At 47.3% G+C, this 142,075-nt stretch overlaps 4 protein-coding genes across 14 annotated transcripts in view; 2 read left to right on the top strand and 2 right to left on the bottom strand.

Moving 5' to 3' along the window:
• POLG (DNA polymerase gamma, catalytic subunit) overlaps positions 1-10,036 on the top strand; it is a 23,382-nt gene extending 13,346 nt beyond the window's left edge. For 4 of the 6 annotated variants that reach the window (XM_044979772.1, XM_044979771.1, XM_044979770.1 and 1 more), the window contains exons 15-23: positions 473-526; positions 924-1,041; positions 1,648-1,783; positions 1,941-2,187; positions 2,666-2,788; positions 3,443-3,611; positions 5,056-5,264; positions 7,637-7,797; positions 9,288-10,033. In XM_044979772.1, the coding sequence (XP_044835707.1) occupies positions 473-526; positions 924-1,041; positions 1,648-1,783; positions 1,941-2,187; positions 2,666-2,788; positions 3,443-3,611; positions 5,056-5,264; positions 7,637-7,797; positions 9,288-9,352 (1,282 nt within the window). In that variant the 3' untranslated portion in view covers positions 9,353-10,033. Of the gene's footprint in view, positions 1-472; positions 527-923; positions 1,042-1,647; positions 1,784-1,940; positions 2,188-2,665; positions 2,789-3,442; positions 3,612-5,055; positions 5,265-7,636; positions 7,798-9,287 lie in introns of all 6 variants that reach the window. The other 2 variants (XM_044979774.1, XR_006572447.1) reach the window with 2 other exon arrangements.
• FANCI (FA complementation group I) lies at positions 9,692-45,696 on the bottom strand. 2 transcript variants are annotated; one of them, XM_044979768.1, is made up of 38 exons: positions 45,596-45,696; positions 43,701-43,834; positions 42,340-42,412; positions 41,227-41,357; positions 40,603-40,759; positions 38,323-38,380; positions 37,669-37,710; positions 36,196-36,319; positions 35,119-35,204; positions 34,797-34,929; positions 34,390-34,482; positions 33,603-33,739; positions 32,733-32,910; positions 31,949-32,036; positions 31,040-31,170; positions 30,293-30,363; positions 28,812-28,926; positions 28,223-28,345; positions 26,570-26,638; positions 25,339-25,440; positions 24,096-24,281; positions 23,877-23,998; positions 23,265-23,429; positions 22,336-22,515; positions 20,710-20,876; positions 20,200-20,279; positions 19,508-19,624; positions 18,332-18,383; positions 17,370-17,497; positions 17,146-17,214; positions 16,904-16,994; positions 16,128-16,312; positions 14,776-14,832; positions 14,635-14,694; positions 13,743-13,826; positions 12,120-12,215; positions 11,263-11,388; positions 9,692-9,863 (listed from the first exon to the last, which is right to left on the bottom strand). In XM_044979768.1, exons 1-38 carry the CDS (start codon positions 45,675-45,677, stop codon positions 9,798-9,800), a joined length of 4,158 nt encoding a protein of 1,385 aa, XP_044835703.1. In that variant the 5' UTR covers positions 45,678-45,696; the 3' UTR covers positions 9,692-9,797. The 2 variants fall into 2 exon arrangements, with proteins under 2 accessions (XP_044835703.1, XP_044835704.1); XM_044979769.1 differs by having other exon boundaries at positions 16,128-16,309.
• Positions 45,697-59,786: 14,090 nt separating this feature from the next.
• Positions 59,787-71,781, top strand: RLBP1 (retinaldehyde binding protein 1). Of its 2 annotated transcripts, XM_044981052.1 has the most exons (8): positions 59,787-59,820; positions 62,447-62,484; positions 64,425-64,553; positions 66,444-66,648; positions 68,071-68,249; positions 69,005-69,163; positions 70,217-70,327; positions 71,012-71,781. In XM_044981052.1, the coding sequence occupies exons 2-8, from the start codon at positions 62,473-62,475 to the stop codon at positions 71,168-71,170; spliced, it is 954 nt and encodes a 317-aa protein (XP_044836987.1). In that variant the 5' UTR covers positions 59,787-59,820; positions 62,447-62,472; the 3' UTR covers positions 71,171-71,781. The 2 variants fall into 2 exon arrangements, with proteins under 2 accessions (XP_044836987.1, XP_044836988.1); XM_044981053.1 differs by lacking the exons at positions 59,787-59,820; positions 62,447-62,484; positions 64,425-64,553 and adding an exon at positions 65,721-65,849.
• Positions 71,782-76,947: 5,166 nt separating this feature from the next.
• ABHD2 (abhydrolase domain containing 2, acylglycerol lipase) lies at positions 76,948-140,592 on the bottom strand. 4 transcript variants are annotated; one of them, XM_044979840.1, is made up of 13 exons: positions 140,371-140,592; positions 138,181-138,320; positions 136,344-136,444; positions 128,580-128,672; positions 125,458-125,658; positions 107,835-108,010; positions 104,429-104,596; positions 95,808-95,991; positions 91,346-91,438; positions 89,312-89,422; positions 87,606-87,675; positions 85,849-85,933; positions 76,948-84,549 (listed from the first exon to the last, which is right to left on the bottom strand). In XM_044979840.1, the coding sequence occupies exons 5-13, from the start codon at positions 125,649-125,651 to the stop codon at positions 84,353-84,355; spliced, it is 1,278 nt and encodes a 425-aa protein (XP_044835775.1). In that variant the 5' UTR covers positions 125,652-125,658; positions 128,580-128,672; positions 136,344-136,444; positions 138,181-138,320; positions 140,371-140,592; the 3' UTR covers positions 76,948-84,352. The 4 variants fall into 4 exon arrangements, with proteins under 4 accessions (XP_044835775.1, XP_044835774.1, XP_044835776.1 ...); XM_044979839.1 differs by lacking the exon at positions 136,344-136,444; XM_044979841.1 differs by lacking the exon at positions 138,181-138,320.
• Between the last annotated feature and the right edge of the window lie 1,483 nt (positions 140,593-142,075).

Here is a 142,075-nt window from a genome sequence, read left to right as displayed (position 1 = left end):
CGTGGCTCCTGATCACTCTGCCCAGTGGTGGCACCTTTTGACTCCTCCATCGTGAGCAGCAGCCACTGTTAATGGGAACAGGTACGAACTGGGCTGTAGGTGTGTGCACAGCACACACCTACAGCAAGAGGACAGACGTCTCCCACAAACTAATCTTTTGGCAGTCATAAGTGCCAGAAACCTACTTAACTGATCATTAAAACTGCCTTGCCCTCGGCACATGCTGGCATGGCCGGGGCTAGGAGCACAGTGGAGACAGCATGCTCAGCTTTGGTGCGTAGGCCTTGGGCAGCTGAAGGAAAGAACCTGAGAAAAGGGGATGCAAACTTGGGGGTTCCCCAAATAGAATCGAAGATCCAGGGTGAGACTTTCCCTCTAAGCATTTACCTGCCTCAGCTGCTGCTGTTCATGGCCTTTCTCTTCCCAGTCTGTCTCACCGGGGCCCTGGCCTCATGTGTTCTTGTTTCACCAGCTCCCAGGTGGTGGTGTGGCTGAAGAAAGGGGAGCTGCCTCGGTCAGTAACTAGGTATGTGAGGAAATGCCATACAGGTCAGTGGCCCCTGTTCAGTTAAATCTGACCTTTGACTATTGGACCTTTCTTTCTCTGAGACTATGGGAACCTGAATCCTTAAAGGGGTCACAACTGGGGGAATAGTCTCTTTCCTAGTTCCCCTACTTCCTCCCATCAGTCGCAACTCTCTGGCCTGTGTTGACTGTGGAACTAGCTCAGCAATCAGACTCCAAGCTGGGATCATAAAAGGACTTTAGAAACTCAGTCCCATGTGATGGATCTTTCTCGGCTACAGCCTCTGGGAAGTCCCTTTCAGCTACTGGGTTCTCAGTGTGGGAAAAGCCAGAGCCAGGCCGCCTTCATCCCTACTGCTCTCCAGTGGGCAGGCAGTGACACTCTGCTTCTATTCCAGACATCCAGACTATGATGAGGAGAGTAATTATGGAGCCATCCTGCCACAGGTGATAACAGCAGGGACCATCACTCGTCGGGCTGTGGAACCCACCTGGCTGACTGCAAGCAACGCCCGGGTACAGAACTATCTTTTAGTGCTCTGGAGAGGGATTATTTGTGGAGCACAGTAGTGTGGGATTTCTCCTGGCATACAGGGCAGGAGATCTCAAGCTAGTGACAACTGTCCTGGATTAGAAATCAGATTTGGGGGAGCAGGGGTATGTCTTGGGTTGGGTGTGAACTTTGTAGATCTCGGAGGCTGGTTCTATAATCCTTTGCCCGCTTGTCTCGCTGACATAAGTTGGCCTAGTAACCTAGGGCTGATGAGATCCAGAAGCCCAAGGACTGAGAGCAAAACCCCAATCAAAAGGGAGTTAGAATCAGTGGAGACCTTCTGGACTCCATCTGGGATGCAGAGGCCTTCGCAAAGGAAGGGGGGTAAGAGTGGAGCAAGGCAGTAGTTGGTCTCCTTGCCTGTATTCCCCTTGTCAGGAGTGTCTCTGGCTGGCATTTCTGCACTGGAAGAGCTGTGTGCTGTTAATACCACATGTTATGATCTTCCAGGAAAGCAGGATGTCGAGGCCAGGCAGCCACTGGAGAAAAGTTGTGGTTAGCCTGGCAGTGGTGTGGGGGAGGGAGGTGTAGGAGGACATGCTCAAAGTGGTATCAATCTGTGTTCACAGGCTGACCGGGTGGGCAGCGAGCTTAAAGCCATGGTCCAGGTCCCTCCGGGCTACTACCTGGTTGGAGCAGATGTGGATTCCCAGGAGCTCTGGATAGCTGCTGTCCTCGGGGAGGCTCATTTTGCAGGCATGCATGGTGAGAGGTTCAGCTGAGGCAGCACTGCCCTGCAGTCATGTGACGTGGATTGCCGTTAGGGTGCTGGGCCAGGATCTAGCATTGCCATGGTGATGCTGTGAGGTCTGACTCAGACCCATTTCCAGTCTGCATTAACCTCCCCTCTCCTGCCCCCCAGGCTGTACTGCATTTGGCTGGATGACTCTGCAGGGGAAGAAGAGCAACGCCACAGACCTGCACAGCAAGACGGCCTCTACGGTGGGGATCAGTCGGGAGCATGCCAAAGTCTTCAACTACGGGCGCATCTATGGGGCAGGCCAGCCCTTCGCAGAGCGCCTGCTTATGCAGTTTAACCACCGGCTGACGCAGCAGCAGGCAGCTGAGAAGGCTCGGCAGATGTATGCAGTCACCAAGGGGATCCGGCGGTGAGTGCTGCCTTGTGGTTTAACTTAGCAAAGCTTTGACGTAGAAAGCTGTGGGGAATGTGATCTGCCTGTGACATTGTTGTGTCCACTGTTGAAGGAGTTGGCCAGAAACTTGCCACACTGTTAGCTCAGTCTGTCTCCAGCTGGGTCATTCCTCCTGGGATTTGGACCAGAAGGGTCCTTTGGTAGGTTGACTGCCCCTGTGGAGCTGCCTGAAAGGAAGCTGTCTCTCTCTCTGACATAGACAAATCCTTCCTAATGAGATGAAGGTAGAGCACATTGCAGGCTTCTGGGCTCTCTTACTGTCCTGGCCTAAGTGTCCTGAATCTGGAGCTTATGCTTCTTGACAGTCAAGAGTTAATTAATTTGAAGCTTCTGAGCAGGCTTGCTCAGTTCCATAACCATGAACCTTGTTCCTGAAACTCCAGGAGATCTAAGTCTAAGATGCCATTTATCCCTACTGGTTCCTCTTTTCTAGGTATCACCTTTCTGAGGAAGGGGAGTGGCTAGTGAGGGAGCTGGGCTTACCAGTAGAGAGGGCAGAGGACGGTTCTGTGTCTTGGCAGGACGTGCGAAGGATACGGAGAGAAACCACGAAGAGGTGAGGGAGCAAAGCTTGAGAAGAGCCTCTGTTTGTGGGAAATGGGATATGCAAACCCTCCGATGCGCCCTGTGCCAGTAACACGGGGAACGGAGAGCTGGTATACACAGGAGTCCTATGTCCAGAAAGGGGATGCTGGTGAAAGAGGCAAGTCAACAGCTCTCTTAATCAAATGAAATTGGAGGCCAAGGGCAATTTTAGCTTTTGTGCAAGGAAAGAGGCAGCCATGAAATAGTCAGGCTTTGTTCAGATTTCCCCACCAGCCTCTGCCAATGCGCTTTACACCTAATCTGCAACATTCCCTGCTATTGTAATCCTGGGCTTTCCTCCTCCCGTCTGTCCCCACAACTCTGCAATGCACCTCAATCCTGACCTGCAGCATCCCTGCTTTTCCAGCTCTGAACCTGCATGTAGCTCTGCTGACACACTTCTTCTGCAGAATCCCCTGCTCCGTTAGTTGGGGGCTTCCCTGCCTGCCAGTCTGCTGATGTGCCATAAACCTAAATCTGCAGAAGCGAAAAGCTAGTGCAGCTGAGCCCCTTATTATCGATAGCGAAGCTCATGAAAGCTCTGACCCCAGTGCCTCTGCAGAGACTGTTTTGTGGCAGGTTCCTGGGGGAAGATATAGTGACCCTTCTATTCCCCGCACTGCAGGTCGCCCAGGGGAAAGTGGGATGTGGTATGCCAGCGTGTGTGGGCTGGAGGGACTGAGTCCGAAATGTTCAACAAGCTGGAAAGCATTGCTATGTCTGCCTCACCAAGAACCCCCGTGCTGGGCTGCTGCATCAGCAGAGCCCTGGAGCCAGCTGCTGTCAAGGGCGAGGTAAGAGCAAACCCTAGCCTGACACACAGCTCTGACTGTGGCTTTCGGGGTTTGTCGGTTGAATGAGATGACCTTGGCGCTCCCAGCTAGCAACACTCCATGTTGCCATGCTGGGAACTGTAGTCTGAACAGGCGGAGTTTGTATTAGTTAAGTGACTGCATCCTGCTCTATTTTGTGCAAAGTAGGAGTGGCCATGGGACTGCTGGCTGCCAATACTGCCCTGGATTGGGAACAGTTTGGATCATCCTGTGGAACCACAAGTTTATTGGTGCTCCACCCATATAAGTTTTGGTGCAGCTGTAGTTCTCAGTAATGCTGCCCTGTGACAAACAGTGATGCACAGCAGCTTTGCTTGCAGGTTGTGCTACAGCAAAGACAACAGTTAACTTTGAGGCTAAACCCCCTCTGTAGTCAGCAAATGCTCTAGAATCAATTGTCAGAAGCTGTGTTACAGACTGAATCAAAGCTAGGTTCTTGCAGTGCCTGTCATACCCCAGGTGTCTCTGCAGCTATGGGGTAGACAATGGTGTCTAACCTGCCCTCACTTGCACCTTTGACATCAAGGAAGTCACACAGGTGTGTGGGCAAAATTGGGCCCTGGCAATTTAGGGCCTCTGTAGTCAAATGCAACAGCAGCAGTTCAGAGCCTGCAATATTGCAGCCACTTCCCTTGTGGGAAGGAATCTGGTCAAGACAATGGGATTAGCCCCAGTGCTTTCTAGAATTTGCCACAGGCATTTTCATTTCCCCCCAGAACAGCCCGTAACGGGGGTAGGTTTAAGTCCCATGTGAAGGGTGGCATCTTCAGAGGTGCAACGAGCACCCAGTACTGCTCTGCTCTGATGAGCCCCAGTCCTGGTGAAACAATTAAACCCCACGGCCTTGTGACTTAGAGGTGGGAGTAGTACCTGCTGAACCCACTGACACCATAGAGGCCAGTGAGAATGTGCCATATCCTCAGGAATAAGAGATAACATAGCAGGAGTTCAGCATACTCACCAGCACGTAGACAGTTGCAGTAACTAGTTGTAAATAGCTCCTTCAGGGGTGAGACTCTTTGCTTCTGCTAGCTTTAAAGGGTCAACTCCCCCGAAAAGCATGCTGGGAACATGATCCTATAAAAGAGCAATTGTATAGTGAAGGTTGGGGTTAGCATCTAGGAAATAAAAAGAAGTTGTATCCTATCATTCTATCACGATGCCCTTCAGTAATTGTTCTCTCCAGTGGGTGTGTTTGGGGTTTTTGTTTGTTTGGTTTGGTTTGTTTTTGGATAGGATTTTGTATCCTCAAACACTGCCCCAGCAACACAGCCCTTTTAGGCTTGTTACCACCAACTTTTCCTTGGTAGAGCGTGACCCTACGGGAACAGACTTCCCCAGGGAATGTGCTGCTATGTGAATCAGTTCTGGAACCCTTCTAGCTTCTGGTTTGTGTTTCCTCCAGTTTGTAACCAGCAGAGTGAATTGGGTGGTGCAGAGCTCCGCTGTAGATTACTTGCACCTAATGCTGGTATCCATGAAATGGCTCTTTGAAGAATTCAACATTGATGGGCGCTTTTGCATCAGCATTCACGATGAGGTGCGCTACCTGGTCCAGGGTGAAGATCGCTACCGGGCAGCGCTAGCCCTGCAGATCACTAACCTCCTAACACGGTAAAGGTTCTAAAAAACCCAGCCACATTCCAACCATGCTGCTTCATAGGGGCAAAACTGCAGGTCATGTGCTTCCTGATGAGACAAAATAGGCTGAAACTGTTGGTATGGTAGGAAATTTTAAAAAAGAGTCCATCACTTCAGTTATGTTTTGTCCTTAGTGAATGTGGAGTTGGCCAAAAGAGTCAAGTTAGCAGCACCAGAGACTGAGTTCCTTTTTATTCACCACCCAGGCTAACACAGGCAATTACAGATCAAGCTTCCCGCTTCCTGTGGTCCTCACTCCTGATCTAAACAGGGATCTGCAGAGCGAGAGGGACTGTCAGGCTCTGTAGCAGTCAGTCTTTAACCACTCTAACAGGCAAATTGGGGTACTGGGTTTTTGATGTAAATACCTCCCCACCCCACCCAATTTCACACAGGCCGAACAGCCACTAGGGTGGGAATTGGACTAGAACCTAATTGCTTTTAAAATTCCAAATCTTGAAGGCTTACGTGTGTCAAGAATCTTCCTTTATATACCAGAATGCACAGCAGTTAAATGTCATGGTTCTCCTAGCAGGGGCAGGAATGGATGTCAGTACCTTCAATGCTCCCATGACTCCTTCCTGGCCCCTGAGTCCTTCCACGAGTAGCTTTCCATTGTGTGGCTGCATTGTGGTCAGAGCAGTGAGGCAGCTTGAGTGAGTCAAACCCACATGGTTTTTAATCTGTAGTTTAAAAATTAGTTTTGAGGTAATAACTTTACACGAGTCCCCTTATCTGTACAGCCCAGCAGGCCAAAGCAGAGCTGCTTGCTCTTGCATCTAGTTAAGTATGCCAGTAAACAGAGCATCTCTGTGCCCATGTGGATGCCTTGGTACCTGTGGTTTTGCACCGTCCATTGGTGGCAGTGGGCTTCACTTTGGGAAAATCTGACCCACACACTGTGGGAGAGGATTAACTGGAGTTAAGTGTCTGGGTTCTTCCTTTCTTAGAAGGGAAACTGAACATACCTTGACTCTCTTCCTCCCACCTCCTCTTCAGCAATACCAAGCCCTCATAAAGCACTTTACATCTTCAAAGTGCTGTGCAAATAGGATGCAAAATAATCTTTAACAACCGACTAACGTTCTTTGAAGCTATTATTGCTGCAGGCAGGACTAGACTTGATTAAAGCAGAAGTTCTCCCCCTTCTGTTAGAGGGTACCAAGCGTGTTGCTAACTGTGAAATCAGGGTCCTTGCTGCCTTTTAAAGCCTGATAGAACCAGCTCTACAAAAAGTGAGTGTGTCAGCACTGAAGGAAAGCTCCTGGCAAACAAGCTGTAATACCCAGCAATTGCCTTGTGGTGGGTGCTAGTAGAATAAGCCTGCCTCGATGAGTCTCCCACCTGCCAGGGCAATCTCAGAGGATAAAGGGTCCTGTCCTGTGTCTGTAAAGATCTTTTCCATGATCTCAAAGTGGTGGTGGTTATAGTGAAGAGCTGTGATAAAGCACTAATTGGCCCACTTGCAGGTCTGAGGGTAGCTCTTACCATAGAGCTAGAATCAACTGCCTACCATGAGAAAGGAAGGCTCTGTACTCACTTGTGCTCCACACCCTTCACATCCTCACCCTCATGTCCTGCCCTGGCACAAAGTGGCAGGACCTCCTGCCACCTCTGGAGGGTGAGGAACCCCGGTGGGCCAGCCTCTACTCCACCCTGGTCCAGAGGATATCAGTTGGTGGCTCCTTCACAGAGCTGTAAGCACGGGCATGTACTTGGCATGGTTCACGCCCATCCCGGACACTTGCCCCTTCTGCAGTGTGAGGGAGACTCTGGTGCATGTTTACCTAGAGCCCCTATTCCGGCTCCTCTTAGACATCCTGTTAAGTTTTTGGTTGCACTTTTCCCCTCGCCTTCTTATCAGTGCACTGCATGGCCCCACAAAGTCACGGGACTTCCTGGTCAACCTCCTCCTAGCCCTGGCTAAAATGGCTATCTATAAAACCAGGGAGAGGAGGTTGGCCGATGGGGTCTCCTGTGACTGGGGCCTATTTCTGATCCTCCATCCACTCACGCATCCGGGCAGAGTTCCTCTGGGCTGCGTTCGCTGGCTCCCTTGACGCCTTTGAGGAGCAGTGGGCACTGTCGGGGGTTCTCTGCTCGGTGTCCCCATCAGGTTCCCGTTGTTTGACCCTTTGACCTCACTCCTGGCCTGGTTATCTCATTAGTTGTACCCCAGAATAATTTGGCTTCCAGGTCCTGTGGATTCTCCCCTTAGGCTGGGGGGAGGTCCTTAAGCAGTGGGCAGGCTTCTGCCTGCCCACTTCCTGGATCCCAATAGGAGAGTCTTTCCCTTCTCATCCTAAGGATTAAATATTTACATGCAGTGGCTCTTATTCTTTCAGGTGTATGTTTGCCTATACACTAGGCCTACAGGATCTGCCTCAGTCAGTGGCTTTTTTCAGTGCTGTGGATATTGACCTGTGTTTAAGAAAGGAGGTGACCATGGATTGCCTAACTCCATCAAATCCAAGTGGGCTGGAGAGGAGATATGGCATCCCAGCTGGTAAGTATCATCTCACACAAACTAGGAGTGAGAAGCAGATTATAGCTTACTGAAGCATGAACAGCTAATCTCCATCTGTAAGTAGCAGCACTTGCTCTTAAATGCTCTGTCACAGAGCTGTGTTCAGCTAGGAGCTCTGTGATTGAGCATTGCTCTGTCACAGTCACCTGATAGGTACAAACTACTTACTATAAAAGACAGATTCCCATAAGGCAGTTTGCCTAGCTCTGTACAAAGACCATGCACCTGAAAGTGACCACATATTTGCTTGTACCAGCTGTTAGACAGTTCCTGTCTCAGCACCAAGGCCAGCCTGCATTTCCAATCCAATGGCACTATGTGAAACTCCCAGCTGAAGCCTGTTCTGGTGTAAATTCTGGGGCAAGTCCTAGAGATCTGCCACCTCCCTGCTGGGTGATGGGGTTGCAGTAACATTGTGCAAATTCCCCTAAGTTGCTGTCCCTTTGTCACCCCTACATGTACACATTGGAGCTGGAGTTTGATTCTAGGTTGCATAGACATACCAATGCTATCTCTGATCAAACTTACATGCTGAAACTAGAACTGTAGCCACAGCACCATAAGAGGCTGGCCAATCACGTACATACCTCAGGTCTCAGATGGATTTGTACTCAGTGTGACTAGCCCATCCTGCCACCTGCACCCTCATTTCTATTTTTAGTGCTCTAGCTTGTGAGCTAGTGTGGGGGTATGTACACTTGACCTGGAAATTACACCTTCAGCTCCAGTGTAAACACATTCTAAGTTTTACACTAGTGCTTTCGTCTTTCTTCCATTGACTGTTCTTAGCACAGCACAGCCTTGTTTAGAAAGCTGCAGATAATCCAAGCTGAAGTCATACTAGTACCCACCAATTCAGGATAAAGTGATAATTACTCATCACTTGACAAACATCTTTTAATTGATGAAAATAAGTAACTAAAGTAGCAGCTATTTAAATACCTCCTGAAATGTGAGACCGTTCTTTCAAGTAAAGAACTAACTGCCTAACTTTAGAAGCACAGATGAGTAGGCAGTTGGAAATGTGAATAGTTCAATGCATGGCTTTTAAATAAGCCACGCAATACCCCTTTAAACAACCTTTATTGGTAAAGCTTAAGCCAAAGTGCATTTTAGGAAAGGCACAACAAGTGAACACGTCCTAGTGGTAGGAACCTCTGACTTCTCTCCAGGAACATGGACCAAAGCAGCCAAGTGCATTACAGCTAAAGTCCACAGAAACAAGAGAACACTAGAGTCCAACCACAGGAATATTAATAATAATCTGCTCCGTTTTTAAACTATATCACCATAGTTGGCTTCTCTGTTCCTATCTTTACAGCCTATGACTGCAGTGATTTTGTATACACAGAGGGGGCGTTAAGGCCTTTAAAGCAACAAAACAGGGGTGGGGTGTCTATCACTTACGTTGTGGGCTTTCAGAAAGTGCCCAAGTGGAAGTAAATTAACAGCTTACAATTGTCTTTCAGGTGAAGCTCTGGATATATATCAGCTTATTGAAATAACCAAAGGCTCACTGGAGAAAAGAAAATAGAGCTGGAGACAACCAGACTGTAAGGCTCTCAAACAGCTAACTTATTGGCAGGGAATGCCAGTGCTTGGGGTCCTTGCAAGGGCAGGGCTCCTGGTAGCAAACCAGCCCACGTGACAGGTCTTGTCTTGCTCTAAGAAGAAGGGACTTGGCTGAGGGAGAGGACTCCACTGAAGCAGCACATTGTAATGGCAAAGGCAGCTCCCAGAACAGTGTCCGAACAGCCTACCCAAGGCTGAATTTTTAGCTGTAAAATACAAGGTCTTGCACAGACTGTGCATCACTGGGCCAGCATAGCTCAAGCAGCTGCGGGAGAGTTCATGAGTGCTTGTTATTTTCCACTGCCAGAACAATTTCGTTATAGGTACAGTTGTCCAGGGCATTGCTGCCAGTCTGCAACAGAAAAACTGTGCTGGGTGAGTGTTACTCTGACAAGAAGGCAGCAGCTCTATTTTTTTCGTCGTCTCTTCTTTTTGGGTTCCTGGCTCTCAGCCGGCTGTTCTGCTGCAACAGTCTAGGGGGGATATCAATAAAAGCATGAGTTATGCTACTGAAGAACAGGCTTCTATGGTTCTAACCTAATAACCATTTATCTACTTTAAGAAACCACTCACATAGAATGGGAACTATCTCTGTTCTTTCCACATCAGGGCCAGTGTTCCTCACACAGATACTGCCACTGGTAAAAGTCCCATTAATGCGTGCTTGTTTTATCTAGAAATCAGACTGAGTATAAGCCAGGGGTAGGCAACCTGCCGAAGGCAGCATGCGAGCTGATTTTCAGTGGCACTCACACTACCTGGGTCCTGGCCACTGGGCCGGGGGGCTCTGCATTTTAATTTAATTTTAAATGAAGCTTCTTAAACATTTTGAAAACCTTATTTACTTTACATACAATAATAGTTTAGTTATATATTATAGACTTATAGAAAGAGACCTTCTAAAAACGTTAAAATATTACCGGCCCACAAAATCTTAAATCTGAGTGAATAAATGAAGACTCGGCACACCACTTCTGAAAAGTTGCCAACCCCTGGTATAAGCCCTGAGGCAGGAGCCTCCTTATTTTGTTTGTAGTGTCTACTCCAAAAGGGCACTGACCACTGTTGTGTTACAGTAGATCCTTAAGGGAACAAACAGGTTAAGCCTCTAGGAACTAGGACATTCTAGCACTCACAAATGCATTAGTCAGAGGGGAACAGATCCTTTTCTTTTCCTGTGGAGCTTAAGGAAGGCCAATATGCTACTCTGCTTTCAGCACTGGAAATGAAGGAAAGGCCCCTTTACACTACAGGAATAGAAAGCAAGATAAGGCAGTGTTTCTCGAAGTTTTTGTTCTGCAGAGAACTTTATAAGAGTTATTTGATCCTAGACACACACTCCCCCATCTTAGGTACAAGCCTGTTGGGCCAATAGTAGTCTACAAAGTGCAGCATGAGTGCCACTGAGTTAAGAGAAATCTATAACCACTGCCAATCCTTGAGCCATGAAGCACTAAGAGTTTAAAGGCACAAGTCATACCATACAAACCTGATTTTTTCCCACCCATGCTAGAAAATCAATAGTTACGGGGAACACACAGCAGAATTAATATGTGGGCTTTTCTAAAGTACTGTATATAATGTCTGTTGTTTTTTTTTAAACAGTACTGGCATATTAAGTGAAAACTAGCTCAGGGCAAAGTGTTGAGCTAAGCAACACACTGTCACATCACAGGGATGGCAGAGTCGGGTCTCTACCGTTTCACTCATTAAATGGGCAGATAGTAAATTAGAGGTTCCCCTGTAAAGATAGAACTGGGGCAGGCTCACTTTACACTCATTTAACACATGCCCAAGGAAAGCCCAGCCTCAGCTGGATCTTAGCGAGAGTGGCCTCCATGAGCCCTGGCATTTGCTCTTGTGAGTTCTGACCTGGTCATTGTCTGGTTCATTCTCAGCATCTTCAGTGTTGTTCTCCTGCAGCGCACTCTCTAGTGTGGACACGTTGATGCGGAAGTCCCGGGAGGTGCTCAGCTTCATGTACTGCATCAAGTTCACCTATGGTAACCAAAAGAAAATGAGTATTTCAAGGCTGATTGCTAGGAGAGAATGCGCCAGCATTAATACCTGTTGTAATGCAGCTTTCTACCACTGCCCGCTCCTCCCCTTAGTGCCAGGGCAGAGTCCTAGCTCACCTTCCTCCCAGTAACAATGTGTGACTGGGGCAAAGTCTAGGTGACAGACTGATGTTTTCACTCCCCCTTTCTTTCATCCTGGGCGTGTTCAACATCCCCTGCCACCACTTTCAAATGGGCAAAGCTACCTACCTTATGGGTTTTTTAAGGAGGTGGGAGTAGGCAGGAACCCTAAACGTGTATATTACCCTGATGTCATCTCAGCTGAAAGCCTTGGCTAGGAATGGTTCTTTCACGCCACTCGAGATGAATGGGCAGAACAATGGCATTAACCCTTTCAGTTTCTACTCAACAAGAAAATAGAAAATGGCTAAGTCATCAGAAAGCTTATGCTTCCAGTGCCTGCATTGATGCCAGCTGGCTGAATGTAACATCAATTTAGAATAAAAAGTCAGGCCAGGATTTGTGAGAAAGTTGCCATGATGCTTAATTTCTTCTATGGCAAGTTGCATTGATAACCGCAGTAGTAACATTCATTTAGAAAACCAAGTAGCGGTACAACAGCCTTTCCCACTGATGCTGCTTTGCTGTATGTATGTCATCTGTCCTTCAGCCACACAGAGCCACAGACTGCTGGAGAGGAGGGCAGATTACCTTTGACTTTTTGGAGAGATGGATAAGGAATTTCTCATATTGCTCTATAGCAAAAATCAGGTTTGGGATTGGCTTGGTCTCCCGAAGCACCTTGGCCTGTAATACAAAAAAAAAAATGGTTAGAAGTGAACACTGAAGGCTCCCATAGTAAACTTAATGCAGTGTGAGCAGCTCAGGTCTGTAACAATGCACACATTTATATGATCCTCAGATTGCAGACATCAGCCTGGATCTCCATAACCAAATGGAAGAGATTTAAAAAACCTATTTACCACAGTGGCCAATTGCTTAAAGGCACTGTACAGAACTCCACTTTCTCATGTCAAGGGATGTAGTCATGGAAATGGAAGAGACCTCGAGATCCCATCAATTCCAGCTCCCTAGGCTGAGGCAGGACCAAGTAAACCTAGACCATCGCTGACGGTATTTGTCCACCTCCCTTGGAAGCTTATTTCTGAGCTTAACTACCCTTATAATTAGAAAGTTTTTCCTAATAGCTAACCTAAATTTCCATTATTGCAGATTATGCCCATTACTTCTCATCCTACCTTCAGTGAACATGATGCATCATTACTGTAATTCGACCCATCTCTGGTTCAGACAACCCCAGACTGTCCGTGAACTACTTCAGTACTACACCACTGCCACCATCCCTTCCCTTGTGTCAAGTATCGACTCCATACCAAAGCTTGCCAACTTAAGTTCAGGATTGTTTTTTAAACTGACTGGATCAGGAGTACCTTTGGAGAAGATATTCCCTGGTACTTCTCCAGTGACTTTGAACTCTTTCTTCTGACCATTCCCGAGCTGGGTTTTTCCAGTAGGCAGCACTCATTTCTGACACTCTCACTGCATTTCTGCTCCATTTTATTTTGTGTTATGACCTTCATTTCTAATAACCAACCAGAAAGCAGCATCTAGCTCCAGGTAAATCTGCTGTCCTTAGCAGCATCACCTTACATTCAAGGAACAGTGAGGAAGTCATTGTCTTTGCTAGCCTCACTGCTTTTTACCATCAAAGCACTGGTTCACTTGAATGGCACAGGAGTGTCTGAAATCTGACCAGCTGTAAACTTAATAGCAGATAGCAAAATGCTTTTGATGAATATGAAGGGTTAGGAAGGGTCACGCACCTTTAAGCAGTGTGACTAACCCTCCAGTTCCCACTCACACTTTTCCAATTCAGTCACTTTCAATTGCAATTATTGACCTAATTTAGTCAAATGAAATGCTCCATCTTTCTCAGACACTCCAACAGCACAAAAAGCCAGTCAGCACACAAACAGAAATGTGCTAGTATTGCCAACCCCAAATGTTCAAAATAATCAGTCAAGCACCAAAAAAAATCAGGAGATTAAAAAACAAAAACAAAAAGAGCCAGGTTCTTCTTGTCTGCCTTGTTTTTTGAGCCTTTAGGGTGCACTTGGGTCCTATTTCCAAACTTCTCCACAGCCAAGAGGGCTACAAACTTGGTTTTTACTTAAATGAAAGCTGAGTTTGTGGTGTATTTATCTGCCTTCCAGAAACAGAGCTTTAAGAAAACACCAAACATCACAAGCTTCAACAACACTGCTATTTCCAATGCATGCAACCAGATTCTAACAGGGAGTGAATCAAGCTCACCATGACTGTAGCAATTGCAGCAGTTTCATCCTCTCTCTTCTTTTTCTTCTCCCCTGCAAAGCTCAGGCTTTCGCTGTGGATGTTCTGAAGGAAGAAAGCACAGGGCATGGCATCACAGGGCTAGCCAGAACAGTCCATAGCCAAGTCATGGCAGACAAATGTCTTCTCTATGCGGCTAGTGCTCACTGAGGGATCTGGAGGTTTATAAAAGTGAGAAGCTAATAGCACTGCCAGAGCCAGGGATAGGTGTTTATGCAAGCTTCCTCCCCCCCCCCCCCATCTCCTCCGACTCTGCCAACATAGCTTAACCCTGAGCTACAGCTCCCCGTGTAATTCCAGCTCTGGTCTCCCCTACATGGCTCTGGCAATGCCCTTTGGTCCTGACCTGAAGCATCCCTTGCTCAACCATACATAGACATATCTGTCAAAGTCCCTTAATCCTGACCCACGCCATCACCTTGAGCAGAGATTACCAATTATATTAATGTATATGGTGTGCGGCTGTGTTGTATTTGGAGCCTCTCTTCCATTTTCTGTTAATAGTAACACCAAACTTGCCCAAAGAAGCCACATGTCAGTATCCACACATGCATAGAAATAGAAAGTGATCTAATACATGGCTTAAAGACCAGCATACCAGCCACTTCCCTCCCTTTCCCTAGTTGAGATCAATATTCTTGCTCTATCTGCATGGAAGTTTAATCCCTTTGTTACTGAAGAAGAATGCATCTCTTGCCATGTTTATATAGGGTAAGCTGAAGCTTGGAATGATCACAGCCTCAAGCCACATCATGGAGGGTTCAGAAACAGGCAGTGCTGATTTTCTCATTGTTCCTGATACATGCTTCAGCACTAAAGGGGGGGTGTTTCGCAGGAAACTTAGCCCACTTACCTGTACATATGTGATGAAGGCGTAACACTGTGGAGTCAAATGGGAACCTGAGAGCTTCACCTATGAAGGAGCAGAGATACCAGTGTTATTCCTGACACAAGTAAGTGCGCTCATCCCTCAGCATAATAAGGTGACACTCACCAGCTTTTCCAGCCTCCCTGAAATTGTGCCCTGGCCACTGCGGCAAACTTGGAGATACTGCAAGAAATACACAAGAGAGTGAACTTCCTTCAGACACCTCCATTCATCCCCTGAAACCTGTCTTTCCAGGCAAGAGCTGGAGACAATTCACTCTGTGACATTCCTTGGCCCACTGAGCACATGGGAGAGGGAATTCAGACAAAAGCAACATGAAGGCTCCCTGTGCTCAGAGGGCTAATTGCTTTCCCACTTAGGGGGCAAGGGTTACCCTTCACTGATGCAGTCACACCTTACTTGGACATGGCAAAGTGAAGTTCCTGTCCTGTGCAAATGTTAGGAGGCAAAGGAGGGACTGTGAGCCAGGGGGATGTTCACTGCAGTGCAGGCTAGATCAGTGGTTTTCAACCTTTCCAGACTACTGGACCCCTTTCAGGAATCTGATTTGTCTTGTGTACCCCCAAGTTTCACCTTACTTAAACTACTTGCTTACAAAATCAGACAGAAAAATACAAAAGCATTACAAGCACACTTACTGAAAAATTGCTGCCTTTCTCATTTTGTCTATGAAATTTGAGTTTGTACTGACTTTACTAATGCTTTTTATGTAGCTTGTTGTAAAACTAGGCAAATATCTAGATGAGCTGATGTACCCCCTGGAAGACCTCTGTGTACCCCCAAGTGTACACATACCCTTGATTGAGAACCACTGGGCTAGATGTTTCTGAGGTTGCCTTTGGAATAACCATACTGCACTGTATGAGTGCTTATAGGAAGAACCTCTGCAGCCCACATTAGTTAGGATGGAAGTTACAGGAACTATCAGGGTATAAACTGGTCACCAGTGGGACAGAGAAAGCATTCCCCACACATCATGCACGTCACTACTGCCCAGGAGCATAGGGAATTCTTTGCCTTCCTCCAAAGCATCATCTCAGACTAGATGGGCCATTGGTCAGTCCTTATGTACTAATTTCTACATTCCTAGCTGTCAAGTCATGGATGGGATGTGGGAGTGGGGGAAGTTGCATAGTGTAAATGACACATGGTTCTCCAGTGAGGTGTCTGCAAGATTACAAAGCTTGCAAGAGCCACTCCCAGCCAAGGGCAGCATAGCTCTGCCCTTACCTACTAAGCAGGAGAGAGGCACCCTTCGTCTTTGCTAGCTGCCACCACCACCTAGAGGCCAGGAAACTCATGTGCATGCTGCCACTGGAGGAGGGTGAGGATTGGCATGACTACATCATGTTGACAGTCCCAAGCCGCAGATGAGCTGCTGCCACTGTTAGCTTGTTGTGGGGAATGGGCAGAGATGTTTAAATCCCATCCTGCCAGTTCAGCACAAGAGCACTCACATGTTTGATGAGGGAGGTGAGAATGGTGTAAGTCTTGCTAAGGCTCCTCAGCAGAGTGTCCACACAGCTCCCTGCAGGAAGGGCTGTTTGCACCAGCTCATGGTAAGCTGTCAGCAGTGTCCCCAGCTGCAGGATTATAGCCTTCTCCAGAGACTGGATCTGGCTTGATGCCTGAGAGGAGTCTTCTAAAAAGAGAAGAGATAAATCCATCCACAGCACATCACTTCCCCCAAAGCGTCAGTTTGTAAGTAAAAATCAGTGTACATTTTGCTAAAAGTGATGCTGAAAAAGCCCCCACTTCTGCCCTTCTCAGAACTAAGATGTAATCTGCTCTGGTCAGTGAGCTAGCAGCAGCCCCTTGTGCCCTGCCATTGGACATATAGGTTCAGTCCAGTGACCCTCCCCGCTCCTCCCCACCACAACTAGACATGCAGCTTTCTCCTGAAGTCACATGCAGCCTGCATATATTCATCCCAAAACCCAGTTCCCAGCAATCAACACAATACTAAAGATGGTGAAATACAAATGTCCATCTTCATGTGAGAGGAGGGCCGGGAGAGAGAGTGTATGTGTGTAGGATGAATCAGTGTAAGGGTTGACAACTCTTACATTTCCCTCCTGGGACCAGCACCATGGAGGCGCCTTCACCATCTATGTTGAGAAGCAGTCTTAGTAAGTTGATTGTTCAAAATAGTGAGGTGTTTCCTTGCTACCTATCTCCATCTTTCTTTTGTGGAGCTCTAAGGCCATTGCAAAGCAGAGGACCATTTCATTACCTGATATCTCCAATGCAAAGTGGCTCTTAAGCTTCTTGATCAACCAATCTACCTCTTCAAGGACCTTGTCTGCTTGAGCCAGGACCAGCACCTAAGGAAAAAAAGAGAAAGCAAAACAGGTTTTTGGAACATAGTTTAGCACGTTAGAAGTTCTGCAGCCCACACGTACCAAGGTGAGTCTTGGCACCAGCTGCACAGTAGTAGCAGAGAGATTGGGTCTTACATATACTGTTCCAACTCACACAGGCAGTAGGGGCTGCTGTCTTGATGTTCACAATAGCAAAATGTGATTGATTCTCCACTTCCATATCCTGTGGGGAAAGAGAGACTCTGATAATCAAATCTTTGGATTCAGTCACATGCTGCATGAATTTGGGGCTTCCAGGGATGCTGCTCAGACACATTCCACCTTGGCAGCACCAGGAGATGCTAAGCTTACACTGAGAGCTGGGGTTCTGGGCCGCACCTGATCTATGTCTCCAAGGTGAGCATGGATATCCTGGGCAAGCTCACGGAGCAGGCCGACAGGGCTCTTGTAGAGAACGTGGAGATTGAAGAGCAGGGTCAGCAAACCCTTACAGCAAGGAGCATCCTCTGCAAGAAAGGAGAGGAATTGACAGTCACCAGGCATGACACTCCACTGGCTTTTCAAGGACTGTCAGACATCCTGCTAGGATGAGATCAAGCATGCATGTTACTATAGCCTACATTTTCAGGAGAGAGAGAGACAGCTTAGGCTGTACAGAGACACACTGCATTAAACCCTTGTTAAAAAACTGTAGTTACAAAAGAGGAGCTTGGAAGTCAGGCAATTTGTAGTTAAGGTTCCACAAACAGCCTTAGCTCTGACCCTACATCCCTGCCCTCCATGCCCCTTAGCTTATGATTAATCAGATCGGGAAGTTAGAGACATGAGGTATTTCAAATAATATATACTTCAAGGGGAAATGAGGTAGATTGGACCCTTCAGCTCATAGGGGAATGGTGACTAGGAGGCAAATGCTACTGCATTGCAAGGTAAAAGGGGAGATGTTGGAATTTCTAGTCATCAGCAAGCAGTTGAGTGACCATAAGCTGGGACACCAAGTCCAAGAAGCGTGGCTATCTTTACAGAACAAAATACAGTCCTGACGTGCTTACTGGAGGAGGGGAGGGAGGTGAAATTAAAGATTCACACCCAAAATTCAGCCTGCTAGAGCCACCAAAGACAACTCTAAAGTGACCCTAGCACATCCCATACTATTTTCTGCAAATTCATTGCATTTGTCAATAAAACAAGGCTTTGAGCTTGAACCCATAAAAGGGATGAACGGAAGAGGAACTCAGGAGCACAGTATCAAAGGCCCAAATTCAGATCTATTGTGAGCAGGTGCAACTCCATTGACATTATTACCTCAAGTCTGAATTTACTCCACAAATCCTACTCACCCAGACTGTTTTCCTTGCAAATCTTGACTGTCCAGGAGAACAACTGTATGAACTACACAAGGGAACAGGGGTTTTACATGAATGCAGTCACAAAAACAATGCTAAACTGAAAAAAACCCCCAAAAAACGGTCTGAATTCAAGAAATACTCTCAGCATAATGGTAGCCAACCATCCATGGAAACCAACAGAAGCACCTCTAGCAGACCAGATGCCCAGACAGGGTCTGTGGAGTTCTACACCTAGTGAAGAGTGGTAGATGCTCGTTTCAAGATGACGCATTGCACATGAGAGTCTGTGATGTCCTCTGGACACAGCCTCTTATTGAAGAGAAGAATAACTACAGTCTACTCCATTTCATCCAAAGTAAGTGAGGCCTTCACGTTCCTGGCAAATTTTCAATATGGCCGTTGGCTGGGTAAAATTTGGTCTCCCTTATTCTAGCCCTTTAAATATTGTATGTATGTGTTAGAGGGGCTAAGCACTCAACCATTCTTCCTTGAACGGCTAGAGGGGCCCCCAGTGGATCTGTTCCCATATAGAAGAAACACCACTTTGGCATGATTAGAAGTTACTAGTCAGGAGGCCAGGTAGCAGGGATACTGTAGTCCAGGCTTGAGGTGTGTGTGGGGCGGGGCCAGGACTTCTGCAGAGGGGCAGGGATTGCTGCAGGTCAGGATTAAGATGCACTGGCAGAGCTGTGCAGGGGGTCTGGACTGCCACAGCAGGAGGATGGAGATCAGGATGGAGGGGCTGTCTCTCCGTCACAACTGGAGAGCACCCGGCACAATATGGGTGGGGGCTCTAGGTGGTACCACAATACAAATAACAAAGGAGAATTAGTAGAGGTATTGCAGGGAAGCATGTACAGCATCTGCCTAGATTATGCAGGGCTCCAGTCAGTGCTACTGCTCCCTCATGAATTTGGCCTTCCTAAAATGTGTCAGACCTGAAGGCATTCAGTGTTGTAGACTAATGTTTGCCTGCCAGTTATCCTGGCAGCGTTTGGTCTGCTTGCAAGCACAGAGGGGAATGAACATTTCAAAATCTTCCTATTGCCATCTGGGGGTCTGCAATCAAACCAAGCTGACTACCTTCTCCCCGTGTATCATGGGCTTTCAGACCCACTAGCGCCAGCACCACACACATTCTCATCAATCACTAGCTCTGCTAAGTACCTGTGGAGAGGAGGGCTCCAGTAGCTTGGACAAAGTGGAGATAACAGTCACAAGTGATAGGGCTTCCTTGCTGTTGAAGTCATCGCCAGCACTGCTGAGCTGGTTCACCAGAGACCTCTGATCATGGGAAGGAAGGACAGAATCCAGTATATATACACATGCCTGGGCCATTTTAGGAGGTAAGTAACCAAAAGCCTCTGAGACTGGAGCATGTAAAGAAATCAGCAGCCCCCGCAGCATAGGCAGCACCAACATTGAAGGAAAGCAGAATTTCTTACAGAGATAATCAAGATGCTTTTAGAACATATCTGTGAGCATCTGATTTTGTTACAAGCTGTTAAATAACAGCTAGTTTCTACTTTAGTGAGGGTCTTACAATATTTGAGGTGTGGATTGTACCTTTGGTCCCTACAGTTGCTTTCTTATGCACTGTACAGACCACATTAACGGAGGGATGCAGGTCCTTATACACATCCCGCTCATTCCTAATATGCACTAAGTCTTACTGAGCTTCCCAACAGGTGTGAAACCCTTCTGAAGGTGCCAGTGAATCACTCAGTGGGTCAGTCACAGGACATTTTCTTTTCAGTTGGTAGCAGGCTAATAGCCTAGGCAAAACATTCAAAGGTGCCCCCAAGTTAGCTAGTGCTTTGAGACCACTCGCTACCCAGAGTGACATTTCTGCTGCTTACCTGAAACTGTCGGATCTGGAAGGCAGCTTTCTCGGTGACGTTAATATCTTCCTCTTCCTCCGCATCATCATTAGCAATATCTGAGAGAGAGAGAGATGACGAGTTAAGTGCAGAGGCCAGCATCCAGGATTTAGTACAGACACATACACAAGCATGGACGCACATTCTCCTTTGCAGTGGTGGTAAAGGCCACAACAAGTCTGAGGAAAACATACTGGAGAATTGTGGAGGGCAAAAAGGATGGTTCAAGACAGGATTTCAAACAGGAAGGTACCATGCCAGACCTCCAATCATGCTCTGCCAATAGAGACTATTTGCTTGCTTCTACTGAGCCCTCACATCTCTGGGACTGGCCTGAGGCAAGAAAAGCCAACTGGAGCTCAGTGACCAGCATCACTTCTGAATGACACAGAGTCAACTCTCTCCTTATCTAGGGGTCCAGTGCAAAGCCCCCACAGCACATCTAGCCCCATTAGTGAGAGTCCAGGACTGAACAGCCAAAGTGCCTACCCAAAGCCCGTAGAAACTGAGGGATCTTGGGCTTGTAGAGCTGTTGCACTGTGTTAAATATCTTCAGCAAGCCCTCCAAGCACAGCAGCGAGATGCTCTTGCCCTTCTTCTTCCCAGATGACTCTTCGACTGCAGTTGGGATTGAAGTGTATCTCCATAACAGGACCCTGTAAGGGGTGGGTGGGGAGTTAGTTTTCACCTGTTCTAGCACAGTTGGTTGCACAGCACAAGAACTGGAATAGAGCCAGCTCTGGAATCCACAGGCTGGATCTTCTTCTAGTACAATTGAACTGGAAGATCTCGTCCCCACAAGTAGGGGTGGGGAAGAGAGATTCATTTTAAAGGCAGAATTTGTTTTGATACAAGCTTCACAGCCAGTTTTCTATGCATTCTTCCTGTTTGATCCATCTGATCATTTTAGTCTTCCTTCTCCCCACGTGCCTATTGACCTCCTGCTCCTACTTCAAATCCCTCTTTAAAAGTTCACTCCCTTTCACATGGCCTTCCATCCCTCACTGGCTCAGTGTGCCCCTGCCCCATGTCTGAATCTTTATCACTGGTGTCATATTTGTGAATTAGACTTAAGCAACTTACCACAAGGATTTTGTCTCCCTACAGTCTGTGTTTTTGATGGGCCAGATATCTGTATTGGGCTCTATATAAATAAGATTGTGAATGTACAGAAAAGAGAAACTAAATAGAGAAGTTTTGAAGAATGAGAAGTATTTGGTCTGAGTGGGACCTGTAATGCAACAGTCTTCCTGTTATCAACCACCAAGAATAATCTTTCCCCTTCTTCAAGCCCACTTCTTCTAGCCATCTCTCTCTCCACACAATCCTTTACCTGCTGTGATGACCCTTCTCTGGTTTAACTTACAGCCTGATCATGAAAACCCCTTTATTTAGATGGGTAGTTCTCGCTAATATGGGTAATTCCATTGGCTTCAATACAGCTATTGACATGGGTAAGGATTATTCGCACAAGGAGGAGTTTGCAGGATCAGACAGACTATAGGTTCTTTAGAACAGAATGTGTTTCTTTCTTTCTGGATGTTTGTGTAGCATGTAAATTTATATTACACAAAAGTGACTTCCAATCAGAGTGGTACTAGATGGTCATCTAATTTCTACCATCAAAGGAATGAGGAAGATACAGGACTAAGGCTTTAAACAAAGGGAAACAGCCAATGTTTGGCTAAAAGTGAACTCCTCTTTCACATGTAACTATTTCAAACTGTAAATGGAGCTGGGTTCAAACTAAACTGCCTCCCAAAGGCCTGAGAAGTCTGGTCTGTAGCCATTCTAGTTTCTTATTGTCAGTAACAAACTACCTACCAGAAAGGGACTGGCAAGCAGGGTTTTACAGAGAATGGCTCTTCCATATCTCTCATTATGCTACTTAGTTAATCACTTACTTTGGTGGAGAAATCAAGGTGTCTGCTGCTCAGATGTCTCAGGAACACAAGAGGCAATTTTGTTATAATTTGGTGCTAATTACCATTTCAAAGACTATTGCTCTTTCAGACTTTTACATGAGAGTTTCGAATGTTAAAAACAAACAAAACAAAACAAACAAACAAAACTTGCAGTCCAGCATTCGAGTCTCCAAGCTACATAGCAACTCACCGAGTAATTTTGCAGAGAGTTTGGAACATCTTCTCTGGGTTCTGTCCATCAGGTCCATCTGTTTGACCTGTCTCCTCCAGCTGCTGCACCTTCTGCAGTGCTACACTGATAGCGTAACGCATGAATTCACTGCTAGAGCGCAGAACAGCCAAGCTCTCCTCATGGCTTTGAGCACTATCCCTGAAGAGTCATATGAACATTTTAAAAACACCTCTGAGTCTAGGAACACACCTTAACGTAATGCAAAGGGCTAGCCTATAAGCATTTCATCTTGGCGCACCTTTGGTGGGTCACACAGGGCCCTGTGCGGAATGTAACTATGTATCTACATAAATGAAAGTTCAGATTCTGAAGCACATTTAAAAGAAATAAATTGAGTCTCTAGCCCAACAGCAAAATCCTCTCCAGGGAGGAAGCAACATAGTCCAGTTCTTCATTTAAGCCACTTGGAGCAAATACCCAAAAAACAGAATTTTAAACGGCCTCTGCTGAGCAGACTGCCACTTGCACTCAGCTGGGGATTTGAGTGAGGTTGAAGAGGCCAAGAACAGCATGGGGTGCTGCATGTCAGGACTGAGTGTCACTGGTATTCTGAGGGTGGGGGATGGCCTAGGACTGGAACATCAGAGGCCACACAGATCAGCAGAAGGGGGCACTGATACAGTTGAAGTTTGGCCCAGGACAGGAGCAGCAGGAGGAACTACAGATCAGGACTGAGGGTCATGAGGCTGCATGGGGCCAATCTGCACAGCTCCTGCCTACACCAGGCTGGTCTGGAGAGTGCTCTAAGTGTACTTTGTGCAGAACTGACATGCTGCACCCTTTTTGTGTGTGCAGTGTATACTGCTCAAAAAGGTAGGCAGCCACCACAGAAGTGAATTTAAGGTAATATATACAAGTCAGAGATAAACAGGCTGTGACAGTTTCACCTGAACAAAGCTGTGAGCAGAGTGGATACAAAGCTCATGGAAAGGAAGCTTCGGGCGGTTTTATTGGCCAAGGATGACTTGTTCTTCCCAGCTTTTTCCTTCAGGATCTCGGAGAGTTTGCTGTAACACTTAAACAGGCCTAGAACATCCTCAAACTTGTTCTTGCTGCAACATCAAAAGAAGGTGGTAAAAAACACTGATAATAGAGATCAAAATGCTACAATTTCTTCATGTGAACTTTTATTAATCCAGTTAGAGAAGATACTTTCATATCAAGCTCCCTATCTGTCCAATACACAGCTCAGGTCCCACCCAGTCCATACTGGCTTGGCCACTTCCCTTGTTTCAAAATCCTAGCGAACTGTGATAATGACAAGTACAGTGATGTTCAAAACAAAGACTCTCCCTAAGGTTAGGTGCAGATTTGCACCATGATATGCAGGGAATGAGCTATGACAAGTCATTCACTGTTCTCCTGTTATAGTTGGTAGCACGGTGCTGTACTTGCAAGGTACACTGAAGACTCTGCCCCAGACACATTCAAGAGCTAAGGAATTCCTCTTAACTTCACCAGTGGGTGAGTGTTCTAAAGGATAGGACTTGACACCTTACCTGAAATTCCCTACGTTAAAGTTGTACTCAATCAGGACCTCGCAAACTCCCATTACCAAGATGGCATAGATATTGTTCTTCACGCCGACGCCAGAAGACAGAGAAAAGTCTGCTGATTTATCCTAAGAGACAAAATGAATAAGTGAAAAACCCTTCTAAAACCCCATAGGAATCAAGAATCTCCCTGCTACCTGGCCTTGTTGAGAAAACCCGAGTTACCAGTTCAAAGTCCTCCAGTTCACTCTTGATCATTCGCCGTGTGATAGATTCCAGCATCTCTTCAAGGTCTTGTTGGAATCCCACATAGTCATCATCCTCATCCTCTTCTTCCTCAGCTTCGTGGCGCAGCTGCATGGTGCTCTTGTACCAGGCTAGGCAGTGCTGGATACAGCTGAGCAGATGGGCCTGAAGAAAGCAGTCACACAGGATATTATAATTCACTGTGCTAACAAGGGCTTAGCCAGTTGGATCATTTCAAACCTTCTAGCTGGAGAAAGGGAAACTGGTGCGACGGAACAGGATTCTCCACAGCAACAGGCTGGACCACTATAGCCAGAGGCAGAAAAGCCACAGCAACATGATCCAGAAGTTCATAACTTATGGGGATCTGACTTTAAAACAGATGCTCAAAGTGCTGTGGTCCCGTAACCCCACCTCTGAACTTCTAACAATGCAATATACTCTGAATTCCAACAGAGGATACCTCAGTGCAAGTTCTCAGCTCACCTACCTCATTACCTGCCGTCCTACATCATAGCTGCCCCACTGTCACCTAGCTTGCTGTTCAACCTATATCTGAATTATTTAAGGGATATTAGATGAGAGTGTGAACAATAGATTTAATCTTCATCATTTCTGAGGCTTCTGGTCTCTTCTCAGTCACACCTCCCTCAGCATGGAAAAGAAGATTCTTCAGGAAAAAAAGCTAAGGGCTGGATTTGAATTTGGCCCCTTTGAAACCCTGTGAATTTTTGGAGATCTCCAATCTGTCCTCAGATTAGGAAGGAACGATTGAGGAAATGCATGCTGAGGGAGCGAGATCAGAAGAGAAGAGACAGACTCCTTTCCTGTACTTCTGTACTACCTGGTGCTAAGCTGCAGGAAATAAGAATGGGACTGGCTCAGTAGAGGATAACAGCTGCAGAACCACATTATTTCTATGGCTCCTTCCACCCAGGGCTATCAAAGCACTTTAGAAACATTACTGAAGTAAGCACCATAACATCATGGATATTATCCCCATTTTACTGGTGGGAAAGCTGAGGCAGAAGAAGTGAAGTCACCTGCCCAAGTTCACTGCAGAACTGGATTCAATTTCCAGTCCAGGTCTCCAACTCTCCAAGCCTGCAGGGGCTGAGCTTAATGAGAAAGAGGGAGTGACCTGAGTCAGTCAACTGCAAACTTAAAAGCCAATGGAATGAGTGAGCTTTAAAGAGTGGAATACACTGTATCTCTCTCTTACCAGTGGTTCCTGCAGAAAGATTTGGTCTCCTTGAGCCACAATACATCCCTCAAGTTTCAGTGGGGGAAGCAGGTCTGGTTCTGGCTCATAGTATCGCTTTATCTGCCACAAAAAACAAGGAATAAAAAAAATAGCTGGTCACTTAGTCTCTATGTCTCTCAGTTCCCCATCTGTAAAATTAAGGACAAGTATGTCTATACCTCACATTAAGGACTGTGAGGGACTCAGTTACATGGGAATGGGGACCATGTAAGTAACTGAGCAATCAGGAGAACATGCACCTGTCATACCATTCATTAGAGGCCCCTCCTCGGCAGCTCATACACATCCCTGAACTAGGACTGAACTTTAATCCTCTGAGAGCAAGGACCACAAATGGGGTTGATTTATGTAATCTTGTTTCAGCTATGTTTAAAGGGCACTCACTGTTCCCTTGGTTACCTACAGCCAACAACACTAGCATTTTACCTCTTCAAAGCTGACAGATAATGACTAGAGAGGTTTGCAACATCACCCACTCCTGCATCAGTAGATGTAAATAATTGCTCCTGTAATTCTGCACCTACAATGAACTACAGCCACAATCAATCTCACATCTAGCTACCTAACTAGGGTGGTGCAGAGAGGTTGTTAGTTGTTTAAGTGCTAACAGTAGTGTCCACAATTCATTACAAGTGAGATATTGAGCCTGAAAAATGAGAGGCCATAGCAGATAATCCAGCCTAATAATTTTAGGTTGTTTAGCATGCCACAAGGGAACAGGCAAACTAGGAGCAGTGCTGAAGTCACAGAAGAGAGGGACAGAGTTGTGCCCCTGGGAGGCCATACACCAGGGTAAGAGAAAAAAGTCTGTAGCATCAGGCTCCCATTGACAGGCCCCTACTGCCTTGCAACTGCTCAGCTTCAATTCTTGGTCTAGTCTCAATCTGTGTGCTGGGAGTGCTGGAAATAGTCAGCCGTGACCTCTCCAGATCATGAAAGAGAAGATGTGTAGACACGTCTCAGAGAAAGCACCGCCTGCCCAATTGGCGGGGAAGATGCGACAGTGACACATGTGACAGAGTTAAGAAGAGTTAATCCTATGGAGAGCCCTCCTCCAAGGGAGGATAGCAATGACTATTATGTAAGCAGGTGTCTGTGGACAGTCATTTTGCTGTGTACAGTCTTGGAATTCCTGGAGCCTAGATTTCCTCCCCTGCCATCTTTCTATTGCTCCATGAATGTACTTTACCTGAGACAGCAGTGTTTCCATTATGGAGTTACTCAGCTGAGAGTTCCTGCGGAGGACATCATAAAAACCCTGAAGGTAGGGAAGAGAGATACAAATTAGCCAAGATTACTATGAGGAGGAAACAATCCACATACCTAATTTTGAGCTGCAAGACAACAGTGAACTTAACTCTTTGGCACTGGAATTGGGAGCAAATAAAGTTGTGCTCAGTAAAAAGTGACATACTGGCAAAGTGAGACAGCACAGGAAGAAGATACAGATGTCTTAAACGGAGTCCACACCCGAGTTGTATCCCTTTAGTACGGGTGGCATCAAGCCCCAAGTCTGACTTTCAGTGTTGGAGCATTAAGTGGCACTATCCTAAATTTCAACCTATATTTGTGAAATCTGCTCCAGATAAAATATATTCCAGAGGGAAATCCATAGGAGGCAATAATTCTTTAGACTGTGAAACCTTAATGGAAGAGCAAAGTACCTGCATGTCCTGTTAGCACACAGACAGACACATTCCAATACGCACACTAACTCGCCAAAAATCAATCGGCCCAAACCCAAGGAAGAGAAGCAAGAACGCTTACTCTGATCTATAGACAGTTTCCCAGAAGCCCCTTTCCCCAAACCCGATATATCATAGGTGCCTCTGGAGTCAGACTTGCACCTGAAAACAGCTCTTCATATTAGACCCATCACACACACAGCTTGGTCAGTCCCAAAAGGGCCACAAGGCAGGGACAAATAAATAGCTGCCTCTCACCTAGAGAGAGCACAGACATAAAGGGAAAGGATGGTAGAATCCTCAGGACCCCTGCAGGAGGCCTGAGGAGATTCCCCATACACCTCTTGCCAAGGCTCTCATCGGAGCCTGTCAAAGTTGCTGCGTAATCAGATCAAGGCATCATTGTGAGGCCCCTCCAGGAGCCAAGCAAGCTGTCCCTTCAGTTCACCAAGCTCTCCTCAGAGCAGGAGAGACTGGGAATCAAACCCAAGTCCCCAATATGGCAAGCAGAGCACTGGCCAGGCCAGCCACACTACATTTTACCACCAAGATATACATCAAGGACAGGTGATAATCAAAAGCCTTTGGGAGGCTTATGTAGATTCAAAATAGTGAGAAACAAAAGGGTTAAAACAAATTAGAGTCCCTAGAATGTCAACGTCCCAGGAGGAACTCAGCTGGGACCTGGAATCCATTTCCCACAGGCAGGGGCGGCTCTAGCAATTTCGCCGCCCCAAGCACGGCGGCACGGCGCGGGGGGCGCTCTGGCGGTCGCCGGTCCCACGGCTCCGGTGGTCCTCCTGCAGACGTGCCTGTGGAAGGTCCGCTGGTCCCACGGCTCCGGTGGAGTATCCGCAGGCATGCCTGCAGGAGGTCCACCGGAGCCGCGGGACCAGCGGACCCTCCGCAGGCACACCTGCGGGAGGTCCACCAGAGCCGCCTGCCGCCCTCCCGGCGACAGGCAGAGCGCCCCCCGTGGCATGCCGCCCCAAGCACGCGCTTGGCGTGCTGGGGCCTGGAGCCGGCCCTGCCCACAGACCTCCAAACATCCAGCTGATGGTTACAACATTCAGTCATTATTGACCTGGGCTGGATTAGAACCAGCTACTTAAGAGCAAACTGGTGATTTATGAAGACATTGCAGAAAGCCAATTTACCTCGTATAACATAAGTCGGACGTCAGCCTGCTGACTCAAGCATCGCCTCAGGCTGCCCAGGATTTCAAGGCAAAAGGCCTCATTAGCTGCAGAGTTGTAGCAGGCGTGAATGTCTGCCTGGACCTGAAAGAGAGCACATTAGTGAAGGCATACGGATTCTGCTTCCCATTTACCACTATGCAAGAACTGGATCATAAAGGGAGACAAACCTGTCCTTTCAGCCAAGGAACTCAGACCAAACATTTAGCATCCAGCCTCACTCCCCAAAAGAGAAAATCATCCACATATTATTGGGTTTTCTGTATCATTCTCACTGGGGTAACCCTTGCAGCATGAATGCTCCACTTGAATGGATGGTCACTGTGGCCTGGACACTGTGAAGTCAGCAGCTCTAAGGGGCATGTACACTTGGTCCAGTCTTTCCTTTCTCACTGGGTTACAAATGTTCCCGTCTAGCTGCTGACACTAGCTGGAATGGGCTTCTATGTTGGGACAAACACTCCACTCTGAATACCTATTATAATCAGTGTCCATTTCCATGGGACTGTGGCATGTATCTGTTCAAGAGGCTTACAGAAGCAGCACTCACCTGACTAGCACCGATGGCCTGGCTGCACTGGGAAAAAGTCAAGCTGCCCAGAACCTTAAAATTCTTCAACAGCAGCAAAAAGCCAGCAACTGCAGCTTTCCGAGCATCTAGCTGCCTATGAGTTGGGGAAAAAACAGAGAAGCATGAGGAGGGGCAGAAGGAGTTAAGAAAATTTAGAGACCAGCTCAGCTACAAGATTGTTCTGAGCAGTTCATGCAATTTTCTGACACACATGGAGGGCCAAAAAGTGGTAAAAAAGAAAAATTAAAGCAATGCTGCATGCCCCAAGGGAGCATCTGATGCCCCAAGGAATTAACAGCTTGGCAATTCAGTTAGTTTCTCCTGAGCTCTCCAGTTTTATAACACTGACCTCTTTTCTGTCCCTCTGATGTACATAGCAAAGGAGAATGCTGGGCACAGACCTGCTACTTAAATGGCAGTGGAAACTGGAATGAGAGCCAGGCAGCAAAGAAAGCTGCATGTTCGCAGTGGAGATAGAGAGGTTTTCTCACATCTCTCACCTCTTCTCTTTCCCTGTGGCAGAGCTGTATCTTTCTGTGCTGGGTGAGTCCCATGGAAAGCAGGATCTTTACTCTATACACATCTAGGTGATACCCCAGGTCTTTCGTCAGGATCAGGCTGTTTGCTTTAAACAACATGCAGGGCCGGCTTTAGGAAGTGTGGGGCCTGATTCGAATACCCGGTGGTGGTCCGGGTCTTTGGCGGCACTTCAGCAGCAGGTCCTTCACTCGCTCCGGGTCTTCCGTGGTACTGAAGGACCCGTCACCCAAATGTCGCCGAAGACCCCCGGAGCGAGTGAAGGGCCCACCACCGAAGTGCCACCAAAGACCCAGACCGCTGCCATGTGCGTAAAAATTAAAAAGGCTCCTAAGTTAGGCCCTCTTCTTTAGGGTGCGGGCCCTCTTAGGCATGGGGCCCGATTCGGGGGAATCAGCCTAAAGCCAGCCATGACAACGTGGACTTTTGCATCTGTAACTAAACAGACACTAACAAGCAACTCCACAGTGGCTCCTAATGTACTGGAGACAGCAAGGCAAATCATCCAGAACTTTGCACAAAGCAGATCTTTCTACAATTTCAAAAAAGGACCAGCCGTACTATGGCAGCTCCAAGTTTCTAGTCATCCGTTCACTTTGAGCTCCCCATGGCACTGGTGTGCTCAGGTGTGTGGCTATGCAGACACATAATAGTGGAGTTTGTTTTCAGTTGATCTCCTTGCCTTGAGCCTCCATCTGGTTTTATGAATTGACAGGCTCAGGGTCAAGGCTCCTCTGGTTAGAACTGTGGAGTTCTCAATCCGGAGGGTGATATTGTGACTATGTTACAGTACTGAAGATGGGGTGGTGGGGTCTCCATAAGTAAAAGGTGATTGTTAAACCAAGAAGAAAAAGAACCACTTCCAATCCAGAGCTGAACAATAACTTAAAACACCTTTTCAAAGAACACAGATCCCATCTTACCTGGAAAAGATAGCTTTTCGGAGAACGAGTATGAGGGAGTCCCTCACTGACATGCTGACTTTGAGCAGCGGCTGGAAGGGAAGGGATCTATTAGACAGAGCAGAAATAAGGCAAACCAAGCTGAGTGTGCGAGTGCATGGGCACGTGCACTCCTATCTTTATGCTAGTTTTTCACATTTCCATCAGTACTAAAGGACACCCAAAGAGAGTTTTAAAACATGAAAGAAAAGAGATGCACTGGCAACAGCAAGACATCCTGGCCTGCTGTTGAGAAAGGAGCATGAGGATTGGGGGAGAAATCTGTGGCACTCAGAATGGAGTACTGGGGGCTAAGCAGGTGGCAGTTCTATCACTAAGACAATACCTCAGCACAGAAAAACATTATATTAGAATAGAACTGGGAAGAAGGTAACTCTGTGGGCCATTCCCAGCAGTTTCTATTCTGTGCTGGTATCTGGGCACCTTCCATCTTCCAGATGAAAGGTCCTAGGAGGCAGAGTCCTTGGCTGTGCTTTCAACTAAGGGGCACTAAAGTTCAAGAGGGGAGCTTTCAACTAAGGGGCATTAGTTCAAGAGGCACCATGCTACACTGAATAGCCTGCCAGCTACAGCAGAGGACTAGAGGCACTTTAACAAATATATGTGCAGATGAGGAAGGTTACTGGGTCCCACCTACAATTGTGGCATGCAGCTACGGCTGGAGCCAAGCTCTAACATATTCATTCGTAGGGAAATGCGAAGCTTTACCTGTACGGCCTTGAGTAACCCTTGCACCATGTCAAGAGGCAGAAAGGACAAATTGTCAAAGGTTTCAGTGACTTTGGAGGACGAATTCTGAAGGACGAGTGGAGCAGACACAACGATATTAGACAGCAAATCTGAAAAACAAGATTGTAAGAGGAGCAGCTGCTGCCAAGGGCAAAGTGGTGTCCACACTAAAGAGTAGGGTATAGGAGAGAGGGATTTGGTTTCTTTCTATGGGGTCACTGAGTCCAAGAGAAAATCCACAGCCTTCCCGTTACCTGGAAAGGTTCCATTTGGGATGATCATATTGTTAATCCAGTCTTCTACCAGGATACAGGGTGCCATATGCACACAGCCCAGGTATAGGGGCCACCATATCAGGGTGTACCCAGGAGCTAGCTGGAGAGCCTTCTCAGCAGTAGGCTCAAGGGCATCTTCCCAATGGAGATCATATGAAATCTAATTCTCGACAGTTTCAGGTCACACTGCAAGACTCACCTATTCACTAAAGCATTCCCCAAAGAATCACAGCAGAAGAAAACCTGACAGTGCGTCCAAAGACAGATACCAATAATGAAATCAAAGAGGAAGGCAGAGAACAAATGGTCCGTTCTGGACTGGTCCCTACATAGTGGTTAGGTACTATAGTGATAGGGGATTAAAGTGCATGCTGTATAGAGTGTTTGCATTTCTAGAAGGATGGACAACCACGGCTCTGGGATGAACTATCACATTACAGTGTTCTGCCTCTGTAGTGAGATGCGTTCTGAACTGCATGGAGTTGAGACGCATGGACTTGAGACGCTTGATACTCCTGACCCTCAGGTCACCTGATCAGGAGTTTCCTCTACAAAAAAAACATTAATATGATTTCTGAGAGCCACATCCAATTCCCTCTCTCATTTTTATTACCTATGAAGTGGTTGATGGGAGAAGCTGCCTTTGTGATGACTCTATTCAAGACCTGCTCCAGAATTGCACTTCTGATTGGCTCATGGACCTAAAAGGGGAAAGGAAAAAAGAAAACATAAAACTGAGATTTTCATGTGATTTCAGGTGGTCGGTCATTGTCCATTAATGTCCAAGTTTGAAGGGTAATGTCTGAGCAGTCCCTAGCAATTACCTTTGGCTAGAATTGGGATCGGCAATATTTGGCATGCGGCCCGTTAGGGTAAGCCCATGGCAGGCCAGGCTGGTTCGTTTACCTGCCGCATCCGCAGGTTTGGCCAATCACAGCTCCCACTGACCTCGGTTCACTAATCCAGGCCAATGGGGGCTGCGGGAAGTGGCGCCCAATTGGCCAAACCTGCAGACGTGGCAGGTAAACAAACTGGCCTATCCCACCAGGGGCTTTCCCTGACGGGCCGTGTGCCAAAGGTTGCCGATCCCTGGTCTAGCTTAACAGAGACTGAACCAGGATGGAATCTGGATCAATTAAAAGAAAACGTAGGAGTGGAGTGAGTACTACCAATTGGTGGATGATAGTCTAGAGGTTAAAGCAAAGAGCTGGGAGTCGAGGCCTAGGTTCTAGTCCCATCTCTGCCATGGATTTCCCTCCCCGCCCCCCCCCAATCTTCCCTTCAGTTCCCCTGATGATGGAGATGAACAAAATCTCATAAAAAGTTGACAAGAGAGCAGGGGCATGAACAGAGTTTCCTCAGAAGAACATATGATGTTATCCTAAACCTCATCCTACCTTAAAGGTTTCCAGCAGGATATTAGCTCCCAGCCTGCATGCCTGCTGGGCTGGCATCTTGCAAAGGCCATAACTGGTTTCAGCAGCTTTTCCTAGGACCTTTTTTGGCTCGTATGATTCCATTAAGGTGAAACCAAGATCCACCAGCCCTTGAGTAACATGGTCCCAGCCAAAAGCACTGGAGGAAAATGTTAAACAGAGCAAGGAAAAAAAAGCAACTTAATAAAGGGAAAGGCTCAAGCTGCAACATTCAGATAATAAAATCTTCCATGGTCACTCAGGGGCCCAATGTAGGTTGGGAGTTGTGTGAAACAAGCATGCTTAACTCTCAGTGTAAGGAACGCCTCCACAGGACTCTTCAGTCCCGGGTCCCCCAACCAGCAAAGGAGAGTCAGAAAACCTACAATTCCTGAGGGAACTTTCAGTATTTTGAACTATGCTGTTCACACCAGATTCAGAAATTGTGCTGACTGATGGCAGGTCCTGGAGTCATATCTGAGGTGTTTAAAGGGGTAAAGATGATGGGGTGGGAGGCTAACAGAGGATCATCCCTCATTCACCGTCCAGAAAGCATTCACACTACAGCAGGTAGCATTACTGCAAATGGTCAGCTACCATTCCCAGTAGGAAGTTGGTGGTTAGTGATTTATAATTCAGCCACTCTGCATCACAGATGGCTGAAACTTAGGAGACATCTGTGTAAATGTATATTTTTCCAAAGGTCTCTCATATAAAGCTATGAACTAAGGTTTGGGGTTTGAAATCAGTTTTCAGTAACAGTTGGAATCCCATCACATTTCTATCTAGGCCAAGACCCTGCTCCCTCCCAAAAGCTCTTCAGCTCTGGGTAGTGTGCTCCCAAAAGCAAACCTGTTTTCCACCACTTCCAGGATTATGGACGCTACATCATACTGCTGAGGAAACAAATCCTGCAGGAATTTTGAGCCCTGGAGGAACTGCAGGTCCTTGCAGCTTCTCACAATTGACATTTTCAGAAAGTCAAACACCTGAAACATAAAAATAGTGTGAGTGAGGAGGAGTCTGTCCAGAGCCATTTCCACAGGTAACCACCAAGTGAGAGAACCATCTAGAGCAGGCACAGTATAGGAAGTGTCAGTGCCAGCTGCTCACACAGCTCTGCCAACATATCTCAACACATTCCTTCTCCAGGATGGTTGTTCCCCACATTACTCACAGATGCAGCCAAGATGCATGAGCCAGGAGGGTAGCGTACGGTCACACCACACCTACATTTGACATATTCATTTTGGTTTTCGGAGGGCTAAGTTGCTGTCATCCTCACTCCATTGCACTCCTTTCCCCCATTCATGTCATCATGTAATTATATTATTAGATGAGAGGTCTCTCTGGAGGCTGTGCCGTAACGGGTTTCAGTGGTTAATAGGCGAGGCACAAGAATGGGAGGAAAAACCCCTCTCCTTGATGACAAGGATGCTCCAGTGCTCAAGAGCCAGGAAGCATGACTCCCAATCCATCCAACAGTATTTGTTTCTTTTGTTATTACCAAGAATTCATTTTTGAACCTATACTGAAAAGGGAGCATAATATGCGCAGACACATACCCCATGAGCACAACGCACAGACAAGGAAGCTTTATGCAAAAATAATCCTGAGGTTACACATAAGTAAAACATACCTGCTCTTCAAATCTGTGTTTTATTGCCACTGAGAGCACAAGAGCCACACTGAAAGGACACAGGGTCTTGCCAGGGTCCCTTTGCTGTTCAGCCTAGGAAACATCAAGAGACAGGACAATCAAAGAGCTTGTTATTTATGATTTAATGAAACTTCTTGCAACATCAAGGAAGCCATCATTGCTAGTTTAGGCCAGACTGGTGTTATGCTACTGTAGAGTTGACCTGGGTTGTGGAGGAATCTCTTACCCCAAATGGATTGAATCACTATATATGTTTTTGACGGCCATAGTGGTATTAACAATTTCAAATCCTGCATAAAGATAACCTGCTAAACCTACCCTCTAGTTTAAAAACCTCTCTCTCGTGCCCCCAAAAGCTCTAACAGTGTGCTCTGCATTTGCTGTACCTTTAGTAGTTTGATTAGTTCCCTGCCAAGATCCTGGTCCAGGTTGATAACAGAGATAATATGAAGAATGATAGTGCCTTCCACATGACGGAGTTGGTCTAGGGGCACCGTGGCAGCTTCAAGGTCCACTGACCTGGCAGACACAGTAGAAAACCCTAGGTTACAATCCCTGTTGTAACTGATGGACACCATCTCAAAAGCACTGAACAGGACACATTGGTGCAGGACTTGGCATAGTTCATACAAGAGGGGTGTCAGGTAAGGCAGGGAGGGTTACAAATACCCAGGCAGCAAAGAAAGATAATGATAGGAAAGGACTTACTCTGGACTCCTCTGCTCTTCTTTTTGCCTTTTATCCAACTGGTTGAAAAAAGTGATGATTCCTTCCAAAACAGTCTTCTTACTGCCCTGGAAGGCAAGACATAGTACAGCAACATAAACTATATTAATCTATTGCACATTCTGTAATACCCTGAGACACCACACCCCCCAGGGAATTGCAGTCTGCTTCCCTGATTTCCCCTTGCAATGCAAGTTTCATAATATTTTTAATTTCCCATGCTAAGTCATTGTGTGGGGCTCCTGTGCAGTGCATTTCTGGGGTAGAGCAACTGATTACGGTATTGTTTGTATACTCCTTTGTACAGCACTTATAAAGAAAAGGTTTTTCATTAGAATGGTTCCGTTAAGTGACAAGTCCATTCAGAGCAGCTGGAAAGCCCTAAAACAGTAACTGAGACTCTGGACTTGAGCTAGTGAATCCAAACAACCTCCCACAATACAGGTAGAGCCTATCTCTGGATGGATCATTCTTTTATTGAGTCATTCATGGAATAATAGCAACAAGTAGGGGAGTGGAACAGCCACCCTGTCCAAACTAAATGGCAGGTACCTCACTGGCAGCAGCTGCTTGGAACAAAAATGGGACCTCCTTTAAGATTGATCCAGACCACAACCCAGAGGCAGGTGATACTATGTGAACCATGAACATACTAGAACAGGCAATCCCGTGAACAGAGAGATGGAGTCCATGTCTAGGAAGACTAATAGGTACCTTGCCTATTATATTTTGGAACTGTACCCACTGTTTTCTTTTCCAAAGACTCCACGTCACAGCCATCTTCCTTTCAGTTGAGGAGAAGTGGGAATGATCCCCTCCACAGTGAGATGCTTTCCACCATCTCCCTATCCCCCACAGCAGAGCCTGCCCCCACCTTCCATCAGCCATGGGAGTGAGCTATCCAGCTGAGACCTAAATTTTGATCCCCTGCATGATTCAATCCATAGCTCACTTTGTGTATTTTTTCTCTCTTATATGTGCACACAGCCCATATCTGCTATAGTGGTTAGATGCAAATTCTGGCTTTGACAGCTTCACCGACTCCCTTTGGGGTTTTACCTTTGCAGAGAGCAGCAGCAGTTGATAAACCAGAGGAGGAATTTCTTGGAGGTCTAACTTGGAGAACATCCTCAGGACCTTTTCCACGACAAACTGCAGTTCTTCTGCATTTAATGGGATGTCCCTGAAGAATCAAAGGTGCAGACCAGTCATTGCCATTCAGTTCCCAATCCTGCTTCCTTTAGAATACCATAGCAGGTTCAATCTTTGAACTAGCCAGTAGTACTCTAGTATTTCCAAAGGCGCACCACAGGGACCTGAAGTCCTAGATAGAAGTTATTGCCATAGACCCCTCAGCTCCCTGCGACTGTCTCAGAAACTCAGGTTCACATTCTGAACTCCAACACAAGTTGCACATCACAAAGCCTCCCTCACACTGTGCTTGCACATGAATGGACAGTGCCAACTTTTCAATATACAAAGAATCAAAGCCATGACCCAGCCCAGAGTCCCCTGCACTCAAGGAGAGAGGGCTGAATAGCCAGGCACATACATGGAATTGGCAGGTACAAAATACACATTATGAATAAGACAAAAGATTTTGTCATGTATATTTTTAGTAAAAATCACGCACAGGTCATGGGCAAAAAAGAAAAAATTCACAGAAGCCCGTGACCTATCCATGACTTTTACTAAAAATACGTATGTCAAGATGGGGAGTTGGCAGGGTCCCCACACCACCCCGGGAACCTGTCCAGGAGCTCTGGGCATCCCGGCCGCCTGCGGCGGTCCCAATGGCGGCAGCTGGGGCACTCCCTCCCCTATCCGCTGCGGCTGGGAGCTTGGACCCCACAGTTCCCAGCCATCACAGGCAATTGAGGGACCCTGCAGCTCCCAGGCACTGCAGGTTCAAGCCACGGAGGTCTCTGGAAGTCACGGATTCCGTGACTTCCATGACAGAACCTTAACCCTAATTATGAACTACTAACACAACTGATGTTCCCTGTTAAATGATTAATTTAACTCCCCACTTGGTGTGCCCTAAGATGCTAACTAAGGAAGTAAGAGTGGTGGGTGGGGAGAAGAATCCTACCTATTTTTCAAATGGCTCCTCCACAACCCACACTGAGCACTAAAGTCTCTAACCTTCCCTTGAAGCACATGCCTAACTCCCCATAAGGCTAAGGAAAAGTATCTGCAAACACCAAGGGGACACAGACCCTGGTTTCGCACATATTTATACTTTTGATGTGAACAAGGGAAGACATGTCAAGTGTCCCTATTCCTCAACAGCAAGCAGCAGATACCGAGCCAAGTGAGACTCTGGGAGAAATGGCACAGCCAGTGCTGTCCCTGGGGCATGTTTAGCAGGCTACGTGCAGTCCCCAAACACGCCCAATGGATACGCTCAGCACCCATGTGATACCGAGGGTAAAAATGGCAGGTTATTGATGCACAGTCCCCAAGTTGCTTGTGAAACAGGAGGCAGAAATAGATGGAAAATAAGAAAAACACTGGGGTGGGGGAATTTACCTGAACATGCTGGTGAGATGAATGACACACTGATGATTCCACCTGTGCAAACAAAAGAACAGAGAGCCTGAGAAAGAGCAGAATTGCTGCTTGTTCTCCTCCCACCCCCGAATTTAGTACATTTCTACAGTTCTTCTGTTACTATCTCAAAGTAAGAACAGAAGCCTGATTTGCACTAAAATTCACAACTGTTACCAGCTATTCATCAATAATTGGAATGGCTCTGATTGGCTGTTCTTCTCCTAGTGACAATAAACAGGAAAACCAAAGGGAAAGACCGAAGCACCCCTTGAGGCCAATTCATGCAGCAGTGGTGCAGGTGGGTCACCTGCCCTCCAGGCTGGAGAAGTCACCACACTGCCAGCTCTCATAGGGGGGTGAGATTTAAAGGAAGTAGAACAGGGCAAAGTGGAGGGGATTCTCCAGCCCAGGTTGGGAACTCTGCAAAGCACAACATAAAGGGCATTATTTGGCCAGTTTGGCTGAAGACTTTTCTTAGAATTGCAGAAGCAGCTGTGGTTTTAGACTGGGGCTAGTGTTTCATTTTATAGCAGGTGGGTAGTAGATAGATTTTTTTTGTAAAAAGCCCAGATGCTGATAGATGCATAACAATTCTTAAATTAACAAATAGAAATGAAGAGGAGATGTACACACCTGCTGGAGCAGAGGGTATTGATCAACTGCTTTTTAAACTCTTCCCCACTCAGCTCACCTGGAGAAGCAAAAAGCATTTAGAAGCAGATTCCAGTGAAAGGAAGGTGTAGGACAGAGACCTTAATATTGATGCAAAAATTATATTAATACAATTATAACTATTTTATTAAGTCATTACAAGCTTGTTTGCTCCTTTACTGAATAATTAAGGTATAGCTACAAGTATGTTATAGCCAGAATGCTTGGAAATACAACAGTACATGTATTTAGCTAGTTAAGTTACAAAATGTTAATGCTAATCAAAGACATCCCAGAAGGTTTCTACTTCTATCTCCCAAGGATAGCAAACATCAGGAAGAAAAACTGTGTAAAACATCCATGTTTTAGGCAGAGGCCTAATCGTAAAAAGGAATGTAGAGCCATAAATCTATGGAAGTGGCCATACCAACCCCATTTATTTTAAAAAGGAAAATCTCTGCTTGTATTTTTTAAACTCCAGGAAAAACATGTACAGTTGAAAAGGTTTTAAACTTTTGTTTACATCTTAAAAGTAGAAACAACAAGCACCTTTGTGAAAGGCATAAATTTGCAAATATGTTAGCTAAATGCAAAGTGTCTAATATCACTACATAAATGGTAAAATGCTTTATGTACCAACATGTAATCTAACTACCTTGCTAGACAAGTGGAACAAGCCATTTAAATACAGAATATTTATGTTAACAGGGAATTAATTAATTGCTGGCAGTGAACAAGCAAACCCTCACCCAACTCAGGGAGGCAAGAAAATCATCCTCCAAAAACTGTCGTGTAGAATTAAAAACTTAAATAACTTTTAGAAATTCTTTAGCTTAACTTTAAAAGACTGTTGAGAACAAAACCTTTTTATAGAAAGAACAGGAGTGTTTGCACTTTTTGAAAACAGAATTTAAATTTCCTGTCAAACTGAAATAAACTGGAATAATATCTGAGAGAATGGACTGAATAAAAAGACAAAGTTAAAGCTAGCTTTGAAAGTTATCTGATGCTTTCCTGCCAGAAAAACAGAGGCAATTAAAGAAATGTTGCATATTCATTGATAAACTGCATATTCATAAGATGAAGGGGCTCCTAAGGACTACCCAGGAAGGCACAGAGCCAAAGAAAGAGCAACAGCACTTGAAGCTAAACAAGCCTGAAAGGGGTGTGTTTTCCTATAGTGTCATGAAAATAGGAAGGAGAAGGGTATAAGAGACTCTGAAGTGAGCACCCCATACACATACCCTGGGCTAGTTTGTTTAGACAGCAAGCACTCCACAAGTCACAGACAGCTAAGAAAAACAGAGAAGACTCAAGAATAAACCAACCCTGGGAAAAACCTCCCCAAAAACCTCATCAAGGATTAATGGGAGAAAGTTAACTAAAACACTGTCAAGGGGTTAGATTTAAACTCTTGTACTGACATTTTTGGGATAGGAAAATGCTGCTGTTACTTAAATGACTAGCTGCTTCTCTGTTAATCACCAGATGGTGAGACCATGTATTTGTGCAGAGGAGATGGGGACCAATCACTGGTAAATGGGGAAATAGTGGAACTAAGTTGGATTTAAGATTCTTAATATTCATAATTGACCTGTTTTAAGACAGCTCCTTAAAAGGCTTCTTCTTCCTAACTAGTTTAAAAATTTTGTTTTATTTCAAAAAGATTTAGTTAAGATTGCTTTCTTTGCCTAATTATGAACTGTTAAGGTTATTATTAACAAGACAGGCTTCTTACCAGACCTTAAATTATTTTGCCCTACATAAACAGTTGTAAGTATCTAATAATTCACAATAGTTTGGAGAAACAATATGCTTTGGTGTCACAGTACCAAGAGAAGCGTGACTCACCAAAGGCAGGGTTCACTCTCAAAGGTGTAATCTGTTAAAAGCTCTCCCCAGAAACATACAGAAGAGATAACAGAAATAAACAGTTTATCATTTGTGTTGTTTTGTTTAATATTGTTTCTTTCTCTAATAAAAAAATAGCCCTGGTTAATAATTTGTGATTATTTTGCTTGGTCTTGATCATGGTATCCACTAAGATATGCAAAAGAATCCCTCTGACTAAGTAGTGGGAGTCAAATCCCTGAGCTGGCAGTAAGAGAAACAATTAGTAAGAGCCGGCCTATCATTTCATGTTTCTTTAAATATTTATAGTAATTTTTAAAATGAAATTACTTGGCATCCAATAATTTAAAACTACCCCTCCCTTTCCACCCCACAAAGGATTGGGCAGTGAGAGGGAAGCGAAGGGATTACCTTTCCCATAAACCAGGCTCTCTTTCGAGGTAGCCAGTGCAGTAAGAACTGTGGAAAACAACTCCAAGGATTTCCCATTAGACAGGCTTCCTCCTTTAATAACATCAACAAACAGAGTGGCCAGTTCAGCCAACGCAGCGCCTGGTAATTGACGAGCCTGATAAAAGATTTATTTAAAAAAAAAAAAAAAAAAGGAGTATGAGGAGATGCACTAGAAGACTCCAGACATAAATACAAGTGATTGAAGGAAAGCAAGTATACTCTCAAGAAGCCAGTTAGAACCACATTAATGACTGCTGATGTAGTCCAGTATTGGTTAGTAGAGGAAGTCACCCAGAAACACAGTGTGTCACACTGGCCATTAGAAATGGGGATAAGTCATGCTGACTAAGTCAAGGGATTGAAGAGTCTGAACTACTTCCCAGTACAAACATCCAGCTATGATAATCACACAGATAACACTTTCCAAACATTAACTAACCTCATCCTGGGTGAGACTCAAGCAGGTGACCCACTCATTTTTCCCAGGGGCCTAATTAATAATTGGAATCCACACCTCACTGGTAAAAGGGCACTTCCCCTCCTACCTAGACCCAATATAAGCCACTCTAAATGAGCACCTACCTCCAGCATCAGCAGCCCTATAATCTCTGACGCTATGTCCAACTGCAGGTCCCCCGACTCCACCAGCTGGATACAATGTTTGTAAACCTGGAGTCTCCTGAGAACACCATTCTGCTGAGAGCAAGGGGAACCTTATTGAAGGGGGGGCGGGAGAAAGAGAGACAAAAAGGGAAAGGAAAAAATGTTAATTTAAGTAATATATTAAGTTATAGGAAATGGATCACAAGTGGAAGGACCAGACTTTACCCCCATTCATCTATCTGATAAAACTAGAAGAAAAAGAAAATAGGAACAGCTGGAATCAAAGATCTGAAATTCTTCTCTTACCCATCCTGTCACTGCTTGTGACACTCAGGCAGATTTTCCAGGGGCGGGAAATGCAGATTTTAAGAGGAGCCAGCTTGACAGTTCACTGATTCAGCAGGCCAGCTCAGATTCTCCTCATATCCTATTACAGGCTCTCTAAACTAGGGCTAGTCCTAAAGAACTTAGCTAATTCCTGAGTGCATTTGTGGTATCTGAGAAAACTTAGGTTAGACCAGGGATCGGCAACCTTTGGCCCGTGCTTCAGGTAAACAAAGGACGGTTTGTTTACCTGAAGCATCTACAGGTTCAGCTGATCGCAGCTCCCACTGGCCGCAGTTCACTGTCCCGGGCCAATGGGGGCTGCGAGAAGCGGCGCAGGCCGATGGATGTGCTGGCCACCCTTCCCGCAGCCCCCTTTGGCCTGGGACAGCGAACCGACGCCAGTGGGAGCTGCGATCAGCTGAACCTGCAGACGCTGCAGGTAAACAAACTGTCCTGGCCTGCCAGCAGCTTTCCCTGGTGGCCCGCAGGTTGCTGATCCCTGGGTTAGACCTATTGCCCCTTCCCCAATACATGTGTAACATTGCCACATTCAATTGATCCCAAGGTCAGGAAGCCTGACTGCTTGGAGTTAGATAGAATCACAGAGAGAGATGATCAGCATTTTACCTGAAAACCTACTTCTTCCACGATATCTAGAAGACCTCGTTCAGTTGCCTACTTCAACTAGTTATCTATATGGGCAAGCCAAGAGCCTTCTGAAAGTAAGTCATCCAGAGGTCAATGAAATCCAAGTTGTCCCATTACCTTTGAAGATTCCTCTCAGCAGTACTGCAGTCTCCTTTCCCTTCACAGCCTGCTTCGTAATAAGGTCGTCAAGCTGCAACCAGAAGGAAACAGCTGTAAGATACTAATTACTTATTTCCACACTTCCAACATTTACATTTGCAGGTTCACCCCATCCCCTTCTAGGAAGGGCACTGCCTGTCCAGGAACTAATTCCACAACAAAACGGCTGGGACTCACATAGCTATTATATTTCACCTGAACACCTTGCCATATGGTTATATTGCATCATGACTGACAGCAATGTCGGACATTTCTCAATCCCTATAGAGTGGATAGACCTAATTACAACCCTCCTAATAGCATTACATTGGTCTGTAGCCTATCAGAGAACATATCAAGGCAGTCCTAAATCAGTTCCCAATCTGGGTACACCATAGAAGAGGGGTAGGCAAACTGAGGACCACATCTGGGTGGGGAAATTGTATGCAGGGCCATGAATGTAAGGCTGAGGCAGGGGGTTGAAGTGTAGAAGGAAGTGCGGAGTGTGGGAGGGAGTGTGGTGTGCAGGAAGAGTCTCAGGGCAAGAGGTTGGGGTACAGGAGAGGGCTCAGGGCAGGGGGGAGGGGTACAGGAGAGGTTCGGGGTGCAGGAGAGGTTCAGGGTGCAGGCTCCGGCTCAGCACTGCTTACCTTGAGTGGCTCCAGGGTGGCAGCGGCGCACAGCAGGGCTAAGGCAGGCTTCCTGCTTGCCCTGGCCCCACGCCACTCCCAGAAGTGACCAGCATGTCCGGCAGTGGTTCCTGGGGGTGGGGTGAGGCAGCCGGCTCCACTGCACAGTGCCCTCGCCTGTGGGTACCACCCCCGAAGCTCGCATTGGCCATGGTTCCCGGCCAATGGGAGCTGTGGAGGGCAGTGCCTGCAGGCGAAGGCAGCGCTCGGAGCCATCTGCCCCCTTCCCCCTCCCCCGCACACCACCACAGGCTGCAGGGACGTGGTGCCAACTGTTTTGGGGAGTGGCATGGGGCCAGGGCAGGCCGGGACCCTGCCTTAGCCCCACTGCGCCACGGGGCTGGCAACCCCGCAGGCCAGATTGGCCCGCAAGCCGTAGTTTGCCCTCCCCTGCCATAGAACATACACCACAGCTCCAATCCATTCAAAGTTCTTCTTTAGCCTTTGGAAACTCAGTACACAGCCAGAACTATTCATTCAGAGTACCATCTTACAGAGTTTTTTTTCACCTCAAATGTCCAGTGAATTGGTAGGGGTACACTTTTACAACATCTTCAAATGAACGAAAATTCTAGGAACCATTTTCTCCTGCTACAGCCCATGCATAGAATCCAAGTAAAGCCTCAAAATGTTCAAAAATATGCAACTCACCTCACTTTCCTTCAGGTTTTGAAGACATTCCTGAAGTCTGTCTAGTGCATCTTCTGCTGCTAGAGATAAGATTTTCTGGTCCATTGTAGCTCGTGTCATTAGACTTTGCAGCACAGTCACACATTGAATATGCTCTGGAAAATGACAGCAGCGTTAGCACTTGTGGGGAAGGACTAGGTGGTTTCCTGTATTATTCCCCAATACACCTGTGCAGAAAAATATTATTCAAGAGGATTTTCAAGTAATAACTCCCCCCATTCATCAATTCTTCACTACAACACAATTTGATTTTATAACGCATCTTTTACAGAAATATCTCCCAATGTACAAGTTAAAAGAATGGAAACATCACAGCAATGGCATGTGAGAGAAAGGATGGGAATCATAACTAGGAAAGGGCACTGGTCAACAGCTAACCATCTATAGGCAGCATCAAAGAGGTATGGGGAGAAATCACTGAAGCAGAATTGTAACCAGTAGCAGAATGTTAGAATAGACCAACCATGCATCCCATTAACATGTCATTCAAAGTACAGCAGCATTCTCAGTTAGGACATTCTGTCTGGTATAAGGCATTCTATTAGAGTTTCACCCCTTAACAGTCTTTTTTTTAATTGGCTGGCCATCACATCTCTGGCCTGAAAGTTCAAAAGGATGTGGAATGATGAGCAATCGAATAGAAAAGACAACACAAAGCAGCACAGGACTGGCTTCACAAAAATGCAGAGATTCAAAGCTTTATTCCAGATAGAGCTGTCATCACCTCTGAAACAACCAGAAGATTCACATTAGGAAGCACTCAGCACAAAGGGAGAAGAGAGGGCTTTCATTTTAAATTATAATCATCAGGAGGGATATTTGCATGAGAACATGATCTTTGCTCCATAAGAACCCAGCTGCTCAATCTCTGAGAAACATCTGCAATATCAGTGAAGAATGACATTTCAGATGCAGAATAAGCAGATACATATTATCTTGCACAAGTATCAGGGGGTAGCCATGTTAGTCTGTATCCACAAAAACAAGGAGTCCAGTAGCACCTTAAAGACTAACAAGATTTATTTGGGCATAAACTTTCGTGGGTAAACAACCTCACTTCTTCAGATGCATGGAGTGAAAGTTACAGATTCAGGCATTATATAATGACACATGATGAGAAGGGAGTACCTCACAACTGGAGGACCAGTGTTGACAGGGCCAATTCAATCAGGGTGGATGTAGTCCACTCCCAGTAATAGATGAGGGGGTGTCAATTCCAGGAGAGGCAAAGCAAGGAGGCCCTTGAAGAACTGGACTACATCCACCCTGTCAATACTGGTCCTCCAGTTGTGAGGTAACTCCCTTCTCTTCATGTGTCATCATATAATTCCTGCATCTGTAACTTTCACTCCATGCATCTGAAGAAGTGAGGTTGTTTACCCATGAAAGCTTATGTCCAAATAAATCTTTAAGGTGCCACCAGACCCCTTGTTATCTTGCACAGTTCTCTACTGACAAGAAAACACGACACAGCCCCTACGCTGAAGGAACAACAACCTCTCTTCCCAGGGATAATGAAGGACAAAGCAACACAGAAACTCGTGGGCAGACCTGCCAGCGGCCCGTGACACCAGACAAATGTCTCCCTGAACTAGGGTTGGGTGTGTTAAGTGGGGGGAGAGGAGGAGGGCACCGAATTGGGGGGTTTTTTTAGCCATCCCACACTGGGCTCTAGGCACCTTCGCCACAACTCAAAGCGCCTGCCCCCAGCAACGCCAGCCCCGCCCCACGCGAACCCCCCGCGGGCAGCCCCACAAGCCCTCACAGCCAGCAGCCACCTCTCGCCCCAGGCACTTCCCGTCCTAGGCCACCCCCCGCGCCCGCTGCCGGCCCCCGTAACCCCGGGTCGTTCTCACCCCCGAGCCCGCTTCCGCAATCCGCTCTCGTCGCATGCCCACTCGGGCCCCGACTCCGAAACTCCCGCCGAGAACTCCGCATCCGTTACCCCTGGCAACAGATCCCGCCTCCCCGTGCTCACTTCCGTTACCCATGCCAGCCCCGCCCGTCGGAGGGAGGGCCGGGACCCGGACGGGCGAGGGCGCGTGGGTCATAGAACGCTCCCGGGAGAGCTGCTCTGCGGGTTCGAATCTCCCCGTGTCTGCGGCGCGAGGCGGGGTGCGCTCAGCGACCACAGCCCCGGGGCCCCGGCACACGGAATCCAGCCTGGGCTGGCGGCGGCGGCTGTGTGTCTCCTTTACCCCGGCCCCCCTCCGACTCGAAGGCCAGCTACAGCGGTCACTCACCCCCTTTGTCTGGGGCGCAGGCACCGCGCCGAGCCCACCCTGGGCCAAAGAGTTGGGGGTGGAGGAACGGGGGGGTCAGCGAGGCCGGCCCCACGCAGCGAGGGAGGCAGGGCTCAGGCGAGCGGTGGCAGCTCCGCCTGGGGAGGGGGGGCAGGGCTCGGGCTGGGGGGAGCGGGGGCTCTCGGAGCAGCGGGGGGGAGCTGCCCCCCTGCAGTGTCCCATTTTCCCTATGGGAAATATGGCCACCCAGCTCAGCCTTAAAGGGTGGGTCACCCGGGCACCCACCCCTGCGGCACCATGGTCAAGGGTTGCCATGTGGCAGCACAGAGGTACCTGCTGCTGCCAGTGTGGAGTCAGAAGCTGCTCCTGGCTGGCAGGGGAGTGCCACGGGGGGGGGACATACACCCAGATTTCTCCCTGCTTCCTCCTGGCGAAGGAACATGGTGGGAGGGAGGTGAGCGGTTCCATATGGATACTGCTCCCCACTTCCCCAGAGTTCCTCTGCACCCTCTGGGAGGTGGGCATCAGGAGCCACTGCTCCCCTGTCCTCCCCTTATGCAGCCCCGGTGGGGATAGTGACCTGGATGCAGGGAATCCTGACTTTGCACCTCCTCCCCACCTCCACAACCCCCTGGGGTGCACAGAGGACCAGTCTTCAAGAGGGGAGCAGTAAAGCCAGCTGCACCATGCACCCAGATCGGTTTCCCCCCTTGGGTACAGGAGTTAAGGAAACAGGGGGTACTGTGCAGAGGCTAGGGGAGCCCCTGGGAGCCAGAGCAACAGGAAGGGACGCCATGCCCATGGGAGCCAGGGGCACTAAAATACAAGTTTGCCCTGGGCACCCTGGCTCCATGCTCACCCTAAGCAAACCCCTCTCAGCAGAGAGGCCAAGGACTGAGGGGGCCGAGGAGGCTGAGCTGAGGAGTGGCTGGGCAGTGGAAAGGGGGGCCATGCCATCCCTGTTCAGTGGGGCAACAGAGGACTCTTTCTTTAGGGCCCTAAATCCGGCACTTTTCGCCAGCATGGAATTCAACTGAAAAAAATCTCCCAGGTGAACTTTCGGTAACAAAACAGAGGAAGCTATTTCAGTGCTTCCCTACACATACCCCAGACCCACCTTGCTTCTTGGGAGGGTGACAGGGGTCACACACGTCCACCTCCCTGGATACATTATCACACCCCATGTCTTAATAAGAATGGAACAATCCTGCTCCAGCCAATAACAGCTCCCGGGGTTCCACTCACTGCTGGGTTTCCCCTTTGAGGCTTTCCTAGCAGGGCCTGAAATGCTCTCCCAGACTCATCCTCTGAAAGTCAGGCTCCCCAAAGCTTGTTTTTCATGCATTTTTCCCCACCACCACATTTCCATGCATTTCGACATCTGCTCTCAATTGGGCTTTCTTAGAACAGACACTGACAAACCCCCTCCTTTACCCTCAGGGGACAATGGAGCACACAAATTTCAGGAACATAGAACCACTCTGAATCCAGTTAGATTTGAAATGTGTTAGGATTCTCATCCTGAGATTTTTTGGAACCATTAACTCATTTCACATTATTCAGGGTTTACTAGATTGAAGAAGTGATGAAATTACTGGCTGGAATTATATGTAATGTTGTTGTAGCCGTGTTGGTCCCAGGATATTAGAGAAACAGAGTGGGTGAGGTCATATCTTTTATTGGACTAACTTTTGTTAGTGAGAGAGACAAGCTTCTCCTTGAATGGTCTCTTAGAATAGGTGCTAACTCAGGGATTGGCAACATTTGGCACATGGCTCATCAGGGTAAGCCCCTGGTGGGCAGGCCAGTTTGTTTACCAGCAGCATCCGCAGGTTCGGCCAATCGTGGCTCCCACTGGCTGCAGTTCGCCGCTCCAGGCCAATGGGGGATGCAGGAAGAGGTGGCCCGGCCCGCTCCGCTTCCCACAGCCCCCATTGGCCTGGAGTAGCGAACTGCAGCCTGAACCTGCAGATGCTGCTGGTAAACAAACTGGCGCAGCCCGCCAGGGGCTTACCCTGATGAGCTATGTGCCAAAGGTTGCCAATCCCTGTGCTAACTACTTTTGCTAAACTGTTTGATCTTGTATTTAGTTGTGACATTCTAAGTACTTTTCCCAGACCTCAAGAAGAGCTCCGTGTAGGTCAAAAGCTTGTCTCTCACTTAACAGAAGCTGGTCCAATAAAATATTTTACGTCATCCACCTTGTCTTTCTCTAATATCCTGGAACGGACACGGCTACAACACGATTACATTGATAGAATTGGACTTACTGTAAGTTGCAGTATGCAGTAGTACCAAAGCAGTAACAACCACCATAAAGTGTAGGGGGCTGATACTGTCAAATACTGTATTGTTTTTGATGAGACTATTTCTGGAAGTGCTGTCAGCATGCACAAGGAAACGTGTCCTACCGCATCCTTGTGGAGCTTTTGCAAGCACGTTACAAATCACTAAGCAGGCAGAAATGCCTTTTACAGACGTCTCTATGGAGCCCATGAGATAAGAAGAGGGAAGAAGAGGATATGATCTGGAGGGGGGAAGAAATAACTAGGAAATGCATCCGACACAAAAGGAGTCGTGAATGTTTCCAGCTGCTCCTCCAACTGGCAGCAAGGATAAGAGGTGACAGAATCAGGAAACTGGCCAAAATGGGGTCTGAGTGATTGAAAGAGTACAAGGCTATGCTACTAAAGAAAAATTCAGGAGACGGACAGTCCCTGGCAAGATGTTTCTCAATGGAAGCTGCATACCTTACAGTTCAACGGGGGCTCTGTTTTGTCTTCTATATATGCCCATTCAATCACACACACACACCCCACACGCATGCCCACAGGAGGCTTGTGTGTCAGGTAATTTCTAACCCTTTGTATTTTCTCAAGCCCTTTTACCCTTGGGGAGCATCAACACTGTCCCTTTCCCAGAAAAATTGTTAAATACTAATTTAAAATATCATTCTCCTCTTACCTTTTTGCTGGGCATGGTCCTAATACCAGCTGAGACTTGGTGTGTGCAACTCACCTCCATCCTTGCATATCACTGTGGGATCTGCAGGTGACAGGACATCATGGGTAGGTCCTGAAAACAGCGGAGGACCTTTAATGGGCTGCTGGCCCTGCTGAACCCTCCTTGTCTAGTGAGGTGGCCGCCTGCAGGATGCAGTGGGGTTTCTACTCAGGACAGGGAAGCTATGTATATTTTTCTTTTTGGTAACTTCTGCTTTTGTGCCCTAAGATTCAGCAGGAGTCTTTTCTGCTTTGTCAGGTCACCTCCTGGAGGGAACACTGACAGTGCACTGATACTTCTATTATGACAACCAAGAGACTAGCCTCATTCCTTCCAGGGAAAAAAAGGTGCCTCAGTGTCCTGTGGAGATGATGCAGCACATGCTGTTCCTTGGCAGGGCATTAGCTATTACTGTGGCCCCACGTATTTGGCACCTTTTATAAATGGTTCCATTTCTAGCAAATGGGCTCCTGTCATGGGTGCACAGGCTCAGTGTTCTGGAACAGCTTGCAATCAGGACCCTCAGTCTGACACCTCTGGGCGCACACTCACTAGGATAAGCCTCCTTGGCTTCAGCACCTCCTGGGATTGACCTCAGAGCCTCCAGCTACCCTGTTCCATGCCGGGAGCCTCCTGCAATGAGTCTACCTGAATAGGACACCTGGGGAAGCCTTACATCTCCCAAAGGAGCCATGCCCCCCAACTTCTGCAATAAGCGCCGACTCTCAGCCAGTGTTGTAAAACAGAAGGGTTTATTAGTTGTCTGGAATACAGCGTAGAAAAGTTCTTTGTTAGCACAGAAACCAGAAAATGTTATCTAAGTCCACCTGGCTTCCCCTCCCCCTGCCACGGCACCTTCCAAGACCCAATCCAATAGAGTGTCCTGTTTCCAATGCCCACCTTCAGTCACACCCTATTGCCCCTCCTCCATCCTTTATTGTGTTTCCCGAGCAAAACTGGTCACCTGGCCTCCACCTCTCTCTTTGTTCTCCAACTCGTAGCCAACTGGCTTCTTGCAGAAGGTAGGTCCCCCGGCCATCAGTTGCTAATTTACGAAATGTCCAGTCATTTTCTGGGCCCAGGAAGCTAGACAACAGACACATCTGGTCCCCTAGGGTTCACTGCAAAGATCAAACACCATTGTCCCACCACCTAGTTAATCATGCAACACATAGGGGAAACTGAGGGACACACAGTATTCATACAAAACATTAAGAAAATTCCACTTCATAGAATCCTAGAAGATTAGAGTTGGAAGAGACCTCAGGAGATCATCTAGTCCAACCCCCTGCTGAAAGCAGGATCAACACCAACTAAATCAATTCACACCTAGCTCTGTTTTGTTCTGAAACAGATTTCTCAAGCTGGGAGATACTGATATGATCTGCATTGTAATTTCTTTGCAGTGAATTGCTAGGCAACCTTGTCAATTTGCTTTAAACATTATAGGGTGGCAAAAGCCATTGTACCTCTATGATCTCTATGCCACAGGAAAAGCAAGTCATCACAAGGGAGTTTGTTGCTGACTTGTAACTTTCTTTTATGTGTCTTGAAATCTATTACAGTTCCAAACTAAACAACACTGCTCATAATGTAGGTCCTACAGATAAACAAAGCTGTAGTGATGTGTGCATTCTGATTCAGTTTTAATAACAGTAATTTGAATAAATGTGAGACATGTATGAATGGTCAGGATGTCACAGAGATGAAAACTGTATGTTGGGTCACCCTGAAGAGTCTATCAATCCCTGTTCAGGCTGAACAGAAGTGCAGATGCCTTCCAATCTGCTCCTTTCCCTGGCAGCCCCAAGCTGGCTACCACATAAGCATACATGCCACAACATGCATCGCTTGGTGCTAACAGTGTGTCATTGTGTCCTCGTGCAACATCCCAGTGCAATATCCAACCTACAGTAATTGTGAAGAGACTGTAAAGATCCCACAAGCTGGTCTCTCAAGCTGAGAGAAGGACCCTGGAGGACCAGGACAGTCCCCTGATCTTTGGGACAGAGAACCAATGTACATAAGCCTGATTAATAACATTAGGTTCACCCTGGAACCCTGAATGGCTGCAGTCCTGCTGTGTAGAAGTGATCTGGGACCTGTTTCCTTAATGAGAGGGATTTGTGTCTGGTAACAGATTGTTACAGTGCAGTGGATCCCACAGGCAGATTCCTTCTCCAAAGTGACTCCTGTATAACTCGAGTAGTTCTCACCTCTAAAGATGAGCAGATCAGGGGTCAGGAAGGAACTGTACCGATGGCACTGTAGGATTTTAAGGTGAGCGTGGTGGCGAGGCAGCAGGTCCTCTTTCTCTGGTGCTTTGAGCTGGGACCATCCATCAGGATCAGGGGGATGTAACCATCACAATCATTTTCCTGCAATACAAAGTACTGGGATTGATTCCTTTGAATGGAGGGGAAGCAGGAGGTGAGAAGGCTGGACTTGATGAAAAATAAGCCACAAAAGCTTTTCTTTGCTCTTTATCCAGTCCTTCCTGCCTCTGCTCCTCTCAGCTGTTTCATGGCAGCTGCAGCCGGCAGAGGGCACTGTAGCACTGAGCTACTTTTCTGAAACAATGGAGCTCTTAAAGAGAAGGCTGATAAAAGCACTGAGTTGCAGTGGTGCCAGGGCTTCTGCCTTTCCCTGAATCTGCCAGCGACCCCCAACTCCCGCATGAGCCCTAAGCCGGGGAAGATATCATTGTAGGCAGGTGGTGTATTTAACCTTTGACTCCCAAGATACTGTATATACCCTACGCACCCTCCCAAAAACACCAGTGTTTGCAGTGCCCCTGAGGATCATTCTGCATGTCATGGACACCAGTCAAACCTTGGAGGGTCTTTCCTTAGTTACCCTGGGCACGGCACCACCTTTCCCAGGCATTGCCTCTCATAGAATAGAATCATAGAATATCAGGGTTGGAAGGGATCTGAGGAGGTCATCTAGTCCAACCCCCTGCCCAAAGCAGGCCTCTCTCCCTGATGAGCTCTGAGTCTGCTTGGGTTGGGCTGCAAAGCAGATCCTGGTGTGAATAAGGGGAGGGCAAGGTGGCCTCCTTCGTCCTGCCCCAGTGCAAACAGGTTCTATTTGGGCATAGGGGTGGTAATTACTGTCAGGTATCCCTATAAAATATTGTGAGGCTGGGCTCTAGTGACCTGTGTGAGGGAGCACAGCACCTCTGTCCCCTACACACCCACATGCTGTAGGAACAGAGTACTCCAGGGTTGGGTGTCGGGCTTGGCTGAACCTGGACCATAGGGAGCTGTTAGTTCTACAGACCCACAGGTGTGGGTTGGGTGGCAAAACCAGGTCCCCAAAAGCAGTCAGTAGTGTGGTTTTAGTCAGCCAGGGCCTGATTCTCCCATACCTTGCTGCTTGTGTCGCCGTTCACACTTGTGCAAAGCAAGGGCCCAAAGGGTGTAATGCACTCTCAGTGGAGTGATCAAGGAGAAGAGCCTGACCCAGGAGGCTTTGACCCCCCATTTGGCACAGGTCTAAATGGTGACACCAGGGGGAGAAACAGGCCCAAGTCCCTATCAGGGATTTTATACACCTGCCTGACAACAAGGAAGGGGAGGGCAGTGAGGCTACTGCTCACACATGGCTTTGGCTGCTCCAGGAGAGATTCACATGGATTTTATACCCTCAGAAGGCAGCAAACTTTGGCTACAGTAAAAATCTCAGTTCAGCCATCTGTGATTAGATATTTGTTACTCTAATACTTTACCCACCTGGGTTGTGAATGAGCAATTGGCATCTCTTCATCAGTGTTAACAGCCAGGTGACAAAAACCAACCCAGTTATTCTTTCATATTAACCGAAAGACTCATGGTCGAGTCATTTAAATTCAAATGTGACTGGCTTTAAAATGGTTCTTTTCCAATGGGAAATCCTCTCTAGTTTCTGGGCATCACAGAGCAATCAAAAAGCTGTTGTTCTTGTAGGGCCTACACATGAGCCTTTGTGCACCTCTTTGTGGGTCCACTTAGATTGCCACCTCTTCCAGATTTCTTGAGACTGTTCTGATTTTGAAAGGTTTCTCTTACAAGTTGCAGGATGTTATTTAAAAAAAACAAACAAACCCTAATTTAAATGTAGTTAATAAATCAACATCAATCTACAAGGGGGGGAAACTCTTGCATGTGACAGGCAGTATTGTCACAACATTGCAATGTGATGGCAGCGTGATGTGACACAGGACAAGTCTCCAAAAGCAGAAGCAGCAGAATTTCTCTAGCAGACATTTTCCCTAGAGCTGTGTCTGAGCTTACACTTCCAAGTCCTTGGGCAGAGTGCTCAGACATATATGCTGCCAGCCCCTACTGGTCATGTGCTGACATTGGGCCTGACCCTGTACTACTGAAATCCATCAGTAGTTACCATCAACATCAGTGAGCACAGGATCAAGCCCATTGGTACTGATACTGATTCACAAAACTGTCAGGAAACAGATGGAGTTGTGTCCATTCCATGAAGCCCAGGTGAGAGGCAGCATTACCACAGGGGAAGGGAGTTTTATTAGACTTATAGACTCAGACAAGAAGAAAACTAAAAATAGGCAGGGGAAAGGAACATTATCTCTATAGAATCATGTGGCTAGATTTGTGACTCGACCATGCACCAACACAAGGAAGTAAGAAGTCCCCCCATGAAGGGAATCCTGGAGGGTTTTCTCCTGAACCAGGGAGAATCCCTGTCCATTGCAGGGAATCCCAAGGGGCTCTGCCTATTAGGGAAATCATTTCTAAAGCCTGCTCCCCAACAGGAAGCCAGGTCCCGTACAGATAAATTCTCCAGGGGAGGAGAACCTCCTGCAAAGAGCAGAGTCCCAGCTGGGGACAGCAAGCCACACAAACACTGGTATTGCCTGTGTAGCACAGTAAATATAGACACCAGGCCAGGTCCAAGGATAGTGGGACTATATGGGGCCACTCATATTGCTACAGAAACTCCCTGTGTGGATCAGCTATGGGCCTGACTGTCACCAGCTAGGGGTGGACACACAAGCCACCCACGAGAAGGTGCTTTGAAGTGGCCCACATTGCCCAGATGGCTCCTCTGGAGAAAGAAGTGCCCTTGGATTGCCCTCTCTGGGTATCATATAGGAACCTTCTGCTATGGTTGAGTGGAGGGTGCAGACACATGGAGAGGCCAGAGTAAGGAAGTGTGGAGCTGAGGAGCTGACCCTGCACAAAGTGCTCATTCATGATTCAGGGCCTTCTGGAAGCCCTCCTTGGCCCCCGCTGCTCTGCACCAGCTGCACTTTCTCTTCTGAGTCTCTCCTCACGTGTGGCTGGGATCAGAGTTTGTGTAAACTCCTTAAGCAATAGGAGACAAGGGGCAGCTTTTGTTGCGTGAGGGAGTTTAACCTGTGTTTAAGTAGCTGGGATTTAGCTGAATGATCGGTACACAGAGCAAACACAGAGTTAGGGCTTTCGTAAGCCCTGCGTTAATCAGGGACAGGAGCCACTGAAAAGAGCAATGTTGAAGGGGGGTTGACTTCTCACCAGCTCACATACCTCAGGGGTCCTCAGCAGAAGGGTAACACTCAGGACTCCTGGCAGAGTCTGCTTCACACAACATGTGGCCTGCCCCATTAACCCCAAAGGATTCCAGACACGGTGCAGCTGAGAGCACTTGACTGTTGCCCTTTGGGTCTGATAGCGCCCCAACACCCCTTCCTTCAAGGTAGTTCCCTGCACCAGCCCTGGAGGAACAATCTCTGTTTTTGGGTGCATAGCAGCACCCTAGTAGTATCACTGAGGGTCCAGACAAGGATTTTAAATGATATGCATTAAATATACTGCAACACCTGAGATTTCTTGGCTGTCCTTGTGCTTCACTAGAACTGTAAAGATAGCATCCAGATTTTCCTGTGGGAAAGCACAGGCCTCTGCCATTTGAACTAAAGGAGAATCTCCATTACTTCTTAGCATTATAGGGCCTATGACACACAGCACAGCTCTGACTCTATCCAGGAGCCGGCAGGGGTGCAACATACACACCAGGCCACATGTTACAATGGATTCCAAATCTCTAGCACCTTTCATCTGAAGATCACACTGTGTTTTAGAAGCTTTAATTAAAACCTCAGTCTTGACCCAATAGAGGTGGGCATGTCGGTGTTACTGTCCCCATTTCACATATGGGGAAACTGAGGCACAGAGCAGGGACATGACTTGTCCAAGATCACACTACAAGTCACTGGCAGAGCCAGGAGGAGAATCTATGAGTGAGAGACTCCTAGTACCCCAGCACTGATTATTACACAACCCACCTTCTCCTGTGAAAAACTTCATAGCATCCCCACCATCCACATGCTAGCTCTCCATAACACACACATGCACACGCACTTTCTAAACATTGTTTTGGGCCAAATCTGGGTCACAAAGGATCACATTGACAGCGACTGGCTGGAGGTGTTCATGTCCCCTGCACACATGGATGAGGTGGAGGGGCCATTTGTTAACAGAGCTGCTTTTGGGCTCCAGGACGGAGAACCTCAAGCTTTCATTTAAAACAACCCTTTTCCTTGAGGCAAGCCTTGAAAATGTAACTATCAATAAGCCGACAGCTAAGAGTGATTGGAACATACAGCCTGGCTGCATGCTACAGCAGAGGCTGAGGGACCCATCAATCCACGCGCACATGCACTTCTCAGGGGAAATGAGCTGCGAAATCTGAGGAGCATCCCAGAGGATCTTCTCCCTGCCCTTTCCCACAATTCTCCACCCAGCCCTGTGATCATCATGGGCAGAAACTGGTTCTGTTTGGAGGCAGGCAACTAAACATTGTTTCCAACCAGCCCCCACGTGCCTCGGACGGCTCTGCTCATGTTCAGAGTGCTGCAAGGGGAACTCCCCTCTTGTACCCCCATCTGTGTCAATAGCTCACATGGGTGAGGCGCCTTCCTAGTCCCTGCTCCCCAGGAGCAGGAGAGGTGAAGGGCAGAGCTGCTGCTGCACTGAGTGGGAGTCCTGTATTGACTGCAGCCCAGCCTCAGCCCAGAATCTATAGAGCTAGTACCAGCAGGGAGCCTGGAGTCCTGTTCCTCTACCCACCAGGCAGGGGACGCTCACTCCCCAGCACAGCTACAGAAGCGCTGCAGCAGCCAGGAGAGACCTGCCTCAAGGACCATCCATTAGGACCACTTGGTCTCTCTTGTCTGCTATTCCAAGGAGACCTCGGCCCTTCCCGGCATCTCCCTCTACAGCCAGTGGCAGATTCTCTTTTCTTTCCCTTCTCACTTCTCTCAGCACGGCCTCAAACCTCTTAGGAACCACAGCCTCCCGGCATCTCTGAGGAAGGAAGGTTGTGTGGGAGTGAGGAGATTTGGGGCCAATTTCTAACTCTGCCACAGCGTCACTGAGCAACCATAGGCAAGTCACATGATCTCACTGGGCCTCAGCTCCCAGAGCGGGATCCCGACCCAGCTCCCAACCTGCATGAGGGCTCAGGTACTATAGCAACGATCACCGCAGAAGAGCCACTAAATACAAGATCTTTGCAGTTCTAGGGCTCCTGTGGCCCCCTCCGTTCTTCTGCTTCTCAGGGATTCCCAAAGAGAGAGAAGACTTCCTAGCCACCCCAGCTGCAGGAAGGAGCCTGGTATTCCCTTGTGCAGCCCCTAGTGATAATTGCACTTGCTCCCAGGCAGAACAATGCTCGTTTTAGCATCAACAGTTTCTCCACTCTGACAACCTGCTTCTGAGGGGCTCAGACTGATTCACAGACAAAACAGCCGCTGGCACCATCGACTGCAAACGGGTCACCCAACCGACCACAATGGGCCCATTGTACTGGAGATGGACACCGCTCAGCGGGCAGGACGGTGCATCTGGAAGGTGCTTTTCATGGGTCCTGTTAAAGTCAAGAGGGAAACGCACGCCCTTTGAAGCAGCAGAGATTCCCAGGGATCTGGAACCTTCCCAGACAGTCTCCATTGTGACTGGATCTGGGGAAGCCAACACCTTAGGAAACCCTCCCTGAAGATGGGTGAACATGCACATCCTTGGCTGGGCTTCCCAGAGCAGATGTCAATCCCAGCACTAGCAATATCCCTTAGTGTCGGGCATCATCCTGCTAGCTGGGCTGAGCTGCCGGTGAGAGAGGAGTAGAGGATGCTCCAGTGTAGGCAAGGTGGAGCATTAGAGCCTACAATGGGAGCTGTGCACCAGCAGATGCCGAAGTTTCAAATCCCTGGACGGTGGAGTATTAAACTGTAGTGATTTTGGCAGAAGCCCATTCCTCCTCACCTCTCCCCAGGCCTGCCCCCATCCCGAGTCATATGTCTCCTTCCTTCCTCCTTCCCAGCAGGGTTTCAATTCCGTTTGCAGTGCAACAATATGGAATTCAAATCCTTAAATCCCAGCAGTGTTACAAAACATGCCTTGTGTAAAACCCTTCATTCCTGCACCAGCCACTTAACCAGAGCTCCCCTCAGAAACCACCTTCAGAATAAGAGCCTGGCTAACATTGAGTGGTTCTCAGTGGGCCCTTGTATTCACTTACCTTGTTCCCAAGAGTGAAGTGTCCTTCAAAGGGAAGTTAGACCTTCCTCTTATTAAAGAGAGAAGAGATTTTGTCCACAGCAGCACTAGCTGTGAAAGGACCAGGAGATATGGAAAGTTGCAGAGTCCTTAGCATGAAGTAATTCAAAGCTGGCTAGCAACCCAAGGAGAAGGCTTCCATCTTTGTTACCACTCACCCACTGGCTAACAGAACCCTCTGACTGGGTGCCAGGGCTTTGAGTTCGGTGTTCAGTTGCGACCATCATACCCTTCTCACATCAGCTGGGGGAAGAGCCTGAGGGATGCCCAGTGATCACTGAAATCAAGTCCCCCATATAAAAGGCTGATTTGGCAAGAGTCTTCACATTCAGCTCTAGGAATTATGTGGGAAAGAGAGGTCAGGTGGGAGATCTCTGAGCTCCATTGGAATTTCATCCTCAGAAATCTCCTGGCTATGAAGCAGAGACTGAGGAACTGCCAATAGGACATGACCATAGCAGGCTGGAATTCAGTCAGCCCCAGAATGCACCCTACAGCTTTTGACATGGTCCAGAAACATTATGGGCATGTTAGTGAACTGTCCTTGGGAAAGTCCCAAGGGGCAGGCATTTGGGAGTGAGGGTCAAACCAGAATCGGCCTCATTTTACAGTAAGATCTTGGTGGGTCTTGGAGTTCTTGGTCAATGTAGCTGGCTGGTGAGTCTGACAACACAAGAAAAAGGAGGGCCCACCCCATCACAGCTAAAAACTGAAGCTTGGTGCATGGGAGAGGGAATCCACTGCAGCCCAAATACACAAGAAACCAGGAGGCCCTATTAGAAGTGAACAAGTCCGAGAGGGTTACCTTTGTCCAACTGAACAAAGAGGATGAAGAGGTGCCATTATCCAGCCTACCTTGGGCCCAAAGCCTCTCTGAAGTCAGCTAAGTTACCCAAGCAAGGAATCTGGGCCCTTCCCTCTTCATATTTCTACACATGTAGAAGAGGTTCCAAAGTCCTTTTTTAGTGGATTGATTTCAGGTTCCAAAGGTTATTACTAAGAGCCTTCACCTGAGATCCCCAGGGACAAGCTGGTCCCTGGGGCAGAATGTAATGACCTTGGTGATCTCTCTTTGTTCAGCTGCAGTTAGATTGCCTCCTGTGGGGAATGTTACTGTCTTGCCTTTGGCAATGAACATCATTAAAGGCTGCCTCTGTTCCAAGTCTATAGCTGTATCACAGAGGCATTGTGCACCAAGGCTGGGATGTTTGGTAATTACTAACTCGGTGCCCACACTGTAATGCTCCATAGCGAGGGGGAAGGGTGGCATCCACAGTTCTCTCTCTCTACGTTTGCATCAGGGTAATGTACAAATTCTAACCACATTTTAATTTAAAAAAAGAAAAACACCCCAGAACAGCTGTGTATTGCTCATCCTCGCTGGCAGGCACACAGCAGCCCAGCCAAGGCTCAGGGTGGGATAGTAGGGGAGCGGGGGTGATGTAGGTGAGGTGCATTGGCACAGCTGTGCATGTGGGAGCCCGTGCTGGACCAGCAAGGGGCGTGCAGGTAGCAGGGGTGGGGGAGCAGCAGAGCTGTGTGGGGTGGGCTGCCCAGCACCTCCGTTCACTCTGCCTAGTTCTGTTCCCTGGGGCCAGCTCCTTACGCTTTCCTGACCAAATTCACTCACAAATTCTAACAGTTAATGCATCTGTGAGCCCAAGGGCAGGGCTTGGGAGCAACCTGGTGATTGCCTTTATCCCTGAGCACCTGTTTGGGAGCAGGGATGAGCCAGAGCATGGAGGACACAGACATACCCAGGGCCCTGCCCTCTCTCCATCCCTCCCACCCAGCCCCCTTAGCCTCCATTCAGTGATTGCTGCCATGGACCCATGTCTCACTGCATTAGAAGACACAGGGAATTTTTGCAGGAGCGGGGAGTGGCACTCTGCCCACTTCCTCTGCCCTCACTCTCCTTTCCACACTGCCGAACGCTAATGAGCAAGGCCCAGTTACACAATAAGAAGCTTTTATACTTCACTAATCGGCCCAAGATTCCACTGGCTCCCCCCTCTCTCCGCCCCCCTCCCCCGCCGGCCAAGAGGCCACTTGCTTCCCCCCTCCCACTCCTCGTCTGCCTTTTGTATTTTTTAATGGGGTCTCTTGCCTGTTTTGAGCGGACTTAATTAAAAAGCCGCTGTGAGTGATGCCTTGTGACGGCCTAATCCCAACCCGGTGACTCTACAAAGCTTTCGCCTGGGTTTCCCCCTGCTCCACTCCGTTCCAGTCCCCCACAACTGCACACGCTGACCCCTCCAGGACGGTTTGGCTTCTCGCGGCCCGGTAAGTATTCGGGACTCTGCGGCTCAGGCTCGTAGTAACAGATGTTAAACCAGGCCCCCTACCTGCTCCCGGGGGCCAGCCCAGGATCATTTCCTACAGCCAGTTCTCCAGGGCTTAGTCTAGTCGTTTGAAATGCCCTGAGCAAGACAGCTCCCCTTCCGTCCCTTCCCAGACGGATAGACAATGGGCAGGGGGACACCACCGTAATGGACTGAGTGGCTTTGACCTAAACAGCTCTAGAGAGACTGGCTTCACTCGCAGGAGGGACTCGGAGTCCTACAAGATGGAGAGCCCCATGCAGCACTGCTGCCAACCTGCCTGCTGCAGCAGAAGCTGCTCAGAGGAGCTTGGCAGAGACCTTTGTGTTTGCAGCTCAGCCTCCCTGTTGTGTGTTGTCAAACAGCCGCCTGTAGTGGTTGCCCATCTGAGCTGCTCACTAGTGCTTGAGTTACCTGCAGCTGTTCCTGGGAGCTTTGGGGACAGGGCATTTGGGTTCTGAGGAGGGAAGGTCTGTTTGTCCATTCAGAACTCTCCCTGCTGGTTCTGCCCAGCCCATATGATAGCTTCAGTAACACCACCTCTGGTCCCGCTGTGGAAATGAATCTGACTTTCCAAAGAGGACTTGAATGGGAAGTCAAGCAGAAACATCAACCCACCTCTGGGAGAGAACAGGGAGCTGAGAAACAAGCATAATGAAAGGCGTCCTACTGTCTGTGTGTGGAAGTTGATCAAGGAGAATTGTTTTGTCTGATGCATTAAAACAGGATCCTTCACAGCTAGGATTTGGGCAATAAGGGGGAACAGATGCTTTTGCCAGTAAGAGAATTGAGGAACCTCTACCTGAAAGAGTGGCTCATGCATGGAAGAGATGCTATGTTGTTTTGCTGTCCAGTGGTTTGAGGTCCAAGCACAGAGCTGAATGCAGGGCTCAGGATGGGAATAGCAGGGGATTCTGCAGTTCAGGATCCAAGTGCATTGGCAGCACTGTGTAGGGTACCCCAGGATTGAAATACCTGCTTGTCAATGGGGGATTAAATGATTCCTAGACAGAGGGGCAAGTTCATCTCCCAGTTATACTTGTGCAGCCCCAGCAAAGTCAGGAAATAGGTCCATAGTTTGGAAAGCACTCTGGGTCCTTTGGGATTAAGAGCTTGATAGAAAGAACAAGGAAGAATCCCATTGTTTCGTATTGTTGCTCTTCATAAAACTTCAGGCAGGTCTGGGGAGCTGCTCTCACATCAAAAGCATGAAATCCAGATATTGCCTCAGATTACAATAGGGGGTTCTGTGCATTCCTCTTCATGTCCCTGCAAAGACTCTTGCGGACCAGCTGTAACCCTTGTATTAGAGAACGGGGAGCCATGGAGTCAAGTAGAGAATTAGAAGTGGGAAGGCACCTTCCTGGGAACTGACCAACCCTACCAGGCAACGCTGGCAGCACAAGACATTAGACTGGCCATCCCGGAAAGACTCTTCTAGCTTTATGGGGCCACCACAGAGCTGCGTGAAACCTCCACCAGAAACCTATCTGGGACTATCTGACCTTCTTCTTAGCATATGCACAATGTAGCTCAGGTGGCACGTAACCAGGATTGATCACCAAATTTGGTCCGCTGGTTATAGCATTAGCTTCCCCAGCCCAGGCTGGGTACTGATGGGGAGCAAGACATGAACGCTGATCTAAGCCTCCAGTCTGACCTTCATCAGGTGCCTCTGGCTTAGAGTATTCCACAGCCAAAGTGACTCTCACCGGATCCTTTATGGACTGATTGCCAGGCAGAATTCTCAGCTGGCTCTGTGCACTGGTTCCAGCCATGCTGCATGGAATCCTTCCATCTGCTTCCTGACCACAATGGAACTAGGTGTTTCTGTCTTCCCTGAATGAACAAGATGGAACCTGACCGACTGAGCTCATGGGGTCTGTGGTGATGCCCACTGGGACATCCTTATTGCTCAGAATACAGTTTGCCAAAACCCCAGATAGGAGCTGTGAGTCCTCAGCATCCCTGAAAAATCAGTCCCAAGGAGTCTGAATAAAGACACCCAAATTCCAAGGCTACTTTGGCAAATGTTAACCTTAATGTTTATAAAACCGCTTGAGTTCCATGGACAGAAGGTGGCATTAATTATTATCTGAATTAAGTGAAGGGGGGAGGTGGGCATCTGATGACAAATCCCATTTACATCCTATCTCCAGACAAATTCTTCACCCCTTCTCATGTAGAGCTGGAGAGCAGGTGGGGTGAGTTCAGGCCAGGGGCGGCTCCAGACCTCAGCACGCCAAGCGTGTGCTTGGGGCGGCATGTCACAGGGGGCGCTCTGCCGGTCGCCGGGAGGGCGGCAGGCGGCTCCGGTGGACCTCCTGCAGGCTTGCCTGCGGAGGGTCCGCTGGTCCCCCCCCAGGCGGAGGTCCACCGGAGCCGCCTGCCACCATCCCGGCGACCGGCAGAGCGCCCCCTGAGGCATGCCGCCCTGCTTGGGGCAGCGAAATGTCTAGAGCCACCCCTGGTTCAGGCCAGGGCACAGCTTCCTGGCTGTTATCCAGGGCAGGTGTTGAGGCTGGGGAAAGCTTTAGAAATGCTTCCCCAGCTAGTGTTAATGTGGGATTCTTCCTTGTCTCTTTCAGTGTCCTGTGGACGATAAGGAAGCAGCATGTCTGCAATAGTGAGTACTTCCATTGTTCAGCTCTGTGCTGTCCCCTGCCCTGCACTAACCGGGAACTCGGGCCAAGAATGGGCCATTGCTCTCCGTTCACTCACAGAGCTGGGGAAAGCCAGCTGGGCTGTAAACATTCCTTATCCACAGTGCCAGGCCCAGGTGATGTGCACAACAATCTGACTCCCCAGTTTCTCAGCCAGCTAGGTGAGGGGATCTCAGGTTGGATCAGCATTGATGTTAATGGGCACACACACAAACGGATGCTGTTCTGAATGGTCAGGGCAGTGATCTAGTGGCTTGCCATGCAGGTCTGTACACGGTGTTCACTGCACCAATCGTGGCTGAATCCTGAGCTCACACACAATGGAAGCTATGGGAATCGTAGAATCACAGAATATCAGGGTTGGAAGGGACCTCGGGGGTCATCTAGTCCAACCCCCTGCTCAAAGCAGGACCAGTTCCCAACTAAATCATCTCAGCCAGGGCTTTGTTAAGCCTGACCTTAAAAACCTCTAAGGATGGAGATTCCACCAACTCCCTATGTAACCCATTCCAGTGCTTCACCATCTTCCTAGTGAAAAAGTTTTTCCTAATATCCAACCTAAACCTCCCCCACTGCAACTTAAGACCATTACTCTTTGTTCTGTCTCCTGCTACCACTGAGAACAGTCTAGATCCATCCTCTTTGGAACCCCCTTTCAGGTAGTTGAAAGCAGCTATCAAATCCCCCCTCATTCTTCTCTTCTACAGACTAAACAATCCCAGTTCCCTCAGCCTCTCTTCATAAGTCATGTGCTCCAGCCCCCTAATCATTTTTGTTGCCCTCCGCTGGACTCTCTCCAATTTTTCCACATCCTTCTTGTAGTGTGGGGCCCAAAACTGGACACAGTACTCCAGATGAGGCCTCACCAATGTCAAATAGAGGGGAACGATCATGCCCCTCGATCTGCTGGCAATGCCCCTACTTATCTTAGAGAAGTTAGGTGCAACATCTAGCAGGCTGGAAAAGTCCCACTGGCTGGCATCCTGCTGCAGTGACTGGACATGCAGTCTGCCTAGGTGCCTTCCAGGCCCATTTCTTCTTCTACTTTACAGCCTACAGCTCCAGCCATCAGGAAATTTAATTCCTCCCCCCACTTCCCTCCAGCCCTAATCACTTCTCCCATCCTCCTCTTCCCCACACTTTCTGAGTGTCACCAGCACCTTCTGTTTCTCAAGCTAACAGTCAGGCCCCCACCCCCATTCTCCATAGAGCTGGAAGAGGACAGAAGGGGACACTCTTGGGCGGCGGCACTACCACGTCTCTCATAGCTGGCCATGTGTGATCTCTGAGCAGCTCCTATGGCTCACAGTGAAGGACCATGTTTCCTCAGGGTTTCTTAAAAGGCACCCACAAAATCACGCCATGCCATTTGCCCGGGTGATCGCATGTGCCAATGGGGGATTTGTGTGCACAGAGTAAAGGCATTTGCCAATCTCATGGGCTTGAAGGCTTCTTTCAAATATAAACTAGATTTACTCTGTCAGCCCACGCTAAGTGCAGGAGCCAAAACACAGTGGCAGAGGGAACCTTCTCCCTGTCCAACCCTGACACAGGTCCCATTGCAACCTCTTTCCCCATATAAACCAGAACCGAGCCCTGACACTTCTTACAGTCTGAGGGAACCGTCCCCCTCCTGACTCAAACACAGACCCCATTACCTCCCCCAGTCAAGGGAGCCCCCCACCCCACCCCACCGACCCCCATGGTGACCCTGGTACCTTTGCTGGATAAGTCAGCGCAGGGAGCTGGTGTCTCAGATGTTTCCCTGGGCACACTAGGCATCTCTGCTCTCAGTGCTCACTGCATGCACAGCCCCAGCCCGGGCCTGGAACAGGGAGGGCTGGGGCACTTCATAGGGTGAGCCTTGCAAGGCGTTCTCGGCTACCTGTGGTTTTGCTCCCAGACTGGAACGTTCCGGATCGTCTCCGAGGAGGAGCAAGCCCTTCGCACCAAACTCGAGCGACTCACCACTAAGGACCATGGCCCCGTCTTCGGAAAGTGTGACAAAGTCCCCCTGCACACCATGCAGAAGGTGAGAACTACGGCATGGGAGAGGGGCCAGGGGAAGCCAGGCCCACAGGGAGGTCACATACTAGGGGGTGGGGAGCAAGTGAGGGGGCAGGAGGTACCAAGGAGATGGGAACAGGACGGTTTCTCCTTTGAACCATCTGAGGCTGAGCCTTTACTCCTGCTCGTCGTCCCCTCCTACCTATCAACGTTCTCAGCCCTACATTGCTCCCATTACTCAGACAAGACCCTGGTCATTCCCCACCTCCATGAGTGCTGCTGACCATGCTGCTCTAGATGCCACTGAGCACCCAGCCGGGACACAGTGCCTTTCTCCGGCTGGCTGGGCTGTATACAATATATTTGCATGGCTGCCTCTTCCTCTGGGGCTTGTACTCCACACCTCTGCCACTTGGCTGCCTGCTAATGAGGCTCGTTGGGCTCCTTGCCAGGAGCCCCTGCTGGCTAGCAGAGTGCAAGGAGAGATGGTTGTCTGGGGAGGTGATTTAACCCCATCCCTGCCAGGGCATGCAGGCAACCCCTTTGCTAAGTTTCTGGGGGAGTGTGAAAAGACTGTCCCCCCCACAAACGAACCATTGGGTAGTGAGAGAGGAGGGGACAGTGGGGGAGGCAGGTGGCTAAGTCTCAGCCGCAAGGAGGCAGAGAGGAGGTGTGATAGAGGAGGAGGAGAAGGCTTAGTTGTGGGGCGTAGGATTTGCTCCCCTCTGTAATCTGGGACTCGAGGAGTGATGTGACCAACAGGTCACAGGCCAGCTCACAGAGAACAGGCCAGGCGATGACATGGAATCTGCCAAGCAAGGCAGAGACACTGTCCCAAATCCTCCATCCCAGAGCAGAGCCCAGGACTGGAGAGCAACACTGCTCTAACCAGTGAGAGGTAACACAGGCAAATGGGGAGCAGGCATCTTTGCGCCCCTCAGGGGGATCTGACAATGCTCAAGAAAGGCAAGTAGCAAGAGTGGGGGGGGGGGGCGCGGCAGTGCACAAGGCAGGCTGGAGGGGCATCCACAGAGCGGGGTGGAGCCCCAAGACTGGGATAGCAGAGATGTGGGGCTGCGAGGGTGCTTTAAGGCAGGCCTGAGGTGCCATGGAAACCCCTTAGCTAGATTAGGTTAATCAGAAGGGCATTCAAAGAGCAGCGAGGGGAGGGCCTGCACAGTCCGACTCTGCTCTGCCTAGCTGCGGCCAGTTAGCCATTTCATGAGCAGTAACTTAGCCCCTCACTAATGTCAAACCCAAAACCGGCCCTTGGTGCTCAGGCATCCTAAGCTATCTCCTCTTGCAGCTGCTGCTAATGCAGGTGATGAGTCAGTCCCTCATGGGAGGCTTGGACAGGGCCGCCAAGAGGATTCAGGGGGCCTGGGGCAAAGCGGGGGAGCTGCAGCGCTTGTACTTACCCGGCGGCGGTCTGGGTCTTCGGCGGCATTTCGGCGGTGGGGGGCCCTTCAGTCGTTCCGTGTCTTCGGCAGCAATGAAGGGCCCCCGCCGCCAAAATGCCACCGAAAACCCGGAGCAACTGAAGGGCCCCCTGCCGCCGAAGACCCGGACCGTCACCTGGCCAGGGCTCGCAGGGCCTCTGCGGGGCCCGGGACAAATCGCCCGCCTTGCCCCCCTCTGGGTGGATCTGGGCTTGGAGGCTAGGGCACTGAGAGAGCCCCTGGGCCTAGGGTAACTGCACAGGCTGGCAGGCCTTGTCTCTCCTGCAGTTGAAGTGGGAGAGTCTGGGGGCCAGTAAAGCAGCAGCAAATGGCACATGAAGTCACCAGCAGGGGCCTGCGCTGAGGGGGCAGGAGGCCCTGTGCTCTGGCTGTGCAGTCATGGGTCCAGGCTCCTCACTCCCTCTAAGTACTGCTACTGCTGAATCAGGCGCCTGTCTCCTTCCACCCTGCCCTAGGCAAAGGACGAGCTGAACGAGACAGAGGAGAAGCGGGAGTCGGCCGTGAAGGAGCTCCGGGAGCTGGTGCATGAGAGAGCCAGCGGGGGCGAGGACATGTGCAAGGCAGTGGCAGAGAAGGTGAAAGGAAAGGATGACTCCTTTTTCCTTCGCTTCATCCGCGCCCGCAAGTTCGACGTCAACAGAGCTTATGAGCTACTAAAAGGTGGAGCACTCCCTTCCTCTCCACTAACCTTCCCTAGTCCCCAAGCTGGGGGCTAGGGCACTCCCCACTCCCGGGGGCAGATCCATATCCTCCTTGCATCAACAGTAGTCCATCTCTCACCCCAGGCCTGCTGTCAAGACAGACATAGGGCTCCATGCAGCATCCATCCCCACCGTCTTACACCCTGCAGAGTGGGGCTGATGTCCCGCAACCTCTCTGGATGATTGGGCGGTGGACCCTGCAGCCATTTGCCCCAGTGTATCCAGCTGCCGCTAGGGTCCAGGTGTAAATGATGTAAGGGGAGAGGATAAGAGGTGGGTGAAAGGATTGGAGGTTGTGGGGCAAGCAGATGATGCCAGAGGGGCAGGTGAGGCCAGTGCGGGGCAGACAGGAGCAGTGAGGTGCTAAGCTCATATGGAAGCTCTTATCCTAGGATTCCAATAGGCAGTGGCAACTGAAGCATCTGTGTGTGCTGACCTGGCCGAGGCAGGTTGGGCTGGAGGAAAGGGGGAGACGGAAAGGTGGCCCCAGACTGAGGTGGCCACAAAGGCCTTGGCTGTGGCTCCAGGCTCCTTTGTTTCTGTGTCTGGGATAACGAGGCCGTAATTAGTGGCAGTGGATTGGAAAATGAGCAGAAGCTGCTGGCAAGGGAGGCATTTTGTCCATTGGCATTTTCCCAGGGTGAGTTTCCTCATTTCATGCCTGACAGTCTTTAATGGCTACAGGATGCCAGGGAAAGTGGGGCTGGGGGTGGGGCTGGCTATAGGAGAGTGCAGCGAGTCACCCAGCAGAGGAGGAACGAAACAACCTACACCATCAAAATCACTGATCAGGCTCCCGAGACTGAGGGGGGACATGGGGGTGTTGGCTGGGGCTCTCGAGATGAGGAGGGGTAATATGGTGCCAGGGAAGGACAACTGTGGCTCCCAGCTGGGGAGAGCTGTGATGTGCCAGGCAGGAGCAGGTTTTTAGCTGTGCTGGTCCCAAACCGGGTACCTTCAAGATCCTTGGGTACCAAGCAGGAGAGAAGTGTACTGTTCTGTGCTGGGTGGTACTTCTGAATCTCAGTTGAGTGGAATGTGGCACTGCCCTGACCACAGCTAGTAGATTCCCCTTGGGATAGGGCTTTGCCCTGTGGAGTACCATTCACTTGTGCAGCGAGTTTAAGGTGCTCCAACCTCTTGTGGCTGACATGAACCAGGCCTGACTGGAGCTCTGGGCGTGGGCCTTTGTGCAGTCCAAAGCCACACCTTATTCTGCAGTAGGAACCCACAAGATCCAGCTAGATCCAGACTCCCTGGCCCTTCACTTATCACAGTGCAAGCTCCTTGGGGGCAGGGCCTGGGCCCGGCGCTGACATCGGGGAAGGGAATTTGTTCTTGTCCCAGACCTTGCATACTCTCTCTCTCTCGCTGACTCCAGGCTATGTAAACTTCCGCCAGCAGTACCCAGAGCTCTTCGATAACCTGACGCCCGAGGCTGTGCGCAGCACCATCGAGGCCGGCTACCCTGGCATCCTGGCCAGCAGGGACAAATACGGCCGAGTAGTGATGCTCTTCAACATTGAGAACTGGGACTACGAGGAGATCACCTTTGACGAGGTCAGCTCCGCCGTGCTGCTCGGATATGTCAGAACTCCACTCCCCGTGCACTCCCAGGGGTGTCCGATCCCGGGCTCCTCTTTCCCTCAGTATTAGAGCAGAGGGTCCCACCTCTCCCATTCCGGGCATTGAGGTCTAAGCAAAGCTCTTTCCCCCAAGCTTGATGTTAGTAAGTAAGTAATATCTCTGCTTGCATGGGCAGAGCACATTCCAGCCCAAGGGAACCCTGAACACCCTCCACAGGCCATGAGAAGTGGGTATCACAGTGCTAACAACACTTAGAATTCAGATAGCATGTTTCATCAGCAAAGCGTAGAGTACTTTACAAAGCCAGGTCACTATCGCTATCCCCATTGTACAGAGAGGGGAAGGGACCTGCCCAAACACACTCAGCAGGTGAGACGAGTCTGTCCTGGTGTAACTTACACGTTCTCTTGACCTGTCTTGATTCATATGGTACCCCATTGTATATATGGGAATCACCCATGTAGCACTGAAACGCACCAGCCTCTAGTGTGGAATAGGGCAGCTGTTTAACAGCACACAGCAACACCACATAATGTGGATAAGAAGTGAGGAAGAAACCAAGATAATTTAGGCAGGCAGAATACAATTGGCGGAGCTGGAACTTGAACAAGGCACTGGGGGTAACACTCTGACTCTGGGGAAATATGCTAGGGGAGCCATAATGGTTGACCTGGCCAGGCCCTTGCACTTGCATGTTAATGACCTCCATCTCTCTTCCTCCGGCTCAGATTCTTCGCGCATATTGCGTTATCTTAGAGAAGCTGCTGGAGAATGAAGAGACCCAGATCAATGGACTCTGCATCATTGAGAACTTCAAGGGCTTCACCATGCAACAGGCGTCTGGCATCAAACCCTCCGAACTCAAGAAGATGGTGGATATGCTGCAGGTGAAGCTATCCTTCTTCTGCCCCCAAGTAGGCAACATGAAGGGGATACAGGCTTAGGTTGTCCATAGGAGATGGGACTCAAAGCAGTGGCAAACCAACTCTGTGGAATCTGCAGGGCTGTGAGGCATTCACCTGGCCCAGGGAGGGGGATAAGCCAGGGATAACAGCACTAAGGTATAGACCATGCCTTTATGTAGACAGGCACTACTGTACTAGTAAGATCCATACTGGAGCTCTCATCATTCAGTACCGGCTCCCTGCAGGGACTACACTGGGCAGTCAAGACTAGCTGGTTGATGCAAACATCCTTTCTGAAAACAGCACCTTGCAGAGAGAGGCTGAAGCCAAAAAATGGTACCATAGTCATGGGTTCATTAGAAGTTCATAATTCCTGTGAAGATGCAGCTCCACCTAGCAGATGTGGCAGTCCCTGGGCTGCTCTTTGCCCTGCTTGGCAGTGCAAGTGTGGTTGGCATCATTCTGCAAGACCATCTTCTCATGCCTTCAGCCCCACCAAAAAGTTACTTCTGAAAGTGAAGTCACCATTACCTACAGTGTTCACTGGCTGATGTTATGTCACATGCACAAGGTCCATCCCCATCATTCTCCCAATTCAGACACTCCTTACGATTCATACCCAGAATTTGGCTGATCCTGTGCTTTTGGAATAAGACCAAAGAGAGAGGGCTCCAGCAGCTCCTGCCAGGAGAACTAGATTGTAGAGAGGTATTTCTCCTGTGGACTGGGGACCATGAGTTGCCCTTGAGGTGCTACTGCTGCCTAGCAATGCCTTAGAACACAATTGGCTTTGCACATTGGCAGAACAGGATGCACAGTCCTCAGTAGTAGGGTAACACAAAAGGGCCCTCAAGATGAATGCAAGAAGTGGGGTTTTAACAGGGAACGGGGTGATGGGAAAAGGAGAGGAAGAGGAAAGAAATAGCTCGACTTCTTCCACCTATGCCACCACTGCCTTGCCCCACCTGGATGCTGCTTTCTTGGGATGCCCATCCTGCCTGTGTAACACTCTGTGTATAAATTTGGGATCTGCAGGACTCCTTCCCAGCTCGATTCAAGGCCGTTTACTTCATCCACCAGCCTTGGTATTTCACCACCACCTACAACGTGGTCAAACCTTTCCTGAAGAGCAAACTCCTGGAGAGGGTAAGTGTGGGGGAAGGGCCAGCATGAACTATTCTTGCAGAGGCAGAGAGGGGTGGGGCCAGGGAACACAAAGGCTCTGTCCCAAATCAGGACAAAGCAAAGAAAACCCAAGGGATCAAGTGATGTCTTTTGCTTCTCTGCCCAATGGCTTCCCTGCTCCTGGTTGGACTCTGCTGGTGTCAGTCTGCCAGACAAGGAGAGAAATGCACAGTCATTGGCTAAATGGAGAAACCTGCTCCAGCCTGGTTTATCGACCTCCCATTGAGCTGTAGTGTTGCCCGTAGTCAGGGTTATACTGAGCTGAGCTCTTTCCAGCAATGCCAGAGCGCAGGAGCTGGCAGCTATGCACAGACAGGGCCCTGTAGGAAATGGGTTGAACATGGAGGGGTGTGTGAAGTGGTAGGGGCTCACCATGCCCAGGTGGTTGACAGTGCTAAGATCACCCCTGCTGCTGTTTCACTTGGGGACCAGCTGGGAAGATGAACTTGCAGTGCCCCCAAAGAAGAGCTGTTTGAGCAGCTCATGGTTAGTCTGCTGAGGGCCAGCCATGGGTTCAGGCATCAGCTGGCTTCCTCAGAGCTGGGGCATGCTGTCTAGGAGGATGTGCTCCCCTTTGTGTGTCTGAAAGCTCACGTGCACGTGGCTGTGCTCAGCTCTGTGTCCCTCCTTCCCATCTCACTCCAGGTCTTTGTGCATGGGGAGGAGCTGGAGTCCTTCTACCAGGAGATCGATGCTGACATCCTGCCAGCAGATTTTGGTGGTAACCTGCCCAAATATGATGGCAAAGCTATTGCTGAGAAGCTTTTTGGGCCCCGGATCGAGGCTGAAGACACAGCTCTATAAAGCAGATCCCCTCCCTGCTTCCCTATACAATAGGACTAGAGGTGGCTCTTTAGCCCCCCTGCCCCCCTTACTGTAGCATTGATTGCATGACCGCTTGTGATGATAAACTCTGGGTGTGTACCTCCATCCATGCTCCTTACCCATCCAAACTCCAGCAAGGCAGCAGGGTCTGCTGCCCTGAGTCTTGGGAAGGATCTTTTCTCTCCAGTTGTCCATCAGGGAAAGAAACCCATAAAGAGTCTGTTCCATGGTAAGCCGTGAACCTACTAAGAGAGGACAGGGCAGCAACTGAATGGGGAAGAGAGGGTCAGGCTGCTTGGAAGAGGCAATCAGAACTACCACTGCTTATCCCCACCCCTCACCTGAACACCGGACCATAGCTTCTCCCCTGCTCGCCTCCAGCCTGGGTAGTGTAGTAGTTGCAAAGTGCCTTTCCCTGTGCTTGCTGGCCTGGCTTGCGAGGGTGCGAGGCAATTGGGAAAGCAGATCTCCAAGGCCAGTATTTGCCTATCCACAGCAGCGTACTTGGAGGCCTCGCTAGTGACAGGTGGCTACAGCTGAGGAAGGAGAGCAGTGTGGCGGGAAAGCAGCAGGACAGCCCCCCGTAGTGGAGAGAGAGTGCCGAGCATCACTTGCAACTGTGTGGATGACACAGCCAGAGTCCATCATTGCAGGAGAGCCCCAAGAAGCGCTGTTTGAAATATGTACACAAAGAAATAAAGTGCTCAACAGCTGGGATGCTTTGGGTCCCTTTGCACTGGAGGGTCAGGGACTGCACATAAATGGGCCAATGGGCTATCACTGATGGCCAGGAAGAGGCTAGATGCACCGGCATTTCTAAGGGTTGATGAAAGATCACACTGCACCTTCCTCCAACGATGCCAGGGGAGCTGGTGCAGCAGAAGGGACACAAGCTGCATCAGGAACAGCCAGTGGAAGGTCCTTGATGTTAGCACCCCCACCAGTGATGCTGCCAGCCCTTCTGCCTGGAGAGGCCAAGGCTGGAATGTGCCCTGGAGCCCGAGCTCCCTATTCTCCCTTCCCCAAGGGTCAGGCTCCCTCCTGGCTGCCGCCCATGCTGGGAACACCCAGCCCCTTTCACTAGCACGAAAAGCTTGGCTTGGGCTACGTGCAAACACAAAAGGCCTCGCAAGACCTGGGGAGAGGGGCGTCCTCCCTCTGTCCCAGGGCGTGTTGGGTGAGGCAGGCGGTGAAACAGCATCTCCACAGCAGGTGGTGGCTGCATGGTTAAAGCTAGTGATACTGCACTCAGTGGCCCTGAGGGCTCCCCCACTCCATACAGCAGCAATGTCAGCAAAGCGTGGGGCTTAAATATAGGTCAGGATGGAAAGCAATGAGCTTCACACTGAGGATACCACTCTCCTCCCAGCATTGCAGCAGAGCAATGATCTGTGCAAATCAGGAAGTGGCTGAGGCTGGGTACAGAGCAGCTGAGGGGTGACCCCCTTCCCGCAGGTGCTGGCTTATTCCCTGATCGAAGGAGGGAAGCAACTATTTGGAGGGGGTGCGAAGCGGGTGGTGCTGTCTCTTCTGCCCTCAGCCCAGGGTAGTTCGAGCCAAGGGAAGTGATGCTGTTAGGCTTGTTTTATAAAGCAAAGCAGCCCAGACTGGATCACATTAAATGAGCTCACTCCAGGAGGACAGCAGACTGCTAAGAGTCTTAATCCTGGGCCCTTTGACTTCATTGGCCTCCATGCAACAGGCACAAGAGGAGCCCAAAGAGACTCATGGCTTGGAGAAAAGCTAATTTCCCTCTGTCCCAAGACTTCATAGTCACCCTCTACTAGTTAAGCTGTGGCTGTAGCCCAATCCCTCTCTCCTTCCCCCCCCTCCCATTCTCAGCTCTCCAGCTACACACCAGTACCCTTAATTTGCAAAGCAAAATAGCAGGGGCCCATCTGAAATGGTTGGAGATGGAGGATGCTGACAAGGGGTGCATTCATCAGGGCACTGGCTCAGACTCAAACCAAACAGGATGTCTGCTCTGAAGCTGCAGGGAGGATGGGGCCTGTCTGAATAGCGAGGGCTGGGGCTACATCAGCCTTCCCCAGCAACAGCACCCGTTCTCCCTGCACATCAGTGCATGCAAGCTCCAGACCTGCCCCAGGATCAGGGGGTGATGGGGCAATGGTCAATGACTTGGTTCTGTGTTACTTTACCGCTACCCAGTCTGCAATATAGGATCACTCCTGCTAGGGTTTAGTACAGCCCAAAACTCTGCTGGGGCGGCCAGGAGCAGGCAGGTGAGAAGCCACTACTCCCCTTTCAATTTGCATCAACCAGTTCATTGTGGGGATTGGTATCTGCAGCAATCTCAAGGATATTGTGCCACATGGTCATACAGTCAGCAGCCTGTGGCAGAACACAAGCTAGTCCAAGCCAGTGATACTGCAATGTGGGCCCCTTGCAGGGGATGGGGAGGTGCTTCCCCACAAAGCAGATACAGAGCTCATAATGTTCCCATCGGCACAGGATTCAAGAGCCTGAAGGTAGCAGGTGCTTTGGCACTTAGCTAGGATGCTGCCCCCATTTCAAGGCCTCTCGACATGCAGGCATTTGGGAAGTTGACTAAGGCTGTTCACGTCTCCTTTCAGCTGAATGACTAGATTACCTCGTAAGCCTCAGCGCAGCAAAGGGAAACAATCCCATGTGGGCTGGGATTAAGCCAGTGCCTCGGCAGAGAAAGAACTGGCACTGGAATCAGACCGGTCGGTGCATTGCTTTCAGAGGAGCTCTGCCCAAAGCAGGAAAGAATTTGAGCTGTAGCAGACACCGTCTGCGAGAGCAATTGTTGGAGAGTTGAGAGGTTCTCACTCGATAGAGGCCACAACACCCCTCTTCCGGCCCAATACAATTCATTTTACAAGGAGGCATCTAAATCCTAGTCCAGAGGCAGGCAATGAGGGCACTTCCCCACCCCACCTGTCACTTACACGCCACACAAGACACTTTGGAGACCCGCTGCACAGCCAGGAGCCTATTGCAGGGGAAATGAAACAGGATCAACTAGCCACCTTGGTCTGAGTGAAGGAAACACAAGGCGGCATTTTGTGCCAACAAATGAAGGGGGCTCTGGCTGGTTTTGGCAGTGGTTTGCTATGCACTAGGCTCAGCCAACAGGTGGTTAACTCTTCAGAGGTGTCGTTTCCCAAACATTCAGGCTACAGTAGCGATTAAGAGACTGGATTTATTTCCAGCTCCTAACAAGTTAAGACCCCTCTGCCTTCCCTCTCTCTCTTTGCCACTTTCAGACAGGCTGATTTAAGAGCCAGCAGCCCCGCCGTCTGGTCTGAGAGGAGCCAGCCTGGTTCCAGGCTGAAGGAAAGGGGTTGATGTGCCAGCATTCACATTTTTGGATGGCGAAGAAGGCAGCAGCCATGTAGGGACTCATTCACCACTCCTGCCTACTCTTCCCAAACCTGCACCAAAACCATCCTCTCTCCACAAATAAACTCCCAGCCATCCTCTGGGGGGCGGGAAGGAGCAGGCAGCAGACCACGGAAAGGGGATACAGAATAAACTGGGCAAAAGATGACCCAGCAAGGTACATCCGTTAACCAGAGTTTGACACACCAAGGGGAACAGATACATGGGCAAGACTGCAGCATCCAGCAGCAGAACACTCCCAGCCACAGCTTAAGATGTGTTGTTCCTTCCAGACAGGCCAGCTCTGGCCGACAGAGCGCACAGAATTTCCCCTTATGGAGCATGGGGGGATTAACACAGGATTATTTAATGTTTTAGGCATAGCTTTTCATGGTGCAGAGGGAGCTGAGAGTACGTCTGGAAAGCCAGGCCCTATGAATTCTAAGCTTTCCAAGGAGACACTAGTCTATACCGCCCTCCAAGCCCCCACTCCAGTGCTATGACCTGGATAGATTTAGGTGTGGGCTGGTCAGGTTGCACAGGACAGATGAGTAGTGCATGTATGTCCCTGGTAGGTGGGACAAGGCAACATGCCCTAGGGCAGGAGGGAGGATACCAAGTGGCTGAAGGCAGCTTAGGCCAGGTTATGCAAGTCATGGCAGTGGCCAGTGGGAGGAGACTGTGCAGTGAGAGAGAGGGGCATTGTACTGTATCAGAGGCAGGGACCACTGGGAATGCCCAGTGGCTGAGTTTGCAGACTGGAAAAAGAGAAGCAGGACCATATAGCCAGAAGAGTGTGCTAAAGTACTGCCAACGCCAATCTCCAGAAGACGGATTGGGACGAGGGTGCCTGGGCCAGTGTTGAGTTGCCAGACAATGTGGAGGGCACTTGCCCTGACTCCAAGGTGGGCCCAGCCTAATCCAGGAGTCAGTCATGTGTGAGAAATTGGAATCTTTCATATTAAACAGAAGCAGATAGCTTCTCTGTGGCATTGCTAGTGCTGCTGTGGGTGAGCGAGGTACCCATGGCCTTATCTACTGCCTGGAATAATTTCAAGCAGAATGAGAGGGCAGGTGGGCTGGTGCCACATCTGTACCTCAGCTGCCTCGGTGGAGGCAGATCTAAGCTTGGTAGCAGTGCTCTTCTGAGGAGCATCTGACACACTGGGGGAAGGAGGAGACTACACAGCATAAGGAGCAGAATTAGGGTGCGCTCCAACAGACTGATAAGGATGAGGGTGCAAGTAGCAGCTTTAGAATGAGAGGTTCTAACCCTCAGCAGGGCTGCTTGGCTGTAGAGAAACAGCGGACCAGGGCCTTTCAGTAGGCAGGACTATTGACCTACCTGATTTTGTCTGCCTGCAATCCCTTTCATGTGGCAGGTTGTCAGAGCACTGCCACCTCGCAGAAGGAGCCTTCTCTGCACTGCAGCTTCTTCAGACCTGAGCCAAGCCCTTTGCTCTGGACTAGCTTTGCAGTTTGAGAGGAACATGGTTTGAAAGGTACCACCTTCCCCACTGTCAGAGTTCCCAAATGCACCACTCACTTCATGCATCAGTTGCTAATGAAACCCCACATGACAACTTCCTAGGACAAGGTACTTCCCCCAAAGCAGTGGCAACGCATGAAATCATTATCCCTCTGCAATTCTGTATTTTGTTCTGGTCACCTCATCTCAAAATTCAGCAGGAAAAGAAGGTACAGAGATGGGCAGCAAAAATGATTAGAGGCTTGAATCAGGGCATAAGCCAACAAACCAACAGGAATGTGTAAGAACTGCCCTTCCCCCCAGCTACTTAATGAAACCAGTCATTGTTGGAATTCTATCACTGGCTGCTGTTAGAAACCAGATATCTGATTAGGCAGACTGCTGGTCTGCTCCAATATAGTCATTTCCGTATGGCAAGGTAAGAAGGGTGGTACCCTAAAGCACAGATCAGTCTGGAATTCAGAGTTTTGTATGGAAATTTAGAATTTCCATGAACACCAGACACCTTCTAAGAGGTGTGGGGAGAGGAAGGAAAGTATATTTTAGAACAGAATCGAGGTATCTGTGGATCTGATACTTATCTTGAAGACTGTCTGAAGTGTTCCAGCTCACAGATTTTAACATTCACATTAAGAAAACACAGGATTCTGCCCTACTCCAAAGCACTTGGCTTCACTCTCCACATCTCATTATTTAACGGTGGATTTCCAAAGAGCCCTTATCAGGCTATGGATGTCATCTTGAGCAAGATGCAACCCCTTTCAGAAAAGCCCTTAGCTTTACAGCATTTCATGGGCGACGTTATTGCTGCTGGGTCTCCCAACACAAAGGAAAACCAATTCAGGGGAGATGAACCCATTAATAAAGAGCAACTTTTACATACACAGCTACCACACAAAGCTGAACTCAGAGTCCTTTATTTTTTTTTTAAGTAAAGAAATTCAATTGAATCAAAGATAACAAAATTACATTGTTTTGCAATGACCTCAATTAACATCACACAGAATAAAGAACAAAAAAAATTAACACACAAGAAAAAATAATCAAGGACACATCGTATAACTTTTTAAAAGGTAAACCTCAGCAGATATAGAAAAATTGCATTGCTAGTTGCAAATCTTCTCCCCAGGAGCTGGCAGCTCCCGAGAATCTGACTCAGAACCTGGCAGCTGGGGGCAGGTCTCAGTATACAAACGCAACCTTTTCTGGGCAGCATTTAAAGTTAAAAGGATCAGGAATGTGGAAGTGATGATTCCGGAGAATCCAATCAGAAGCAGAATTTCCCATAATTTTTTTTAATTTCGGTTGAACAGCAACAGTTCAAAGACATCAAGAAAGTTACACTCAACCCACTCCACTAAGGCAGCTGCATTGGCAGAAATCAGAGTGCACAGGTACAGATCTGGCTTCCTGAAGGGAATACCCCCTTCTGCTTGGGGAGACCTGGGAGAAAGGGATAGGGCTTTTCTTGAAAAATTGTGCTTTCTTAATGAAGAGAACACAGGTTTGTAGTGAACCGACATCTGGGGCTAGAGACAAATCGCTGAACGGCTGTTTTGGGAGAATGTCACTTGGACTGAATAGTCATTTTTTAACTAAATCTGGCCCATCAGCCATATTTCTTAGGACTCCCAGTTGGCAGCTGCAACCAGTTTTAGCACTCTGGTAAAACATGCTTCTACTGGTCACTTTGATATGATGTGCTGCCTCCTCTGGTCGTAGCTATGTTCTCTGCATGACAAGACAACCACTGCAAAAGCTTGCCAGTCGCATAAAAGCAACAGTTGTATCTGCTCCTACTTCTACAGCCAACTATGGGACTCAGAGACCTGGATGCTCCCCAAGAGGGTTAGAACCAACCAGGCTGCCTGAAGTTAGCAGTGAGACAGGAAAACAAGCCTACGCTCAGAGGAAGCAGAGCGGGACTCTTCTTGAAGGAGCCATTAGATCTGTTTGGAAAAGGTTGTCTCCTCTTACAGCCCCAGTGCGGTAAATGCTGCCCTTTAATGCAGTGATTGTGCCCTTGGATTTAACCAGCAAACAAATTTTAAAAAGGATACAAGTGTTCAAATGAACTACAGTACAGTTCTTGATACCACAACCATCCCAACCCAGCCCAGATGATTAACAACAGATAATTAGATCTCAGCTCTGGTGCCACCACGCCTCAGCCCCCTGAGCCAAAAGCAGCAGAGTTAGAAGAAAACAAGTCCAGATGGAGACAGAGTGGACACAGCAGCAGGAGCATGTCTTGCAGAAGAGGGGGCATGGATCCCAGCATCACTACAAGGCACCCCTTCGCAGGCTCTTTGGTGTACCCTAACCTCTGTTCTGAATAGCCTTTTAAAAACAGAGTACTCATACCAAAAGCAATTTGCTTTCTGCCTAGAATTTGGACCCCTGCAGTAAACATTGCTATTCTGAGTCACTATGGCTACTGCATGCCACCCAAACACACAGAACTGCCAGTGGAAGGACACATGGTGTCTGACTCAAGATTGAAGCAATGCACACATACAGCCTTCTGATTGGCTAGTGTCAGTTGTCCATACACCACCCACTAACACAAGGCTGGGTCCCTTTCTAAGCTTCTTTTAAAGGAGTTTTACTATCACCAATAAACCCCAGATAGGCATAACATTTCCAGGCGGTTCCTTGCATTGCTCCCCAGTGATCAGTGCCACTACATTCGGCAATAAACCCCGCAAATGCCATCCCTGATGTATCGGCTAAGGAGACAGCCCATCTCCTGCTGTACACTACAGGGCCAACAAGCTAGTGGACTGAAGGAGCTAGCTCATTAGAACGTGGGATCTTTTGGATTTTAGAAAGGAAACATGTTTATGTTTTAGTCAATAGCCGTGAGTCAGCCCCTACTTCTATAGGCAGGAGAAGTCAGTTGTAAAATAATCTACTGCTTATTTAGTTATAATTTTAAGCCTTAAAACATACACTATAGCTAGTTTTAGGCTGCCCAAACCCAAGGTCCTTTCCTAGCTCAGTACACACCTGTCGTTCAGTGACATTTCACCCATAGCCAGGCTGCTTTTAGCTTTGACTCCAAAGAAGGAAAGTCGGGTGTTTGCTTTCTGCATGAGAACAGAGAGTGACAAGCAGCAGAACTGCAGCTATGTTGAGAAGGAAGTGGGAGGAATGAAGGGCAAGGCACTAGGTGTCTGAAGGGTTGTCCTCTACGGAGCTTGACAGAACTAGGATGGATGAAGAAAAAGTAGCTGACTAAAGTCAAGTTCTGAGACACATCAGTACTCTATGTTTTAACTTAACGCTCACAATCCAAAACAAATACTTCTCGATAAACAAGAATCAGTGTCAAGAAGTGCTGAGGAGGAGACTGCGGAGAGTTTCAGGTGCCTTCACAGTGCAACTGCAACAGGTTCAGACTCATCTGGAAACCCTGTCAAACGCTTCAAAAGGAGAACGTTAGAAGCTGACTATTAAAGATTCTGGGAGGTCTGATGTAAAGAAAACAAGTTCATCGTGCTCTAGTCTCAGAGCAGGTCCCAGCTGCTCACCTGCAAAGTTCAAATCTCTGCAGACACCCTGGTAGCAGTGGAAGGCAGATTGGACCAGTCTAAGCGTTCAGGGAGAACTGGTTGCAACCTGACTAAGAGAGACCCTTTCTGGTGGTTTGTTTCTAAGTGCCGATGATATCCAATGACGGGGTGCATAAATTTATGGTACTAAGTGCTAGTTAACTGAGCCCTAGTGAATTTTATTCCATTCTACCTCCCTTCCTCAATCTGAAACCACCAATATGGAAAATCCACTTGTTAGCTCCCATCTCACACAGCAAATCTAAAGAGAAGAGCTGCACTGTTCCATTTGCATGATCAGGCTATTTCAGGAAGTATTCAGAGGCTTACACTTTGGATGCTTGCTATGACTAGCGTGGTTGTTTTGGAAGGCGCTTGTTGTGGAAGAGAAAAAGTCTCTATAGGCCTGGAATGAACACTCATGACTTTCACCTCTAAAGGTAAGAGCTCAAACCTGACCTAGGTCATATGCTATTATGAGGATGATGTCAACATGGTCCCTGGCATGCATATGCCCATATCACATACCACTGCTAGCATATTGCGTGGGGCACAGCAAATTAGGATCGATGTACAATGACAGGCCCTCTTACAGCAGTGTGCACGGTCTCCTCCAGCTATAGGGTTTAATACAGAAGCCCCTTCTCCAGAAGCCTGAATACAGAATTATGTAGTGCAGCAGATTTTTAGCTAGAAGGAAGGCAGAAGAAATGATCCGCAAGATATGGCTTCCAGTCAGACTGGGAAGCTCTTAAAATTTTACACCACTGGTCCCTGGCCCATGCATTCAAAGCCACAGCAAGTCACACTGGTGAGGGAGTTTTTATTTAACATTTCTAGCTACAAAAATTTGTTGGGGTGAACTTAAGTCTCAAAACTCAAATGAGACCCTTAAAGCCCACGGTAAAAGCCTTAAGCAACTCCTTCCCTTTCTCCGGAAACTAGACTAGCTAACTTCCACACCTGCTAGCATTTATCATACTCCAAACACAAGCACAACTACTTCAAGTGCTTTAGAGAATACAGACAGCTCATCTGAGGGTGCAAGAACTCTTGTGGCAAGAGTGCCAAGACTTAGGTCCACCTCCTCCCCAACCCCCCAAGTGACTGCTCCAGAATGTCTGGCGTGCTAAGTGCTCCTGACGTCTCAGACTGTGTATGGGCAGATAGAGAGGCAGTGGGAAAGTAAGTGCTATGGAAATCTCTATAGGCAGCATTACAGGGAAAAGTTCTTGCCTGGTGCTACCTCTGAAGAGGAACGGATGCTGATCATGAACAGTTTCCTTAAGTCTTAGAGATCTTTCACAGTACCATCCAGTCTAACCCTGGGAGGGGCTTTACTTTCTACAGAAATGTGGTGACCCTCTTTTGGAATCACTGCAGGTAGGATGAGCTCACAAAGGAAGAAGGGGCGGCAGACTTCGGCTGCCAACAATAGTGAAAAAAAAGAACTGGAATTTTCCCAGTGAAATCTGCTTCCTTTGGGTTTCTCCAACAGCAGAATCCCTGCCTGTCTGCCCAGTTTGACTGGACAAGCAGCAACTCCTATCAGGTTGGAAATTCCCCCAGGTGCTCTTCTCATTGGGGGAGGAGTTATGTTTAGTACTCAGCAAGAACAGAAGTCACTGACTGACTGGTCACCTGCCACAATAAGATCAGTTAGTTACACTAGACTATATCCCTGTGTTTGAAGAAATGAAGACACCACCATTCTTCCTCACGCCCTAGGAAACAGGAGACCAAAATGCCATCATCTTACTAAAAGCCTTTCCAAGTCAAAGCCTCCCTCACTGAATCCAAGGAGACGGAGCTCCCCTTCAGGCAGGTTCTACAACACTTAGATGTATGGAAATGGAATCCCTGAGCTCAGCAGCTAAAGAGCCACCAAAGACATTGAACACCCAAAACAAGCCTCTCCAAAGCAACGATCCCTTTGCTTTCAGTTAGAAAATGGTTGCAAGTCACCACCGGAGAAGGAAGCCTTCAGCACTTACTTTTAGAGAACTGACATTCTGCAAACAAGGGCCACACGACTCATTTACAGAAAAGTTGGAAGAGTTACAAAACTGGGCTTAGTTTAGCACAGCTGCAAACCCAGGGCTCAGCTACACTGAAAAGGGGTAGGGTTCATAATTATTTTATTAGAGAAAACAATTGAGGCTCTTTTTGTTTAAAAAAGCAACTATTTGGGAAACAGCAAAAATATTTCTTGCTTCAAATACATCAACATGTCACCTGCGTTTTGCCTGCTCTTTGAAGCCTCAACAGTTTGATGGGTGCTAAGGACAACGTCTGTTCCCCTGGGAGTGACGACGACTCCTACTTGCAGCTAAGCTGGGTTTGGAGGAATGAATGCACATAGCGACCTGTAGAGGGAACTCCTTACTGTGGGAAGGGCAGTCTGGTCTCTTGGATGGCCGGTGGCTTACGAACAGCAATTGCAGAGCTGGCTACAGAGTTTAAGCACTTCTGAAGTTCAAACCCATCGTAGATAAAGAGCCACACCCCCACACATTTATATCATGTATCTATGCCAATGTGTATAAATAAGAGCGGCTTACATTCAACTTCTAAAAGAGTGGGAGATACTCTAAGTTATGTCCTATGAATTATTTATACCAACAGCTACTTCAGCGAGAACAGAGCCAAAGTCGGAATGCCCTGTAGGATTGTTCTGGTGATTTGTGGATGAGTTATGGACAAGAGGATGAGCACAAAGACAGACACAAACACCAACCAACGTCCTTTAAGCCAGCCACAAGCATGGCCAAGTCTTGCCATGGCTTTGCTTTGGTCATGTCTTCTACTTCTACAACAGCAGAACCTGAATTCTCTCTCTAAACGAGACAATGCACCGATTACCACAGTTTGTTAAAACAGGCCAAGGCAACTGGCCTAAGGCAAACTGAAGGAGTTTGTTTCCTGATATGATCATGCACCTTTGCTACAGTAGTTAATTATTGCTTTATTAAACAAAAATCTCTCCAATCTACTGAACTCCAGAGATCGTGTGGCCCAGGAAGCTTCTTCCACTAGTGTTACAGGACTGAAATTCAGCAGGGTGTTTTACCCTTAAGCTTCAACTAAAGTGCCTAGAATGCAAAACCAGGGCTAGAGCAATAAAGTGCTAATTGGTGTGGGAAGTGTGACAGGAACAGAGATGAAGTAAATGGATGATGAAAGGAGTTACAAGGACAGAGTAATGAGATGATGATATTGAAGGAACTGAAAGTAAAGCAAAGTTTGACCACAAAGTTCCACTGTCTCGACAGACTGTTTCTATTTTTATATTAAGGTCCTTGATTGTCATGGGGGAGCTTTTCTTCTAGGGTGTTTATCTTAAAAGAGCCCTCTGGGCAACAGTACAGTATCAGCCCCTAGATGAGGGAGGAATGCAAGTGACTTTCAAATTGCCACACTTCACCTTGTGCATTAACTGAAGCTGATCTTGGTGGAAGTTGATATCCTGGGTGGGGAAAAGACTTAACGAGCCAGAAGGGCTCTAATGCCCAGCTGGACATAGACAGCCTTACCAGATCCTAATAACTGTGGAGGCAGTTAGTCATACAGAGATAAACATTTAAGCTACACAGGGTTAGAGACATCCAGTTCCTGTAAACTCCTAGGCAAGTCATGTGGCTGAAAAACAAAACCATTCATTGCTTCGCAAGTTCAGGGGAGAGATTTTGGAACATTCTACCCTGGCACATACAAGGAAAGAGAAGAAGCAAGAATTGATATTGACACGTCCGTCCGTCCCTGTCCCCTCAGACACTCCTTAAGAAGGGTGTATTCATTCTCTGTGAAATACTCTCACACAAATTGGATATACCCCATAGACTGATAATCAGCGGTTCCAATGCATTTACCAGAACCCATTTCAAAAAGGCCTGGGTTAAAACACAAAAATACAGTGATAAAATAAAACTCTTTACATTAAAAAAAAGGCAAGTATCATAAGAAGGCTATCTGTTTTGTCTTGGTGTGAGAGTGTTTACATAGTAGGAAATCCAACAGAATGACCAACGTGAAACTCATCTATACAGAGAGGCCCAGCAGAGAAGAAATGCAGGAGCAGCAGAATGCACCACCACACTTGAGATAGCTGAAGCTCTGACAAGTTGCTCAGTGTTTTCTAACCCAGCTGAATCCTGGTATGGGCACTGCCAGAGAAAGCAAGAGGCCCTTGTCAGATGGTGCAAGGCTGAAACTCTACTTGTCACTTCAGGGTTTCACTCTTTCTGCAAGCCACATCCCAGTGGCTTACAGACTGAACTGCTGGTTTCTATGGATTGATACAGGGTTCTCCCAGTGTTAGGAGAGATATGACCAGACAGGGGGAACTGAACTCCCAGCACAACTCATCCACAGCTAAACAAGTTCTGCAACTCCGTGAAGAGTCTTGACCAGTGGAAGAATAACCTGATGGTCAGCAGCACTGGGACTTCTACTTTCTAAGTAGGCCATCACATTAGTATGAGAATCCTGCAGCAAGCCCTAACCAGCAACTCAAAGCAGCAAGCCAGTTCTTCAAATGCAGCAGTGCACTGCAAACCCATAAGGAGACACAAATATGCTCAAAACCAGTTATTGCCCTCTGTTGTAGCTCCATTTCAGAAGGAAACATTGTGGCCAACCCCCAGTCCCAGGATGTCACAAAGAGGATGGAAACCTGAAACAGCAGGTGAGGGAATTCAGAGTTCCAGAAGAGGGAAATATAGTGAAGCAAATCGGAGAGTGTCTTTGGGGCAGTTACTCCTGGCCGGACGCTGCTTGCTCTGTATCTGAGCACTGAGACTTATTCCTCTCCCACTGGCAGATGGCATTGGTGTACTGCACCACAAGCTTATCCATCCAAGTGAGGGGTTCAGGAAAGAGTACAGCCCCCTCAAAAAAGCCCAGGTGGCCTCCATGGAGTGGTAGCACAAACATGACGTTTTCCCGTTTTTCTGCAATGTTAAGAGAGAAAGAGAGCATGAGATTTCAGAAGCCAACTGCAGAAGCTAAACAGCAGAGCTCTGCATCATCCCAACCAATGGTACCCACCGTGATGTGCTAGGGTGTGTCTGTGCTCCATCGGGGTAGCGAAGGCTTTGCAAGCACACACTCATGCTTCACAGCAGAGGAAAGCAAGCTTTTTGTTGACAAGGGCCACCACGGATTTGAATTAACTGAACGTATTACAGAAGCCCTCCCATTTCATATAGCTGGGAAGCTCATGGAGACAAGTACCAGCCTGCAGTGCTCTCAATACCTGCAAACCGCTTCAGCTGAGATAAAGCACTACAGGCTGGGATTGATGTGCAGCCTATAAAGCCCAGCAGTCCCAGCCTGCAGTGCTCCATTTTGACTCCGGCATGTTGCAGGCTGGTACCTAAAGGCTCCACGGGCTGCACAATTCCATATGAAAAAGGCTACAGGCCACACTGCAGAACTCTGGCTGCACTTTAGCCGGCCGCTGCTTTATGGCATAATTCATTCAGGGCATCACTTATGACTAGGTTTTCTCCTTATAGCTTTTGGTGCTGGAACAAGAAGCCCTGCTGTTCTCCTATGGGGCATGTGCTCTGTTCAGCTGTGAGACATGAACCAGCTCTTTCTTTTTCATTCCAAGGCTCTGAAGGGTCATTTGCCTTCTTCATGGCCAAGGAACAGCAAATAGATCTCTTGGGCTCTCTCACTCCCAGTCTCATTGGGACCCCAGCAACAGGTGGAGGAAGATCGCACAGCCACAAAGCATGACAATCACTCACTTTCGCTATACTACACTTGCTGCCGCAGGTGACCGTTAATTTTAGCCCTGAACAGTTAGACCCCAGCATAGTAACTAGGGCAAACCCCAAAAGGCTTTGCTAATGTTGCTTTACTGATTCTGTGTGGGGAGCCAAGAGGTGAGGAAGCAGTTCACTGCAGAGCAGAGACGATTTAATCTCAAGCTAAACCATTTCCAATTTTGCTTCCCGACATCACCACCAGTGAGGCAGCAAGAACGTGCATTTCTTGGGAAAACAATCTGATCGTTCCCTTGGGCTACACAGCCAGCTGAACAGCGTTTAGCTGGATTCTACCAAAATAAAATTTGGAACCTCCTCAGTGAATGGTGGTTTAAAAAGCAGTTTAAATTGCACAGTACATGTCCACCGGATTATGGTAGTCTGCAGCCAGACCTTGCTATACAGGGTCATTCACAATGTGATGAAGGGGGAATCCAAAAGCAATAGTCAGTTTTGGCAATGCATTCGACTCACCTGACAGAGCTTTTGGGATCGATAACAGACTGTCATGTACCAGAGGGTCATCAGCAGCATTAACCAGCATGAGGGGAACATAGATCTGCACCATGAAAGAAGGAAAAGGAAAGAAACGGAGAACCAGTGTTATAGATTCCTGGTTTGAACTCAATTCTCTTACCAACAAAAGGCACCTACTCACAGCCTGCCTATGAATCCACAACTGAGTGCCACATCTTGTGATGGACCTACACCTGCAGCAACAATCAGGAACGTAACACACACAACTGAAACCATGCCGGGTGGACTGTCACTGCTGGGCTGCTCTGCAGCATTTGGTATGGTTCAGCTGAACTGCCTGAAGGGCAAGCTGGGTATGACAGGACAATCACCAGTAACACCTTACCAACAGGGCAGTTCCAGACAGCAACACTGGATCGTTTCTTTATGACTGGTACTCGGGATGCACATGGTATTCCCCACACATCTGGTGTGGCCAATATTTGAGAGCATTTGCATTCTGCTTTTGGAAGGGAGAATCTAAGCTATCACTGCTAGGCAGATGGTCATCAAATGTATGTTTTTCTCTGGCTTCCCAAGGGGAAATGCAGCACCCAAAGGGAATGCACTGCTGAAACCCGAGACGGGACAATCACAAACTGGCAGAGATGGAATAATAGTAAAACTTCAGTTGTGCATGTTGGTTTGGGCACAAGATATGAAGAATGTCATTTCCCTAGGCTCCCTGCAGTTGTTGATGAGAGATGCTTAAGCAGGCCAGAGTGGCATGCAGCCCAAGCCTGGTCTTTGATTAGAGGCTGACGTCAGAGGATCAGATGTCAGCCATGATCATGATAGGATTCTGCCATCATAAAAAAATATTGCCAAACTGAGCGTTTTCCTGACACCCTTTCCTGGTAACTATCACCCTGCCTTTGGGACTACAACGTGCTCTTTGTATAAGGCTACTGAAAGAACCTCACCCAATGCCTGAAGCTGGAGTAACTGAGTAGTTGCCAAGGGCTGGCTGAGAGGATTCAGCCTCTTACTCCACACATTCAGAGCAGCAGGAGAGACTTACTTTTGGATATTTAAAGCCCTAATGCTTTACTGAGCTTTGGTAGCCTATTCACCTTTATCTTTTGATCCAGCGGGTCTTAAGGGGAATAACTAGTACATTTCCCAGCTTGGCTTCCGCAGCCCTGGGGCTCTGCAATGTCTGATCATCTGATTGGAGAGGCAGTGTCTGAGCCTCTTTCCAAAGTGGAATGATTCATTTTAAATGTTTCTGGAATTGCATAGGTCAGAGTGATACTAGTCTGAAATCTTTAAAAGGGCTTAACTCTAGGGTTGGCTTTGTGCTCAGAACACCATGTTGCTACCACCAATACAGAATTCTATGCTGAGGGGCTCACAATTTGGCTTCATGTAACATAACCCAGGAGAACTGAATTTGGGGTAAAACAGATGCCTCTTGGTTTCTGAGCCAGCCTTTGGTTTGAAGGGAGCGTCACTCAAGTCCAGATGAAGATCAGGGCTAGGATTCTCAAAGAAGCTTAAAGGAGTTGGGCACTTAATTCACTGAATGTCAATGGGATTTTGGTGCTGAACTCTCATTAGGTTCCTCAGAACTGCCAGCCCTGACACACTGTACACCCGGTGGAGTAATGAGATATGACATCTAGGTACCAGTGATGCAGAAACCAATCAACATTCCTCTTCATTGCCAAGAGCAAAATGAAAGCATAACCACCCCCTCCACCGTGGTAGCTTACCCTTGGTAAGTAATGCAGACAACTCTCCTTTTCATAATATTCTTTCAGGGAACTGTAGCCATGGAACTTCCTGAGAAAAAAAACAATACAAAGAACAGTAAGGCAAGAACACTTACTCTCAGTACTGACCAACTGCCATTTTTTATCTAGTCCACTTCACCAGCAGAAGCCACAAGCTGCCCAATGCGACCTCCTTCCAGTGGTTTAATAGAAACCATCTGTTCAGGCCCATCTCAGTGTAAAATCCCAACGTCAACACAGCACAACAGATGAAATGCTGCGTTCTCTTCTGCCAACGAGTTCTTCACAAGAGCATGACCATCGGGGGGAGGCAGCACAGAACCTGCCAACTTAGCGTGCAGTTCCCCAAAGCATCGAGAGAGCAGAGCAAGTGCAGCACAGTAGCAAGCCGGAGGCAGGACAGATGGCAAATTAAACACTATTAACTTGTGTCTTTTGAGCAGGACATGGATGAGGAAGCCTAGCCACACCTGGGGTCTTTAAAAACATCCTTCCTGGTTATCAGCAATCTTGACAGAGAGAGGACTGGAGGTGTAATTAAGGTTGGTTACATTAACAACCCCCTTTTGGTAGGCATACTCAAAATGCCTTGCTGGATCTCATCTTCAGCTGCTTATGAACCCTTAAAATACACCTGCTGAAGGGCCCATCCTAGGAGCTGAAACTCATGGGAGTTATAAGCCTTCTGAAGAAAGTAAATACTAATTTTTCTGCTGGAGTCCAATCCGGTCCCACTACCTCCTTCCTACTTCATAAAAGCCACAGCTAAGCTGCAGGTCCCAACCAGGCAGACCTGCTCCTTCCCTGCCACATTCCAGAAAGACTACACGATAGCAGGACCTCCGTGATCTCACTTCCTGCTGGGCACATAGGGCAGGAATCCCCTTCCCTGGGGAGCAGCTTACAAAGCCCACGTCTCCCCAGGAGCAGCAGAGGAAAACACTTTCAGTCCCTTAGCAGCTCTGCTGGCTTTACCACCTGCCAGCTTTGGGTGGTTATTTTGTGACTATAGTGTTTGGGGTGGATGCCATTGCCTGGTCTTAGGGGAGACTCCAGAAAAGGAAAATATGAGGCCATTGGAAAATAGACTGAATTAGTGCTAGAATACTTAAAAAGCAAGGGTTAAACCTGAGAGGCAAGAAAAGGCTGGTGTTTAATATTAAACAATAAAACCCCAGAGCTGAAGTCACCTCTATTAATGCAGCAAGGTTTAAAATAAAGCAAACCATAAGGTTTGCTAAAATGAGAACAAGCAGGTGCTAAAGGCAGGAGGTGTATGTGTGTTTTAAATACACAGTCGAAGGTAAGGCAAGGGTTAAATATTAATTGGTAGGAGCCAGCATGGGCCTACCACTTTATGTCCCAGGCCCAAGCCCCCCCCGGTTTTCATCCTTCTAGACTTTTAGGCAGGGACTGTCTTCCCGGGGGGTTGTAATGCACCCAGAAAAATGGGACTCTGACCCTGACTGCAGCTTTGGATGCTTGATTCTTACAAAAGAAAGTAGTAGAGATCTTGTCAAAAGCTGGATCAGAAGTTGGCAAAGATTGTGGGGGTTAGGCAACATTTTGACAACATTGCTGCTGTCGCAAATTTCAGGAGCTTTCTACCCACCTAGCAGCAAGTAAGTAATAGGACAACATTAGTGAGAATTTGAAAGATAGGCTACAGAGGATGCCTGTCATACCTCATGACGGTGTCATCGATCTGCATGAGGGATGTTGCTGTGTAGAGTCTGCTCAGGTCTGAGTCGACCAGGGCTTGGGGCTGCTTAACGCTATCTCCAAACAGGACTTGCCTGAAACACACAACAGCAGAAAATACTGAAATCACACAAAAGCAGCTTGGCCCTGTCCTGCTCAGACAACCCAGAGAAGCTTGCATCTGCCATTGCTGATACAAACAAATGAGAACTATATCCCCCATCCATGAGGATTACTTATGAATGAGCCTGGCTTGTTAGTTTTGGCCTGACTGCACATGGAGGTAAGTTGAGAACTTAACAGCCTTCTCTGGGACAAAGATGCTTTTCTGCTACACTGAAGAACTGCATTTGAGAGACGTGTAACAAGAGGACTTTTCAAAGCATATCCAGGGACTAGGGGTGTTTGGAGCAAAGGCTTTTTCAGTTAAAGGCAGAGTCCTTTGGCTTCTGACCAAAGTCATGGGTGGCTCTGGTAACAGTGCTAGAGATCATGGGTGTAGCATCTCCTTCCCCATCTGGTGCTATTGCCTCACCAGTGCGGACACAATGTTAGTTCATACAGAGAAAGTGATTTGGGACATTACCTTAACAGAAAGCTATTCACTGAGGACATTGTCCTAGTCAGAGATTACACCCAAGACAGGACGTGTTATTTCCACAAGAGCAAAACTCTACCCTGACAAGTAGGAAACATACAGGTCGCAGAAGAAAAAGACTGCAAGCTGTGGATAGCAGGAGGCTTGCAAGATTTCTATCCCCTTTAAGAGGCAGCTGTAGGGTGGAGATGGAGTTTGTTCTGGGGACCTGCCCTAGAGCATAAGAGATCCATTATGGAAGCAAAATATTTTGATAACTCAACAAAACCTCCTTTAAGCCTGCAACAGGTTTCTCCTGGTTACGATGCTGAGTACCCGTTTAATGGGGAGATTACAGCCCTTCATATATTTTGAGTTTTGTCAAGTTGTCAAAATATTTGGCCATCTGGAGTGAATTATGTGGATCCCCACACACTGTACACACAGATAAGAGTTTCCTTCCCTCCAGAAAGATTCTCCACAATGCAAGAAACACGACAATTTCATTTACAAGATTTCAACTCTGCCAACTGGACTGGGCATGAATAAGTTAACTATTTTAATTTTCTCCCACCTCCCAAGTGTCTCTGGGCATCTTAAATAAGCCAAGGAGATACCGAAATATAAAGGCAACATGCCCCAATCAGTATCCAAAGCCGTTTTGGCTGTAGTAGTGGGCAAGGGGGGAAATGAACATGAATTTGAGTGGACGACCAATAAGAGTTAGACATTCAATCTGACCTATTGCTCACCCACAGTAAAGGCATGGGAGTAAGGAGAGCACAGGTATCAGCAATACATGGGAGTATTCCTTCTAGCTGTGCATTTTTAGGTTCTGTAACTCAGGCTATTGTGTTTGATAGAGAAACACCCCTATGCCATGAATCCTCAGCTCATACCAAGAACAATCCTACCCCTCTGCTCAAATATGTGGCAGAGCACAACAGAGAGCTGCTCCCTCACCTCCTTGAGCATAAGAAGGTCTCTGGCTGAAAGGGAAACGCATGCAAAATATACTGCTGATGTCTGGCTGCCAAGGTATATAGCAGGGAAGCAAGGCTGCTGGTAAATACAGACCAACACTGCACTTCTCATCTTGCATTTACTCAGTCAATGAGCTTTCTTGGAAGGGAGAAATAAGCAGCTAGGCTCAGGCTGTATGAAAAGGACCCCAACGCACACTATACGGGAGCCTATGACAGGCAGGACAAAGAATGAATGATATGCTGGGGCAAGCTTCCCTTCCCCTTTTGTTCACTAAAATCCTCCCATTCTCGGAAGCTGAAACTTATTCACAGATTTCTAGGTATGGATTCTCTCTAATTTAAATTTTACCCTTTGGATGATCCCCTATGGAACTGCACATTAATTCAGTGCTGCTATTACAGTTGAAGCTGGCTGACCCACGTAAATATTCGGAGCAGACGCCCTACTACCGTACCTGTGAGAGAGGATGATTTTCTTCATGTTGTCTGCCATGAGGAAGTTATAAAACCTCCGACACTGATCCCACTGCATGAAGGTTTCCTGTGCCCTAAACACAAGCACAGGTCAACAAATCAAAGCAGGTAACAACTGTGTACGTCTAGTTGGAACAGAGCAATAAAACACAGTCTCCAGGCCACTATAACTAGGTGTTATGTGAACAGGCTGCAGGCTTTCCCACCAATGGCTTAATCTCCGAGGGAAGAATTTGGTAAACGTCAGAAAAGATGTCTACAGTCTCGTTAGGCATCAGCTAGTCACCACTATGCCATCACTGAAGTGTCCTGCATCTCAGGGCAGCTTTAGACACCAATGGGAAGAGGGTTAAAGGGACACCCAACTTACGTCATACTTGGCATTTAGCCTATCTGCCTACCTTGTAACAACCATGACATATGAAGAGTATGCAGGGAAGAGACTGAATATGTTTCACTATTTTGTTAGGTACTGAATTTCACAGTACTTTATGCACCGTCAAGTTTGGCTGTTTCCTCTGTAGGTCAGTTTTCCTTGTTTGTGCAGCTCTTCTGCGCTGCAACAAGGTTGTGAAGTGTTTAAAACAGGAAGTCCACCTCCAAAACCCACAAAAAAATGGTTGGAGGACAAAGGGATAAATGAAGTACCTGAAACGGCTACATTCTGAACTGGTGTCCCTGTAATTGAACTGACTGGTCAGAACTCCACTTCACAGCTTACTAAATTAACACATTGCCAGTCTCAGAATTATTAACATCAGCCAAATTATGTGAGCTCTTCCAGAACCAAATGTTTCCCTTTGCTACGCAGGTTATTTCTATAACTGTGAACCCTGTTACAGGGTAATGAAGAAATATACAGTCCCTCTTATTTACTGAGCAATCCAAGAACCTTGGGGTGAGAGACTACTTCAGGAGTTTAATCATTAATACCATGGGAACTAATAGATCAGAGGGATTTATCAGGACTTCCCAGGTTCAAGCCAAAAGCTATCAGATCCCTAGCAGAGCGTGAGTTAATGAATAAGCTACATTTGTTCATGGCACAATACGCACCAGGGCTTAATGCAAGAATGGGATTTAGCCTCCAGACTTCCTTATCTCCATGGCTAGCCAGGATATATCTGCCATATACTTGTGGAAAAAAAGACTCCATTTCATTGGAAAGCTCTTTGCAGGCAACTGAATCTTTAATGTCATTGAAATCCAGGTTAATTGTTAGAGCTATCACACTTTTCCATAGCTGCTGCTTTGGACAGCAGGCCTTATGCTATAAAGAGCCTGAGCAGAGTGCAAAATGAAACCATTTCCTGTATTTAATGATCTGTGCAGGTTTCGTGGGCATGGGAACCTATGCCACAGCCTACAGCTCACACTGAATGTCACATGGCTGAGAAGCAAGGCCACGTTGTCGAGAGCAAACTCAACAGCAGAACCACACCTACACAGATACCAGAGATTTCATAATAGAAAAGCATGTCACCTTTTAGCCTTCGGGGTTGAATTCCCCCATGTAAATTAACTGAAGAAAATAAGGCCTTTATCTATTTTCCTCTCTGCAGCCTCTTCTCACTGTCAGTACCCTGGAGAGCCTGCCCTGCAGCACCCAACAACTGAACAGCTTTCCCAACGGATCCAAAATCTCTTTTACCTTGTCTTTCCTCAGCCTCTCTCCTATCAACCACCAACTGCCTTAGAATTTGTCTTAGAGACGGTACAACAAAGGAAAGGGATCTCCATCTAGAGCAGGGATGGGCAAACTTTTTGGCTCGAGGGCCACATCTGGGTATGGAAATTATATGGGGGGCCATGAATGCTCACAAAACTGGGGGTTGGGGTGCAGGAGAGGGTTGGGTGGGCTGGGGCCGGGGTGCAGGTGTGTGTGTGTGGGGGCTCCAGCTGGGGGTGCAGGCTCTGGGGTGGGAATAAGGGGTTGGGGCTGCAGGAGGGTGCTTCAGGCTGGGACTGAGAGGTTTGGAGGGCAGAATGGGGATCAGGGCTGGGGCAGGGGAGGCAGTCAGAGGTGCAGGCTCTGGGCAGCGATTACCTCAAGCAGCTCCTGGAAGCAGCGGCATGTCCCCGCTCCGTCTCCTACGTGGAGGCACAGCCAGGTGGCTCTGCGCACTGCCCCATCTGCAGGTGCCACCCCTGTAGCTCCCATTGGCTGTGGTTCCCAGCCAATGGGAGCTGTGGGGGTGGCGCCTGGGGTGGGGGTAGCAAGCAAAGTCCCCTGGCTGCCCCTACGTGTAGGAGCCAGAGGGGGGTCATGCCGCTGCTTCCAGGAGCTGCGCGGAGCTACGTCACACACAGAGCAGAGCAAGCCCCCAACCCCACTCCCTGGCTGGAGCACCAGAGCGGGGAAGCCCTGGACCCTGCTCCCTGGCAGAAGCTCTAGAGATGGATTAAAACGTCTGAAGGGCCGGATGCAGCCCCCGGCCGGTAGTTTGCCCACTCCGATCTAGACTGACCAGCCATCCATACCATGTGTATTCAGGGCTTACATACAGATTTGATGTGAGAGGCCAACTAGGTCAGGTCTGGGGGAGAGTAATGCTTAGGAGTTAAGTCTGGAGGAGCTTTGCACCCTCCCATTCCACACACTGAAATGGTCTACACGGAGGTGTGTCCTAATACAAACACACACCCTATCTCCCTTCTAAGGGAGCTTTCTAAATAGCCCTCTTTCAACCAGCTATTTGGCTAACGAGCATTTAAAAACAGCAAGGGAGGTTAGGTAGGGAGACTTATTTGAAAAGCCCTCTTGCCAAAAGAACAGTAATGCACAGCAGAAGTTCTGTAAATGGAGATTTGCTATAACAAGCTCGGCCAGCAGAAGGAGTCACAAGCTCAACAAGCAGCTAGTTTTCTGCACTGCAGGGGGCACTCAAGGAAACAGATGTTACTTCACAGTGAGACAAGTCGGAGTCCAATATCATGCTAACAGGTCCTGTCCTAGACTGCCAATCTGCCAGAGCTTCAGGGGCTATTACTAACACCAGCACACAGGGAAAAGAGCTACTCTGAGCAGGAGTTCTGGCTACAAGCATGGAAAGTTAGCATACATTTTAACAGACAAAAAAGGAAGGATTAGAGCCCAATATAGCACTTGCAAGCCCTGTATACAGCCAGCCTCCACAGCTATGCTGCTGCAGCCACAGTAGACCAAGAGAGCACTGATCTTCCGGTCTCGAACCCCCACAACACTCCAGACATCTCCCTAGCACACTGAAATCCTTTCTGAGTAGGGAAGGGGGTAAACTTTCACTGTCTCAGGACTCAAACCAGGTATGACCTGAAGTCTCAGGAGGATACAAATTGGTCATTTGTTTAAATTGCTGTATTCCAGCTTTGGGCGATGTTTTAATACTGTTAAAAAGCTTCTGCAACCCAAGGTTAAAAACAGGGGTTTAACTGCATGTGCATTCTTCCCTAGACTTGGTTGAATATTAAGGTGACTATTTTCTAACCAAAACCAGCATTACTATGCATGCAGTCAGAGCATCTAAAAGTGCTCTATAGTGTTTAGAATTCAGCCATCAAATCCCTTAGTTTCAGGTATTTGTAGTGAACTCAAAGTATCTAGGTTCCTTGGCCAGGCTGAAGTTATCTTTGTTATGCTGATCCTTTAGTGTAGGGAACAGTCATTTTTGCAGCAGCAAGACCACTGTTGCTTATCTTCCTCCCTCTGAGATAGAGACAGAGTCAGTAATTATTCATCTTACTGTGTGGCAATAGAAATCTTATCAGCTTCCGGAGAACACTGCATTACTAGAGGAGTTCTGTACTAGAAGGCTGTGGTAACTGGCACATAGAGGTAGGTTCTGGCAGTGTTTGTGGTGCCAGGACTCACTAAGCAAACGTGATTTTAGTGTTCTCTCCAGTGGAGTGCCTCTGACTAGCAGAAGTGACTCTTCCCCCGTGCTTCCTTCCCAATTATGAGACAAACACTGAATGGTCATGGAGATGCCATTTTAGCCCATAACTTTGTGCTGCCATTCACCAGCACCCACTCTCAGTCTAAACTTGGGCTTGTAGTACATTACTATTAACACCAGGTGGAGCTCTTACAGCTTCCATTTGGAAGACCACATCTTGTTTTGCCAGTCTGACTAAATCACAGATTAAAGCCAGAAGGGACCATTATGAATCCCAAGATACTTGCTGCTGGTACTGGTTAGGCTAGTCAGAAATGTTCTTGCTTGTGAACCTGGAGTCTCCTTAATAAACAACCATACAGCCCAAGCCGTCCGGCTAATGAGTCACTCCAGGAGAGACTGGAAGGAGGGGAGATCAAGTCTCTCTTTACAGAAGGTAAAGGCAGCATTTAGTGAGTCCAGAGTGTAACACCCGTAGAGGTCAGGGTGATGCCTGCTGGCAGGGCAGGGAGCAGCTTGTATCCCAGCTGCCAGCACTATACTTCCACAGGAACCTGTACGGACTTACCTTAGCGCGCTGTACCCTTGGCAAACACTGACGCAGCACAGCACTCTCTCTTGGTTGGCCTGGGTCTCTCCTAAGTACTTGCACACAATGTTTCCACCCAAGCTGAAGCCCACCACAACCAGCTGGGTCTGAGGGAAGGTCTTCTTGATGTAGTTAACCATGGCTCCAAATTCCCAGGTGCAACCTGTGAGAAAGGCCAAGTTCAACATAATGTTTTAATCTGAGTGTTAGACCCCTCTCCAGCTTTTAAGCAGCTATAGCAACTATACTGGAAGTTTGTGTGCCTTTCAGCACTGGCTTCAGAAGAGAAGGTCTCCAGAGGGTAGAGGAATCCTGGTTACCTCAAGCTCAGTTATGCTGCTGGTCAGAGACTTCACTACTTCTAAAGAAGTAACATGCATGAGTATACCAGAGAGCAGCTGGATGTAGCATGCTTGCAACACACATGCTGGGGAACATACAATACTTCAACATGTCAGGAACACTACCGTATGAGGGTGCAACTGTCCACCTAGACTCATGCACAAAATGCAGGGCATGGAGGCCAACATGTCACTGTAGGAGTTTTCCCATAGACAGAAACAGCCCTAGATGCTACCCATGATGCAGGGAAATAGACTAACCCCACTAGCAAACCTTTCAGCACAAAGGATCCCAAGGTCACTGTCTTTGGAGTAGGGTATCTTGCTATACCCAGCATTTCAGAAATAGCAAGACTGAACTGATTTTGTGTTTGACAAGATCTGAATGAAGGAACGGGAATAATAGGGTCATCTCCTTTCCTTCCACTGAAGATAGAGACATCACTTAGAAGATGGAAGTTACAAGCTGGGTCACATAACAAAAAGTCTTATGGGACTATGACCAGTAACTCTGGAGTTATACCTAATGGAGCAAATAGATTGACTTGCTTGTTCAGTCTCCCAGTAAGATGGGACACACAAAATAATGCTTTGATAAGACGTGTCTTGCGTCTATCCCTCCCAAAATATATTAGTTTTCCTGAACTCAAGTGTTCACTATAGAGATTTTGCTCTCACCTGATGTCTGAGCAGAAGGGTAAGTGTATTTGTCTAGAAGATGGAGCTCTCTTCTGACTCAAGCCTTAAGGTTTACAACATACACACGAGCACTTACTACAGAAAGTTCTCACATTCATAGGCTTTACAGTCAGAAGGGACCATCTTGATCATCTAGGCCAGGGGACGGCAACCTTTGGCACATGGTTCTCCAGGGTAAGCAACCTGGCAGGCCGGGCCAGTTTGTTTACCTGCCGCGTCTGCAAGTTTGGCTGATCGCAGCTCCCACTAGGCCAATGGGGGCGGCGGGAAGCGGCGTGGGCCGAGAGATTTGCTGGCCACCGCTTCCCGCCACCCCCATTGACCTGGGACGGCGAACCGCGGCCAGTGGGAGCCATGATCGGCTGAACCTGTGAACGCGGCAGGTAAACAAACTGGCTCAGCTCACCAGGGTGCTTACCCTGGCGAGCTGCGTGCCAAAGGTTGCTGATTCCTGATCTAGGCTGACCTGCACATTGCAGGCCACAGAGCCTGACCCACCCACTCCTGTAATAAGCTCATAACATCTGGCTGAGTTACTGAAGTCTTCAAATCTTGATTTAGAGATTTTGAGTTACAGAGATCCACCATTTACAGCAGAACCTCAGAGTTATGAACACCTTAGAAATGGAGGTTGTTCGTAACTCTGAACAAAACGTTATGGTTGTTCTTTCAAAAGTTTACAACTGAACATTGACTTAATGCAGCTTTGAAACTTTACTATGCAGAAGAAAAATGCGGCTTTCCCTTTTTTTTTTAGTAGTTTACGTTTAACAAAGTACTATACTTTTTTTTTTTTTTGGTCTCTGCCATTGCCTGATTGCGTACTGCCAGTTCCAAATGAGGTGTGTGGTTGACTGGTCGGTTCGTAACTCTGGTATTCGTAACTCTGAGGTTCTACTCTATTCTAATTCAAGCCAGCAACTGACCCATGCCTCACACTGCAGAGGAAAGGAAAAAAAGAAAGAAAGAAAGAAAGAAAGAAAGAAAGAAAGAAAGAAAGAAAGAAAGAAAGAAAGAAAGAAAGAAAGAAAGAAAGAAAGAAAGAAAGAAAGAAAGAAAAGAAAGAAAGAAAGAAAGAAAGAAAGAAAGAAAGAAAGAAAGAAAGAAAGAAAGAAAGAAAGAAAGAAAGAAAGAAAGAAAGAAAGAAAGAAAGAAAGAAAGAAAGAAAGAAAGAAAGAAAGAAAGAAAGAAAGAAAGAAAGAAAGAAAGAAAGAAAGAAAGAAAGAAAGAAAGAAAGAAAGAAAGAAAGAAAGAAAGAAAGAAAGAAAGAAAGAAAGAAAGAAAGAAAGAAAGAAAGAAAGAAAGAAAGAAAGAAAGAAAGAAAGAAAGAAAGAAAGAAAGAAAGAAAGAAAGAAAGAAAGAAAGAAAGAAAGAAAGAAAGAAAGAAAGAAAGAAAGAAAGAAAGAAAGAAAGAAAGAAAGAAAGAAAGAAAGAAAGAAAGAAAGAAAGAAAGAAAGAAAGAAAGAAAGAAAGAAAGAAAGAAAGAAAGAAAGAAAGAAAGAAAGAAAGAAAGAAAGAAAGAAAGAAAGAAAGAAAGAAAGAAAGAAAGAAAGAAAGAAAGAAAGAAAGAAAGAAAGAAAGAAAGAAAGAAAGAAAGAAAGAAAGAAAGAAAGAAAGAAAGAAAGAAAGAAAGAAAGAAAGAAAGAAAGAAAGAAAGAAAGAAAGAAAGAAAGAAACCCACCTCAGGGTCTCTGCAAATCTGACCCTGGAGGCAAATTCCTTCCTAACTCAAATATGGTGACCAGTTAGATCCTGAGCTCATGGGCAAGACCCACCAGATACACACCTCGGAAAGAATTCTCTGTAGTAACTGAGGAGTCCTCCCCCTCTAGTGTCCCATCTCTGGCCGTTGGAGAGATTTGCTAATGGTATTTGTGGATGGGCCATATGTCTTGTCCTATCCTACAGATCCAGGAATATCACTTTCCCATTTGCTAGTTGAACGGAAGAGCTTTCAGTTTTCAGGAACAGTATCCTTTCATGATTTGCACTGCCACCAGTGCATACATTCCCCTTTGATTCAGATAGGAGAGTGCATGCAGAGAGTAGCATTCATGCTCAAGTTCACATATGCTGCTCTCCAGGAAGAATGACCTATTTGCTGCAGTCTGGACTGACTGTGACATCATCCTCAGCAGCTGGAGGAATCTTCAATACCGGATTAAAGACTCTTTCAAATGCCACATTTTGATCACTAACCATCTGCCCTCCTCTTCCCTCCCCATCCCCCACAGTCATGCCCAAATTCAAACCTAATTTAATTATTTCCAGATGGGGAGGGAGAGGCTGACTTCAACAAATCTCAGACAACTTGTGTTCTAGTCCCGGTGTATATATTCTGCATCTGAGACACAGTCCTTTATTTAAGGGGAAGGCGGATCTCATGATTAGTGCACAGGATTGGGAGTAAGGAGACCTGTGATTTTATTCTGGGCTCTGCTACTCACCTGCTGTGACCTCAACTGTTGACAAATATATGCTGGATAGCATATATGTGTATAAAAATAATTATTAATATGTTATCTGCACCAAATATATTAGTATGCATTAAGCACAATAGCATAGCAGTTATACAGCCTAAACTGGCCTATACCTTTACTATAATCCTATTCACTTATGCTAAGTATCCCATAACACCTTGCATTAGCCAAAGTAAGCTTTGGCTAAAGTAGATAGGAAAGATGTCAGGATCAGGACATAGGAGTATTTTACCATAGTAACAGGTAGGGAGTTATTCTCATAGGTCAGTACTGGAATACCCCAAAAGAAGAAGACAGAGTGGAGGTTGGTTGTAACTCTGAAAAGGTCGTAACTCTGAACAAAACCTTATGGTTGTTCTATCAAAAGTTTACAACTGAACACTGACTTAATACAGCTTTGAAACTTTACTGTGATTAAGAAAAATGCTGCTTTCCCTTTATTTTTTTTTAGTAGTTTACATTTAAAACAGAGAACTGTACTGTATTTGCTTTTTATTTTTATGGTCTCTGCTGTTGCCTGATCGTGTACTTCGAGTTCTAGATGAGGTGTGTGGTTGACTGGTCAGTTCGTAACTCTGAGGTTCTACTGTTTATGATTGTTCTACCCTGGTACAAACCTAGAAGGTACCTTCATGGACCAGCACCTGAAATTCTAGTATCTAAAACAAAGATACATAAAGGAACAAAACAACAAGCCAAGGAACTAGGACAAACTGATGGGCTGAATTTTAGTGACTTGTAAGGAACTATGTAACTTGTAAAATCATCCTATAAATACTACCAGCTGAAATGCATAACTTTGGGAGCACACCTTCTGCATAAGGTGAATGTGCCATGAGACAGCTTCCTAGAGACCATTTTCCTGTACTATACAGGCAAGTCTCATCTTACTGTTCCGCAGTTAGCGCGTAAAGCAAAAACCGTGTATAGTGAAACACTCATTGAGTTGAATGGCGGATGGAATCGCCCGCACAACAGATGCAGTATTTATATTGTTATTTTTCTTTTTTTCCCCCCCGTTTTTGCCGACCGTGCAAAGCTGAATTTGCGCATGTTAAATGCGCCTAAGATGCGACTTGCCTGTATTATTATTGGCTTCTAGCAATGAACTTGACTGACATTGGTTATTTGGCCTCTTGCGTATATTTCATAACAAACCCAAGTGTCATCAAACAATTGACTATACTATTTATCAGCATTAAGTGAGTCACTGCATCTCTACCGCAGTTGCCCTATTTGGGAAATACCGCCTTTCCTTTCACAAGCATTTTGAAAGGTGTGGCTGAAGAGTGTTAAATATTGTTATGGGTGCCCTGTACATGGGGTGATCTCATGACAAGTACCTATTGAATGCAGAATCTGTTACAGCCTGCCTTCCGGACGCAGTTACAACAGTCACTTTTGGGTACCCGCAGTGTTGTTGTAGCTGTGTTGGTCCCAGGGTATTAAAGAGACAAGGTGGGTGAGGTAATATCTTTCACTGGACCAACTGCTGTTGGTGAGAGAGACAAGCTTTCGAGGTTACACGGAACTCTTCTTCAGGTCACTTCTGAGTATATTCAGATAGAAGTGAGCTGGGCACTCTTATCTGTGTTGTGCTTCCTGCCTTTGGTAGAGCAAAGAGATGCCTAGATCTGTAGCTAGAATGGTAGTGGGAAGCCAGCACTTGGGCACTTTGAGACTGGAACCTTTGGAGAGAACCTAGAATGGGGTGTTTAGATAAACTTGTGTTGCTCTATGGATATTCCCATCACCCCCTACTGGGGTGTAGTTAGTGACCGAGACTGAGCTGATGGAGACCAACCAGCAGAAGAACTCCTCGCCCCATTTTCTGTCTCATCCACCTTCACCCTTTCCTCTGTTTTCCCACCCCGTGACATACTCTTCAGACCAGTCCTACATGCCCCATTTTGAATGGATTCACTCTGAGGCAGAGCCACAGCCTGTTAAACCTTTTAATTCTTTGCAGTTTCAGGGAAGGGACATAGCTGCATGGATCTCTTTGGCTAACAGGCTCAGCTCTCAGGCTAGTATTTACCACAAGTTCCCAATCCTTGCTCTCATGGTAGCACAACTGAGCTAGAGAAGAGAGAACCTGTAACAGGAAGAAACAGCAGTCCAGGGCCTACGGCAGAATTCAGGGGTGAGCCAGCTCCTCTCCTGAATCACTACTTAAGGGAGGCAACAGGCATTCTGCTAGCTAAAGGGTGGGCATGCAAAGGCCCAGGATCCTTATTACGAATGAGACAGAAGCTGGCAAGAACCAACAGGTCTGCCTCACTTAAAGTGCATTAGAAACAGATCATTATGGCCTGCTCAGGATTTAAGAACCTTTCACCTGCCTCCAGGGGGGTTTCTGGCACTCAGATTGACTGAGTTTCTGGCAGCACCGCCTTGTACCCTTCTGAAACACCATTTGTTAGGGCTGTTTTTTAATCAGCCAGTAATACTTCACAAATCTCCGCAGCTCCTCCCTGTACCTCTTAAAACTAGTAGAACATCTTCCTTTTTCTCCAGAGAAAAAAGACCACTGCCAAAGCCAGAATATATCAGGACACTGCATCCGTGAGCCACTCAGTTAAAACCTGAAACCCAAACAATAAGAGGAACTGAAGTCCAACACTGACCCAATGTAAATTTAGTAGCTGCTGTGCTTAACTGAAGAACTCCTCACTGCTCCAGGGGTCACAGCACTGCAGTTCTAACCCAAGGCCTGCCCTTCAATGCAAGTCCAAATCATTTTTGCTTAAAATCCATTTATGCCAACTCTAAGGCCTCGTATAATAACGTACTCTCCTGAGCAGCGAACCGCGGCCAGTGGGAGCTGCGATCGGCTGGACCTGCGGACATGGCAGGTAAACAAACTGGCTCGGCCCACCAGGGGCTTTTCCTACACAAGCGGCGTCCCAAGTTTGGGAAACACTGCTCTAGAAGAAGCCAGCCGTCAAAATAATTTCTGACCATTTGACTTGAGGGCTGCGAGCAACAGCTTCACAAACCTGAAACCGAAGTAGCAACAAGTCAGGCCTGGTCTATGGGATGAATAATTCAAAAGGTCCCTGAATTAGACTATCCTCTTCCCAAAGGATATTTTAGCTGTCGCTGAATTCCTACAGGGATGCTGGCCTATTTGGCTTGGAGTCAGAAGAAAGTCTACATTCCTGAGTTTATTAGACCTGCCTGGCTCGCTGTTTGGCAGGGCACTCTTCAAATGAAGTTATTTTTCTGATCCATCTTGAGGAAATGCTGGGCATTCCTTGCCCTTTGCAAGACTATAAGAAGAAATAAAGAGCCACGTCTCTAGTGCTGCACTAGAGAATATCACCTTGGGGTCCGAGCTCAAACCCAGTGGAGTCAAGGGAAAAAGTGCCATTATCTTCAGTAAACTTTGTATAACTCCTGCACTAGACTCTCTGTGAGGATTCTCAGATTTGACACTAGCTGAAGCCAGGACTGCATGTTTAAAGAATATGGCCTTGATTTGTAAGCCCCGCTAGGTAGAGTTGTAATGAGCCTATATTTTTCTCACACACACACACACACACACTTAAATGTTATGAGATTACTATTTTCATTTCACTACATGTTCCTGCTATTAGCCACCATTCTGACCAATTCAGGCTCAGGAGTTATTATTAGGCCTGAAATTAGAACTGGCCTGATCACAGTCAAGATTTTCAAGAGTGATTAGTGGCTGGGAGGAGGAAGAAGACAAGACTTGCCACCTTAAAGGGGCTTTATTTGCAGAGAGCAGGTGCTCAGCATTTACTGAAAGAAAGACTTAGGCTTTCTGAAGGACTCAAGTTGGGCTGCCAAAATTCAAGACACTCAAAGTCACTAGTCAGTTTTGAAAACCTTGGCCTACATGCAGATTACTGCTGGGGTGTTTAGACACTGCAATACTCTAGGAAAACCTCAACCTCAAGCCATACAGCACGGATTTGACTGGTTCCCCTAAAAGGTGAGGGAACTGAATTCTCTTAAACAGCAGCTTCCAAGTACCCGTTACTCCCCAAAGTTTGTCTAGTTTTTTTATAGCACTTTCCATACTTTATGGCCTTGAAGATCTCTAAAGGTTAATACTGGTAATGTGGTACTGCTAGCTCAGCAGGAAAGCAGCAGCCAGGAAGCTCAAGAATATTGCAGTTTATTTCTAGTTTAAACAAAACAAAAACCACTCATGGACTAGACGTCTGCATGCTAAATACCAACCTAAAATGAAATCTGATACAGGGGTTTTAGACAAACTGATAACCCTCCACTCTAGTACTATGTATGGAGCATCTCCACTCATTCCCACCATGCCAAATGTTTGCAATAAAAAGGGTACAAAAGAAAACAGGCAAGACAAGGAGCCCATGCCATACAAGCTAGGCCGAGGCAGTGAATGCTGTTACTGAACTGCCTGCACAGCATTCCTGGGTAACCAACCTTAGGAGATGCTTCCATTCTTGAGAGATCACTTTACAGATGAGCAATTAAGAATTAAAATAGCTGTACCTGTCTAAGCATGGGTTCGAACTACAAATCAGCTATTGTAGCCGAGGATAGCGGGCACTTCATCACTGGAGAGATGCTGATAAGCCCCTTGTTCCCTTAGTCTGAGAAAGCTGAAACTTCCCCACACCCAAAAAGTAGGCCCATGGAATTCAAGCCGCATGGTACTGTCACTTATTCAGCAAGACACGGAATTACCTGAGCTTTCCCTGGCATTCACTTCTCATTCAGGGGCCAGTACCCCATTTCTTCCATCTTTCTTCCCAGGATGGGGATATACCAGGCTACCCAAAGGCACCTGACCTTCCTAGGCAGCTCCCTATGTTACATGACATATGCCAAGACCTCTCAAGGAGAATACCTTCCTAGGATAACCTACCATACCTCGAACATGAGATTCTACACTCTTCTTCTCCCTTCACCCCACTGCCTTTCAGTATCTTTCCAGGTTCAAGCAATCATGGCAGCCACAACTGCTCCTCGGTATGTACTCTCTCTCCCTCAACTAAGAGAAGCCAGGACTAGTTTTCCTAACTTTGGGGACCCTCAGAAACCAATTAACTTCTAGAAAAGGAGTACTTACCATATGTGAACATGCGTGGAGAAGTGAGCTCAATATTTGGCAGAGCTCCCAGATGATTCAAGACAGCACACCTATAACCATTTTTCTGGGCATAATCAACAAAGGTACGTATGTACTGCTTCTCGCTGTGATTAGCGATTCCAGGGCAGATGACCATCGTGACATCCTCTGCACATTTAAAAAATGGGAGAAATAAGACAAGGCTCAGGTGCAGGTTGAAGTGACATTTAATCAAGCAGTTTTTAGGAGCATTCTATTTCAAGTCAACGGGAAAGCTTTGACATAAGGACAGCTAGAACATGACTTTGCTACTAAGCAAATAAAATTGAAGTTAGCCTAGTATGAGGTGGGGTAGCAAAACTGTTAAGTGCAAAGAAAATACCAACATGCAACTGTTATTGAAAAGGGAGCTGCATAGAATTTCTTGAGCGACTTCATGAAAGTTTGCATCAGCAGTTCTACAGACAATTCCTAGAGAAGTGGTTCTCAAATTGTGTGTCGGGACCCCAAAATGGGTCGCGACCCCATTTTAATAGGGTCGCCAGTGCTGCCTTAGACTTGTTGGGGCCCTGGGCCGAAGCCAAAGCTCAAGCCCCATCGCCCAGGACTGAAGCCAAAGCCCGAGGGCTTCCATCCTGGGCAGCAGGGCTCAGGTTACAGGCCCCCTGCCTGGGGCTGAAGCCCTTGGGCTTCAGCTTTGGCCCCCCTATATGGGTGGTGGGGCTTGGGTGGGCTTAGGCTTTGGTCCGCCCCCCCCCCCGGGGTCATGTCGTAATTTTTGTTGTCACCATTGTCGTGGTGCAATGAAGTTTGAGAACTCCTGTCCTAGAGGCAAGAATTCTGTCCCAGCTAGGAACAAGTGCTTCTTCAACAATACACAAATTAAATATCCACCCCCCCCCCATCTATTGTGATTGCTAATCCTCCGAGAATTCTGAAGTCTGCTGCTTTCCCATTCTACAGACCAGACAGCATGCCCCTCGAGGGAAATGAAAGATGTTTTTCCCAGGGTGCGTTATTGATACTAAGTCTACGTCCCCTCCAGGCTCACTGGAGGAATCAATTTAGGCCAAAAACTGGAAGCTCTGCTATAAGTAGACACACGAGAGCTTTATTCCCTTTAGTTTTGCTTTCACAGAAGTTAAATAAGGTGGAGGTAGGAGATAGCAGCTACACTTCTGTATCACCCCATATCCTGTGAACAAACATCTTGTTCTGAAGTACTATTTCCTGCATATGTCAACATGGTGAGACATCCTTTGATTAGAGTAGTCTAGACTAGGCTGGTTTCTACAGCAGAAGTATTTATTCTACAGTAACAACTGAACAAAGCCTTCTCTTCAACCCCAAGATTGAGTGACAAAAGCAACGTCAAACTGCTGGACTAAAGGTCTCTGCTTACTTTGAAGGAACCTACACATACTTAGTAGCTAAAAACCCTACAGTCAAAATATTCCCCTAAGTGAACTTGGCCAGTCTGCAATAGAACTCATGACCAACTACTGTCACCATTCAGCTTCTTTGTTCCATAGCTGGTCCTCTGAAAGATTAGGCTAAGGGCTTGACGTGCTCTGACGTGGACAAGCACATTGTTACATCTCCAGAAAGTCAGCTAATGCATTTTTGTGCTTTGTGTGCGAGCACACACAGTAACTGAGGTCCCAAGACACTGACATGCAGCGCTAGTTATCAAACAAGAGAGCTTTAGTTCTACATCATGCTCACTGGCAGCCTCTAGTTACTGCAAAGTTTTGCCTCCCATTAGTTTCTCTCCAGCTCTACAAATGACCCGGACCAGAATGACAGCGATTGTCACTGTGCAGCATCCCACCACAAAGTGAAGATCCTGTTTATTTCTGACGAGAACCCCTTTGAATTGATTAGACAGAATAAACATCCTTTTCTGAGGGCCCAATTAGAGCCACAAGCTGCAAGTGAAGCCAGCTACTGAGAAGTACAGTTCACACTGTTTCAGTGAAATCCAAGTTCAACAGAATCATGCTGGTACCGGTGAGCCAAAAGGTCGAGTTCCCCCCGACAGCATAATGTTTAGTCAAATGAAGATGCTCGTGATTTCCAATTTACTAGGGTAGTAGTTTCCTAACCTACAGACATAGTTACCCACCGATGTCTGGAATCACCTTGTTTTGTACCCTATACTTGTTTAAGTTCTCCTCTTTTGGAGATTCAATCTTGGGTCCAGGATGACTTTGGAAAAAAGTTTAATTTAAAACTGCTTTATGATAAGATCCTCCCCCTTCTAGAGTGCCGTAAACACAAAGATTCCCCTTTCCTCACTCTAGAGCAGGGGTAGGCAACCTATAGCACACCTGCTGAAGGCAGCACGCGAGCTGATTTTCAGTGGCACTCACACTGCCCAGGTCCTAGCAACCGGCCTGGGGGGGCTCTGCATATTAATTTAATTTTAAATGAAGCTTCTTAAACATTTTTAAAACCTTATTTACTTTACATACAACAACAGTTTTAGTTATATATTATAGACTTCTAAAAAGAGACCTTCTAAAAATGTTAAAATGTATTACTGGCATGGGAAACCTTAAATTAGAGTGAATAAGTGACGACTCAGCACACCACTTCTGAAAGGTTGCTGACCCCTGATATAGAGATAGCTGGGATCTGCACTGACTTTTTATCTGAACAACGATTATCTGGCTTGTGCAGTCACTAATGATGGTTCTTCAGGCTTGCCATCTAAATAAGTGTTTCCACTTCATTGTGACTCAACAGTTCCCATAGCAGCAGCTAAATGTTTTGGCTTGATCCATGCACTTTAACTGTTTGGGAGCTTTTAGTAAAGGTTGACCCACAGCCAGGAAAGCCAACACCGTTGACCCTCGGGCAACTCCGAGCATACGTCATAATATGGAGTTATTGCTAACCTATCCTGTTTTATTTTCTAAAATTTGTTTATTTAAAAAAAAAAAAGACTTGCAAATTCAATTCCCTCCTATCCACACCAGGATGTAGGGCTCTACAATGCAAGCAGTCAGTTTGAGAGTCATTCAGTCTTGGGAATATAGAACCACACATCCTTTACTGCTCTAAGTGCAGGTCTGACAATAGTTTATCCATGGCCACCTCCTAAATTTAAACCACAGGCCACGAAGCATGATTTTCCCAAATATCTGTAACTGGCCTTTTAGGGGCCCTGCTCTGAAGTTCAATATATAGGTACAGAGCAGTGCGGATTTTGTAAGCAATAGCCAATTTGGGGGGCTATGAGTCCTCATCTCCCCCATCCACTGGATCAAAGTTAGCCCCCAATCTTTCTGGGTTTCTCCAGGACAGCAGTGTAATTTTTCCAAATGTACTTCAACAAATATTTAGACAAGTCACTAATCAGACAGACTAAAGCTATGCATTCCAACGCGGTTGATTGACTAACCTCTAATGCAGTGTTCAGCCAGGGGCTCAAAGAGATCAAAAGTTGCCGTCGCTCCATCTGACATTGTGAGGTACTTGCGAAGTCCATACGGATGTGGTGATCTCACTCTCCCCATTTTCCCATAGAGAGCCGTCTGAATATGTCCACTCTTCCCCCAGATCATGGGTGGAATATACCTGCAAGGAGAGAGAGGGATTTCAGTTTTGTAGTCTTGAGCCTTTAAGAGTCAATTTGCAATCCTCTACATTACCTCCATCACTTCCTGCAGTTAGTAGAACAAGGTTTGAATATATTTGCTACAATGATTGGCAATGCTGTAATGAGCAGCTTTGCCAGCGCAGAGACGAAAGAAAAGGAAATGTCTCCCTACTGAAGTCTAGTTAACACAGACAGCAGAAAGGCCGGGATCCAGAAGCTCCAGCACATTAAGGTTTTAGTGACAGAAGTAGCGTACAAATGCTCTTTCAGAAACCAATCAGACCCTTGTGGTCTACTGGTGCCATAAAAATGGGGCAAGCCACCTTTTAGTGTAGATCAGGTTTTAAGTGGTACAAGTTGCTTAAACTGACTTTAAATTAGTCAGCAGGCATGAAGTCAGTTAGAAATTTGGACCCATAAAGGCACTCATTGAGCGTGAGCACAAGGCCACATAGCAAGTCAGTTTTAGGACTCTGGGGTATGGCTCTCAGTCTCATCTATGCCAGGTCCATTAGTATGCCACATGCCTTCCTGACAGGAGGTGATGGCCCAGTGCTTGTACAGAACTCTGAAGAGCACAGTGCTAGATTAGTGGCAGGAATGTTATTGGGCCCCTCTGCCTCTCCTGTCGCTAGACAGGACTAAAAGGGGGGGAAAAAAACAACAACACAGGACAACCCTTCATTGCAGGGAGCTAAATAAAGCATTTCCTGCCAAAGGAGGGAAGCACATCTGTACTAAGCTTATCAGGAGCATGCTAGGGCTGGATGCCAGGGCAGATGGCTTTTTATCTCTGATTTACTGTTCCTCGTGAACCCAAGAGGAAAATGTGGAGGTTTGGGGGAGGGGCAGGAAGGGGATGGTTTTATCCCTTTTGCTAACACACTAGCACAGCTGGCAAGAATTCACAGTTAATGAGAGGCATAAAGCTGCACAGGCATGAAAGGTCAGACACCGCATCACCATGCAAGGGGGACAGAGGCTCAGCGCATGTCTCAAAGGGATACAAACACAAATCATCTCTTAACATGAAAAGCATGAATATGATTCATTAACTAGAAGGAGAAAACTAGTCCCAGGGGGACATAGGTCAGCACACACCCCAGTTAGGAGCCACGTTCCTACTATGCAGGGCATGTTACACAAAGCAAGTTTAAAGAACAGCTGACAGCCTCCTGGGAATCAGAGAGTGACTGTGGAGTAACAGCTCTGTGATGTTTTCAGGAACTTTTGACATTTGCTTCCTCTTTTATTGCTCCAGACCATATGAAGCAAAGTTCCTGTTTTCTTGAGCAGAGGGTGGAGGCTTTGCCAAAAGCAGGAGGAGAGCGTAGAATCCTCCATTCGACTTTGCTGCTTAAGCAGTAGCAATAACTCAATAAAATGAGACCTGAATTAAAGCCTTTTACACCAATGCACTCCACAGCTCTGCCCCATCCTTTCCCCTCCCCTTTCACACCACAGTCCCTTCTGCACTTCAACACTAAGTGTCCACCCAGAAACAAAGTTTTTTGTAATTGATAAAATAGAAGCTGGATATGTAAGGAAGACGGACATGGTCCTATAACCCTGACTGCCTTGCTTGTAGCATCTTTAGATTGCCAGATCTAGTCTTCCTATGTCTGTACAACCTATAACTCACTAGGGGTGCTACTGCAATAAAGTTATTATTATAAAAATATTTTGTGGACTCACTGAACATGTAGATTAGACTCTCCACAAACAAGATTCTTCAGTACCAAGTCTTAAATTATTGCAGAGACAGGGATTTTATATACACACAAAAAAATCTTAATACAATCTTAACTAGAGAATTACTGCTAATGCTTCAATATTAAAAACAAACAAAAAAGAATGAGTTACGTTCTGCTAAGACTGCCAAGTGCAATGCAGCAGATGTACTATCAAAAATATAATTCTTACAACTCCAAACATGGAAGGGGGTTGAACTCACAAGCTAAGAGCAGACAATTCCAACACTGATCTTCACATTCAGTTTCTCACAGCCTATTAAAGAGAGTGAACTTTATCTCCTATTTAGTTACTAGCTTATTAACAAAGAGACAGCACTGAAAGTACAAGTGGTTTCCTTCAGCAGGCTGGCTGTATTTTTATTCTGTTCTGACGTATGATTAACTGCCAAAAATCATATCGGGTTCTGTTCCGAAGTATGATTTTTGGCAGATAACCATATCAGGCTGGCTTTCTGAAGACCCTTGTGAACAGCTTGAAAGCATGCATGTGAGAGCGCAGCTTCCAAGCCGATGCTGCAGCCACATGCAGGGCTTTCCCAAAAAATCAAGAAGAGCTGCTCTGGGGAAGTCAAATCAGCCGGAAACTGCAAGAGTGAGTGAGTGTGAGTGTGTGTGGAAAAGAAGCTTCTCCTCCATCATGTGCTGTGGGGAGGAGAGTAAACTAGTAAGGAATAGCCCTGGTTCTCTCTGCCCCCACATCTTCCCCCAACCCCCCAAAACCAGTCAACCTGATACCTTTGCTTAAACCAGAGGTGGGCAAACAACAGCCACATCTGGCCCGTGGGACCGTCCTGTCCGGCCCTTGAGCTCCTGGCCAGGGAGGCTAGCCCCTGGCCCCTCTCCCACAGCTACGCGGGCAGCGCTCTCTGCGGCGGGGTTGCATGCTCCTGATGAACAGAGCGGTAGAGTGTTCGGCTCCGTCTGGGCAGCGCGGCTGCCAGACATGCTGTTCTGAGCGGTATGGTAAGGGGGCCGGAGCCAGGGGGTTGGATAAGGGGCAGAGGGCCCGGGGTGGGGAGGGCCATTCAGGGGACAGGGAACGGTTGGATGGGGCAGAGGTTCTGGGGCGCGGTCAGGGGACGTGTTGGATAAGTGTGGGAGTCCCAAGGGGCCTGGCAGGGGTGTGGACAGAGGTCAGAGCAGTCAGGGGACTGGGAGCAGTGAGGTTGGATAGGGGGTGGGGTTCCGGGGGCGGTCCCAGGAGGGGGGCGGTCCCAGGAGGCGGCGGTTAGGGGACAAGGAGCGGGGGAGGGGGTTGTTGGATGAGTTGGGGGTTCTGAGGGTGGCAGTCAGGGGGCGGGAAGTGGGAGGCGTCGGATGGGGGCAGGGGCCAGGCTGTTTGGGGAGGCACAGCCCCTACCCAGCCCTCCATACAGTTTTGCAACCCCAATGTGGCCCTTGGGCCAAAAAGTTTGCCCACCCCTGGCTTAAACAGACTGGAGCAGTTGCACTCTCCCCTATTCACTCTAATAGTACGTGAATGGAGCTAATGCTAATGTATATATGAGCAGCAAGCATCAGGACATGCACAAGTAACTTTATTCCCACAACTATTGTTAACAGAAACGTACTAGTGTTCACATATCTTTCTATTAATAGTACTGGATTGCAGAATAGTCTGCAAGTGAGTCAGTTTAAAAGCCTCAAGCTTGAGGAACTCGCTAGAGGGCTCTCTGAAAAGCCTTATCTCAAATTATTTTTAGTTGAGACCAGGGTCATATTCAAATGCAAAACTAGTAGATTTACTCTAAAAGCTACTGCTTTAAATTTGGGGAAGAAAATATATTACTCATACATACAGATTTAATCCCTGCTTTAAATGCTGATCTCAGCAGAACCTTAGCTCATAGGGCCTATAGTTCTTCCATGATACAGTGCCAGAAACATACATGACTTTTTAATTTCTCACAAAAGAGATCCCTCCCATTTGTTGGGAGGGAGAGCAGCATACACCAGTGCGACTGATAACACAGCTTAACTCCCAGTAACTGCAGTATGTATCCACTACTATCGCAACCTATTCACGTTGCCCACGGGATGGGAATATGAAGAGGGAAAACGAGTATCAGAAGAAAGGGCTGATCAAGTGGAACCCATATCCCTCTCCACTGGAGAGTAGACCATCAGAGCTGAATTTATTCATTAAGGAAAAAAAATGAGATTACAGCTACTCTGAAAGTTTCTACAGGCCACAGTAATTCTGAAGCCCTATAAATTGTGGGAATCTCTTCCAATCTAAGATGTTGTAGAGAGTCCCCAAACCAACACAATAAAAAGCCTCATCTTCCTTGGGAAATGCCACCTCCTTTACAAACATGGCAAGAAATCTGCTTGAGGAGCACCTCAGAAGTACCCAAGAAAGAGAGCTGCTGCTCCAACTCTCTCAACCATTAACTCTTTGAAACCAGCCTACTGAGATGATCTGAAGGCACATAATATTCCTCCTACTCCTTACTGATCTAAACCAGTGTTTCCCAAACTTGGGACGCGGCTCGTGTAGGTAAAACCCCTGGCGGGATGGACTCGTTTGTTTACCTGCCGCGTCCGCAGGTCTGGCCAATCATGGCTCCCACTGGCCACGGTTTGCTGCTCCACGCCAATGGGAGCGGCTGGAAGCGGCGGTCAGTACGTCCCTCAGCCCACGCCGCTTCCCGCAGCTCCCACTGGCCTGGAGCCGCAATCGGCCAGACCTGCAGATGGGGCAGGTAAACAAACCGGCCCGGCCCACCAGGGGTTTTCCCTACACAAGTGGCATCCCAAGTTTGGGAAACAGTGATCTAAACATTTTTCCAAACTATGTATAAAAGCAGCACTGGAAATTAAATACAGCTATTTTAGTATTGCACATATACATCTACCCCCAAATACTTAGGAGAGCTACATAGGCAATAGCAGAGACTCTGAAGGTAGAGGACAGATTGAGGGGGAACTGGAGTCTGTTTCCAAATATATATTTGAAAGTCCAGAAGTTAACCCCTTTTTAGTCATGCAGGAGGACATAACAATCAATACATGGCCACTTTGCTTCATGCTGCTTTAACATCAGGGTGTGGTCATTTATGCTGCTGACTTTGTGACAAGACACAGAGGGGCCAATACTGGAACTCTGCTTGTGACTGATGTCCGAGTCAGACATGCAAAACTCTAACCTAAAGCAGGAAACATTGAACTCTCCTCCAGGGCATTCCTAGATATAAACAAGGACCTTGCACAGCTGCTCAGTGACAATGGGACATTACAGTCTGTATCTCGCAAGAGCTCAGATCCAGTTTGACGTGTTTTGCCATTCTCCTATGCTTACTGCCCTCACTCCATCCCCGCAGCACAGTGTTGGAAGATACATTTGAAGAACCCCAAAACAAAAAAGGAAGGCGTTATACTGAGGCACATCCTTCCTGCAAGTGTACATTCCAAGAAGGAATAAAAACAGATTCCAACTGAAAAAACAGATACTTCTACAAGAAGAAAAAACAGAGGACAGAAGCCTCAACTGCTTTGTTTACAAAAGAACTGTTACCATGTACCATGCAAATTATCCCTTAGGGTATTTTCGAGAGTCTATCATCCAATTAGGAAGCTTTTAAGAGAAGCTACAAGACAACTAACTGCATATATTTGTTATCAGTCAGACATCTCTATACTAGGAGAGGTGCACTGGGTCTGGGTGATTGCCAGCAGCCATGTACAGTATGCCAGCTACCCCAAGATTCTTCAGCAACTATGCATGTAAGAGGAGATTGAGACTTAAGTCTAGGACCATAGGTGGGGGCAGAATCTGGGTTGATGGTAACATGCTGGGCAGGAAAGATGGAACTAAACAAAAATGTGGTTGAGTTTTATTGTACAATCCCATTTTATAATGCCACAGATTACTTGCTAAAACAAGAATGTGAAATTGCATTACTGAGATGGTAGTAAACAAGCTGTATGCAATTCCATGGGCAAGGTATATGCAGAGAGAGAGCTGAAAACCCCAAAGCTATATTAGGCAAGGCACAACCCATTGCTCGAGATCTGGCTGATGAGACACGAGGACCAGCTCTTCCAGCACTGAAAAAGCTGACTATTTTCTCAAAATCATGATATTCTGCTTTTGCAAAGAGATCTCAAATTCTGGTATCTATATTCCACATTAGGAGGTACTTTATTTGGTATTTTTACTCATTTTCTGAGGTTGTAGTACTTATTTTGAGTTAGATATTTAAACACTGAAGAAGAGGGGTGTGGATGAAAGGGTCCAAAACCTTGGACTGGCACCAATTAGCAGTTACAGCCCAAGCCACTGGGATTTCACAGGATAAGGCATATATTATCAAAAGGGACAAGTACATTTGGGAGAGAAGTTGCTACACTTCTATTCCAAGCAGGGACAGAAAGCTGCTGCTGCCAGGAAAAGAAAGTAGGTTCTCAATGGAACTACTTCCCACATCTTCATCAGCATTTTGTTCCATTACAAATCTTTGATTTCCACACTCCCACACCCAATACTGTTGGAAACCAGGCTCATCAGTCTAGCAGAGACGTGTGTTCAAAGACCTACATACTCCCATTTTCCTAAAGCCCCACCCCAATGTTTACTTGTTTGTAACAACTGATTGTAGAGGCCCAAGATTTTCTTGGACAATATTTTATTCAAATAAGTTTTAATAGGAAGAGCAAAAATATAGCCATATGCTTGCTGGGCCTAACACTACTAACATTAAAGGGTATTTTCAAGAGTTTAGGTACCAAGAACATAGCCTCAGAGTTAAGAAGTAACTGGTCTGTCTAACTTTAATAGGGGTCATATGTTACCTGTGAGAACTGGCATGTCAACACTACGGCGCTTGTGGAACTAAACAAAGATATTGAGCTCCTGAAGAGACTAATGCACATCCTACTTCATGAACATTTGACCCCTGGCTTTTTCTATGGCACTAGGAACAGTTCCCCAATAGAACGATTCCAAGTCATCCTGCATTCTTATCTGCAAGAGGGAATCCTTCCGCTTTACTTCTACCTGTCTCCCCATCAAAACTTGGAACGAATACAGTCAGCATTAAGCAGCAAGCCACTCTACAATGAGGGGGCGGGGGCGGGAGGGAAATCAACCAGCTAAGGCCTCTGGAGTAGGTATTTTTTGTTGTTGTTTGGAAGAAGAAAAAAAATGTTCCCTTGGCAACTATGGTTGCAGCGTCCAGTTGCTGACAGACTGTTCAGTGCTGCCTTCTTAATTAGAAATCTAAGACAGCGGCAAGCTCCATTTTCACTTCTCCCCTTATTTACATGCAGCCCAGTTCCCAGTTGCTCTCACATATCCAGTCATTCGGATGTAACAGCTTTGGTGACCCTGTAAGTGCCACAGCCACAAGATCCTGCCCAGAGGGGGTGAGCCAGGACACCATTCTAGGTGCCCATCAGTGTGTGCAGAGCTCAAGATTTCAATTTTATTTGATTTTAGGTTCATAGTCCATTCCTTCTCCCCACCTATGCTATGCTTCCAGCCTCTGATCCCGTCACCCTAGATCATCGCTGTCAATTTGGAGGTATTTCTCTGAGGATTGATACTTCTGCCTTCTGGTTAGAAATTATTATGTAAGCACTGATCGTAAGAGAGGCGATTCCAGAATGGCAGTTTGTTTCACAGCTCCAGTTGAGTTTTACACTTCAGCTGGCACAGCCACAAACCCTAAGGTAGTTTACACCAGTACACACTGAATGTGCATGTTTAGCAATCTTATGCCTCAACAGAAAGGATTAAGTAAAAGGATGCAGCACAGGGATCCCAGAGATTGTGCAGGTATGTTCATAGGCTGCCTATGTGCTCCCTACATCCCCATTTGAAATTCATGCCCACTTCATTCAGAACAAGATTTGAGGTTCTGCAAAATCCTATTTCTTGCACCAAAGGCGTCCAGGAAACAGAACTTGCTCTCTGCCCAATGATTTATTCTATTTCACTCAAGCTCTTGGAGGCGAGCAAGCAGAGAGCAAGCAAAGAGCCTTTTTAGGCACGTTACCTTAATGTAGCATGCAAAAAGCTCAGCTTTTCAGAAGACCCATTAAGTGGCTGAGCAGAGTTGAAAACTTAGCAATCTCACACTGCTTCGCTTAGGGCAAGGACATCTTAGCGTTAGTCATGTGTTTACACTTCTGTAGTTAGAAGTTAGAAACACTCACTAACCTTGAATGACCAGGCTACCCAGAATAGTACTTTGATGCCAAGATTAGGTTCCTTCTACTGGAAATGAAGAGAGCTAGCTCCTCATGTGTTCCTAGGCTATCTGCAGTTTAAATAACCTGCTTTGGACTCCTTTACAGGCCAACAGCCACTATATCAAGGTAACATTACTAGAATAGGTAAAATGCAATCTTACCCAGCCTTCATTTTAATCATCTCCTACCAAAGCTTCAGCACTTTACTCAATGGATTTTTCCACTTGTTCAGATAACTTTGTCACAATGAGACTGGGGACTATGTGCACCAAGTCCCCCACACAAAATCAAAGCCACAGAAACTGGTGGCCAAGAAAAGAGGAAATGCCTAAGGAGGCTAATACCATCTTGGAGAAAGTGAAGAAATCCTAAAGGTTTCGCTTCTTTCATATCAAGAGGAAGAAGAATTCTATAATCTGGGTATAGAAACAAAGATCTAACATTAGGAAACATCTCTCAAAATCCAGAAGTTGGATGCTTCAGTGGAAAAGGAGAAAAATCCACTTATAGTGAAACAAGGGCAAAACAAACTGGATTTAATTTTAAAAAAGATTATAAATTTATGCATCAAAAGAGGGACAGCGATACTTCATATTCTTCATCCCCAAATCTCAAAGCGCTTTACAAAAAAAGGCACGTAAAAGAGCTAAGAATTACGGTAAGTTATATTGCCTTGGGTCACAGGCTGGAATAACTGGAAAATAAATCCAGAGCCTCCAACCAGCATGCAGTAAGGTTACAACAGGGTGCAAGAGACAAACTATTTCTTTGTCCAAGTCAGAGGAATTGTGGGGTAAATTATTTATATACATTATAGATGAATCTGACTAGTGAGTGGAATGTAGCTAGTTAAGACAGGAATGTATTGAGGGAAAGCAACTTGTTTTTCCTCTTTCTTGGTGTGATCAACTAGGAGTCAAATCTTTAAATGAACCCTAGCAAAGCTGGAGCTTGTTTATGCAGGGGTCTTGGTTGTTGTTTATTTAATCTTCTAAACTACCAGTTATGAGGGTAAGAAATATCTTTACATTGATAAATAGGGTAGGAATTTCTTCCTTTCAGAAATCCCTTCTAACTTTTTAGTAGTACATCAATTATTACAATAACCACAAATTCTTACCTACTGAAGTTTTCAAGTGAAGCCAGTCATGGACTTAAACTATAGACCAAATAGACAGGGTCTTAATTTGAACGGCAAGCTCACTGGAGTGAGAGCCATTTTACTGAGTTTGTACAGGGAAGAGTACAACACAGTCTGACTGAGGCCTTGAGTGATACTGCAACACAAACATGGCAACCACAACCACCAAATACCTTCTGCGCTGTGGAACAAATGTTTACAAATGGTACGTATCAGAGCTATAAGAATCCAGTCAAAAGGTCACCTGGCTCTCCATTTTTTAGACAGGCCTTCACTAAAACAGCTGAAGGCTTATTGTGAAGAATTATGCTATCCGCTTCTCTTAATGGCGAGTTTAAAAAAAAAATCCTTGGGAACCACCCACAACACAATACTGTGGTTAAAGTCTACGTAGGACTGGCAAGGACAGTCCTGTGGGTACACATCTTTATTTACAGAATTGGTGTGACCTTCAGCTTTTCCTATTAGTAACACAGGACAAATGATAAAGGAGTGTCCATGCTATGCATTGTGGTTTATCACCACTGCTGCAGGAGGATATGTTGGCAGTGACAGCTAGCCAAGCATTATGTTCCGAAAGCGCCAGCACCCCCACCCTCTTCAAGACACAGAAACAGACTATCCATTTTCAACTTTATTCTGTACAACACTGTAAGAAATAGTAAGTCATCACAGGAAATGTTTTCAAACTCAACCCAGCTGGACAGAAATACCTTAGTAGTACAGAATGAGTATCAAGTACTGAAAAAAGACAGCCAGAGTTTTGTTTAATATGGAGGATCAGGTAGTTGTGTAAGGACAGTATGGGAGCTGCTGGAAGTGTTGGCCAGTACATCCCTCGTCCCACACCACTTCCAGCAGCCCCCATTGGCCTGGAGCAGTGAACCGCAGCCAGTGGGAGCCGCGATCAGCCAGACCTGCGGATGCGGCAGGTAAACAAACCCGCCCGGGACTTTCCCTACACAAACGACATCCCAAGTTTGGGAAACACTGCTGTACAGCAAAGAGCTCCAACAGAAAGCTGCTCCCACAAAATCTCAACAGGCAACCAAAACAGAAGGGCCCGTGCCCAGGCAGATGCTTTTAAAGCCCATTAGAACTGAGCAGCACATGAAGGAAATAGGTCCTGCATGGCATGATGCAGAGAAACATGAGCTAGAGATCAGACCTACATCGTTTTGTTAGATTCCTTGCCTTCTCTCTAGAGCAGGCAAAATGGGTGCACCTGCAGAGAGGCTTGTTGGACATGACCCATTAGAATTCACTCAGGAGTCCATAGTGGGCCCATCATGGTAAGCCCTACCTGGTAGGAGACCCAGTTTTAATACTGTAGCTCCCTCCAACACAGTTAACATGATGTGTGGTCTTCCAGTGGGAACAGGAACTAAGATTTCCCAAACTGTACTACAGAGTCCAAGGAGACGACAAAGGCTCCTTTTAGCTTCTCCATAATGCAGCTGCAGTATAAACCAAAGGAAAAGAAATACCCTGAAAGCAGCTTCTCATTCTCCAGCCTAAACAAGCTACTGCAGTGTAGGATAGCATGCCTCTACATTGCATCACGGAGCATCGGCAATCTTGTGTACTGATCAAGAATGCTGTAGCATTTCATAGGCCGTTTACAGTTTTATTTCTCCTTTTGTAAGGACGGCTAGAGACACTAGAACTAAAGAAGTCTACGCTGGCACCTGCACAGTTTCTGAAACCTCCTAGCCAATACTCAAACTCTCACTTGTGACTACCGGAGCGAGACCGGAGCAGCCAAATCTGAATCCAAGCCCAACAGGTACTAAGTACCGAACTAATTAGTTCAGGGTGGTTTACCACAGGACCGTGTTCTGGCTCATCTAAAATGACCTCCCTGTTATGATCAAGTCTGCTACAGATTACTAATACCCTGACCAATGACAGACATCCAAGGCAGCACATTATAACTTCTTCCAGTAGATGCCCTATAAATACCCTTTAAGAAACTCTACACCGCCCACAGACACCAGTTTCAATAACTGACCACTACAAATCAAAGCTGACAAGAAAGCAAGTCTGGGATTGATGGTTACCTACTATAGTAACTGACTTACGTGCCCTGTCACTGATAGGTACACAGTGTTAAACTGATAACTAGCCTGAACTGGCTGAGTGCATGCACATCCTGTTATATAAACACCATTAGGATTTGTGAGCCTATTTTCAGCACCATATGCTTTGTGTTTGTATAATGGAAACCCAACCCCATATATCAGTGACTGAGGAAGTAAACAGTCCCTCTGGGAGAGCAAGAGGAAAGTCTTTGTTAGAAATGGACATGATTTGGTATTAATAGAACCAATACCAACAGATCGGTTTCCAGATTAAGGTTTGGTGGCTTGTGGGCAGAATATTACGGTTTTCGGAGTATGCTACTTTTTGGGTGTTCTGCAATCTACTTTTCTAAAGCAGCTCAAACAAAGCACACAAAACTATTCTATTTTTATTAGGAAGTGTCCGTGTTCAGATTCTCACACATTTGAAAATGGACATTCAGCAACAGAAAAGCTTGTATCTATAGAGATACTTTGTACTTCATGTGCTGTACACTTCAACCAAGGAGCTTAGTGCTTTACAAACATTAACCCCTACATCACTGGGAGGTGTTACTACTGTATATGCATTTACAGATGGGTAAGAAGGCAACAGTGTTAAGTGCTCTGCTCCAGGTTACAGCAAGTCTGCTACAGGGTCAAGACTAGAACCCAGGAGTCCTGTCTGCCAGCTCCCAAGCTGTAACTAAGAGGCTACACTCCCCATTCTTGCAGGGTAGGGCTGGAGGGAGAAGCGGTCCAAATTTAAGATGTTTGGACTTTCTCCCAAGAAGACTGATCTTGGAAACTTTATAGTCATTACCACTTTGAGAATTCTTTCCCAGGTGTCTGGCTGGTGGGTCTTGCACAAATGATCAGGGACTAACTGACTGCCATATTTGGGGAACGAATTTTCCCTTGGGTCAGATTGGCAGAGACCCGGGCAGGGAAGAGTTTGCCTTCCTCTATAGCAGGGGTCTCAAACTCAATTTACCTTAGGGCCAGTGCCAGTCCTCAAATCCTCCCAGTGGGCCAATGTCACTCATGTCGCCCAGAACCTGCCCCTGCCCCCCCAACTCTTCCCCCCCACACACACACCTGCTTAAAGCTCTGGGACGGAGTCTGGGTGAGGGAGAAGGTCTGGGGTAGGGGATTAGGGTGCAGGCTCTGTGAGGGAGTTTGGGTGCAGAAGGGCTCAGAGGTTGGGCTCTGGGAAGGACTTTGGGTGGGGGGGTCTGGGGTACAGGCTTTGGGAGGGAGTTTGGGTGCAGAAGGGGTGAGAGGTTGGACTCTGGGAGGGGCTTTGGGTGGGGGGGTCTGGGGTGCAGGCTCTGGGAGGGAGTTTGGGGGTGGGAGGGTGTGTGTGGGAAGGGGATTCAGGCTCTGGGAGGGAGTTTGGGGGCTGGGAGTGTGTGGGGATGGGGAGCAGGCTCTGGGAGGGAGCTTGGGAGTGGTAGGGGGGTGTGGGAAGGGGGTGCAGGCTCTGGGAGGGAGCTTGGGAGTGGTAGGGGGTGTGTAGGAAGGGGATTCAGGTTCTGGGAGGGAGCTTGGGAGTGGTAGGGGGTGTGGGAAGGGGGTGCAGCCCTTAACCTGGGGCTCCAAGGTGGGGTGCGCTTCTGCCCCCAGGCACTGCCCCCGCAGTGCCCCATTGGCTGCAGGGGTACTTGGGGTGGGGGCAGCGCACGGAGGCACAGCCCCGCCCTGCCCCTGGGCCACAGGGAGGGGCCAGCAGCCACTGGAGTGAGCAGGCAGATGCCGCTCAGCTCCGGTGCGCTGCCCCTGAGGGGGGAGCACCCGGGGGCGGCAGGTGGGGCCAAGGGAGAGACCTGGCCCCAAAACCGCTGGAGCCCCATGGGGCACATTGGGGAGGCTTGCAAGCCACAGATGGCCCGTGGGCCAGGAGTTTGAGACCCCTGCTCTATAGCATGGCACACAGGTCACTTGCAGATTTAAACTTGTGTAAATGGTGGATTCTCTGTAACTTGAAGTCTTTAAATCATGATTTGAGGACTTCAGTAACTCAGCCAGAGGTTAGGTGTCTTATTACAGGAGTGAGTATGTGAGGTTCTGTAGCCAGCAATGTGCAGGAAGTCAGACTAGATGATTGTGATGGTTCCTTCTGACCTTAAAGTCTATGAGCTTGCTTCCTATTCACTACCTAGATAGAGGAGAAGCTTGCAAATTATTCAACCTCCCTGGAATGATTCAAAAAGTCTTGTCTTAAACCAAAAGGCTTCAGAGCCCTTAAATATTTAGCAGCAGATAATCTGCATCAGCTCAGCTGGCCTGTTGCATATTTGGAGTCTTAGCTGTCGGATGCAACAGCCAAAATGAAAGCTATTTGCGGAGCTTCATACTTATATTAGCCTTCCTGTGAAAAAAAAGTCACTGCAGACACCAGAAATCAAGTTTGTGGAAGCTGTCTACAGAGACAGGAAGCACTTGCATTGCAAAAGGGGTTTCCCTCAGCTATGCTGCAGGGTTTTTTTTGGGGGGGGGGAGCTAAGTACAGTTTTATATAAACACAGTGAATTTCATAAGCTATATCCCCAAAAGCTTTAGCATAGAGGCAAGGGAGAAGTGTTCCTAGTCAAACCGATGAAGTGGAATATCATGGTAGACTTCTGGAGAACACGAGCTGCTGAATGAAAGTATGGTACCAATCATATGGAAGATTGGAAAGTCAGTGCTAGATGACCATAGGGAGAGGGGAGTGGAGAGAAAAAGCCTGGGCTCCAATCTCTCACAAATCCACAGTGGATTATTTATTAGCGTCCTGCTTTACCATCAGATTAGTTCACATGTCCCTGAGGCTGCCAAAATATAACTTCTCTTTCAATTAATTTGTCAACTGTTTGTGTTAGGTAAAACACTAAGCGTTTGCTGTCTTTTCCTTGACCACTATTGGAGAATGGAGGAAGGAGACGAGCATACGACAACTTGATATTTGCTCCTTTCGGGAGGAGGAAGCAGCCAAAGGACAAAGCATGACAGTATGAAATAGTATTCTGGTGCCAGGCAGCATGACTAGGATAGAAAATTACTACACAGGCAAAGGATAAAAAACCCCAGGCTGTATTCCTGGGTGTGCTTTCAGCATGTATTAAAAGCCTTTTTACAGAGTCATTTGCCTACGCCTGGCCATATGAAACATGTTTGCAGTTTTAAATCCTTGATGAGAAGTCTTGGGGGAAGGAGAGTTCTGGGAAGAGAATAGATCTCCTGTGGTTATCAATCTCACCCCCAAGAAACCAGAGAATGGATACACACTGGCACAGCAAGAAAACCACATACACCTCTACCCCGATATAACACTGTCCTTGAGAGCCAAAAAATCTTACCATGTTATAGGTGAAACTGCGTTATATCGAGCTTGCTTTGATCCGCCAGAGTGCGCAGCCTCGCCCCCCCCCCCCCCGAGCGCTGCTTCACCGCGTTATATCGGGGTAGAGGTGTACCAAAAAGCATAGCCCAGAAAAGGCACAATGAACACAAGATGTGCCTGTTTAGGTGAGAGTCAGACAACAGAACAAGTTATAGTTCTAAAGGAACAAGAGGGACAGCAGGTTGCTAACTTAACTGAACTTGTCTGGCAGCTGGTGACAAAAGACAGGTGCAAATTTTGGTCATCCCAGAGCACTGAGAGACTGACAGTCACTGATCAGGATACAAGAACCTCAAAGCAAGAGACCCTGCTGCTTAAATTATGACTGTTAAGAGCCTGCTGCTACCATAATACCAGTTAGAAGGTATTTCCATTTGATGAACAAGACAGAGCCAGACAATGAAAACAGTGGAATGGTGGATAGGAGGACAGATGGGGATTTTAGCAATGTACCACATCTAATTCCTTTCCATTGGCTGGGTCTGAAGAGAGTCCACAAGAGATTAGTGGAAAGCTTGTAACTAACTTACTTGGTGATCCTGTTACAAGCACCACTGGCATCTACCAGTCTCAGTATCTAGCTGGCAACAGGCTCAGGCAACTATGAAGCTGCTCACTAATTCACTTAACACCAGCTGGACTACTGAAGGAAGGTACTAGGTTTACATCCCAGTTTGTGGTTCATGGAATAAGACTGTCAAGAAAAAAAAATAGAATCGAAGAGGAACACGCTACAGGATTACACTTAGTAAGGCACTGAACACGAGTGGCATGTCTGATGAAGACACTCTGGACTCGGGTTTCTCTCAGAGTTGGACTAGCCACAGCCAAGTTTCTAAAGTCAGATTCAGTAGCTTCATATATGAAGTGTACCGACCCTTCCTGTTGATGAATGTAAATAAAGATTTTGAAAGTATAAATGCAGCTGAAGGCTGTGAAGCTGGGACTAAACCAATCCCTTAGAAATCATTTCAGGCATTTCCTACAGAGCTTTACAAGACAGCATCCAAGTTATTCTCTCATTTCTACCCACACGCGTTCCCTTTCCTGAAAGCTCCCTACCACCAGTCGCTCACTCACTTTAATAATACCTGTTAACAGGCCACTACTTTTCCAACATGTACACTGAATTTGAAGTTGTGGCTGTCTGGAAGCCAGAGGGTGATCTTCACTTCACTACTACAGAGAAATAGCTGTACCAGTGGGGGATTTAACAGAAAGCTGAGTACAGACACAAAGGAAGAAAAAAAAGAAAGTGCCACAATTTCTCCTCAAACATGAATGCAAAGTAAGCTGCATAATCAGCTTCCCTTATGCTCTAAAACAGCTAGTATTTAATCAAGCCTTACAAGATACTACAATGGAGTATGAGCACAAGTAATTTCCACGTAGTGTTGGTTAATTACTCTTGTGAATGATTTGCATGCACATTTACAGAGATTTAAATATTTGTTTCCTGAAAGTCTCTGGAAATGGAAGTTAAAATAAATTCTTGTCTATATGTATTTCATTCTTAAAATTAAAGATGTCAGAGAACCACACTACCCCTCCCAAAGGGAGAGTACCTCCTTTTAGAGAAGGGTTACAGAGTGAAGAGAGTCCCACTCAGATCAGAGTTTTGACACCATAGTTTCCGTGAGAACGTGGACAGTAAACAGTGCAATATTGCACAGGCTGTTACTGTCATGTTAAGGCTCTGTGGAAAATATACTTCTGTATTTCCTCCAGTTATTGCACAACAGAATCGCAACCTTTAAGTGTTGCATTATCCGTATTTTTGATGTTTATATTCTAGAGCAGAGATCGGCAACCTTTCAGAAGTGGTGTGCCGAGTCTTCACTTATTCACTCGGATTTAAGGTAACAGGCCAGTATTAAGCATTAGATTTTACTTCTTTCTTGTTAAAAGTTACATCGACTTTGCAGACAGCAGAGTAGGAAAAGTTTTGGCCTGATACCTTAAAGGGTCACTCCTGCAGTTAACTAACAGATGCTAGTTTTACAAGCCTCCCTCTCAAAGAGGAGCTGGCAAGAACCAGCATTTCATTGCTTTCTTATTTATTAGACTGCTATGAAAGAGATCTGCTTTGCTCAACATTTTGATGGTTTCACCCATCTTGAAATGAACTGCAGGCACTCTGACAAATGGATTGAAAAGCTCTTATACTGTAAGTTCTAGAAGTGTCAAAATGCTCTGTGACTCACTGGAGTGTAGGACGTTATAACAGATATTCCCTACACCTCCCACAGGAGGAAGCATATTGTGCTGGGCCCTACTCTTCCATACTGGGGAACACGTCCCAGTGATGTAAGCCAAGACACTGACTGGGTCAGGGACTGCCTTTCCATGCATATGTACAGCACACAACACAACGTGTCTATGTCTATACTGCAGCTGCGAGTGAGCCTCACAGCCAGGTAGAAAGACTTGTGTTAGTGGAGCTCACACTAGCGTGCTAAAAAGAACTGTGTGGACATTATGGCACCGGCGGCCGCTCAGGCTAGCTATCAGAGCTTGGACCAGGCAACGGGGTGGGCTTGAGCCTGTTTGGCTACCTCGGCCCAGCTATTTTTAGTGTGCTAGCTCAAGCCCTACTAGCCCAAGTGTGACTACCCGAGCTGAGGGGTTTGCTCCCAGACATGCCCAATGAGGCCTGGATCCTGGGGACCCTGGGCAACACTGTAACCATCACTTGGAGGGGCTTTTTTATGCCAACAAATATAGGTCCCTGCCGTTAGTTCTGCATCTCCAAAGAATACTCTGCCATCTATTTATAGCCAGGTTTACGGTGTTCTTGTACAACTGTATGCAGTGAGGTGAGAATACCTAAGCTCAACTTCTCTTCACTGTATAAAAGTTCATTAGTTATAAGGCTGTATTTATCACTCACTCTTTCGTCAGAAGCGGGCAGGATTTGAGCAGGAAGCGCGACAGAGCAGTGTCCTGGTAAATGAGATCAGGAGGGGCAGTTGGGCTCTTTAGATTCAGGCAGCGAACGATGACATAGAGAACAGCAGCGACTGCAGCCAGCTTCACCCCATCGAACACTGCTGGCAGCTCGGGGGTTTCCAGCATTGCATTCATTTTAAATCTGGAGACAAAGAAGAGGTTTAGCCTTTTTGCAACGTATTGGCACATTTACACAGCAAGTCAAGCTGCAGTATGAAATACAGAATCCCGCTGATAGTGCTATAGGAACACTTCGCTGCACAAATAAATACTCCCATGACAGGGTCCACTCAAAACAAGTCACATCTGGAGTTGCCATGCATTCTATGACTCTAAAGGGTCATCTCGTGTAGCTCTGGTACAGACAGGGGGATCAGTTAGGGAGGGAGATTTATTCCTATTCAGTGTTGCATTATGATTTCAGTAATGTGGGTATCTTAAGCATCACACACTGCCAAGATCCCAAAACCACTAGCTGGCTGCAATGTCACCAAAGAATGCCTAGCACAACTGAAGGTGGGAGTGGTGCCACATTTTGGGAAGAGATGAGAAACCAAGACATGCCCAATTTCTCCTCATAGTAGGTCAAGCCATAGTTCCACACAAAGTCCCTAGAACTGTCATACCACTGTATCACTCCACTCCAGTCTGGAAGGGGCTAATGAGGCTGAGAAGGGGGAAGTTAACCAGGTAGACCACAGCTGAGGGGAATTTGATGGACTAAAAAAATCCCCTGAATGAGGACAGAGCCCACCTGGAAAGGAATAGGAGGGGCTAAGATAGAAACCAGGAAGCTGGCAACAGAAAGGGGCTGCAGGGAAGCAGTCTGCAGTCACTCCTCGGGGGAAGGGAGGTGCGTTTGGGCCTAGAGTTTTAATCTGCAGCAGGAGCGGCAGAAGCTCCCTAAAACTATGTGTGTGTGTGGCGGGGGTCCTATCGGCACCCACACTATGGCTCTGGCTCCACACCACCCTTTCCCCCAAGGCCCATTCCCTGCTTGCTCTACCCCACCCCCTCTTCTGCCCCCGCCTTACGGCCGGTAAGAAATGTGAGGGCATAGCCCTCCCACTTTTAAAAGTGATGGGGGCATGGTCTTCTGCCCCCCCTTGTTCTGGCACCCCTGATCTGCACTCACCCCCTGGGAGGAGAGCATTTGGGCTGACAAACCCAGAGGGAAACCAGAAGACATAGGAAAGGCTCAGGAAAAGTCAGCAAGGTTTAGGACGGTGCAGACCTTGGCTGCTGATTAGAGGGCCCCTGAGCTGGAACCGAGAGTAGAAGGCAGGCCTGAGTTTGCCTACCAGCCACTAGGGAACAAGAAGACTGGACAGAGAATGAGACAACTGCCTGGGACCCTTTGTATGGAAAGGCGAAAAGGTTTCCCTGGAAGGGAAAAACGCACAGTGACCTGGCCGGAGGGCCAAGCCACAAACACACAGCACCCAGGTCAGACAGAGTGCGAGCGAGCAGCAGGACATGCAGCGAACAGCAGAAAGGAGTGTTGGACCGGCATGGAGCTAATCCCCAGACAGGGCCAGAAGGAAGCGCCCTAGCAGTGAGTGGACTCAGTCTAAATCCTTCCGATTGCTTGAGGATAGGAACACTGGGATGTGTGTTTGGTAATGGGATACCTATTCTTTAGAAATACCAAACACCCCAGAGGAGCAGTCTGGGTCAGTGGAGTTAGAGAGAAGTTTGACATGATGACACTACCATGAAATAGCGTCGAAGTAAACTCCTTCTCACACTGAACTATAAGATTGTTTACTTTAATCTATCATGTTATCTGAACCCTCCTTATCGTTAAGGCTATATTTTAGTCATGGGTATTTTTAGTAAAAGTCATGGACAGGTCACGGGCAGTAAACATAAATTGACATGCCATGACCTGTCCATGGCATTTACTATAAATCCCTGACTAAATCTTGGATGCTTGGAGGGAGGGGACCAGGATCCCCCCTGGTGCTGAGGGGGTTTTGGAGGGGCTGGCGGGCTCCCTACCTGGCTCTGTGCATCTCCCTGGAAGTGGCGACATGTCCCTCGGCTTCCAGGCGGAGGCATGGCCAGACGGCTCCGTGCGCTGCCTTCACCCCAAGCACTGGCTGAGCAGCTCTCATTGTCCAGGAACCGTGGCCAATGGGAGCTGTGGGGACGGTGTCTGCGGCAGAGGCAGCATGCGGAGCCGCCTGGCTGCACCTACACCTACAAGCTGAGGGACATGTCGTTGCTTCCGGGGAGCCCTCCGAGGTAAGCACCACCCAGAGCCCTCACCCCATCCTGTGCCCCAACTCCCTTTCCTTAGCCCTGAGCCCCACCCCACCCAAAATCCTGCTGCTGCAGAGTTGGGGGGGGCATGGTGGCCCAAGACTGCCCAGCAGTGGCCGGTGCGACTGACCGCTGCAGAAGTCATGGAGGTCCTGGAAAGTCATGGAATCTGTGACTTCCAAGACCTCCGTGACAAACTCGCAGCCTTACTTATCGTTGCCCAGGACCACAAGGATTGCCAGACTGGATCAGACCAGAGGTCCATCAAATCCAGTAACCTGACAGCGCCAACACCACACCTTTGGAGGAGGTGCCAGAAACCATGCAGTAGGCAGATATGGGATAACCTGCCCCTCATAGTATCAAATATCCTATCTGGGTATCAAATGCCAGCTGAGTGTGTTATTTTTCCACTTAGGCTTACCGTAGTTCTGCAACCAAGAGACGAGATTAGGGTTAAAAACCCAGAGCCCTACACAAACTTCTTAGATACAAGATTATGCAAAGAAACACAAGGATCACACACTCTTCATCCCTCTGTATATGACAGAAACTATGAGAGTCTCCAACTTTGGCCTAGGCTCTGCCCCAGAAGCAGACATGCAACGGTCAGCCTCTATGTAGAAATCATAGAAATGCGGAACTAGAAGGGCCCTTGATACTAGGTCTCCAGCTAGCTACTGTTCTGGAAAAGCAATCCATTTAAGCAGACCCAGAGCTAAGTGGGCAATTTTTCCTTAGCCCTTCTCTCCCCATGCCAAATATTAACTCATCCAAAGAAATGAGAGAAATATTTACCAGTGTTGCTTGTTCTTCAGAGCTAGAAGTATTCAGGCAGTCCTCAAAGGATCCGAGTTTTACTGTTCAGATCGATGTTCTAGTAGAATTACCCTAAAATAAAACCACAAATATCACATTACCACCACTTCCAGTAGAGAGATATGCAGCCTAACAGAAAGAACACAAATGACTGTGTAGAGGCCCCACTGCAGACAAGAATGTCTGCAAGTAAAAAGATGATGGTAATTAACTTGTGTCTGAAAGTCATGGTGACACAGTGTACTCTTTGATACATCTGCTTCATGGAAGCCGCCTTTCAAGCACAAATTACTTTAGTTGATCTACCCCGCGTAGCAATTCTTGAACTGCACAACGTAAGTATTTTCACTGCAAAAGACAAATCCCACTTTCATTGAAGCATCCTGTAAATTCACACATGCTGGAAGTGAGAAACACTTTTCAAATACAAGTCAGCCTTGCACTTGAGAAGACAGGAGATTTGGGAAGTGGTACTATGCAGGGATCATGCAATGTCAGGAAATCCTGGGAGTGTGTAAGGGTCTACCAGGCCTCTTCTCAGCTTTCTGTAGACTGTACAGCACCAGCACTGTGAAAGTGCTAACCTGCCAAACTGAAAAAATCATTTCCATTGCTTTAACACAGGCTTAGCCAAGAGAATTCTTACTTTAACAGATGGAAGCTCATTTACAAACTCGGTTTGGCTTCCACACTTTTGGTATCATTCTTCAGTAAGATTGTGACAGCAAACAGGAGGTTCAGACATGCCCATTTAATTAACACTAGTATACACGTGTGCCAACACTTATGGCAAAATCTGGTATGTCATGACATTGCATTAAGGCAAGTGAAAAGGGTATCGCTTCAGAGGCGAGTCACTTATGCTTCACTATTGGTTCTTCTGATCCCCTATAGACATAATACGCTAATCTGGAATCCAAGCTTCTGGAGAAGATAATCACAGCCCTGCCTTCCACCCTCCTGCCTTCCACCATCTGGAATCCATGACTCAGCAGCTCTGCATGTATTGTTTTAGAGACCATTCCATCAGCCAGGCTATCCTGCACTGGGTCTAACCAATGATACTTAATTGTCTTTACAGGAAAGCTCTTAAATTTGTATGCCTCCTATCCTCTCAAAGGAACTTCGGTGTACTTTTGACCAACTGTTGACAAGTTGGCATGTCAGAAGCCATAAGATGTCACTAGACCTATATCTACACTGTAAGAAACAAGAGGGATGAAAGTAAGTCAAGGGAAGTTTAAGATGGTGACATTTTTTAATCCTTTAACCCACATTTCCATTAAAACAAGGTTGAAGGGATCCACATATCAAGTGATTGTGATGGTTTCTCCATCACTTGAGGTCTTCAGATAAACTAGATGTCTTTCTAAAAGATGTGCTGTAGCTTAACCAGCAGCTGTGGGCTTAATGCAGTAGTTACTGAGTGAAATTCTATGGTCTGTATTATGCAGGAGGTCAGACTATATGGTCATAATAAACAATAAGGTCTCATCTGGCCTTAAAAATAGTCTAGGAATTATGTGCACAGACTTGTGTCATCCTGACCTGTTTTCACAAAGTTGAATGTGATGCTAGCGCAGCAGTTAGACTGTCTAAGTGCCTCCCTCTGACCTATGTACAGCAGTATGTCACACCAAGCTGAGCGTAACATACTGCTGTACATAGGTCAGAGGGAGGCACTGTAAGCGCTAGGGGTTTCTGTTAAGAAATAAGTCCACAAAAAACAAATATAGGACAGAAGTCTTTGAGACAATTTAGATGAGGATAAGCCAGGCAAAAAGTAGCAGAAGTCAGTGAGAAAGAAACAGGCAGAAGTCAACAGGCCTCCCCAGAGGAGGCACCGCTGAACTAGAACAGTTTTTGAAAACATGCCACTGAGAGTAAAATAAAGTTGAAGGTCACCGCACACTCTGCACTAAATCCTGGAGGTTATAGCAGGAATACTAGTTTTTAGAAGTCCGTCTGCTTGTGTGTGTTCAGGCATACAGAATTAATGTGTCGGGACTAGATTTGCTTTGGGGGCGGTGAGGGGGGGGTTTGGTAATGCATTAAATGGTGTCTTCTGCATACAAATACTGGAACTTCCACAGGGGACAAACTCCGCCCTTACCGACAGGTTACCGTACGTCTCAGTAGCAAGCTGTACGAAGGATTGCATAAAATGCAAGAAGAATAAAATTGTACATCTGTTTCTTGCAGGCTCAGTAACATGTGGATGGCAAGATATCAAACTGCTATTTCAAATTCTATGCAATTACATGAAACGTTTGCATCCATAATCAGCACACACAAGAACTTTTTGTTCTGCCTTTTCCTCAGAGATTCAAGTCAATTGACGATTCCACAAAAAGGGTACCTGCCAAAAACTGAAAGAACACCCTAAGGAACTTCTGAGCATTTGGTAGGAAGTCCTAAGCAGCATGTTCTGAGACAGACCCTGCACTTAGGGTCTCCTTATTTAGCACCTGTGAAGATAATCTAATCCCCTTGGAAATGAAACTACCCAAAACACATTAACCAATTGTTAATGCGTGTCAGCAGGGTCCCCACAGACAGACAGTGGCAGGCTAGTGCGGGATAGATTCAAATCCCAGCTTGCAGAGAACTAACTGCTTGTGCAGACAAGCTCTATGAGGGGAAACTGAACAAATCAAAGTTGCAGCACACAGTTCAGTGCTGAAAGACCACTGTGCCAAAATCAGGGCTCAAGGGAGGGATTTGGTTGGTCAGTCAGTCAGCCTTCAGAACAGAGGATCTGGCTCGTATCATGGTCTGACAGAAACTTCTCAGCTAGCGCCTTTGGTGGATTTTGAATTCTTCATTACATAGCACACAAGCCAGATATTTCAAGCGTAGAGGTGCTGTAAGGTTATGGGAGAGTGTTTACATTGCATAAAGCACCATGCAGCTGGGGCCAGACAGCCAGGAGTGTTCAGTAAGTTATCTGATTTTATGGAGAGCAGCTAGCATCCAAAAGACCCACCCTTGGAGCTGAGCACTTTGAAGAGATTTGCCCATACACTTTAGCGTTCTAAGCAAATTTACTTTTGAAAACTTTGCTTGGGTAATTCTGTAAGCAGGGGAATCTCTTTTGGCCCTGCTAACAGAGACCCTTTAAGTCTAGCTTGCAGCCAGAGCCTCTTGAATCTTTCCTCCCTTCTCCCAAAATAAACTGCTTTGATTCTCCTTAGCAGCATGTTTCAACAGAACCATTTTAGATAGAACGCATCACAGGCAGCTCTTGCATTTTGTCCTCCTTGTTCCAAATCTGGAGTTTTCACAACCCATTTGACAGATTCTCTATAATATTAACTGCTGCTCCAATTAACTTTCTACAAAGGAGCCTCGCAGATTCCTGCTTGTCAAAAAGAAATATGGCAATTTCAGTACATTTAACTACAGGGTGTACTGGTCAGATGTACACAGATGCAAAACCATTAGGGCTCTGCTATTGCCTTGATAAGGTGCATCCAAATGACTCTTTATCTTACAAAGCAAAGAAACTCACATGTACTCAAGCACATTCCCAGCCTTCCCTATGTTTGCTCCCACAACTCAAAATACAAACATGTTTATGAAATAGCAGGGACCAGGCAAACCAAGCTAGTGCATATAAGGAGACTGCATTCAGAAATACATTCAGTATTACTTAAGAGTAACCTGCCACATTAGGGTACATCAGCCTGACCAGCTCTCAGAATATGGAGAGTTATCTTATCTAAAACTATGATTAGGTTTGGAAACAAGATCTATGGAGTGTAAGTGATGTGTCACAGTCGAGATGTTGCTGAAGTCCTTTATGGATGGATCAGAAGATATGAGTGTTACTCTGCTTCAGGGTAATAGCAGGTTCTTTGATTCATCAGATTAAAGCAGAACCAAGGCTCCTGCCCCATTTAATTGGCAACACTGAAGTAAGTAGAGAATCTCTTATGTGCTGGAACCCCAAAGAACCAACCTCCCCATATTTGTCCTTATTTTGTAGGGTAACTGCAACCTGGATACTTATACTAGATAACCTGCCTAAACAGAAAACAAACAAACAAACAAACAAACAAAACAGGCAACCTTGTAGGTCTCACAGTAATTTATGTGGAAAAAAAATACTGGCCAACCCCTCCTCCAACAGGTGTGCAATACAGCATAGCAAGTTATTTATCTAACCTGCTACCCACTGGAGCCAGAGTTACACTAAGCACAAGGGAAATACACAAACCTCAGAGCACTCCATTACTGCACTGTCAGTCTCTTCAGTGCAATGCTACTTCATCGAAGCCCTGGGCGGGATGCTGCCGGCATCAAGTCACAGGTACATGAACCAACCTGGAAGTTATAATCTGATTTTTTAGGCCTATTGAACAGGACCTGTGTAACTATCTAGGAGGCCTGTTAGGTTCCCTCACAGTATTTTTTAAAAAGCACAGTCATACTGTCCAAGCCTTAGATATATTGAGCCCGTCTCCTGGTAGGGAGCCTGAGGATTCCCTTCTTTACACTGTCACATCAGAACTGTTTTCAGCCAAGACAACAGGAAGCAGGGCCCATCACAGATGCTCTTTGGTCAGCTGCAGGAGTTGCTGCTGAGCGATAAGATACACTCCATCCCACCCAGGGCTGAGCGCTCAGCACAGCTTTCTCTGCAAAGTAAACAAGAGACAAAGTCCAAAAGCACTAAGCAAATAGGCCAGCCTCAAATATTATAAAATATAACTGGAGAAAGATACCTACACTGTCAACATTAGAGGGAACAGTATCGCCCAGTGAAGCCGCACAGAGTTATCTGTGCAGTCTCCCAGCACTTGCAGGAAATGTACTAGCAGGAATAGTGCTCAGAGAATTCCATTTTCTCCACGCATGAGAAGAGGAATCTTGCAGAGCCCCTCACACAAAGCGTGTTTGCAGCCAATGAAAACTAGTAGCACGAGTCCAGGGGAACTTTTTAATTTTAAGTTTTATATTCATAAATTCAAAAACTAAAAACAAGGCAACATCATTTCAAGACTGAGATAAGCAGAAGAACAAGGACCACTTTAAAGAAGCCCAACACATAGTCATCTAGTTATGAACAATACCCAGAATGCTTCTGGCACATGCAATTCTCAGCTTCTGGTGAGGACTGACCAGGAATGCAAGATATGTAGAGCCTTAAAGTCAGCTGAGAGCTCCATCCATTGATAGTTAGGTTTCTAAAAAATGTCACCCTCCACATCCCTCTCATTCCCCCCAAAAAATCTCTGCAAAGGCACAAAAGGCAGTGAAATGCCAAACTCCCAGTGAAACTCAGTGAGTACTGTAATCTGGAAAGGTTCTTAGGTGCCTATTTTCCTCCTCCAAATCAGTTCACTTTAATACTTTTAACCTAGTTCTGCCTAACTAATCCTGCATATTTCTCACAGTATACGCACTTCAGATTTTAATGCATGTCTGAACAGCAACTAGAAAAATGGGATTCTGACTAGGATTACCAGGTCATACCATAATACAAATTTAATAAATCTAAACTCTGCACTTCTAGTTCATTAAAATGGCTTTCCTTGCCAGACAGAACCCGAGACCCTGCCCCTACTATGAATCAAAAGATAAAAATCACTGCCACATCCCGTGACCCAACCAATCTTGCCACAATTTCCCTACCGAAGGGCACATTCATACCATATTGCCAGAGGACCCCAGACTCCAGCCAGGCCAGAGACATCAGCTGGTACTATACAATGTGTGAGGTTTAGCACACATCCAGTACATAGCTTATGATTGTAGATTAAGTATACATTAAAATTAGTTCAATAGTTTGCACTGTCAGTGTATTGGTGTGCATTACATTTAGTTATTTTGACACACGTAATGCCTTCCGTACACATTATACGATGCAATCCCAACCCCCAAATTAGTTTTTTTAAGGCAGAGTTTTGTCACAATTCTAAGAAAGTTTCCATGTTTATTTTTAGTTCCACTGTACACAAATGTTTTTGGAATTTATTCCCGTGGAAAAATTGCAACTGAATCTGCTGTGCTGAGCTAAAGCTTTAGAAGTAGAAAGTGAAATCAACTAGATTCCGGCTATTAAAGATTACTGGGTTTTTTTGAGCAGACAACCTGAAACTGTAAAAAGCAAACAGCTGAAATTGTGATAAATTGGTTAGATTTAATTTTCCTCATTCTTACAAATCTGAAAGGTGTAAAAACACCTTATTTAAGTGACAACAAAAGCTTTTTTAAAAGAGGAGTTATTGACAGGTCTAGCATTCCTGAGAGCTCGATCCAAAGTGACAAAGAATGCTAATGCCCTGGATCGATCTCCCCATGATTCCACTTCCAACTACCTATTTTCATGCTGTTTAACTGAAGTGATGCGGATGCTGAAACAGAAATTTCTTAATGGTGTGATGCAACTTCAGTACCAGGCAACTATTCTACTGAAAACACAGGACATCTTGTGTTTGTTTCCTACCACTGCTGCTAGCACTAGCAGCACTGAATTTATGTTATCAATGGGAGCGCTACCCTGGAGCAAGGACCAGAATTCTAAGCACCATGTTGTACAAAAGTCCTTTGGGTAGTGTTAAATTGTGCTTAAAATGCTGCCAACTGCCTGCACGCCTCTTTCCATTAGCATTCCCACCATTGCTACCTCTGGAGCAACAACAGTGGCTTTTATTTATTTTTTTAAGCAAAAAGCTTAGTTTAAACGGCTGTTTTCCTCCTTGTATGTTGACACTGAAATTGGTTGTCTGGTATTGAAGTTAATCAACCCTTTTAAATACATGATTAACTTATCCATCAGATGAACCTTTAACGCTAGATTTGGCTTTTAAAGAAAGAGTGGGAAATGTTTATTTGTACATATGATCAGATTTCAAATATTTGGAGATATTAAAACAGTTCATGCACATTTTAGATTAACAGCAGCAGGTGAGGTTTATTTTAACATTTATGTAATGTTTTGCATTACAAATACAGTGTATGTTGAATAATCTTTAGAACAAACCCAAAACCATAACTGAAAATAACTCAAACACTAACAGAACTTCAGAAAACCATAATATTCCATACAAAATATTGGCCCCAGAGCAGGTGAAACCACTAGACCTGCTACCTAAAGCAAAATTTGGTTAAAAGCTAGTTTGGGGGTCGGCAACCTTTGGCATGCGGCTCGCCAGGGTAAGCACCCTGGCGGGCCGGGCCAGTTTGTTTACCTGCCGTGTCCGCAGGTTCGGACGATCGCGTCTCCCACTGGTCGCGGTTCGCCGTCCCAGGCCAATGGGGGTGGCAGGAAGCGGCAGCCAGCACATCCCTCAGCCCGTGCCGCTTCCTACCGCCCCCATTGGTCTGAAGCAGCGAACTGGGGCTAGTGGGAGCTGCGATCAGCTGAACCTGCGGACGCAGCAGGTAAACAAACCGGCCCGGCCTGCCAGGGTGCTTACCCTGGTGAGCCGCGTGCCAAAGGTAGCCGACCCCTGAGCTAGTTTGTGCCCAGGCTGAGACTTTGTAGGTCAAGATTTATCCTGGGTAAGTATTAAAGGCAGTATTACTGGCCATTGAAAGTGTTTATTATAAAATCCTAATGCCACCACTAAAATGAATCTGCAATCTTTTGTAAACACAAAAGAGGAACAGAAAGGCCAAGGGAGTAATTACTGGAATTAGCAAACTGTTTACTTACAATTATTAAATACAAAGAAGCCCAGGTAGACAACGGATGCTACAAATCCCAGTCCAGAGAGCAACTGATTTTGTACTTACTAATTTCTAACTGCTTTGTTCACAGCTGCCTCCACCGCACCTGAGCACCAGACACCCAAACCCCATCTTTTTCTACAACTTGGAACCAACTTGACTTGTACCTGCCAAGCAAATCCACAGTGTTATTCTGGTTATTCCTTCATCACTTCATCCCCCTCAACTATTACCTGCACCCACAACAGTGCTGCTATTTTAGATGGTGTGCCCTTCAGGACAGGGAAGCATCTTTGAGGGTGCGTCTTTACATGTCACACAAGTGCTTCTCCCATCTATGATGCTTTATAGCAATCTTGGATTAGTTCACTAAACAGGAAGCCCAGATCTCACCTGAAGAGAAAAGAGAGCTAGAAAAAGTTCACTCAAAAGCCAAAGCTCCACCCAGAAGACGCTGTTTTTCAAAGGGGGGGGGGAATAGTGACAGAAGGGATAGACAGCCACAGACCTTCCTGTAAGAAGCTACTTCATCCCCAGGAGAAACAGGGAGAGCTTAGCCCTCTCCAGCACCAGTAAAGCCTGGGGCAACTGCCATCTCCCACTGAGACTCAGGCTACTTATTTCAACATAACTACATCGCTCAGGGGTGTGGAAAATCCACATCTCTAAGCAACATTGTTATACCGACCTACCCCCAAGGCAGTAGCTCCTATGTTAACAGGAGGGCTTCTCCTGTTAGCTATCGCCACTCAGGCGAGTGGAGTATCTACACTGACAGGAGAAGCTCTCCCATTGGTATAGGCAGCATCTTCATTAAGAGGGTGCAGCTGCAGTGCTGTAAGTGTAGACAAGCCTGCAAGTTATGCTCAGCTACGCCCAGTGCAAAAAAGCTGCAAATATATCCTACAGGATACGTATGGCAAGGGCTTATTAAATAAAACACAGATTAGAGCCTGTTGTATCCAGTTCCCTAAAGATGCATCTTTCTGTCCTGTACCCTCACTAATGAAGCCTATAGGAGGACGAACAATGGAGCAAAATGAATGCATCTCTAAAGCCCTGCGCAGATCCAAAATCTGTATACACAGCTGATCCGCAAACATGGTCCATGGATATCCACAGCTTTGCAGGGCTCTATGCACCTCTACTGGGCCAGGAGAAAAACAGCAGAGTCTGCCCAAGCTTCCCTTGCGGTGTAGGAACCAGACCAGCTTATAAGAACTGAGCTAAGGTTTGGCAAGGGAAAAAAAATTGAGGGAGGGAGACCAAAAAAAACAAACAAAAAATGCAGAACGAACGTCTAGCCCAAGTCCAGCTGTTAGAAGTACAGAAGTGGCAACCAAACATGAGAGAAAGTAGGTCTAATAAAATGAGGAAGGGGGGACAGTGAGAATTCTAAAATGGCTGAGCTACCGGTACTTTTTAAAGCCCATCTCATTGAAACTGAGTGACGACAATTAGGCAGTAACAGGTATTTAGCTTAATAAAACAGCTATTGATAAAAAGTAATAAAATGAAAAACTGAACACTTTGTACCAGTCAGTTGATTCGATTAATAAGCCCGGCCCACAGGCATTTCTAGACCAGCAGTCGTGAGAAAAAGGAAGCATGGTGGTCATCTTATACCAAAAAAAAAAAAAAAGGAACTAGCAATCCTGGTACTTACCATGACAATAGGGCAACTATAACTTCAATCAAAACCAAAACAAGTAGCTATCTAGGTGCTAAAGAAACCGGGAACTACTGTATGTATGCATAGCTGTTGGTTTAATAAAGAACTAGTCATTGCAGACAAGGATGAGTTTTTAAGAAAATATCTTAAAACATCAGTTTTAAGAAATATAATAGCTGTAACACATGAACAGCAGTACAATATTTGATACAATGTAACATGAAATCTTACCTGGAAAACCCAAACTGACTCGGACAGAGCACTGTCTCAGACTGACAACGGAACAGACCGTAAGTGGTAGTCAAATGACATCTAGAGTTGGTTACAGAATGCCGGAAATATGGCAGTGTTGTAGCTGTGTTGGCCCAAGGCTATTAGAGAGACAAGGTGGGTGAGGTAATATCTTGTATTGGACCTCCCCCACCCCCCAAAAAATTTGACTGTGAAGTCCTTAAAAACATCATTTTCATCATAACCTCTAAACTGCCAAGAAGACTGATACACAGTCCCTGAAATCTAACCATCAGATAGTGATCAAATCAGCAGAAAAAGGGGGTGCCATCATAGTCCTCAACCGTGGCGACTATGTGAATGAGGCCAACCGACAACTCTGACACCACCTACAATAAAAAAATTAAAGAAGAACCCCCCACACACACACCACAATTTACCCATGCCTACCACAACACGTGGTGTACCTCAGTCAGTGCATAATCAAAGACATTACCTCACCAATCTTGCCTCAGAAATATATCAGGTGCCAGGAGTTGGCAAGGGAAGGAGGTAACAGAAGGACATGTATCCAGTAGATAGAATACCAGACTGAAGTGAGACCCGAGTTTTAGTTCCTAGGTCTACCACCATCAACTTGCGACCTGAGTCATTTCACCTCTATGCCTCAGTTTCCAAACTGCAAAATGGGGACAGCAATACTATCTCCATTCTTGCAGAGCACTTTGAGATCCTTGGATGAGGAAGTGCTATAACAATGCCAAATATTATTGGGGATGGGAGGAAGGAAGGGTGCAGCAGGGTTTCATATTATGTACATTTTTATTTAGGATCTTTATTAAATGACATGGAAAGGCAGATTATGGCTTATTAAGTTTGCTGATCCCAAATCAGAAGGGTATTTCAGACACCAGTGAGAAAAAAGTAATAATACAAGGAAAACAAGAGATTAAAGGTATAAACTGGAAAATGGAGAGAACTTAGATAGCTACAACCTACAGAGTAAGGCAAACAATCCTTTTTTTCTAATGGGAAGGTGAAACTTGAAAGGCAGGAACAGCTGAAGGAGACTTAGGCGTGATAGTGGACAGCAAACAAGACATGAGTTTGCAATGTGATATGGGTGCAATAGAGGCTAATGAAATTTTGGACTGCACATACAGAGGCATCACATCACCAAACCGGGAGGCAACTGTCCCTTTATATAGAACTGAAATAACTGCACTTGGTAGACTGCACAGACACATGCCGATGAACAGAAGTAATAAAAGTGCTCCTGAGTTGAAGGGATTGAATTACAAAGAAATAACTAAACACATGCAGCATCGCTAAATGGAAACAGGGGAAGGGAAGAGGACAAGGCATGAGAACAGGTTGCAAATATCCAGAGCACGTAAAGCCTCAGGAAGGGTGAGAATTTTTTGTCGGGGGGGGGGGGGATGGGGGCGGAAGAGCATGTTAAGAAAGGGAGAAAGCAGATGATGAATGCCAGAGAACATTCTGGAGGTCATATGCACCCACATGAGGCAGGGCTCTGTAAAGTACAGGTGAAAGCCTGTGACACTGGGGTAATTTTGAACTGGGCTGCACAGAGCACCAGTAAGTGTGCAATAAGGACTATCCTTACTCTGGTGTGGGTGGGAAGGGCTTGTCATCCATAGGGGCAGGAGAGGGCCAAAAGGATGGGGGAGAAAGAGAAGGGTCCTTGATTCCTGCCCAGGTCCCCCCACCCCACAGATGGATGCAAGGAGGGATGGGGAAGACGCCATATCCCCACCAGGTTCCCCACCACTAGATGGATGTGGAGTGGGGACCTCAATCCCTGCCCAGTTCTCCCATCGTGGTCGGGGGGGGGGGGGCGTTAACACTCGATCCCTGCCCTGCTCTCGCCCCCGGTGACACGCGATCCCTGCCCCTCTCCTTCCCCCCCACCCATCATGGACGCTGGGGGGGGTCGATCCCTGCCCGGCTCTTCCTCTCCCCCATAGATGTGGGGCGGGAGGGAGACACTGGATCCCTGCCCGGCTCTTCTCCCCGCCGGATGCGGGGTGTGGGGGACACTCGGTCCCCGCCCGGCGCCCGCTCCCCTCACGAGATGGCGGGGGGAGGGAGAACGACCAACCGCTACCCGTCTCCCCGCCCTGCCCCCGGGACGCTATGGGGTGGGGTCTCGGCCCCTGCCCACCTCACCTGTAGGCCCAGCCCGGTCGCTGTTCTCGACGCTTCCGGCTCCAGTTCCCATCGGTCTGCAGCCGAGCCGGCCCTGCTACCAACTACCCCTTAGCAACCTCCCGTGCAATTCGATTGGAGACTGGCCACGCCACTCTCCCCCAACACGGCTTGAGGTTGGCCAGTAGGCCGGCGTGGGGGTGGGCAAACGCTCACACCCTGTAGCTGCTCAGCTATTGGCTGCTTGTGGCGCCGTTGAGGCGGATCTTTGGATTCCATTGGCTTCCAGTTACTGTCAGTCAGAGGTGGGCGGTGACGGCCATTGGCTTTATGACGGGGTGGGTGGTGAAAGGGAGGGGTAGGGGCCGGGGGAGCGGGTGGGGAGCTGGCTTGTTTCTGAGTCACCGGCACGGTCTGGCTTCTCTGCGGGCGGGGCTGACCCCAGCCAGCCACCTGTCCAGCCCCATGTACCTGGCTCCTCACTGCTCTGTAGCCTGCCCAGTCCCCCCGAGGGCTCCAGCTCAGTGCCAGGCCCACCCTAGATCCAGTGTATCCCGGATGGTGGGTTGGGGGCCTGCTGCAGAGGGGAGGCCCAGGGTGGAGGCTGGAGAGCGAGCCCACCCCACGCTCACCCCCGCAGCGGCTGATCCTGCAGAGCTGGGCCCAGCCTCCGGCTCTGGGCATGGAGACTTGGCGCGAGGGATCAGAGCAGCGCTCGGGTTTGGTCTGGCCACCCTTCCTGGTGGCACAGCCACCCTGTCAGAGCTGAGTGGTGCTGCCATCCCATGCAACAGGTCACAATGCCACCCGTTCAGCTGTGGCCCAATCGCCCTCTGTCATGATGGAGGGGCAGTGCTTTACCCCATACAGTCCCATGTGGTGGTCCTGCTTTGGCATCAGGCCTTTAGCCTGCAGATAAGAGCCCTGGTTTACTATCAGCTTTTGGACTGCAGGGTCCCAGTGGAGGGCAACAGTTTGCTGTCAGCTCATTAGTCTGCAGTGTTTGACATTGGACTTCAGCCTGAGAGGTCCCAGACAAAGGCTTGGTTCAGGAATCGGCCCTGACTTTCCCCTTGGGTCCCCGTTCAGTGTTTCTAGGTTTTCATGCATTGGGTGTCAGTCAGCCTGTCGGTTTGTGCTCGTCCCCTTTAAGTGCAGCTGCTCAGTTCTTGCAGGTGGCCGCTCATGTGCTGCGGGAAAGGCTTCTGTCCAATGGGAGTCAGTCTCCTCCCATCTGTGCACAGAGAGTCCACGTGCTGCATGGTGAGGTGGGACAAAGAGCAGTGAGTGACAAGCACCTTGATTATTCATCCCAGTGAAGAGACACGTGAGCCTCCAGAGAAGTGGCTGCTGTGAGCAGAATCCAGATGCACTTGGAAGAGGCACTTTTATTCTCTGTGCTTAGCGGAGACAAGCTACAGGCTCCCCAAAACAGGCATCCTTGTATTCCTGCCTGTGAATCCCAGACCATAACAACAAACAGCTCAGAAGGGAGCTAGGAATGAGGTGAGGATCATTTCTCCTGCAGCTCCCAAAGTTCAGAACAGCCTCTCTCCCTGGGCATTTCTTCTTCGTAGTTGACCCTCCAGCTCAGTTCAGCTGTTTTTTCTCCTTGCCCTGTGCCTCTCATTGCTCTCAACCTCTGATACTATTTTTTAAATTTTATAACTATATTATAATAATGCTTTGTATTTCCAAAGCTATCTTCATCTGAAGATCATAAAGC

This window comes from Mauremys mutica, chromosome 11 (assembly GCF_020497125.1).
Source record: "Mauremys mutica isolate MM-2020 ecotype Southern chromosome 11, ASM2049712v1, whole genome shotgun sequence".
NCBI lineage: Eukaryota > Metazoa > Chordata > Testudines > Geoemydidae > Mauremys > Mauremys mutica.
Note: the sequence above shows the minus strand (reverse complement) of the source record. Positions and strands in the feature narration are given on the sequence as shown.

Bases quoted from the DNA above. Each gene is read 5' to 3' on its own strand.
- FANCI (XM_044979768.1), bottom strand. From the start codon at position 45,677: ATGCGGAGTTCTCGGCGGGAGTTTCGGAGTCGGGGCCCGAGTGGGCAT. The intron at 37,711-38,322 runs GTGTGTACATCT...TTGTTTGCACAG, and splicing joins AATACCCTCTGCTCCAGCAG to GTGGAATCATCAGTGTGTCA. The intron at 12,216-13,742 runs GTGAGCTTGATT...TTTGTATTACAG, and splicing joins CTGCAATTGCTACAGTCATG to GCCAAGGTGCTTCGGGAGAC.
- RLBP1 (XM_044981052.1), top strand. The intron at 64,554-66,443 runs GTGAGAACTACG...ACCCTGCCCTAG, and splicing joins CCCTGCACACCATGCAGAAG to GCAAAGGACGAGCTGAACGA. The intron at 70,328-71,011 runs GTAAGTGTGGGG...ATCTCACTCCAG, and splicing joins AGAGCAAACTCCTGGAGAGG to GTCTTTGTGCATGGGGAGGA.
- ABHD2 (XM_044979840.1), bottom strand. From the start codon at position 125,651: ATGAATGCAATGCTGGAAACCCCCGAGCTGCCAGCAGTGTTCGATGGG. The intron at 104,597-107,834 runs GTTAGTCAATCA...TTAAATGTGCAG, and splicing joins GGCTGAACACTGCATTAGAG to AGGATGTCACGATGGTCATC. The intron at 91,439-95,807 runs GTAAGTCCGTAC...GCTTGTGTTTAG, and splicing joins CAAGGGTACAGCGCGCTAAG to GGCACAGGAAACCTTCATGC.